General features: G+C 46.6%; 3 protein-coding genes and 1 pseudogene across 3 annotated transcripts; 3 read left to right on the top strand and 1 right to left on the bottom strand.

Moving 5' to 3' along the window:
* The first annotated feature begins 5,915 nt into the window (after positions 1 to 5,915).
* Positions 5,916 to 81,965, top strand: LOC115310918. The gene is made up of 9 exons (XM_040214941.1): positions 5,916 to 5,961; positions 20,409 to 20,477; positions 23,622 to 23,734; positions 31,483 to 31,557; positions 31,614 to 31,759; positions 41,228 to 41,265; positions 43,232 to 43,343; positions 77,284 to 77,451; positions 81,890 to 81,965. Exons 1-9 carry the CDS (start codon positions 5,916 to 5,918, stop codon positions 81,954 to 81,956), a joined length of 834 nt encoding a protein of 277 aa, XP_040070875.1. The 3' UTR covers positions 81,957 to 81,965.
* A 6,773-nt stretch (positions 81,966 to 88,738) lies between these two features.
* LOC115310915 lies at positions 88,739 to 91,175 on the top strand (annotated as a pseudogene).
* Positions 91,176 to 125,678: 34,503 nt separating this feature from the next.
* On the top strand, positions 125,679 to 129,212 carry LOC115315208. Its single transcript, XM_040214940.1, has one exon. It carries the CDS (start codon positions 125,679 to 125,681, stop codon positions 129,210 to 129,212), a length of 3,534 nt encoding a protein of 1,177 aa, XP_040070874.1.
* A 1,075-nt stretch (positions 129,213 to 130,287) lies between these two features.
* Positions 130,288 to 133,796, bottom strand: LOC121837789 (uncharacterized protein K02A2.6-like). The gene is made up of 2 exons (XM_042293601.1): positions 132,384 to 133,796; positions 130,288 to 130,389 (listed from the first exon to the last, which is right to left on the bottom strand). The coding sequence occupies exons 1-2, from the start codon at positions 133,794 to 133,796 to the stop codon at positions 130,288 to 130,290; spliced, it is 1,515 nt and encodes a 504-aa protein (XP_042149535.1).
* Positions 133,797 to 144,179: the final 10,383 nt, after the last annotated feature.

A 144,179-nucleotide genomic window follows, 5' to 3' on the forward strand; every position in this document is an offset into this window, starting at 1 on the left:
TTTCTAGTGCATGAAAAAGTGTTGCATTGTGGAAAGAAAATTCAGCTAGGGGTAATAAGCATATCTCTTTGAATATGGTTGTTGATTGCTTGCAAGCTTGCGCAGTTTGGAGCATCTCCGGTCATCTCAGAGGATCGGCAGTGCGTTGCTGGCCACATGGATGCAATGAAGAGAGATGAAGAAAACAGTTCCTGACAATGAAGTAGTGGAAGATGCCATAGCAAGGACCATCCAGGCAGAGAGGGAGCTTATGTGCTCGGCCCTCTCAATCATCGACACCTTAGAAGATTATCGGCCCCTTAAGCTCGCAGACAAGGCAATATCTTGCTTAGGGCCATCAAAAGTCTACAGTGAATGCAAGGCTTTTTTTACTTATTATCGCACGATGCATTTTAGGGCTGGCTTCTAGGTCTCGAGCATCACGAGAGGCTGTAACGGAAAACATGGCCAAGTTTCTTCGCAAAAATCAGTGTTTCCCTTGGCGGGAATTGAGCCAACAAACGTTCGTCCAGTAGTCTGATGCCCTACCCCTGCGCTGTCTGGGCGGCTAGGAAATGTGTTCTTTTAGCTATTAAACAGGCTCGTGTTCCTAAGACGGCCATTAATAATGAAAAAGAGGACACTGGAAATGGAGAACTGATTCTCTTGGGACAACTTTATTTTCTAGGCTGGACGTCATAAAGTTTAAAGTATTATTGAGCAAATCATTGACCTAAACTCCGCTAATCAACGTTTTAAATATTTTGCTTCACCTGGCACATACTGCCTCCGTGGCTCCGAGGCAAAGCGCCGGCCTGCGGATCTCCAAATGACAAATTTGAATTCCGGCTGAGGTGCCGGCAATCTGCTGGATGCCTCTTGTGGGGAAGGCACCGCCCGCATATGGACCATTTTTTGTGTTGTTTATGCTACTCCTTGGCCTACCAGTCAAACTGCGTGGTTAAGTTTGAGTAACCGATCATGATCAGCCCCTTGGAAGATATTCCAGCCGCTGCAATGCCCAACTTAGCTTCGATTTGTCAAAACCAATATTTGGGTAACTGGTTTAAGAGGTTACGTTTAGAGAGTACCAGCTGTCCCTGTTTCAGCTAGTCCATCGGTTACCTGCGTCTTCTGTACAGGGTAGTCCTCTTTTTTTGTTAGAAAGACTTCGACTTTATGATTTTTTGTAATTTTCAACATTTCTTTCAAACGTGCCCAGCAGTTCTCTCGTCGCAGAGTGTCCCAGGATATCAAGTGAGCGCTGCAGTGTGCTCTTCAAGAATCAAGCCTATGAGGCAGAAGGCCCTCTAGTATTTGTGGCACTTTGTTTCTGCCTGGCATGGGTTTTCGACCCTTAGTACTTTGTTATTTATCGTTGCACATTTGTTTCGAGAGACTTGTAGGTGTCAAGCACACACAGCTGGGCTGTATGGGTACAGGGCTTCTAACCAACCTGAATTTGAAGGCGACCAAAAAGTACTAGATCTTTTTGTTTTTCAAATGCTGCTAAAATATGTCTCTAATGTGCCTGTTTAATTAATGCTTTTAAGGAATACATTGGCATTTCATAGAGCATTATTTTAATTTGAGCATTCTCTGAAGGTAGAAAACCCATGCCAGGGTTCCTTTTTTATTTTATAAATATACGGGCCATTTTACTGCCACATATTTTATGAATGGAAGCTTTTTCACTAAGGTGTCATTTTTATTACACAAGGAAAAAAAGAACATCGAAAAGAACTGTCTCTTTGTATGTTTGTCTCAGTTTTCTTATTCTTAAATTAATACAATTTAAAAATAATGCCTACAATAAATTTAAGTGCTCTCAAACGTGCTAGACAAATCTGGCTCTGCAAGTAAAAAGCTCAACTTTCCACCGAATGCGAATTTTTCTTGGAGTAATTTCAAGGCGTAGCTCCCTTCACATAAACAATCGGACCAACACAGTGGCCAGTGCCAATTGCAGTCATGTTTGAGATCGACAGTTAGCGATGGTTACAACCCACAATAGGCACAACGAGCAGATGAAAAAGCGCCTTCTGCTATCTGTGCTTCGATGAAATAACGTCACAGTTTACAACCATTGCCGACTCTGTCGTCTACAAAAATGTCAACCTTTGGCCCTGGCAAGTTGGTCTCACTTTTTACAGAGAGGAGGCGAACTCGTTACAAGTTAAATAAGTAACATGCGCACTCAGTGAAAGCTTTAGCTTTTAATGTGCAGGCGCCAATTTGTCGGGCTCGTTCCGCAGCACTAAGAACCATTGAACACACCTATATATGGAAGCCATGTTAAATTTTGGCAAGTACTTTAGTGCCAAGAGGGCAGTATTTTCTTTTGCACACTTTCTTGTTATGTGAAATTGTTTTTATTTCCTGTGTTATGTAGTTCCAGAATAAGTATATTTCCATAATGAAAGTGCTAATTTTTGTCTAAAGATTGCTGGTACAACTTTTTTAGTAAAACAGTGATGTTGGGTGTTAAAACCTGCCTCTAAATTCCACGAGTGTTGCCCGAATATTTTCAGTCTTCGCGGGCATCATTAACATTTAAATTGGGGTAGGACATGATGCTGCTTTTTTGAAAACAGAGGGTTGCTGCTTGCAAATAGAGGAGTGCGACTTTTCAGATGTACTGCAATATTTTTACTTTTTAGCTATGAACGGGAGTGAAAGGTCTGCGGTTTCTAATACCTTCCCGTTCTGAAAAGACGGTTCGCGCAACTTTTCAGAAGAGATAGCTCTTCAGAGAACTTGCACAATCTGCCTTTTCAGAACAGGAAGCCATTCAATGCCGCAAACCTTTCACTCATATTCACAGCTTAAGGGTCTCACCACAAGAAAATTCGTCTCTAAATGTGGCAATATTTGTCCACAAATGGATGAAAGTTACTGTCTTAATACTGTAATATTCATCTCTAAAAGTGTCAAAATTGATCCTCAAAGGGACAATATTTGCTCCCTCAATACTGAAAATTCATCCACAAATGGACGAAAGTTGCTTCCTCGCTACCATAAAAATAGTCTCGAAAGGTGTCAAAATTGATCCTTAAAGGGACGAAGATTACTCCCCTAAATACTGTAACACTTATCCCTAAAAGTGTCAATAATTGGCCCTCAAAGGGACCAAAGTTACTTCCCCGTCACTATAAATATCATCCCTTCAAGTGGAAAAAATAATCCCCAATCATATTACTGTTGATCATTAAAGAGATCAAAGTTATTCCCCCGATTGTTGACACGACGGCGCTAGGGGAACCGTAATTAATCCCCTGAAGAGTCAAACTTAGTCCCTGATGCCCTGCTGTAGAGATCAAAAACACTCGTTTTAACGGTTCAAAACTTCGATCTAAAGGGATCAATGCAAAGGGTCCAAAAGAAATGGGAGGGACTAAACCGGGGTTTTGCCGTTTTAGGGGGATCAATCTCAGCGACATCAATTTAGTCCAACAAAAGGACGAAGTACTACTCCTTTTTTTTAAGAGTGTAGAAGTTCTTTTCGCTAAGCTGTAACGAGTTAAGCTGCAAGTTACTGAAAAAAGTAACTACTCACCGCAATATGATGAGCTGGCGGGCTATTGTATTGTATTGTATTTTATTGCACTTTATTTCACAGTGCCGCCAGGTGTGCAGGTATTCAGGGAAAGGCATGCGCCCATACACCTTTTGTGCCCCTGACACGGACCGGGCGGCTCAGCCGCCCGGTCGGTGTCAGGGGCACGAAACGTGTATGGGCGCAAAACAACAAGGAAGGAAGTACGAGGCAGCACCCTTCCTCTCTACCTCGTCCCTCGTTCCTTGTTGTTTTGCACTATTTTATTCATAACTAGTTACCGGTACTGCGTTTCTAGTAACTACTGCCCAAGAACGGCTAGCGCAACAGAGGTAGGTACCGCTTGGAACGCGTACTCGTTGCACGGAAACAAGGCATGGACGAGAACGGCCATCACGTCACGTCCGCCTAGCGGCTGATTTCCAGTGTTGACGTCTCCTCGAGTGGCTAGTTTCGGTTTTGTCGACCACGCCCTAAACAAAACTTTGAGGCGTCTAAATCTTTAAAGGCGCGTTCACACAGGCGATGCTATGTAGCCGCGCGATAACTTCCATCGCAAAAAAATACCATCGCGGGGAAAAAGCGACGTGATTCGAGCAGCCGCTAGTTGACCCGACTTTTTGCGATGCGACCTAGTCTAGGAGCGTCTGAGCCAAACCTAAGAGTTCGGAGCGAGAGTTTTCAAGAAGCAACGATGCGCAACTCGCTCATCGTGAGATCCTATGCGACCATCTCATTTTTTTGCGATGCGATTTAGTCGCATCGCGCGACTGCTCCATATCGCCGATGTGAACGTACCTTGAATCTACGCGCAATACCCAGAAAAAAAATTACACCTTGTAATTTATGGCCGCCGACTGCGCTAACAAGAGTCGTTATCTTAAAATCGAAACTATAAACCAGAAGTGTCCTTTAAAAGGTAATCGAGTTAAAATATACCACAAAACACACCCCCAAACTTGAAAAAAAAACGACAGCACGAAACGAAAGAAAAACTATACCGCATTCTGCGTGCAAGAGTTCTTTTCTCAGGTGGACACAATGGGCTGCACGGTTATTTGATACATATCATGCGGGGATGATATAATGCACAGAAATTTCAAATAAGCTTTCAACGAAAACGTTTCTCGGATTTAGGTACGATGGACACCCTCTTTCCCAATAAGTAATACATGACTTGCACTGAGCTCACACTATCGGCCATTGTCGTGGCGTTGTTTCTGATAGCGTTCTTCCTGGAGTATGCAATTTGCACCGTCAAAATTGTTTTATTGAAAAGAACAGGTGTAAATGATTCCAGCAGGCACGTAGCCAGGATTTTGTTTCGGGGGGGGGGGGGGGGGGGGGGGGGGGGCCATGATAAAATGCTGTATGGAGGGGAAGGGGGGAGAGGAGGCTCCAGCAAAATGGAAGGTTTAGGGGGGGGGGAAGGGCCGGGCCCCATGGCCACCCCCCCCCCCCCCCTGGCTACGTGCCTGGATGCCAGCATAGGTGCGATGGCGTGACGTCCAAGCCATGTAGTGCAAGCTTAGCTTGAAGCTTGATTCGTGTTTTGTGCATGTTTCAGCTCTTAAGGCGCATTTGCAAATAAGCAACCGAAAATGCGCAAAATCTCGAACATTAGAAATTTGTACCAGGCCATTTTTTTTCGAAAACAGAAGGAAAATATTCGACAAAACCATGAGGTGTTTTTTTTTTTTTATTTCAAATAGCGTTTGCGTGCTTTGCGGAATGAATGCCTCACGCTTGGTTTGTTTAGCGGCAGGGAACTATTTTATGTGATCCAAATGTTGCGCGATTTTCGGTTTGTTTCTACAACTTGCATTTCAATCTTTAGAGTTGACGTACCCTCGGGGCAGTGTTTTTTTTTTTTTTTTTGAAGACTGGACTATTGATTGCATTTATGTTATATATCTAAATGAAAAATAAACTACTGCACTTCGATAGTGACTTTCTGAAGTATAAAACAAGTCGAAAAAAAGTTTTCACACGTATAAGACACGGGGCGCTATACGGCTTTCACATGTCTTGCTTCTATATTTTCTAGATGAAAGGCCTGTCCATTCCATTTTTAACCTTTATCAATATTTTTCTGCCGGATTTCGAAGATCCGGCTGTTATTTGCAAACCAATCGTGTGATATTAGACTCTGATGAGAACCTGCAACCTTATCAGGGAAAGGGCATACCAAATGAAGTAAATAAGAAACCTACGCAATAGTCACCTTCAAGTGCGTGAGGCCTCGCCAATAATCAAAGGTTACGAGCCGGAAACATTTCTTTTCTTTTGATTTAGTCGAATGATGCCAAAATATATATAAGTATATATAGGGCCGAAAAACTGTCTTGGGTATAACGTTGAGGGAAAGAGAACAGTGATCATGGTTCTGCTGAAAGTATTCCTCGTGCTTTGCTTCGTGGCGTATGGTAAGTTTTTTGACCGAGCTATTATATTAACTTTTTTTTTTGTTCCATCTGTTTCTAACTCCGGTTTTTTAAGTAGAAAACTGAAACCTTTAGTGTCTCCCGATGCGTACGCCGGTTTCAACATTCGGTGTTTAGAACTTATTGTTTCTGAAGTACCATAACCCAGGGTGATTTCATCTCAATTCATGCACGGCTTTGATATCAAATTTCTATTTTCACCCAAAAATATATTTTGGGGAGCATTCTTGAAATGAAAGAGAGCGCGAACAGCAAGCTTGGCGGATTGCTTTGTTTTCGAGTTACTAACCATTGAAATGACCGCGGAGAAAACGGACGTTTCTCCGACCTGTCGGGGCTCGCATGTTTGACCGCTCGCTACTTTCTCACTTCTCAATATAATGCACTGGGACGCTTTTGTGACATTCCTGAAATAGATTTAATTATGCTTAAAAAATATTAGAAAAATAACTGTTTTATATGTTTCAATACCTTTTTTAATAACGTCGAACTGTGTTCCATTGACGAATTTTGGCAAATGAATATAAATGCATGTTTTATATTCAATATTGTATGTTAACATAACATGTTACATTTGAAGCAAAAAATTTATCGAAAATCTGGCAAATTCCGAATCGATTTTCTACAAAAATAAATTTGTTAGTTTTCTTCTTTTTATTATACTCCGTTTCATCTTACGTTGAAGCTCAGCGGATGTTACGAGCCATCGGAGCAAATCGGAGGCCATGTGAGTGTCACGTGACCTCAGAGAGGAGGGGGGGGGGGGGGGGGGAACAGCGACGCTCGGAAAGCGTATCACGGGCCACGTCCACAAAACGGGATTGGCTAAGACAGCTCGTAGCATCCGCTGGGTCCGGACGTAAGGTGAAACGGGGTATAACAGCAAGGCAGAATTGCGACTGATGAGAAAATATAAAAAAATGATGCATAGAATTATGTTTATATTTCCGCAATTCAAACTTGAGTCTTGTTGGATGTGCGTTGTTAAGAGACAAGCTTTATTGCCGTGTAAATACCTTTTAGTATGAATTCCAGACAACTTCACCTGCGTTTAATGTTGCGCGTTAATGAGAGTACTGTAAAACCCTTTATTTTCGCGGCCCCTATTTTTCGCGAATCGGTCACAGATGACATAATCGCGACAACTAAATTTCGCGAATTCCAGACGCCTGGATTGAAAATCTTAAGGACCAAAATTTTCGCGCGCCCTTAAATATCGCGAATTCGTCAATTCGCGAAATTCGCGAAAATTGAGGGCTCGCGAACATTAAGGGTTTTACAGTATTCATATTAGGTAATACGTATACCACGCCACAATGCTGGCAGATTAGCACCGATGCCAGAACGCTGTCACGACGATCAGATATTTTTCTTGATTCCAGCCACTACTTAACTATTTCAGGCCTCATTTTGGACAGGGCTTGAGGCGCTCTCTTTGCGCGCCATTTTTATATAAGGCTGAAACCCGAGATTTTCTCGATTAAATATTAGATCTTAGAATATTAGATTTGCGCAAATTTCTTCAATCGGTTTTGCATCTAATATTAATTGCCGTCAATGCTGAAATCAGAACATGACCCATATAACTAACAAATAAAGTTAACGAACCTATCTTAGTTCGTTATCCCACTTATCATGACGATTATTCCATCATCTAATCTCCGCCGAGCCTGATAACTACAAGGTGAAAACGACGCTCTTCTAACTCTCACCCATTTAAAAAGAAATCTGTTCGCATCAAAATCAGACACCCTGTATAGTTTATCGTAAAATAGAAACCAGACGTTAGCGAGTTTGTTCTCCCGCAAGCAACGCTACGTCGCAACCACTGCATTTTATGGCGTCCAGCGGGGTTATGCATGATCGCGGGACGAGGCGGGACGCCGTCCTGCATAGCCCTCTGGGGTACGGTCTAGTACCAGTATAGGTGACGGGCGACTGAGATTGCGTCATATTTATTTTCCCAAGCTAGAAAGCATTTTTGTGTTGTTGTTTTTTTTACTTCGTTAAAATTGAAATGTATGTACTTTTGGGGAGCAGAAGTTTGGATAACACCGGAGCGCCGACCGAACTGCACCACCGCCTGCTGCCGAAACCCGCGCAGTGCGCACGAGCGTTCCTTCTTATTTGCTTGCCTGCTCGTTTGCTTGCTTCAAAGCGACGAGCTCCGGTCTGAACCGACGATAGACGCCGCTCCAGCAGCCGTGATTCCACAATCTTCGTTCACCGCAGTAGACAGGTCGGCCGAGGGGCGGAGCTCGCGTCCTCTGCGGCACGGGCAGTTCACGCGACTCGTCGACGCGTTAAAAACAATCGTTTTATTTTTTGTGCTATTTTTGAAGGAGTAAGGAACCTAAATGACGTGACCGCCATAATTGTACCTCTCACTTCAAAATCAGCAAGCAAGAAGCGCAATGCGTATTGCGCTCTTGACGTCAAGGGTCTCTGCATGGCGAAGGACACTGTAGTTGCGAGCAGTACTCCTTGGCGGCGTCAGCGCGTCAATCTCGCTTAGTAGTAATATCTGAGGACCGTACTCCCCTATAGCTGGCTTGCCTGTAACATCATTCCCGGCCATGCTCGTACTGTATGTGCCTGGAGCGTTCAGTTCACTGCATTAGTTTTACACCGCAGAAGTAGAAGCTTGAGGGTGCCAATAAGTAGAAATAAGCATCAGTGCCCAGCAATGGTGACACATGCAAGTTATAGGCAGTATGCACAGGCGGCCAAAGCTGTGTGCGCAACTTCTGAGCGTGTGCTGATGGTGAGCTTCCACAGTTCTTTTGCAACGTGCATTCCGCACCATCAACATTGCCGGTCTTATTTATATGGGCTTGTTCTGAGCGTGCGCTCTAAATAGTGCCCTCAAATATGGCGTCCAGTGAATAACCCCTATGTATATTGTGACTGAAGTCATCTGGCTGAATCTAAAATGGGCCGTAAAAATCGGCGTCTGCAGGTAGCAATCTAAACTTTACGTGAAAGGTGTATGTCACAGGTCGGGTCTTAATGCGAAAGCATTAACTGTCCCATGGAGCGAACCGACGTCATGAGCTTTGAAGCCGGGCCAAAGGGCACCTAAGCTCCTCTGTCCCAATGGAGAAAAGTGAAGTCGCGATCTGATGGATAGGCTCCCATTGGCTGGCGCGCGTCATCAAGGAACGAGGCTCCGATTGGCTCTCGCCGTACGTAGTTCCAAAAAACGACCACCAGAGAAGCCATCTCCATGGCGGCGCAGAGCACGCAGAGGCCCGGCCGCCGCTAAAAGGCGTGGGCCTTGCCGCACAGCCCGCTCGGGCAAACTCCGGAAAGGCTGCACGGCCCAGCTCAGCGCGGCGCAGCCACTTCACGAGCGCGCGCGCTCGGGCATTGGCCGCTACCTTGGCAGTAGCAAAACGTGGCCGTCCACGCCAGTACGCCCCAGACGAACTAAGGGAGCGGAAAAAACGACATTCGTGCTTTCGTATTCACAACTCTTAAGAAGTGCTTAGTTGTCCTCGAACTGTTTTCTTGCAAAATTAGAACGCGTACCTCTCTTTCTGTGAAAAATAGGGCCAAGAAACTTGCCAGGGTCAACAGTGGGCGGCGACGCTGACGACGAAGTCGAGTTGCGAGGCGGATAAGGTATTCACTAGGTGCCATGTTTGAGTGCGTTATTCACAGCGTGTGCGGGGAAGGGGGAGGGGGGAGTAGTATGTTTGGCTTGGCAAAGGTCCCCGCATCCTCGGATCAAGCTCCTACATAACGTCTGAAAAGAACGGCGATCTTGATGGTGCGGGATGCACGTTACGGAAGCAGTGTGAAAGCTCTAACATTACAACGTAGTAAACTGGCCAGCGTTTTACGCCAAGTAACATTCAGGGCTAAGTAACTCCACGAGCGAACCATACCGCCGCGAAGAAGCACTGGTTCCTATAGACGATTGCAAGCTGGGCGACTGGCCGCCGCCATGTCTCTGCTCGAGCAGGCACGCCCGTGCGATTACGAGCTTGCCAAAGCTACGTTCACCCGCGCGTTGCACGCGCTTGCATGCATGGGGCACCACTTGTGGCGCCATGCTTGCAATTGTCTATACTTCGTCTCACCTTACCATGGACTATTGTTAGCAGCGCAGGCTAAAAGCGCGAGGTAGTTGCTTTGGACGAAGCCTCGGCGGCTGCACGAGCGCTCGTACAGCAAGTGCTCCAGTCAAGGCAGGCGAGACTGGCCTCTCGAGCCTGCACAGCCGTCGCAGTTAGTCCATGAAAGGTGAGACAAACTATTGGTGACGTCAGTGATCGAAAGCGTCGCTGTGATCGGCCCTCTACGATTGGCCGAATGCTGACTATGACCTCAGCAAAGGATTTCTCATCGACGGAAATAAGAGTGATGTAAGAACTTCAATTTTGACGGTCTTGGCAGTGTTGCTTTGAGAGCGCAATGATTTCAAGCTTCCACCATGCTCATTACAAACACCATCGAATTTGTGGTTCGCAAGGTAATGACGTCACGAGAGGTAACTATAGGAGGGCGCCACCAAAACATCTAGCCGCCAACAGAGGCCAATGACGGGGTGGCATTCCAACGGAGCTTCAAAAACTGCCAAAAGGCGCAATCTTGAAATCTATTCATTCGTTCCAAAAATAATCTTCTTGGCTTTTCTGTCGGCAGCCCAGAAAAACTAGACTAGGCTAGTGTTTCTGTGTGGCCCGCACAACATAAACCACATGTAAAAAAAAATAAGTGCGAACATTTTGCTTTTGCACCCAGGCTCTAACGCATCCAACCCGCAATAGACCGACCTCACCAGCCAGTTTTGTCACCCCGCCGCAGCCCGCATGCGTCGTGGGAGCTGTAAGATTTTGGCACGCGCGGCAACCATGCTGCGAATCTGCGCGAGCAGAGCACGAGACCGGTGTCCCACGGGCAAATTAGACAAGTGCCACGATCCACAAAGGGTGCGGTGGCAAAACTATATATTTCGTCTGACCTTAGCGTAGACTGTCGTTCGCAACGCATGCTACACGCCCAATCTATTGGTTTTGGATGAAGCCTCGACGGCTGTACGAGGGCTCGTGCAGCGAGTGTTCCAGTCAACGTTACTAGAAAAACTCAGTTGGGAAGCTGCCATAGAGCTTGCTTTGAAAAAGTGGCACCGATCCGTATTCGAGAACCGAGCAAATGGCGATCGCAACACCGCCGTTTTTGCTGCAGCGGCCACTCGGGGAAATGAACGGCTGATTGCATTGACTCGGGAGTCTCGCGTTAAATAGCGTCGGCTGTGATTCTTTCATTTTGGGTATAATTGGCCATTTTGGCGCCGAAACATATACGGTGGAAGCGGTTTAGGGATGCCAACCCCCGTCTCCCAAGCGGACACGCCGCGAATTACTAGCGAAGTTAGAACGCGCCCAGGTCGGAACGCGCTACCTGAAATCAGCGGAGAGGCATTGTTGTAAAAAAAAATCAATATTAATTGTGGGGTGAGACCATGTGAACTAGACATATTAGAAAACATCGCACGCCTGTTATTTTGTACTAATCAGTAATAAAAGTTCATACAAAAAGAGTATTTTCGTTTGTGTTTACGCAAAAAGCATGCTTTCTAAAAGCTCATGGTAACCACAGTAAAAAAAAAAAAAAGATTGAACCGCCATTTTGGCACCTTAAGCCTGGGAGTTTCGGTACTCTGGGAACATTCAGTGACTATGGCAGTAGCCCTATAAGGCAAGTTTTATGTTTCAACTCGTCGCTAGAGGGTGGTGTTGTTATCGTATTAAGTAAAGTATTAAGCTCGGCCTCGGTGAACGTCAGCGGTCTAAATTTCAACGGGGAGTTTCCCAACTGAGTGTGTTAGTAACGTTGGTTCCAGTCAAGGCAGCCAAGGGTAGCCGGTGTGACGTCATAACAAAGATCACAAGCTGCGACCAACTTGTATTATGGGCTCCAAAAGGCACGGCGCAGCATTGTGGTAATTGGGTTTTAAAATCAACACCGTCAAAATTGACAGTCCGATATTGTTCTTATTTCTGCTGATAAAGGAGAAGCAAAATACTACAAGAACGTCTATATGGTTGGTTTTCCAAGATTAGTCAAGCTGGGATTACTTCTGCTTTGATCAACAGAAACAAGACCAATGGTTCACACAGAAAGAATAAAACACTGAAATGGGCGGACAATCACTCACATTTTTTTACGGCTCTTTGTAGTTTGTTTAAGGGTTGTGTGTTTTGTTTCTTCTCCATTTCAGCGGTTTATTGTTTTAGTGTGGACTCCATCTAACGAGCTCTGCTACGTGCAAATAAGAGAAATGCCAGGTTGTCAATATCGACGGGGATGTTTTAAAAACACGATGACTCCGAGGTTTTATAGTAAACAATCAAACCTGTCACCGTCAATTCGAACACGCACCATCGAATTTGTGGTTCACAGCTGATAATCTTGAGCCTGACGTCAAGGGTGGGAAGTGTAAAAGGATGTCAGTGCACGCGCCTGCACACTACGAGTCCTGGCACGAGGTTCTCACATTGGCCTGGCGTGGCCGCTCGTGAGTGCATGGAACGCGAACCGTATTAATTCCAGAACCTCTAAAACCATTATTTCGAAAATTTCGGGCTACTCTGTTCCTAGTGATGGCAAATTCCACGGGGCGTTTTAGAGCGCGCCGGGATCAGTTGACCAGATCCGGACTGGAGCACACGATCCGAACGGGGTCGCGCCGCCTACGGATCCCTAGTGGAACATGGCCACTGATCCGGGATCGGCGGATGCCTTCCCGTCATTCAACTGCCCGGGAATCCTCTTTCAGCGGCCGCCGCGGTCGTTTCGAAGGCGTTTTCGCAATCGCGGCGCTAACACGTGTTCGACGCACGAGCGGCAGGAATGGCTCAGGTGCTAGTAGCAAAGATTGCCGGAATGCCCGTAGCGCGGCAAATACCTTCTCTTCTCTTTCCTGGAAAACGAATCGGCTGTCGAGCCAAGGGGTAAGCAAGCGGCCATTACGAATTCTTCTGATGTCGAGACAATCTAGGAGCCCAGCCCGTGACGTGTGTTATTCTTCTGAGGCGAGATGGGCGAGATCAGGCGAAATGCCACACGTGAAAGGAAGTCACGTGTGTGCGCCGAGGGCTGGCCCGGCTGGCTTCCGGTTGAATCCGCCGAAATCGTGGGAGCGACTTTCTCGGATCCATATCGAGATCTGGAGCGGGAGCTAATCCAAAACGACCAGTGAAACACGTCGGTCTCCATCCCGATCGCCCTAGTGAAATAGGCTCGCTCCAAAAAAGCCGACCCCGGAGCGCTCCGAAACGACCGAGGAATTCGCCATCAGTTGGAACAGCTCCAAGCAGGTCCGTCGAAACGAAGGGGCGGGGACCGGGCAATTTACCTCCCCCCCCCCCCCCCCCCCCTCCCAGTTCCGTGAAAAGGGGAGGTAAGGGGCATAAGAGATAAGGGGAGGGGGGGGGGGGGTGAGGCGATCGCCTCAGCAGACATTTCAAAAAGGTACAGAAAAATATTTAGAGGAAGGGATGTTCCCCTTTAAAGGGCAACTCCGCTTCATTTTTGATATTTAGAAAACTATGTAGCCCTCTTCAGTATCATATAGGAAGACCCCACGTCAAATATTACGATCTAATTCCGTTTATTTATTTAATAAACTGGCCGGCAAACCTTCAAGCGAGCCAAGTCGCCGAAATCTGCCAACTCTAGCGTGCGGCGCGAGGCGCAATCATCAGCGCAGTCAATGCCACGGAGTTGGAGCGGCCAACGTTGAGCCACTACGTCAGAGGCATGTACGTCATTCTCACGTTTTGCTTGTTTTTATTTCTCAGAGCGAAATGCAACGATGACGTCATGAGTTTCTCCTCCCGGTGTTGGCTGACCGGGCGTTCACGTGATCACCGTAACACGGATGCGCTACTTTGCGCTGCCCTGCGCGCTTATCGGTCTGTTTCTCCGCTCCACTTCTCTTTCGTCTTTTCCCTTCCCCCTCTCACCCAGGCCATCACCGTCCACGCCACGCGAAGCGACCTTCCCGCGTCCAATAAAAAAAAAAAAAAAAAAAAAAAAAAACCTGCCCGCGTCGCGTGTCCTGTTTCTCGCTCCCTCCCGAACGTCGCAAGACCACGTGGTTCGACGTGACGCGCATGCCTTTGACGACCCGAGACCGATGTTGCCTGACGCAACCGAAGTTTCGGTTTCGGTATCTGCTGACGTTTAAATTAGGATTACACAAATAATATTCCACATTTCGCGAATCCGAAGACGTAGAGTTGTTTAGTAGTGCTTTGTGAATGTGAATCACATGGAAGCCTAAATTTTTCGGAATTGAGCGGAGTTGCCCTTTAAGAGAAGCCCCCACCCCTCCCCCCCCCCCCTCTCTCTCTCTCTCTGGAACCTTTTCTACGGCACGTCCATACCCCGAATTTTGTGTTGATCGAGTGTATTGGTCGTACCCCTTTTTATTTTCCATTTTTTCTCCCAGTTCTTTCCTCGGCAACCCCCACCGCCCCTTCATCTCTCATACACTACCGACGTCGCTACCCACACTGCCTCTCGGTGGCCCCGGTAACGTGGTTGACAGTGGCGTGAGATGAGCTCTAAAACCGCGTACACTGCGCGCGGCTCCACAATATCACAAAGTTCAATCTTCGCCTTGATTCCGAAGCGAAGATTTTGGCCTCAAATTTACACGAACGGCGATATTGCGACGACAAATGTTAGAATATTCACAGTCCGTCGAGGGACAATCTAGACAGTACTGACTCAAACGCGGCGTAGGGATGTAGGGACACGCGGGCGCAATGTCATCAGTGCAGCCATTCAATCGGCTGGCCCTACAGTGTTGCTCGCGCGCGCTCTGATGTAGCTCGCTGTGACATTGTATTTCTCAATCTCGCTTGTATTTGAGCACCGAGACTGTTTGGGTGATTGACATCTCGTCCCGCGTGACGCCATCGTCGCGAGAGTCCAATTAGCACGCTCCGCGAACTTAGGCCCCAACTTTGTGTTTGACGAGTTTAGCGACCCTGGGCTCAAAACTCGTCAAACACAATGCTGGAGCCAGAGTTCGCGCAGCGCACCAATTGGACTATCACGACGATGACATCACGCTTTTGTCTCCGGGGTCCAATCAGCGCGCTCCTCGAACTTTGGGCTCCAACTTGTGGTCGGGTTGCCTTGCTGCGTGCCCATCCGGGAGGAACAACACGAAGCCAGGGTTTCCATAACAAGAAACTACCTTTATTAGAGTAACAAGAATGGGTTGTTAGTGTTGAAGTATAGCATGGCCGTAGCGTTTGATTTGAACTACACGGCTCCGTGACCTCGGACCGTCTCCCCTCGCTCTGTGGGCGTGTCCTGCTATTGGATTTTTCTTCATGCGCTGTTGTGCGTTTCGGACTGTGTGCCCTTTGGGCGGTCGGTAGCGGCCCCTGGCCGGGGTGGCAGACCTTCGCTCCCACAAACTTTGTGTTTTACGAGTTTAGAGCCCCACAGCGATGAGTGAAGATTGTGGAATCACGGCTGCCGGAGCGCCATCTATCGCCGGTTCGATCAGACCGGAGCGCGTCGCGTTGAAGCGAGCAAACGAGAAGAAAGGACGCGCGGGTCTGGGAAGCAGGCGGCGCGCCGTCAGAGAGCGGGGTTATGCCTTTCGGTTTAAAGCGCTGGATGGATTTTCTAAACAAGTAACACCAAGGTGGTGCATGCTGTAATGCTTTTGAGCCAGAAATGGCGGAGCGTCACCACCAATCTAGTTCGTCGCTGTGGCGCGGCGCCGACACCTAAAGTACACCAATAGGAGCGTGCTTGCAAACGGTGGCGCGTCACCGGCAGATACAACAGACTAATAGGAGCGTGCGCGTCTGGACGTGGGACCCGCATGAGTCAAAAATGGCCACGCGTCTCTGGCATTTAATAAGAGCGCCCGCGGCACGATCAAACGATGGTGGTACTTGGATAAGTCAGGATATCCAGCGTTTTATTTCGTTCGGCGCTCCGGTGTTATCCAAACTTCTGCTCCCAACAGTACTTCGTGGAGTACAGCAGAATTGAGTGAAGCTGACGTAGATACATCTTTTTAGAGTGAATATTTACAGGTATTTTATTTTAATTAATCTATTAGATTTCTTCTACACCTTATATTTCTCGGCATTATCAAGAATATAGCGTATGAGCGCGATAGCGTGAAGGAGCTCATGTGGCAGAAAATCCAGCGTTGATGGCGTGACGAGAAAAGCCGGTTTCGGTGGCGTGCCACGAAAATCCCGATTGGTCAATAGGGTCATGACGTCACAGCCACATCACCTCGCGCGGGAAGTTCAAACAACCCACAAAGTTTCCGTGAAACGTGACGTTACGCGGGGAATGAAAGTGATTAAAAAAGATGACATGTAATGCAAATGAACGTCGCCGCATGCTTCAAGTAATTTCTGTAAATAAAGTGATTAATTTGCCTTAAAGAAAATTTTGAGGAATAGTAGGCGGAATTCGAACCCACGACCCTTCGGCTGCGGGCCAGACACGCCACAGACTTGGCCAGGCAAGACACGCTTGCATGACTTCTTAACGAGCGGGAATCTACTTGTTTATATGTTCCGCTAGCGCGGTCCACTTTTAAAGACAAAACTGAAACGTCCTCCAAACTTTTTCTTTTTTTTAGCTGGAACCGTTGTTAGTACTTTTTCGCAACAATCCTGTCTGATAGCATATTCAAATATGCAGTTACTTACCTATACACCTTTCCAAAATACGCTCCTAGGCCGCCGCCATGTTGCTGATGCTGATGCGGTGTTGCGACTCTCGCTCCCTTTGTCAGCTAGAAATATTCTGCCACTCTCTTGGACTTTGCAAACCCGCTCAGCGCGACTCTTTACCTATGTTTTGCGGTTTTGCATTTGCCGTTTTCTGGCCCCTCTTGAAAGTTTCCACTTAATTTTTTCTGATGCGTGATGCGTTCTGTCACTCTCTCGGACTTTGCAAACCCTTTCTGTGTAATCTTCCACATTGAGAAATAGGGCTGGTAAATGCCTGCCATTCAAGCTCTTCTGCTCGACATTCGCGGAAACCGAAGGAGGGAGGGGCGTCGAACGGCCCTCGGCGCTATAGAAACGACAATTGCCCCCCCCCCCCTTCCCCCCAAGAGATAATCCGCGTAGAATCATCAGTCATCTCCAAGAATAGATGCCCGGGTTGGTGTGGGAAACGGGTCAATCTAGGGTGCCTACATGTTTCCGCTGCATCCGCTGAGCGGCGGAAACATGTAGGCACCCTAGGTCAGTCGCGTTCGTTCCTTTGCCTTGGTGCTGTTCTGAAAAAAAGGAAGCTCTCCCCATAACGTGCCCCAAAACAAAGTCGTGTTGGATTCCGTCCGATCGTCAAAATGTGACTGCCGTGGATTGCGACTGTGTTATATAAGATCGCTCTCAAATAATTTTTTTTTCATATAACGCTGCATCGTGTGGTGCGTACAATATATTGTTCGAATGTTAGCACTCGCTAAATTGTAATAACCGTGTCCTGTTCATCAATAAACACGCTATTTGTGAGCCGTGAAAAATACTTGCCTTTCGGCTATCTTCTGTGGTATATCATTTTCGACAGCTAAGCGCTTTGTCGTTTGACACGTGGCTAATCGGGCAGCGCCTTCAAAACTAATCGTAAAAAAAATGATAACTAACATTGTAGTCAGATTCGTTCTGTCGCAGCCGTACCCAACAAAAATAGTTTACGGTTTTTTTTTGTTTTTTTTTTGATGGGCTAGAGTGATTTTGTAATGTCCTCGGAAACTTACGTGCACCATGAAACACAAAATACGGCGCGAAAAGACGAGAATTTAGACACCAGCAGTGTTGAACCTGCTCCTACGCAGACTCCGCTTATCGAAATCACAGTCCACTCGGTTAGGGTTAGCAGGGACGCCGGTGAGAGTCTAGCCTCAAACCCAGTGACTGGGCTCGAAAACGGTTTGCTGCCCCTGGGGTCGAGTTTTTCTTGGAAAGGTGTATAGTACAGATGTCTATTTGGATGTTGGTTGTTTTCTTGCCTTTGTGGTCATATTTGTATCCTATTTTTTTAAAACTGTACCCACTCTTGATTTTTAATGCCGTCGGCCCCAAGGATATTTAATAACTAAATTAATTAATGAATTAATTAACGGGTGCAACAGTAGTAAAAGAACTTGCGCAGAAGCAACTTTTTTAAAGCAAAGAATGAAACACACGCCCACACAAAATGAAGAGGACTGAACTTTGAAATCGCTCATAGAGGTTGACAATTACGCCAACCGCATTTCAGTTTTGCAAACGGCCCGGTGCCGTTGCCTTAGCAATAAGCAATCACGTGGCGCATTTAGCGCTGAAGGGTATGTAATTGGGCTAGTTGGTGATTCACTGCACACAATAGAAGCGCTAAAAATACAACGACAGACCGGTTAAAGGACGACGGACATCACGGAGCGTTGAAAGCGTTCTTTCCGCTACCTCGAGCACAGTGGCGTAGTCAAGTGCGAAGAGCACGACGATAAAAGCTGAGTAATGGCGTCACAGTAGCCGGACACTCACAACATTCCCAGACGTTACGAAAGGATGCCTAGAAAGAGTAATGTCTACAGGCAATTTATGTGATTTAGGACATAAAATTGAGGCATATTTTAGAAATAAATTTTGGTGTTCACCGAAACGTGTGCTTATTCACAAACAGAAGAAATATTGCTATCATTTGACCTCAGTAGCCGTTTTATCCCAAATAATTCACTCTGGTAGTTAAAATATATAGTTAAACTGGTTTAAACATGCATAAAATCTTGCAGATATTTACAGTTTTCAGTATGACCCTTTCAAAGCATTTGTGAACATGCTATGCCTTCTTAGGCACCCAAAACGAACGTCCCTAATAGGTGGTATTCACTGAGCCTGCAGGTTCGATTTTGCCAGGGAGCGCCACCGTCGATCCGCCATCTTCGAGGTCTCGGTTTGACTGGCTTGGGTACGCTACGCGGTCGTCCGCTGCTAGTGTGTGCTAATTTCATATCGTTGAAACTTCGTAGAACAGAAGAGAGAAGAAAAGTTGGTCTCGGGGGCGGGCCGTTTTCTTTGTTGCCGCCGAGTACCACGTGTAAAGGCTGAACCGCATGTAAGCAATTTGGCGAGCGACGGGACGAGACGAGCGACAGCGACGAGACAAGCGACGACGACCCGCTTCGCTGTCGCTCGGTCACTCGCGCGACGTGGCAAACCGCATGAAAGCGACGGGAGCAAGCGACCAAGGCGATATGCGACCCTTTCTAAAATCCAAAAACCGAGCGACGCGACGACCGACCGCGAGAAATCTCCGTCACTCGTCGCCGACTCCCGTCGCTGTCGCCATCGCTCGCTAAATCGCTTACATGCGGCTCACCCTTCTCTGTCACTCGTCGCGTAGCTCGGTTTTGGGATTTCTAGAAAACTTAGCGCTCATCGCCTTGGTCGTGTGCTCCCGTCGCTTTTATGCGGTTTGCCTCGTCGCGCGAGTGACCGAGCGGCAGCGAAGCGGGTCGCCGTCGCTTGTCTTCCCGCTCGCCAAATCGCTTACATGCGGTTTTTAAATCGCTTGGGCTAATAAAAAATGCGCCGCATTTTTTATAAGCTGCGCACTCTGTGAGCCGCACAGTATGTTTCTGCACAGGAACGAACACCGAAGGCACGACGTATGTACGACACAGCGGCGATGGAGCAATACGGTTACACGGCCGTAGTACAGAAAATCCGCTAGAGAAAAACAATAAACTAGTAAAACAAAACGAAGAGTAATCACACCGTGCTACAAAAGCACCAAAGTAGAAAAATTAGTTCTTGCAAGAGCTACCGCCGTCGGCACGGCGGGCGACACGGAGTGCTTCATGGAGCCGAGGGAGCAACGCGGCCGCGGTAAACGAGTCCGATAGCGACAAAAACGAACTAAAACACACAAAAAATACTCCCACGGCGCTTCAAAAGCACCAAAGTATAAGAATAACCCCTAGTTTCGATCAAAAAGACCCTTTAAAGTTGTAAAATACTGCTAAACCACGCTCAAAAGGTCCGGCCAGATGGCATTCGCGATAGCAAGAGACCTCGAAGATGGCGACCGTGGTGGGCGATGCCAGCGAACCTAGCGAGTGACGTCAAGTGAATGTCACCTATAGATTGTGTCAGACGATCTAGCGGGTGTTGTAAAATGTTTAAAAGAAAATTGTTTGTAGCGCTCATCACTTCGGTCATTGACCACATCCGCGCACATGGCTGATGTGACGCCAATGTTTGTGAATAAATTGCTGTAATCGCATTAATGTAACAACATTAAGCTTTCTTCAAATCACAATTTACTTCTGCGATGTTGAAAAATGTGTTGGCACTTTTTTTTAACGTGAATATTACGTCCAAACGAGAGATATGCTTCAATCGATGCACTTGCTTCTTCGTTTTTTTCAGGAACGTCACTCAATGCATATTCAGATGGGGACGCTGGGAGCAACAGCCATATAAAAATGATAGAACCCCGTAAGTATCTACTTTAAGTGTGAATTTGTTTACTAGGTGGCTGATATTTGTTTGGCTAGACTAGAAAAAAAAAAGAACCGTTCAGTTGAAGTTTTCTCGACTCGTGCTATAATAAAATGAAAACTAAATGTAACCCCGAAAAATAGGTGCTTATGTTTGAAGGAAGAAAACATTGAAGGTTTAATTACCAATAAAGAAAATATATAGCGGCATAAATGTTGATGTAATAGAAAGATGAAATCTATAAAGTGGAGACTATTGCGCAGTTTTCGTAGACCGCGTTTCCCCCTTCGCAAAGCCCTCCTCAACGAAGAAACCGCTACTTTGCTTTGACTGTGAAGTTCCGGGTATCGTAGCGGGTTGCGGAAATCGTTGCGGGACGGCGAAAAGGATTTAAGAAAACTCCCATTTGCTGAAGAAACTACGGATGTTTCAAAATATTCAGATTCCACCCGATGTCTCACATCTCTCTAATACCCTTGTAACACGGGCGCCCTTAACTGGAGTTACGGTAAGCCACAGGGACAGCATTTTGAGGCTATGCAGTCAAAGCCACGGGCTCACGTGCACTTGATCGAGCATCTTGAGCACCTATATCAAAGTAGTGTACGCGCACTCTCACTTCTTCTAAGATAGCTATCCGAGAGTATAGTGCGGTAACTGTGTTGACGCGTAGAAATAGTTAAAGCTCAGTTAACTGCGGTTGAGGGTGCATGTGTAACACCGGCATAAGTCGACTCTCAACACTATATAGTGTGGTGTTGTAGGGTGAAAGAATATTATCGAACATACTCAGTCGCTGAGGGGCTTCCCCAACAAGTTTATATGCCAATACCATGTCCCATCTATCTCGCCCGGCGCCTTGAAACATTGACCGGTTGCGCAGTTACCTTTTTTTTTCCGTTGAATGAAACCTTTTATTTTTTACGAGATATTCTGGACCCGTTTGGATACACTAAAAAAAGTCGGTGCGTCTACTTTCCCGCCAACACTCGGAGAGCCAATCACCGCAAATTACGGAGGCAGCTCAGCAAATGACGATGCCGAAACTTTTGTTTAGACCAAAAAACGCACCCTGATTTGTGACATTAAGCAATGCAAGCGTAACTTTTTGCATTGCTAAATGCCACAACTAAATCTGTTTTTTTTTTTTGTGTGTGTGTGTGTCTACACATATGTTTTGGCATCGCCATTCGCTCAGCCGCCTCGGGAAGTTGTAGTGATTGGCTCTCCAAGTGTCGGTTCGGGCAAAGGAAACGCGCGGGCTTTTTGTAGAGTGGTAAGAGCCATTGAGTCGATTAAGGCATACCGAGCCACTTTTCCTATATTCTAACAAATGCCTGCCCGTCAATTTGCCCGCAAAACACTCAAGGAGCCAATATCTGTGATCTACGAAATCAGCTCAGCGAATGATGAGGCCGAACATCCGTCCAGACCTAAAAATGAAGTCTGCGTTGTGGCATTGCGCAATGCAAAGCGCCATGCTTGTATTGCAATGTCACAGCGCAGACTTAATTTTGAGGTCTAAGCAGGTGTTCCGCCTCATCATTTGATGAGCTGATTTCGTAGACCACAGAAATTGGCTCTTCGAGTGTTTGGCGGGTAAGTAGACACGCAGTCAATTGCAAGAGCCGGGATCACCAAATTGTCCGTTATGTTTTTTTCGTTGAGTTGGAGGTCCAGTATTATTTATGATTGATACTTAATATTGGTTGAATACCGTGATATCGAAAATATTGGATGAATATTTAGTAAAACTATCGTCCATAAATAATGATACAACTATTTGTAACCGAGGGTGTAAGCTAGAAAAAATGAAATACAGACCTATGACAAGAAATCTTTCCGTGCCTTAATATTTACACAAACACAATCCACATATCTAAATATCATTAAAATAGTTTTAATCGCATGACCTCGAAATTGGGTTTCGTTCCGCGCAGTAGCGACCAATCAGGATTTAATCAATTGCCCTATTTTATTCGTTTATGTTGACGTCACAAAGTTCGTAATTTCGAGAACCTACTATTTCTAGTATATAGTCACAAATACAAATACCTGATAAAATACCAAGAAATTTTATAAACCCAAAAACTGCAGTGATTGCATTGATTAAAATACCAATCAAACGTATAAAGCCTCAAATTTAAAAAAAAAACAAAAAAACGTACAATTTTGAGGGTTTTAACATTCTGTTAATCTCTTGATTCGATTTTATTTTTTTTTTCTTGCTCCTACACTACACTGTTCTTTAGCGAGGCACTATACACTAGCGCTGTGCACATAAGAAAGAACAAGTTATTATTTCAAAACGCAGAAATAGTTAACTGTCATTTTCTAAACGGTAGTATTTAGTTATTATTTTTGAGCTTGAAATAAATTTTAAAAAGTTAGATCGAGAAAATGAAACTAGGGTTACGGGCTGGATAACACTAGCGGTGGTAATAAAAGCCCAAAACTTGAGCACTGGACGTTATCGGGATGAAAAGATAGCGACGAAAAACAAAACTTTTCTATGTGGCTGTGTTCGCTTAAGCCTAATATTCATCAAGTGAAATTTAAGATTGTAAGAAAATGTAGCAAATATGTCGGTGAAAAACACTTGTCAGCAAGAAGGAAAACAATGTTTCCTTTTTAACTGACAAGTTTTTTTCCACCGAAATAAATGCTACGGACGCCCACAATCTAAAATATTCGTGTGACGCAAATTACGCTTGGGTGGACGTCTGCTCATAAATTTTTTTTTTCTTTCTTTTGTACCTTTCGACCCCTCTAAGGTCGCGTGCTCAACATTTTACATTTTATTACCACCACTAGCGTCACTTTCTTGCAGAGTTTCAGCTCTCTGCAATACGTGGTTTATTTATGCGGTACGAAACACCGGGTTTTATTTTGTTGATTTCACCCTGAATTATACTTAAAACCAAAAGCTTTTAAGAAGTAAGATGCAAGCATAGAATAAAATGTAAAAAAACTGTCACAATGAGAGTCGAAGTTGTTTTTGCCTTCCAGATTTTGTTTTATTCCAAATATTGTGAATATAAGGCTATTTTTTATGTGTAAAGTCGTTTAAAACAGCAAAATGACTTCGATTCACAGTCACTTGGTTTTGTTTTTTCAACTACATCCCCTTCTGCTTTCCAGGTGGAATATCTGTTAAAGGTTGGGCTCATCTTGAACTTTACTTTCTCTTTGATAAAGCGCACAAGGAACGTGTACAACGGGAGAGTAAATATTTAAAAGGGTTTGTGGAAAATGTAAGTAGATCTGAATTATGTTGGACAAAGGAAAGCAAAAATATCCTTCTAATAATGCTGTGACTTGGTCACTGATGTGTTAGTTCACCGGCTTGACTGCGTTTTTTTTTCACTTTCTTCGTTAATATTTTGGTTTTTAAAATATCCCTATTTTCGTGAATAATGTCATGAAGAATTAAATATTAAAATATATAATTCTAAAATTTATTTGTCGAGCTATTTCCAGTAATAAAGATTTATTCCTGCAAATATTATAAAAAGAACCATTTATAAATCGCGCAGAATGAAATTGTGACTTTATAACTCTATCTGTTACACTGCTGTGAGTTTTCGCAAGTCTCAAAACCTAACTAGATAACCGAGGGTATCAACGTACAGGATTGAAATTTTAGGCAATTGACACAAGAATAATGACAAAACTGTGACCCAAGTATTCCCGCGAGCACGAGCAGTGAGCGAGATCCTTCTTCCTTATGGTCCAACGTTGAGGATAAATCGGATATTGTTCTTGGTCGCTCTTTTGGAAGCCACCGTTTTTACAGTGAGTCCTGCAGCATATTGAGACATTCACGAAACTACTGTGAGAGCGCATTTGAGAATAAAGTGTTTTCTAACTAGGGGGCCCCAATGGTAGCGGGTTTCTAAGTCATAGCGGCGAACCAGTGCTGCGATACTCGCGCTGGGTTTTCAATACGTCGCATGACAGGCTTGCATTTTTCGCTTGCAGCAGCAACACTTTGTGTTGCTTGTGTCACAAATATTGGACAAGGTGCGACTAAACGTATCCGTTTTTACAAATCGCGAAACGCCTGACTGTCTGAACTGAAGACCAAATCGATACGATTCATACACATATAAGCGCATCCCCGGCATTTGAGGTTTACGAAAATCGTTTTTACGTCTCCCTTGTAACTCGGTTCTTGTGCAACTTTTGCGTTATTTTGCTAAACTTTGCCTCAATAAACTGATTTCACAAAGCGTTTCACGCATGCGCGATGCAGCCATAACTATAGTTGAAGGAAGAGCCACTTACGCTTCAGAGTAATGAGATGTAAGGCATTTAGGTGGTTAAAATCATGATTGCCACTTATCTGAAGCTTTATCTGAAATCTCAGGAACGGTTTTTCCGTCCTCCAGATATGTTAGAACAGTTCGCGACAGAGCAAAACGGTATCGACTGAGCTTCCTACCGCCGTGTCGGAAGCTTAGAAAGTCACATTTTTGAATTGCGACCATCCAGAGTGCGCCTACTTTGCTCTAATCACCAAGATGGCGGCGCCCACTAGCAGATCGGGGAACGGAGTGTCAATATTCTAAGTGTAGCTCATTAAATCAATCTCACTAACCGCTCATTCACACTGGAAGCGGATCCGCGTTCGCAAAGCGGTTGCGAACGCGGTTGTGTAAAGATCCAGTATACAATTGCACGCGCACTCGATGCCATCGAGTGCGCGTGCAATTGCACTGGATCCTTATACAACCGCGTTCGCAATCGCTTTGCGAACGCGGATCGGCTTCCAGTGTGAATGAGCGGTAAGCGCTGGGCGCATGCGTGACACCGCCATAACTTTAGTTCACAGGAGGCATGACGGCCGTGCATGCCAGGGCTCGTGCCGTCTCGTGCTTTACACGCGCAGAGCTCAAGCGTGGTTGTTGCACGTGCAGAGAGACTACTTCCCTCGATGCTTTGCGGCAGTGGTGGCGTAGTTAAACTGTCTGGTGAGTTCGGTCTTTTTTGGCTCTAGTTCACAGGAGGCAAAAGTCAGTTCACCAGACAGCCCGCGCCGTCGCCTGCTCCGCTCGCCCAACCCCGCAGTGGGGTTCTCGCGCAAATTGTGATACAACGAAACTGGCTGATGAGAGTTGCGCAGGAGTTGCGATGACGTTATAATGACACTGAGCTCCGCATTGCTCTGTTTGAAAAATAGTGGGTAGACCTCAACGCTAGGCGCCTCGAGGTCTACCCACTATTCTCTTTCGAACAGCCAATACGAGCTCAGCGTTCTGACACTACCGCAACCCCTGTACAAGAAGCAGACGAACTTGCACTCCGCATAGGGCCCAAGTCGGGTCGCTCTCAGGAATAAGTAATTGTAAAGTAATTGCATTACTTTTGAAAAGTAATTCGCAATCGCAATTATTACTTTTAACGTAGTAGTTATTGTAACTGAAGTTAAACTACTTTTCAAGCAAGGTAATTTTAAATATAATTAAATTACATTTTGGAAGTAATTTACCAATACATGATTCTAGTACATGGTAGTAACATCGGTCTATTAAAGGGGTATAGAAACGAAATGTTCGCACTTATTTAATTGTGCAGATGTGGTCTATGTTCTGAAGTGAAGTGTAAACTGAAGTGCCTGGGGTGGTCTCTGAAGCTTCGTTGGAATGGCGCCACGTCGTGAGCTCCTAAAAACAGCGCCACTTTGCGGCGGTCCCCGAAAGTTGGTCCCCGAAAGTTGGTCCCCGAAAGTTCGCGGAGCTCGCCGATTGGACGTCGGCGACAAAAACACGAAGTCATCGTCGTGATTGTCTAATCGGTGCGTTCCGTCAACTTCGGCCCAACTTTGTGTTTGACGAGTTTAAGGCCCCTGGTGGAACCGAGCTGCTCAGTCGCTGCGGCTGGCCAGAGCGCCGCGACGGCAGAAATCACGCCACTCTAGGGCCAAAATCGCTCCATGTGAAACTCGCTTGACATGGAGAACTGGACGCTCGTCGCGCACAAAAATACCGGCATTGTCGCGAATGACATTAAGCCGGGGGTCACTCAGTTAAATAATTGGGGTTGCGGGGATATTTATACAGCGTATAGTTGTCAGCCATTTCAAACGAGTCACTTGCTGTAGATGAGCAATTTAGCCAGCGCAGTGCAAACTGCTAGCCTGGGGTCTTTAACGAGCACCACGCTGTAGTGGTACACGACCGCACGCCGGTACGATGCTCATCTAGATCGAAACGGGCACGGGTGGGGATTGAGCCCAGGATCTTTGGGTTCTGCAGCGTGAGCTTTCGCCCCACGTGCTCCGAGCTCATGTGCGCCCACTCGGCCACCGATCCCCCTGCCACGCAGTTCATACATCATGCAAAAGGCAGTCTGCAAACACGAGCTACCGCGATATCTGTGGTTCGAATGCCACGTGTCAAGTTTCCTCCTTGAACTCATTGTCACGCGGTCTTCGAAGCACGGATCTCGCGGTGACTCGCGTTTAGATCTTTTGGCAGACTGTCTTTTCTATGATGTGTAAGCAACGTGACTCCGGATGTTACGGGAAAGCTATTCATAGGCTAGAGCCCCTAACTAAGCTAGGCATCAGAGTAACTTCAGTCGTCCTAGGGCTGAAGTTATGTGAAGCTTTGTGTAAAAGCGCAGGAAACGCTTTTCCGCCCTCCAGAAACATTAAAACGATTCGCGATAGAGCGAAACAATATCAACTGAGCTTTCTAACACTGTATCTAAAGCTGAGAAAGTCATGTTTTTGTATTGTGACGACTGACATTTCTGTCTGATCTGCATTAGGTACCAAGATTGCGACGCACACTAGCAGATCGGAGAGCACTAAATAGGCCACGCTTCAAAGTAACGACACTGGCCCATCTTGTGAATTGAAACCATGGTTGCCAGTTATCTGAAGCTTTATCTGAAATCACGGGAAGCGCTTTTTCGTCCCCCGCAAGTGTTAAAGCAGTTCGCCTAAGCAATCTTACATGAGCTCCCTTACACCGAATTTAATGCTGAGGAAGTCGCCCTTTTGAATCACAATGATCGGCAGTTGCGTCGGTTTTGCACAAGAGCTAGGATGGCGGCGCCGACAACAATATCGTACAATAGAGTGCCGATGCCCTAAGCGTGGCTTAATTAGTGGCTCTATAGTAAACCACAGAGCGTAGAGTCCTCGTATATTACTATTACGCAAGATTCTCACTCGTTTACACCGCCAGGCGGCAACGCTCGCAACTACAGTACCCTTGGCCGTGCAGGAACTCTTGTGGCGCGTTCACACTGGAAGCGGATCCGCAAACGCGAAGCGGATCCGCGTGTTCTCAACCGCAAAGCGGCTAGGATTGAGAGGTTGGAGAGCGTTTTTGCCGACCGCTTCTGGACCGATTTCACCCAACCGCTTTCACAAACCGCAAAGCAGCAACCTATCACAATGCGACGCTGACGTGACGTCAATGACTTTCGAAACAAGTAGGCACCCTTCGCTGGTGTCCAAGGCGCTGTAGTCCTAGCACTACAGTCATAGCTTTCGACAAATAAACGGAGAAACATGGTGTCCACATCCGTCACTTGGATCCGCCGCGAAAAGAATTGAGTCGTAATTTTAACGCGCTTCGCACCAGTGATTTGGTTCGGGTAAGAGTTTGTTTATTATTCCGGGTGCCATAGCCCGATGCTCGCTGTCTTGTTAGTGTGTGCCCGTAGAACGTCGGAACTCGCCCCTGATCGACCGAACTGTCAGTTTTTCTACCCACTAAGATAGTCGCGTGAACAATTGAAAGCTTTTGACGCCGTGCGTGGCCACCACGAAGGCCGATAGAGACGCCGTGAGCTTGATTGCGTAGCCAACGATTTACCGCGGAGCGGGCAGGGTACCTGCGCTACCTCGACCTGTAACGTTTACTACTAACAAAATAAATAAAGGGAACTTAATCAAGGAATAAAGTGTACGTACCAGACGATGCAGAGGTAATACATACGGCGTTTATTTGAGCTCAATGTCAAACAAACAGTAGACTCGATCGACGTGCGAGTGACGAGAGGAGAGTCCGCCACCAACGAAGCCACGACCGGCTAGCACCAGCAGCAGGGTCCACCCCACCGCTCAGTCACAACTTCGAAAATGATAAGAGCGAACAACAAGGGGTAAAAACTGGCCCTCTGTCCGGAAAACAAGGTCAGCTATTCGGGCGGGAAGGGTCCACTTCGAAGAAAAGGTCGGGGGCATCCTGTTCTAAGTCAGCAAGGCGCGCCTAGCTGGGCTTTGCTTGTGGGCGAAGTTGAGGGCATCACAGGCGAGTTTGGCGGGTCCAGGCTTTTTTTATTCGCCGCCTGAACTCGTGATGCAAGCTAACATCACGGAAAAAATCTTCAGAGTGGCAAAACAGCAAAAGTTCGGCTTTGGATTGTGGATTAAAGCGGATTTTTGATTGTAAAACAAGATTGTCAAACGCAAGTCTCAAAAGATCACGGGTGATCGCCGAGAAACTGCCGACCACCTCTCGGTGTGTCTGAACTAGGTCGCTCGCGAAGCGCATCCGCAACCGCTTCGCGAACGCGGATCTGCTTCCAGTGAGAATGCACCCTTAACGTCACTAGCGCGATACGCACTGCCCCTCTCGCGGGCCGACTTTTAAGCGGAAGGTATATAGCTGGCGATGACGTCATTGTGTTTCCGTACCTAAAGCGTCTGCAAGATACAGAGCAATTATCCCCACTATCTTGTAAAGAGTGGAGAAACCAGTACTTCAAAACTGCTGCGCAAGTCACGGATGGTCGCGCGTGTTGTTTTTGCACGCGGCTAGAGTCAAGTTTTTGTTTGCTTTAGTGCTTCTGAGATAGCTGCGAGCATGATGCGAGAAATACAATTAGGTGACTCCTCTCGCCCCTCTCGCCGGGGAGGAGATACGGACAGAGTGTGTTAGGATCTGGCTTCGAGCAAGAGCTGGCTCGTTTCCCAACAACGTAGAGGGTACTCGGACCAAGAGGACTAATCAGAGTGAAATAGATTGAGAGGCAGAAGGGGCCCACATGCACGAAGGGCGAACGGCGGGCGGCGGGGTTTTAAAATGAAGATCAGAGCCGTTTGTTTATACTAAAAGAGTTTGACCAATGGGTGGAGCTTGTTGCCTGTAAGAAGTAGCGGATTTCGGGATGACACAAAAAGGGGCTACTTCTTTCTCTGCGTTATTCCTGAGAAATCACATTAAATGTATATGAGTCAGAGCCCCAAAATGGCGGACGGAAGTCCTCATCCCCCATTTGTCAGACTACGCTGCTGTGGTTGCAAGACAGTAAAAACCTGATTAAGAACACCAAACTCTTTGAGTATAAACAGCTCTGAGGAAAACAGACCTCTGAGGAAGAAACTCTTCATGCTGATATAACGAAGAAGAGGTGGATAGTCAGGCCCCCTAAATCCGTTTGGAATAGCCTTTACTTCAGCATCACTAATTCAGATTCACTTGAAAACTTCCTGCACCGGCTGGCCGCCTCATAGCAAGCGACTTGCTCATCATGTGAAATTGTATTCATTTATATACATTTTTGTAACCCTCTCCTACGATGCCACTATATTTGGGGTAGTAGCAGTGTAAAATAAATAAATAATAAATAGAACATGCCTTTTGTATTTCTTCCATTAGTATCACTTTAGAATTTGGTCGAATTTATACATCCAATTTTCATTATTTGAGAACTCGTTTTTATTTTTGAAAGCGAAGGTAAAAATATTAACGCAACTGTGCCTCCGCTCATTGTTTAATCATGACTATATTTGTGAGCATATAAAAGGTGTCACGCTGATAAATAAATATATAACTTGTGTATAAATTAAGGCCTCCAATGCTGATACAGTATTAGTTAAACTAGAAGTCATCGGTACAAGACTGTGCAGGACCGAACTTTCACCTCAATTGATAGTGTTTCAGCAATATTGCAGGTTTACCAATTCTTTTTTATTCACTTCTGAACTTGAAAATTTAAAAAAAAGTGAGTCTATGCGTGCAGGGCTATTACTTGTAGAATATAAATTATAATTTTTTAACCAGACACTTTTAATTAACCAAAGTAACCTATGAGGCAGATCGATGATATATCCCTATTGATAAGTCCGGCAAAAACTTCCAGTGACATTCGGTGGAAACGGGTTGCTTTTTACTCATTTTCACTAGAAACCAGCATGGCTTAGCAGTTTTTGGTGGAAATATTACCAGCCGCCACTTTCAGTTACCAGATTTCGGTGGACCTTTTACTGAAGCCACTTTCGGTTAAAATCCGGCAAAAGTTTCCAGTGACATTCGGTGGAAACGGGTTCCTTTCCATTCATTTTCACCAGAAACCAGCGTAAATTATTAGTCTTTCGTGCAAATATTACCGGCAGTCACTTTCGCTGGAAGTTCTACCAGAATCACTTTCGATTACCCGTCGCTGGAATCCTACCGGAAGCTACTCTCGTTTGCCGGACGCCGAACTTCACTGGAAGCCGACGCGAGGGGAACGGCTAAAGGCAAGGAAGCCAAGACGAGCAGGGGGACTGAGTTTGTAATGGTGGTCGCCAATGCAGCGGCATTCTCCTGAGTGTGTGTGTTAGTTCGAGACGACGTTGCAATCCTGCAACAAGTGCATGCAGTGAACTGTTTTGACGATCGAAAAAAGTGGACAGTGATCACCATTAGTTTATTTCATTTAATATATTATCCAGTACTATCTGGTTCATTCTAGAGTTCTTAGAAAATCAACTATAATATCATGCGGAGCCACATTTTTGGGTGCTTTTATGTGCAATAAAATGGCGAGATGCATTAACGCACTACAGCAACGGCGACCACCGCAGGACCGCAGATTTAATTACGGATTTGGGTCTTCAAGATGGCCGATAGATTAAAAGAAACAGTAAAAATTAAGCTTTTTTTATTTCGTGCAGGCTAGTTTGTCCTTTTTAAATAGTGTATTGCTTGTTTTGAAAACACATTAAAACTACAATACTCTACTGCGTCTCATCACCTCTCGTTAATTTTTCTTCCAGATGAATGAAATATTTGACACTCAGAGAAATATACTTCGTGTAACGTTCACTTTTCTAAAGGCCAGCGTGTGGAATGTAAGTGACCTCCGCGTGTGCAGATCTTCTTTGTTTATAGTATCTAATTTCTGCAGCCCGGCAAGCAAGCTCACACATCAGAAGGAAGTCTGAATGCTGAAGTGCTAAAAAGGCTACTGAAGAAACAGGCGACCATAGTAGAGAAGAAATGGAACAAAACGCACCCCTATCAACCCATTAGTGCCGTTATCTTTGTTACCACGTGAGTTTCTCGATTTCGTTTTAACTTTTCTTAAAAAGCAAGCTGATGAGCTGATACCATATATTGTCTCAACGAGAAGACCCTATCGAAAATACGTCTGTGATCCCACCAGGATTTCTGAAATGTTCTGACGTACCCATAAAAAATGTTTGCCGTGTTTGAGATGTCTGTCAAAGTTCTCTAAGGGGCCTGACGTACCCTTTAGGAATTCCTAAAATGTGTAAGAGACGCGCATAGCTTTTTGAGAGGCTTGTGGGGTCTGTCCCAATCCTCGCCGTCAAACCACACCAACCGTCGAAATCGTTTTAACTGGTCTGTAGTAGAGATCACGTGACCCTTCAGGATATATCTGTTGGGGAAGCTGCTTGGGCATTTTTTGAATCATGTGGCCTTTCGGGTTAGGAAATTGAGGGGATTACCCGTCTTTATCCTGTCGTGGCCTTCGCGGCTCCATTGGACTGTTTGTGTGTTCTATGTACGTTTTTCGCGGGCTCGACTAGGTACGGCCGAGGACGCCTCCCCGCGTACCCTTTTTTCTCGCCCACGAGGAAGAGAGGGTGCGTGGTAAAAACGGGAGGGGGGCTTTTTGCTGTTTCTTTGAAGAAAACCTAGTTCTAGTCTGTGCAAATACAGCCTTCGTGAGAAGACTGCACCCTGTTTTCTCTCCGTACGAGCGCAAACTAAATGCACAACAACCAACGGTCACTCAGTGTCGGCTTCCCGTCCCATGCGTGGGATCTGTCCTCTAGAGCAGCTGGGTGTGCAGATCAAGAAGGTATCTCAGTGCCCTGCTTCTTCCCCCTCTTTTTTGTCCGGCTGCCGAGGCATCTAGTGAGCGGAAAAGACGCTGGAGGCGACACCGTGACTATGCTCAGTATTTCTCGAAGGCGGTGGATGTTAGTTGCGCGTTCGTGGTTTTGCCTAAACGTGCTACTGACAGTGTGTATGTGTCAGTGTGGTATACCTGGTCGATTTTAGTAGTTGAAGTAATGTGCACCCCAAGAACTTACCCAGCGGCATTGTGAGAACCTTGAAAGATATTTTAGCCACAAAGAATCTGGTTGTCCCTATTTAGTATGATCGCTTTCGTTTACAGCTGTTTGTGCCCAGGTTTTAGCAAATGTTGGTTCTTATCGTATTTTTGAGGTACAAAATGCACTTAAAAATTAATGTCGGAAATAAATTTCCAATAACGTTTTTAACTGCATTTGTGTCTATGGTTCAAAGTCATTTAGATGCGTAAAGATCTGAAAGGGTTCAAAGGTACGACTGGCTGAAGATGTTTGTAAGACTGATGGGTTTGATGGGCTGAGGGTATTTGAAGCACTGAGAGGGTCTCATTACACATCAAGGCTGAGGTGTTATTTCCAAATGGGGAGGAAACTTAATTTTTCCCTCTTCACATTGCATAAAAACCACGAAGCAGTACACAAATCAAATCCTTGCTTTAACGCAAACGTAAGTGTGAATCCTAAGTTGATAACGTTTCAGCTTTCAAGAAAATCTAGAGCGTGTGCTCTAGTGCTTCGAAACGAATTTAGATATTCCGCAAAAAATCGGTGTCTCATCATACTGCACCATGAATTTTAGAGAGGTGCGTCTAAGTGGTGGAAGCTTGGAGTGAAAATATTGTTAGGATGGTATAGACTTCTTCAAACGTTACCCCCTCTTACAATCGATCTGAAAATACTGCAAAGTGACGTGTGCAAAAGACACCATCAAATGGCAAGTCTATCAATTGAAGGAGTCTCTTGGAAGTGTGTACTATATCAGTTATAGACTTGTCAGCTTGTTGATGTTTTTTGCGCAAGCCACTTTGCAGTATTTTTAGATTGATTTTAAAAGGGGGTAATTTTCGAAGGAGTTTCTAGCATTCAAAACAAATCCATGCTCCTTAGCGTTGCTACTTCATCCGTACAATATCGCCCCGGCGTTTTAAAAACACTATAAATATTCCATTCTTAAAAGGAAGGGTTTATATATATATATATATATATATATATATATATATATATATATATATATATATATATATATATATATATATATATATATATATATACCACTTCTAAAGGAACATGGGGAACGGTATTGTCCACTATGTTCCTTTAGAAACAGAGCAGCGTTCGTCCGCACAAATGGAGGAGCAAAGTTCCTCCCTCTTCTGAGCAGCATTATGGCGGCTTTGAATCAAGTGAATCGAGCTCAGTAAGGCTTAACCCGGATTCCAGAATGCTATGGAAATCATCGGTCTTTACGCCGAACGCTGCCGCGATTCAACCAATAAGAACTAATATAGTTTTCAGACAAACAAATACCTCGCACCACTGGCAGCCCTCCGGGACTGCTCAGCAGCTATCGCAAGAAAAGCAGTAAATCCCTTCGCACAAATCAAACAAGTCTCTGCTTTTGGAGGAAAGCTGTCACAAATGAAAACATAGCACGAGCTTCTCACGAACTGTATTTATTTTCGAAGCCTGCTCCTCGCATAGGCAAGTAAATCAACTTTTAACGCAGTCCCCCAGTCTTCTCGTTTTCAATGCTGCGATGTTTAACGTAGACAGCCGAAACCCGGCCTTCGCACGCTCGTCGCGTCTTAACTTCTGCGATTCCCTGCGACACATTTATTTTGTTAGCACCGCACGTCAGAGAGGGCTGGTAAACCATTCGCGAAACCAAAAGTCGTTCTCGAAAAAGCTGATTCAAGGCAGCCTACTTGGCTCATTGCACGTCCCTAAAGTGATCATGAAGCGTGAAAAAAGGTTTAATCTCTAGCCACCAGATGGGAGGCACAAGCAGAGTAATTCCAAATGTCTAGTCTATGTGGCGCTATGCTTAGTCGATTGCGACTTAACATCTTTATAAAGGCGAAAGCCTTATATGTCTCATAATTCAGTCAACCTTCAGAAAACACATCTGCGATACGAAAGGTACAAAAAAGAAAGGTGCCAATGAAACGGCGTCAAAAGTGCGTCGCCAGAGAGGGCGCTGTCTTCGAAGGTTCGCTATCACCGGGACCACAGCCGACCCTACGATCCAAGTGATCCAATGAAACGGCGCCAAAAGTGCGTTGTCAGAGAGCGCGCTGTCTTCGGAGGTTCGGTATCACGTTCACGTGACAACTTAGGCGAATTAGAGGCAATCAAATTAAGAAGAACGACAAAGCGAATTATAAAGAATCAATGTGAATTAAGTAAACCATGGGGGTGTCTGTCTTTAATGAACCGGCGCTTGGGTTTTCTCTTTCAAATCGTCTTAGGGTTAACATAAAAGACCCTGTGAATTTTTGTACTCAAACATACACTTCGCTTGCCATTACATACAATACAGTACAGTTCACATACAGCGAGAACATATATATACGCAACACATACAAATATGAACATGGACTCCCACTACCCCCCTCATTGACTCCGTACACTGCGCTTCCGCCTTTTATAATCGTCATTTTGAAGGTACGGTTTTCTCAATGATCATTTAAGCATTATAAATGTTGCCACCGTATAATTTTTTTTTTTAGCAATGTTATTTCACGGAAGGTGTTTAGGTGTTTTGAACGGCAAAAGGGTTCAATCTTATGGTAAAAATTAGTTCAAAACATGTGTCCTCTAGCAGCGACGTGCAGGATTGGGATCGGTTAAGCACGAAAATCAAAAAGAGAAGGCTCGAACGGTGGTACGCGAAAGAAACAGAGGCGGGGGGAAGGAACTTTTATCCCGTCTGCCTGAAGGTTGTAAAAAAATCTCGTTGCCCGCTTAGGCGCGCGTCAGTAGAACGGAGGCAGCTTTCGCTGCCTCCCTTCTACTGACTTGAAAAGCCGAAAACCCTCGTTAATTGTCCAACTTTATTGTCCGTGTAGCATTTATGCCTTCTAACTGACGAATCAAGCTAGACAGGCTTGGTTCGTCACCAGTTACAGGCAGCCTTTGTTGCCAGTGATGCTCAGTCAGCTCAATATTGTTTATATATATATATATATATATATATATATGTAAACTGTGCGACGTGTTCGAAAAAAGAAAGCGGAAGGTGATAAGGCGGGAGGGCGGAACTTTCAATTCGACTGCTTGGAGAAGAAAAAGAAAAATCATTTCTCTCTTCTCGTGTCCGCTTTAGGGGCGCTTCAGTAGAACACTCTAAGAAAAAAAGAAGGAAAAAGGTAGCAGTGGCGCGTCTTCCGCCCTTCTATTGACGCGCCCCAAGCAAAACACGAAAAGAAGGGAGGAACGAAACGTTTTTCTCCTTCTCCAGGCAGACGGGAGGAAGGTTCCGCCCTCCCTGTTCGTCCACTTTCGGTTTCGTTTTTCGAGCACGTCGCGCGCATTGTTTAATAAATGTTGTTCAGTTGATTGAGCTTCAGTGGCAGCGAAGGCCGCTTGTAATTCCGTATCCCAGTCCAAACGTGCAGAACATTTTGGTTGCATTAACATCTTTACCACTAATTTTGTCAAACGAACAAACGAAGCTGCTAGAAACAGCGAAGTTCCGGAGCAGTTCCAGCGGCGCTAAGTGCACTGTGCTTAGATGGCCGTTTTCGGATGGTGAAACCCACGCGGAACCACGCGGAATGATGTGTCGACGTTGACGACATTTCGGAAATCGCGGAAACTGCGTCCCAGACAGGCAGGTTTTGCTGCCGGGTGTCTGGGTGCCTCCTGTGCTGAGTTCAGTTTTGTTTTCCGATGGCGAGTGCTAACCGGCAATCAACATGGTTCTGTATTTCTCCGTGTCAGTAAAATAGCAGCAACACTCCGGTGGCAGTGTTGTGCGTTGTGAAGAAAAGACTGGAATTATCGCCAATGTGACTGTGTGTTCACGTATCAGTTGTGTAACAAAAATATAAGATGACGTAAACTGTCGGGCATCAATGCCGCCGGTCGGGCCGTGATCGGAGGGGACCTTGTGTAGCAGGTTGACATTCCTCTTTATACGTTAAAGAATTTAAGACCACTTGATGGGTCACGGTGCAATCGATTGACGTCCGCATAGTCATGATTGGATGCTGGTCTGAACCGTAGCTCCTATCGTACAGTGGCCAATGTGACTGTTGTCTGCGATGTCCTGTTGTCTCCACCCCGAGAGCGATTGCTCTCTGGGAAAAGGACTGAGCAGTATGGAAATATGACGGAAAATACCCATATTTACACTTTGTAATTTTAGCATTAAAAGAATGATATCTAAAATCTACCAAAAAATAAAAAGCTATCCTTTATTTTGCTGTTTAAATATACAACGGTTCCTGGAGCAGCTGCTCCAGGGGGCGCGGTGGGGTGAGCGTTAGGGCTGTTTCGCTTGCTGCGATTCTCGTCCGAAATCGGTGCGATTTCTAGTAAATGTGCCATTAGAATCGCAGTTGCACTGTCGCAGCCGCTCCGCGACTGGTTTCCACCAAGTTGGCATTTTGTCGCAGAGTCGGTGCGATCACTTCAGCGTCCACCATCAGTTCATTAGCCAGCTTCCATCCGCGATTGTTGCGTATTCGAACATAAATTTAGACCCTTTAAAACTTTTGAGTTAATGCTTAATTATTCAAACATTTCTAGTTACATATTCTATTCGTAAAACATCTGTGTTTATTTAGACGTTTTTGTTGTATTTTAGGCAAAGTCAAACGCGTCGCGTCCGTGAAACTTGAAAAGCCTATCTAGACAATAACCGCAAGAATATTTCGTCCAACTTGTATATATCCATTGCATAATTACTTTCATTATAAACGTGAAACCGTGGTGCGGCTCTCCTGAGTAAATTCATCACGGTCACTATCTCAGTAAAAGTGCAGTTGGGAGTGTGAAAGTATTAAGGGAATAAGGTGCCCCTGCATGCATTGAAAGAAAACTTCAACGTTCACGGTAGGGGTGGTCAGGCGCAAAGGGGACGTGTGTTTTACATTGTAGACTTCATTCATAGGGAAGTGCGGTACATGCCTGACCGTTGCGAATAACGAAATAAGGTGTATAGTAGCAATCAGGTAGGTTACTGTGTCAATTCGTCGTTTTGGGGATTCGGACCACGATGTGGGATATATAAACAAATATTTCACTCGAGTAATCAGCCGACCGTTGTCTGTGCTCGCAGAAGCGATTGATGCTGGTGGAGGGTTTCGGTTAACTCCTTTACTGAATTTTGTTACTATTATACGACAAAACCCATTTTTATAGTAGACAATAAATGTTACTGTAGTAATTTAGGTTTGATTTATTTACATATACAGCAAGAAGATATCACAAAAAGTGTATGTTGATGCCGAAAACATTTTACGACATGCAACAACAAAGTTTTATTGCTCAGCTTGCCTGACATGACAAGCTAGGCCTAAAACTTTCTGATCAGACCCCCCGCGGACCACGTTTTCAGAGCCACGGGCGAGAGCATGGGCCAAAGAAGCGCTTGAAGTTATTCTGTTATGAAAAACAGGCAAACAAACAAACAAACCCGATTCTCTTTAGGTACCACGTGCTTTCATTGGCTACATCGCAAGTGTGGATGTAGGGCTGTTGCCATGTAAACATTGAAGTGTTGCCATAGAAACATTCTAGAAACCAGAACACCTCCTTTAGTCGCTAAACAGCCACTATTCGGCTTTGGCCCCTGACAACAGAATAACGTATGACCTAGCCGAAACTCGATAATTTAGGGCGATGAATTACAACAACCTTATCCTCGGCGAGTTTTGAAACACGAACAAAAAAGATGACTGCGTTCTTGCTCTACTAGGCTACTAGGCTGTGTGACTTGAGTGACGTTAGCTGGACCCACGAGCACGACCACGGCTGGCACGATAACGTGTTTTTCGCTGTCGGACAGCTCCTTTCGGCGACGGCGACGACTGATCAAGTGCACAGCGAGGTGACGATAAAAATTAATTGTGTTATCCTTGGCAAGATAAGAAACTCGGCTCCTACTTTTAGCTGTGATGGAAGTGATGGTGGTTTTCGTCGCTGGTTGATTTGCAACAGCAAGAACGACGTTGACGACGTTAGTCACAGCCGGTCGTTGCGCAAGCCACAAAGGAGGTAGGATACATTCATGGGAGTATGTTGTGGAGGCTTTACCACGTCCTCATTGCAAGAGTGTAGTTGGCTTCGACGACCATCGTCAACGGCACGGTGCTGATCAACGAGTAGCTATGTTAGCGGGGACATAAAATTCGCGTTGTCTTCAAGTATACAACGGTTGTACAGCCTGCCGCGAACAAGAACAGGATCAAGACGGTGCTAAAGCAGCCAAGCGTTTTCGCATCGCCCGGACAACAGGACCACGCGTGACTTAAGTTCGCCACTGCCGTCACGGCTCTGCACTCCGTCGGTTGAACGATGGCCAGGCTTTTGTCAGTAGCTACGAGACCTTGGTAGCCACCCATGGCGAAGAACTTAAGCGCGATTAGAACTTGCTGCTCAACGGTCATCGTCATCTCCGTCTCACGTTGGCGCTGTATTCCCTCTTCATCGCGAAGATGATCACAGAGCCATGTGACTGTGCTCTTAGATAGCTGGTATTGACGCCGAAATGTCTCTTCCGGCATAGCGAAAATATTGGCGTGTTTTTTGAATATCCGTTGTTGTGCGCATTGATCCAGCCAACGGTGTACAGTGAGAAAAGCGAACCATCGTATTTGGTTTACCTATCAAATGTTAGCGCCGCAGATAATATAGTTCAATGTAGGTCATATGTCATTTTGGTGTCATTAGCCGAAGGCGAATCAGACTGCTTGCGACCGGCGGAGGTGTTCCAGTGTCTAGAATGTTTCCATGGAGAAAGCGTAAGTTCTCCACGCGCGCTGTGTCCAATAGGAGCGCGCAATTCGTTGGGGAGGGGGGGGGGGGGGGGAGTTTTCGAAAAACACGAACGTGACCGCTTGTGACCAGGTATCTGGAGCATTATCAGGAATCACGGGAAACAGGATTTTTCTCTCTGTAATTGTGCAAGTAGCCCCCGCCAAAGTCGAACGCCGTCGTCTGAGCTTCCCGACGCCGTATCTCCAGGTTAGAAAGTCTAATTTTCGAGTTGTAATAATCGACAGTTGAGACCGCTTCGCATTAAGCACCAAGGTGGCGGCGCCCGGGGGAAATCGGGGAATGAAGGGGCGATACCGTAAGTTTAGAATATTTAGTGGTTATAAAATACCCAAAACGCATACTTTTTTTTTAAGATAAGTTCATTTGTTGATACTTTTACTCCAAACTTTCATCACCTAGCCGCACGTCTGTAGAGTCTGTTTCACCTTATGTTGTACCGCAGGAAAGGCTACAAAGCGCGAGCTTCTTGCTCTAAGCACATCTCGGCGGCACAAGCTCGTGCACCAAGAGCAGCTGCCAACGCTATAAGTCGTGCTTCTAGCCTTCGTTGCGGTACAGCATAAAGTGAAACGAAGTATAGTAAATGGCAGCACGATGCGTCGTCGAGAAACGGATTTTTTGTGGCCCGTCCAATATTTGTTCGTTGCATTAGTGTACTCGTTGCATATAAAGCAATAAAGCAATTTCCGAAAATATTCAAATATAATTTTTAGTGAATGTGTGGGCTTCTCGGCGTACTATGCGTTTAATAAAGTAAATTACAAACTCCCACGCCAAAAAAGATGAAATTTTTTAAGAGTAACTTAAGCGTTACAGAAATAATTTATACTTATATCCCATTCTCCTCGTGAAGACTCAAGCTTTGGGACTTAGATGAAGAGACAGATTGATAAAATGTCTTTAGTAGCTGGTCATAGGAGAAAATGGAACAGCATCCATGTTTGATCTCGAACTAAGTATCAACCCTTTTGCTCTTTACGAATATCAACTGCCGCTTTTGTCCCAAGCGACTTCGGGTCGCTCCGTCTTCGCAAGACTGTGGAGCTTGCTTATGTCAACAGTGATAGAAAGCATGAATGCTACGCGGACAACGAAGTTGGAAATTTAACGAGGGCCTTCCACAGCAGCAGCGTTAGGGTGGGGTTTGTTTAGTATTTGTATGAACCGGAAGTTCTCTGCGACGTCAAAGACAAGCACCGACAGACCTTTCCAAAAATGGGCTCCTGGCCGGTTCCATTTTCGGTGTTCCTGCGTATGGCGAGTGATTGCGCATGTTGGGCTGAGGAGATCGCAGGCTGGGTTGAGGAATTGTAAACAATTGAATGGTGTACATATTTAGCACAAAGCAAAGTGTCTGAATAAAGCTTACTTGGCTGCGTTTGGGACATATCATTTGTACCTTTTTTGTCTTCCTTTTTGCATTCTATAATGTTTAAATACAACGAATAGCTAGAATACAAGCTACAAAACTCTTCATTGGTGTAAATATTTTCAACCCTCTTTATCGTCATTGGCCGTAAACGTTTCGTCGCAATGTTTATTTTGTGGGCATATATATATAAAAACAAATAATTAATTTTGCCTCCTTTTGCACGTGAAGACTCCAAAGTAACAGAAGCCAGATACGGAAAAAGTTCATATGAATTAAACTAATATTTTCATTTTGTCGCAGGAAGAAAATTATGAACAAAACAGCAAATCGTCCAACCGGTAAGCAGAAAAGTAGGAAACGGGTTTTGTTAGCGCTTGTGTTCAAAATGAATTTTATACATAAATCAAAGAAACCGACACACACACGGTTAGAGAAACTCACGTGCACTGCTAGGTGGTTAAAAAAAAGGGGGGGGGGTACGACAACTAAGTTAACTTTATTCTATTGTTTGTTCCTTAAAGTATAGCACCAAGCACATGGCATAGAACAATTCCCCTCTTGATTTTTAATGGCGAAATTCGCGTTCGTCAAATCGTTACCGGTTTAACCACATAAGGGCTTCGTTGCTTCACCCGCTGCTTCATCGGTTTGCAAACAACCTGTGAGTGTAATGATTTGAGAAAGGATATAGGGAGTAGACTAAACGTTGATCCGTATACGAAAATAAATAACTGTGTCATGAGCAAAGGGTTGATGGTTTACGGGCGGAGGTAATTGTCCGAGAGGTAATTGCTCGATCATTGGCGCTCATGGTTTAAGACATATTCGGGGCACAGTCATGGGCAATGTAAACTGAAATGATCGGGCAATATACAAAAGATAACGGTGGCACCGCTCCGACACGATAAGTCGAACTACCAACGATTTGATTTTGTTCAAAGTGCAAAATGATTTAGGGAATGGGACCACTTGGACTCCCGTGCCTCTCGGTAATCACCTATGTACTGTGAGCTGCTTACACACTGCTACTATTCAAACGTTTAATGAACACTAAGATCATTGAATTATTTTTATCTTCCCATGTAATACATCATTCAGATGTCCTTGAGAGGAATTAAACTTAAACTTGAACTTGAGATTTAGCATGTGAACGAGAGCGCAGGAGTATATTACTTGATTCAGCCTCATCGTGCATCAAAACTGTGCGTCACTGCTGCGCACGTGCTACTAGAGGGGTCGTTTTTAAAGCTGAGCAGCAAGAAAGTGTTAGGAACGCCGTCCGTTTACAGTCGGATGACTTACAATAAAAAATAGTTTGTTTTTTTTCTTAAGATAATCTGTAGTTGCCTGCCGTCAAACTTAAAAAAAGAAGAAAAAACCGCCGATGAGGGTTGAGTTTGTTTGAGGAATGCAACCGAATAGCAGACCATATAAGAATATGCAACAAAAAAGTGTGGTTATTATTGCAGGCATTAAAATATGGCTCGAACAGCCATCACTTTTACATATCTTGTAAACATAGTATAAATATCTTGGAAATATTATCGAATCGGTGTGCGCTGACGCGGCACACCGGAGCAAATAAAGATTATTATTATTATTGTTATTATTATTATTAACATTATTATTGTTATTATTATTCACAGAGTCCCTAGATGCTTCACACAAGTGCGCCTCTCATCAGATATGTTGAACGAAATGTATTTTTACTGTAATTTTACGTCGCATACCTCTGTGTCTACAAATATATAGACAAATATGTTACAAGGAACTAAACCGTTATAAAAATATTGATACTTAGGCTAGTAGAGTCTTCAAGAGTGAAAAAACGACATTTTCGACGACGCAGCTTTTGGAGGCTGTGCGGGACTCGCGTTAAAGGCCTCACGCCCTTTGCTTGGGTGAGAAAAAAAAATGATAATTTATTCAATCGTCAGTTAAAATAGAATGCCTCTGAAAAACGAGTGCTCCAACGGATAAGCTGCCTGGGCGACTTTATATTTCATTTTCTGGGAAACTGTATATTCGATGCTCGAAAGGTTCCTTATAGTCACCGATTTTCAGGTACTTACGTGTTTCACAACAGTGTCTTCGCACTTTAAATGTGTCACATCACCTATTATGTTTGGTGCACCACTTTCACACATTTTACTACTTCTGAGTTTACACAAATTAACAAATCATCTGACTGACCACCTTTTGTGGTTAATTTAATGTTAGTTTATGGCTCACTTTACATTTTGTATGCTTATTTCAACTGTCCCGGGCATATGCGTATCTGACTTGTAAACAAAATTGTTGCAGGCATCAATGGAGGAATCGGAAGAATTTGTCTGACTGGAGAGAATGTGGTTGCAGCGACAGATGACGGCGACTACAGCGGAGTCAGGGAAGTTGCTCGTCAGCTATCGAGTCTGTAAGTTCATATATTACGTACAGGAACTATAGCGTTAAAAACCTATATTGTATAACCTAATTGAACAAGTGCACACGTAGGCTTTGAAGTTAATATCATAACGCGAACGATTATAAAAAGAATTGTGTGCGTACTTGATCCTTTTTACTTAAAAAAATCAGAATTACTGAAATGTGTTTTCGATATCAGTAAAACGGCCGTTAAATCTTGCGTGAACGCTTCTCGCTGCATTCAGTGTGCGAATAACCTGGCTTTGTTACGTAGAAACACGTTTTACAATATATTCGGCGTAAAATATCTGGTTTGCCAGCTTTTTTTTAATTTATAAAAAATATCGTGAGTATAATCATCCGCTACCTTTTCATGCCTTTCTGTTGCCTTGAAACGGTGGACCAAAGAGGCATGCGTTCCTGATACCGATGGGGCCCAGATTGCCGGTGATGCTTTGATATAAACACAAATGAGCAAAATATAAGGCACAAAGCCGTAACTTAGCCGTTTTCATTTTTATTTTACAAGAAAACACCCACGTTGTGCGCTGCACCAAGAAAAACTAAAGCTGAAATACACTGGGAAACATCCACGTGCCGGGTTAAAATGAATACGCCTAACTTATTATATAGGTATTTTACGGCTATAGTCCGGATACCGTGCATGGTCCGCAAAAACAAATTTTGGGGTCAAAAATAAGACGTTTTTGCTGAGATAGTCCGCACCCGGCGCATGGTCAGCACACCGTGCATAGTCCGCCCTTCGAACCTAGTGCGAAAGTAAAGATGATAATACAAAGCACACGTTAATAAATGCCTTCTGTATTAGCTCACAAAGGAGCCTGTATTATACATAAATCCGCATTAATATACTCCGTATACTTAAAAGTCTTCACTTCCTGTCACAGTAAACGATTTAAAAAGAAAAAAGAAAAAAAGTCTTTGTATCGTCAGTACGTGCAGATAGTCTGCATCGGCTTTTAAAATCTATAGGCACCCTGCAGATCTAACTCAGTGCCGATACTCACGCCTCTCGCGGCGGCGGCACGCGTAATTATCGCGAAGTGGCTTCGGCAGTCGCAGAACGACTGCAGCGGTACACGGGCGGGTATTGCAAGTTGGTCCGAATTAAGTTACGGGCTAAGGAAGCTGCAGCCCAGGGGCCTCGGCACTCGGGGGGCCTCAAACACTAAGTCGTGCAAAAGGAATAAGAAACAGTTTGTCCAGAAAAACCTAAACATGACAAAATATTTTCTATTATACTCAAAGGACCCACCAAACGAATTTTTGTCTGCGATAAGGGAATTCAGATTGGCAATTTACTAATAGCATATCGTTTAGTGGGTCAAAAGGAAGAAAATAGAATGTCAAAAGCCTGATTTTCCGTACAAATATCTGAAAACACAGCGGACTATTTCGTGCCTCCTTCCCTTCGTCAGCTCTCTGGCTTTTCACTGTGATACATCCGCGGTACCCAAAGCGCGTCACCGGGCCCAAACGCGCGTCACACGACACCGGACCTCGCTTATTCCCTTTACCCATAAGCTGACCGTGCGGTGGAAGTTATGCGCTTGCCGGACCAATCATCCGCCTCTCTTTCATCCCCTGACCTCATTCTCTAACGCGTGGGTATGCGCGAAAGAGCGTGATCACGTGGCAAAAGTGTGGCTGTCCCAACGAGCAGGTAGCTTCCACACCAGTTAGGGGTGAGCGAAGTCGGAAAGTAATTTTTGTCCGAATTTTGAGCGACAGGCGAATCTTCTTGTTTGTTTGTTGTTTTTTTTTTTGTTTTTTTTTTTATACGGGGAGAATGGTTGTGCCCGGGTACACAAACAAGGGCCCGAGTAAGAGCGGACCCCCCCCCCCCCCCCCCTTTTTTTTGGTCACCTTGAACTGTTTGGTACAATTTGCGATTTGTGAGTTGAGGAAAAAAGCTAAACAGGAAAAAGTTGAAAAATTGTTTCGTGACCACTTCAAAGGGCCTCTGATACTCCAAAAAGAAATATATATATATATATTTTATGCTATGCGTTAAAACGGTGTTTCAGGACCAAAAAATTGTTTTACCTTGGAGTTGCGTAGTTGTTTTATATAAAAGAAGAAACGAAATACGAAGGCCAATTCAAAGTGCCCTCCAGGGCATGGCCTCCGAGATCCCGAAGTACGCGAACGCTTCTTTGGCCGTCCCATTCGTGCGGAGAGGGCGTATAAGCGCGAAACACGTGTACGACGAAACCGCCCGATCCGACGTCCGATCAGGCAATACGACGGTGGGAGGCGAGGGTTTTCAACGCTCTCCGTTGCTACGAAATCCCTCGCCCCCGAAGGTCATTGCGGCAGTCCGCACGTCGGATCGGACGGTTTCATCGTACATGTGTTTCGCGCTGTAATGAGAAAAAGAGAAGGAGGCGGCGTTTCTCCGCGGGGAGCCGCTCCCAACCCAGGAATCGTATTTGCCGTTTCAGTAGTTTCAACGAGGGAGAAGAGTTCAAGAAAAAGTATTGTTATGTAGAGGTACTGCAACTTCTACTCACAGATTTTTGTGTCTGGTGGTAGAACGGTGAACAGCAGCTCTGGGGATGTGGATAGGCAAGTTGTGATGCGTATTTAGTTTGAGATATGCATCTGGACATGTTGCGGCTAGCGCTGCAAGCGTCCCTTTTGATATGTTTGACTGCAACCGGTAGCACGTATCAAACTCCCAAAAACAATTAGCCCCGTAAATAAAAAATTCAAATTCCCCCCCCCCCCCCAAAAAAATAAATCTGCGATTTTTTTTTTTTTTTTTTTTTGCACGTTGTTTGGCGTAGTTTTTAATGCCTCAGCACGAGGTGTTGTCCATCTTTTAATATTTCAGATATTCATTACGCACCTTTTGCGGGTCATATTGCGGTGTTTGCTTCTGCTAGAAGTACCTTTAAGCCGGGGTCACACTGCCCATACATTATGAAAAAAGCAGTCTGCAGATATCAGTCACCACAATATCCGTGGTTCAAATGCCGTGTGCCAAGTGTTTCCTTCAACTCGTTTCGGTGCGGCATTCGAAGCTCAGATCTCGTGGTGACTCGCGTTTGAATCTGTTTGCAGATTGTATTTAGTATTGTGTATAAGCAGGGTGACCCCGGCTTAAACGTACTTCTAGCAGAAGCAAACACCGCAATACGACCCGGCGGACTGTTTCTCTTCTCCTGAGTAACATTACCCCCCTCCCCCTTTTTTTTTTTTTTTTTTTGCGGATTAAACTTTTTTTTTTTAGTAACGACGGTGGCGTTGTTTTATGCGGTAAGTCGGGGGGTATAAGGCTTCATGCGGGCGACGTGGACTACATCGGAGGTTTCTCGACGTCGGTCAGTAGTGCCTTGCTGTTTCTGCACGTGGTATGAAAGGTCAGACAGTTTGCGCACAACTACGTAAGGGACAATGTAGCGGTGGAGGAACTTGGCAGTCAAGCTCTGGTGTCGTTGAGGCGTCCAGAGTAAAACAAAAATGCCTATTTCATATGAAACGGGGCGGTGAGTCTTGTTATACCGTCGGCATTGGCGTTGCTATGATATGCGTGTGCGTAGCCGGGCAAGTTGGGGCGCTTCTTCAGCACTGCACACGACATGTGCTACAGTGTCGGGAGTTCGTCATTTTGACGGTAAGGTAAGAGCGTGTCCAAGAATGTGGTTGGAAGACAATTATGGAGAAGATAAAATGGAAAGTAACCGTGAGTGTCTTGAACGGCAGTGTTGTATGCGTAAGTAAGAGCGGAGGAACAGCATCCCATTTTCGTTGGTCAGATTCGACATACATGGAAATCATCTCGGCAATGGTGCGACTGAAACGTTCCACGAAGCTATGTGTTTGTGAATGATATGATGTTGTAGGTCTATGAATGGTTCCACAAAGATGTAATAGTTTCTGTATAAGGGAAAGAAATACTGTTGCTCGATCGCTGAGTACGTGACGAGGGGTCCGTGTCGCAAAATGATGTTGTTCGAGAGAAATTTGGCGACTTCCTCTGTATTTGCCGAATGTAAGGCAGCGCCCTCTGCATAACGTGACAAATGACCCATGGCAACAATGACCCAGCGGTTACCGTTGTGTGTAAGAGGAAGGGACCCCACGAGGTCGACACCGATGCGTTCAGATGGGCAGTGAGGTGGACCGAGAGGATTTAGAAGTCCAGCTGGTACGGTCGTTGTCCTTCTTCGTCTCTGACATTGGACGCATGATGCTACGTACTTGGAAATGTCGCGGTACGTGCATACCGTGCCAGTAGAAGGTATTGCGCACACGCATATAAGTTTTAATAAAACCCAGGTGTCCAGCTGTTGGGTCATCATGTAGAGCACCTAGGATATCAGGTCGAAGATGTCTTGGAACAACAAAGAGCAGAGCAGGATCATGTGGGTCATAGTTGCGACGGTACAGTACGTCATTTTACAATGTGTAGGGGCCAACAAGCCGTTGTTCGTGGCGGGTGAGTTCGGGTTTGTTGAGACGGTTCAAAATCTGTTGTAAAGGTGGGTCTCTCCTTTGTTCCTGAGCAAAATCCGAACTAAAGGTCAAAGTAATTGCGGCAACGGCAGAAGAGGGAGTTTCTGGGGAGGGTGAGATGGGACTCCGGAGATAAGCAGTCAGGCGCGCTGTGTTGTTTCACAGACTTATGGCATATGGAAACGTCGTATTCTTGGGGTTCTAGTGACCATCGTCCCAGACGTCCAGGAGGATCTTTCACGTTTGATAACCAGCTCAGAGCATGGTGGTCTATAACCACTTCAAACGGACGCCCAAATATATAATGTCTAAACTTGCTGGTTGCCCAAATTATAGCAAGCCATTATTTTTCAGTGATGGTGTAATTCCTCTCTGCGTTGGACAAAGTTCGGCTTGCATATGCGACAACATGTTCTCGAGCTTCTTGCTTTTCCATCCGTACAGCACCAAGTCCATCAACGCTAGCATCTGTGTGAATTTCGATATCAAGAGCAGGGTAAAAATGTGCCAAAACTGGCTTGGTGGTGAGTGCGGTCTTCAGGGTCGCGAATGAAGCCTCTTGATTGTGAGACCATACGAACGGTAGATCTTTCTTAAGAAGAGAGTTTAAAGGAGCAGCAATGGCAGCAAATCCGCGAATAAATCGTCGGAAATATGAACCGAGTCCATGGAATGAACGGAGTGCCTTAACTGTTCCAGGCCGTGCAAAGTAGGTAACAGCGCGGAGTTTCTCTGGGTCTGATGATATTCCGTGACGGCTGACGACATGTCCAAGAATTTTGATTTCTCGTGTACCAAAAAGACACTTTTTGCAGGTGAGTTGAAGCCCCTCGTTATGGAAGCATTCAAAAAGAGTTGTCAATCGAGATAGATGTTCGGGAAAAGTACACGAAAAGACGACAACGTCATCCAGGTAACACAGGTTGTCCAGCGCAACCTGCGGAGCAGCGAATCCAACATTCGTTCGAAAGTTGCAGGAGCATTGCATAAGCCAAAATTCATGACTCGAAACTGGTAAAGACCATCGGGTGTTACCAACGCTGTCTTTTCTGGATCTTTCTCGTCAACGTTAATTTGCCAGTAACCCGAGCGCATATCAATCGACGAAATATAGTTTGCGTCATGCAGCGCATCAAAGGCATCATCAATTCGGGGAAGGGGATAAACATCTTTTTTGGTAATTTTGTTGAGTCGTTTGTAGTCAACACAAAAACGCCATGTGCCATCTTCTTTTCTTTTTTTTTCTTCACAAGCGCTACGGGAGAATACCAGAGACTTGCGGATTCTTCAATTATATTTTGTTGCAACACGTCACTCGCGTGCATCTGGACGACTTCTCGTTCTGAACGTGAAACTCGACACGGATGGCTGCCTATAGGTTTTTCTGTTCTAGTATCGGTAGTGTGTTGAACAGAAGATGTTTGAACCAGGGGCCGAGAGCTAAAATCAAAAATGTCAATGAAGAAGCATAATAGCTTGTATAGGGTATCCTACTGCTCTGGTGGCAAATCAGTGCTGACATTTTTCCGAAGTAACTTGAAGGAGTTATGGTGATCACTCAGATGAGATGTCAGGGTTACAGTAGGATCATTGGCACTATTTACATACTTTATGTTGTTAATCGTTGTGAAAGCCACGCAGGTATGAGCCGACAATTCTTGTGCAATGTTAGTGGTATTTGCTATAAAAACGGTGGTTCTGGCCGCAGTACACGTGATAATTGTCATGGCTAGAGCAAGTCCCTTCTGAAATAACACTTCGCGATTTGGTTCCAGCAAGTAGGTGTCGTCCGTAACAGATCCTGCCAATTGTACAATAGCGCCAGTAAATTGTGCTATCCGTGCGTGATGCACTGGGCGGAAAGGTACACATTGTTGTCGGGATGTGGGAGCGTCATTCGCATCTTCGCCGAGGAAAAGTGTGCGTGTACCACAGTCAATAAGTGACCGTCGGTTGGCTAAGAAATTCCATCCTAAAATATTGTCGTGTATGCAAGTTTCGAAGAGAGCAAAGCAATGGCGATATGGTTCGTTATCGATAAAAATTTCAACGGAAACTAGTCAAACAGGATGTGTCAGGGGCGTGTTGGCTCCACGGAGACTGCCACCATCTCAGGGCGTTGTACCAGGCTTTAACATTATTTTTTTTTTCGAATGTTCTTGCTTATTATTGAAATCGATGCTACAGTATCACCAAGTGCTGCCAATTTTACCTTTTAGATGGTTATTTTAATTAAATTAGGTGAGGACACAGTCGGTGGGGCATGTGGAGGAAATCAAGAAATAGCCGTAACCCCTTTAGCTGCCTCATTTAATTTTTCCCCATCGAGGAAAGCTTTTGGAAAGGTAGACTGCCCGCGGGAAGGGGAGGGCTGCCGGTATCCGGGTGAGGGGCTGTGGTGTTTGCGGCCACGATTGGAAGGAGATGACGAGCGCCGTTGTTGACCGAAGCGGTGATCATCAACGTCGTTTTGTTGGTTGTAGAGCCGTTTGGATTCATATGGCGTAAAGTACCGAGAGCTGGATGCAGTTCTCGCAGTGTCCGACAGCCGATGCCGACAGAAGCGCAAAATATGACCTGGTATACCACAGCAGAAGCAAGCTGGTCGACGGTCCGTGAAGTAGTTCGGAGGAGGTACTGGAGGAGCCCAAGGTCGTTGTTTAGTGTAAGGACTGGAGAAAGATGTTCGAGGGTCGGGATGGTGAATCGTGATGGGCTGATAATACTGTGCCGGGGACGTGGCGCACACTGTGTCGGGTGGTCGGGGTGCCGCTGGTAGAGGTAAAGATGTGGTCTCGACGGGAGGAGGTGAAAATCGAGACAACTCAGTTCGAATGAGTGTTCGTAACTCGTCGGGGGTAAGATGTGCCTCTGTTGATAAGCTTCGTTGAGGCGAGGGAGACAAGGCGGCGACCTCTTCTTTGATTATTGTTTTGATGAGGGAAGCAATATGACCGGTTGATGAAAGTGGGGATGAAGCAACGCAATTCTGGAGGCGAGTGTTAGTTTCTGCTTCTGAAATGTGCCGATTCCGGAGTGCTGCCCATAGTTGATACTGTTTCTGAAGTTTGCCGACTGTGGTTGGAATATAAGAAATCAGCAATGCGTCTTCTGCTATCCCTTTCATCATATGGCTCATTTTTTCCGATTCAGGCACCAACGGGTTCGCGCGTTTACACAGAGCTAGTATCTCTTCAATGTAGGCCGTGGTTGTCTCAAACCCGGAGTGCGCGCGAGTCGCAAGCTTGTGGGTCCCGCCCTGTGTCCGGCTGGTAGGACATCCGAAGACATTTAATAGACGGTTCTTGAATGCGTCGCACGAGGCTATCTGATCTTCGTGGTTGTTAAACCATACCTTGGCGGTGTCACGCAGGTAGAAAACAACATTAATCAATTTTAGGGTGTTCACCCAGCGTTGTGAGTGCTGACGCGCTCAAAGTTCCGGAGTCAGCCATCCACGTCATCGCTTCCGAAGCCGCCGAAGGTGGGAAGGTCTCGCTGTCGGTAGGGAACGGAGTCAGCACGGAGATTTCGAGTGCCTGACACCTCACCTCGAGACATTGTTGGTGCAAGTTGCTTCAGACTTCGGAGAAGCGTTGTGGTTAGTGAGCGAAGAGGCGCAGAGGACGCATCTTCACCAAAATGTTACGTTGTTGTTGTTGAAGCACTAGTCCAGGGGTGCTGTGTCGCGCTTTTTGGACTCCCAGGAGACTAGGGAGAAGGAAGTGACGTCAACGACACAGCAAACGCAGATTGGATGTTGACAGAAGAAAACGAAATCAACACCCAATCTGCGTTTGCTGTGTCGTTGACGTCACTTCCCTCTCCCTAGTCTCCTGGGAGTCCAAAAAGCGCAACATAGCACCCCAGGGGTCAGTCTCTGGCGGTCGGTTTTTATTTCGAACTGCCGGGCTCAGCTCGAGCTGTCGCGTGACCTAGCCATTTTTCTGGCGCGCTCTTTCTCTTCTTCTAAGTAAGAAGATATATATATATATATATATATATATATATATATATATGTGTGTGTGTGTGTGTGTGTGTGTGTGTGCGATATATAAACAAGGCCAAGATTCCGAGACATTCGGGCTAGTTTCAAAACTTCCCACCACGCGGCGCTCAAAGACCAACCTGCAGAATATTTTTCAACCAGAAAAAAAGTTCCCCTCGCCACACTTCCCATTTCCTCCTCTCCCATAGTTAACTTGACGGCGGGGAGACTCCTTTTGTTGCTTCATCTCGGGGCCAGATAAGCCAAGCTAAGCGCATAATGGGCGATTTGCGACGGGAGGCACAGCGACCCCTTTCCTCCGGCGATACCAGAAAAGCGCCCGAAACCGAACTCTCCTTTCTGCAGCATTTCAGAGCCTAGCCTCTCGGGTTTGTCTCTGAATTTTTGTTTTGTTTTGCGATAACCATGCTTGGCTAGTCCGAGCATTTGACTGCTTCTGCCGTCCATGTAAAGTGACCCAAGGCCATGTGAGGATGGGCATAGGCCAAGAGCCATCGTCCAAAAACCCTAGAGTTCGAAGGAACTACCGCATTTTCCGGACTATAGCCCCCACCCGGTGTATAGTCCGCAGGGAAATATTTTGCGTCAAAAATAAAAGTGTTTTCTTAGATAGTCCGCACCCGGTACACAACCGGCACCCAGTGCAAAGCCCGCACTTAGCACCTAGTCCGAACGTAAAAAGTATCATACTCAGCAGATCTTGACAAACGCCTACTGTATTAGGTCACGATGAAGCTTTATCGTACGTAAATCAACATTAGTATAGTCCGTTACTCATAAAATCCTTCACGATTGTCATAGTGAAGGATCTAGAAAAATTAAATCATTGTATTGTCCGCACCTGTAGATATTCTGCATCGGGTGAATTTTCAACTTTTAAACTTGTATAGTCCGGAAAATACGGTACTACAGAGTGTATTGTGACCCTGGGTACTTGAAGAGGAAGCGGCGAGCCTTGCAAAAAGTGTTTACGGGACGGGAACTCATGCCAGCGTGCGTACTCTAACATGTCCGGTGCTTTTACCCCAACCCACCTGGTGTTGCCTAAATGGGACACACGTTGAAATAAACAGTGCTGGGGGCTGTCAAACCGTTGTTTTTTTCTGAAATTTGACCGAAACTCCAAATATTGAGATCTGCAAAAATTCATAATACGAAACAGCCTTTTTTTTTTTTTCCGGTTCCTTGCATTTTTATATTGCGTTTTGAGATCCTACTAGTGACCAGTGCCGCGTTTAGACGTCATATTGCACGTGGCCACACCGGTGACTAGAACTCACCCTTCCGTAAGCAAAAGTTTAAAGTACAAGTTCACCCGTCAAATTTTGGAACTGTAATTACAATATTTCGTTAATTTTTCTCAAATCAATATCTCTTCTCGAAATGGTTAATCACTTTAGTACAGTCGCCCCCTTGAGATTTCTAGGCGAGAGATGGCAAAAGCACTTTCCAAAACTAACTGTTTTACATTACCGATTCCTTTCTTAAAAATCACTAAAATTTAATTATATCACATTACAAATTACTGATTACTAAAACTCTGGGCATTCTCTTCGTATTACATTTAATTTTTGCAGGTAGAGTTTGCTTGTCGATAATGAAATATCAGTCTGCTGTTGCAAACAGTGCAATGTAGGCGCAATATAATATATTACTGTCATGCCGCGAGCTTGTTCAGGAAGCCGCCGATGACCAACGAGGTTTTACGATGCGCTAATAACTCCAAAGTATCTGAATCAGTGGTGTCGCCATGCTGTACTACAGCGCAACATATGAGATGAGACCATAACCGTGCTCTCGCAAGCTCGTTTTTAATAAAAAAGAAGATAATATTTTTTTTTCTTTAATTCTCTACTTGTGCTTGTAAGTTGCAACACAGCAAGAGCTACTCAAGTCTATTGGAATGTATCACTGATATCCGATAAGCTGAGGTGGCGTAACCTGTGCAGCATAAAATGCTTTGACGGAATCGTTTGTTCTTAGGATCACGCGTGAGGTGCGAGCTAACCTATATACTTACAGCCAAGAATAAAGGCTCCGAGCATTAATTTGAATGCGACGGAAGCACTTCGACTTTCCGGACTGCCGTGACTATATCTGGAATGACTTCTCTAATCAAGGTGAACACACGCACACATATACCGGAGGCACTGTTGAAGTTTCAGGGGCTCGGGTTTGCGTAGAGATTATCATTTGCGCCGATACCCGGTTTTCGCTTTGCTAAAATATTTCAACAACTGCCAGTCTTGAACGGGTCAACGAAAGAACTGATCGTTTTCACGTAGTTGGGTTAAAACTATGTGGTTAGGCTACTGTATGGGTGCACTACTAAAACCAATTATAATGACATCTAAAGCGACAATCACTCTCATGTGTACTTTATCTCGTAAATAACACTTTTGCGATTGACATGTACTTTTGCGCGCGTGCACCGTCGGCAAAAGTCGCACCATTAAATGATCTCCCTTCTTTTTCTTTTCTTTTTTTTTTGAGCGAGAAGAAAGGGGGAGGGGGAGAGAAGGTGGTTGAGGGTAAAAAATGTTGGAGATATGTGCTCTGATTGTCATGATTGTGCATTTTTGATCACCTAACCTTTACAGCTCCCACATGAACGCGACGGTTGTAGCACGATTCCCCCGGTGGCAGTTCCCCCGTCCCAAATGCCCCGTGCCATTTCCCCCGAGTGTCAAAATCCCCGTTGTCAAATTCCCCGTCTTGCCTCCCCCGAGCGCCAGCACCCCCGTATCCAATTCCCCCATGTTGCAACTTTTGTGTGCCTCTCTATCCAGTGGCAATCAGTCGATCGAACGACGTTTCATCGACACATCGTTTCATCAAAAGTTTGTTACACCAACTGCTCGGATTAGCTTCCTTTTGTAATAAGTCGCCTGTGTCTGTCGCCGCGAGGCGGTGTGGACGGGTGGTCCGCCTGGATTAACATGGGTCCCTGTGATGCACGTGCGACGAAGCTAGTTTTTTCACGAAACATGGTGCCGATGAAACGAGTATCGACGAAACGATACGGACGCCCGTTGATCACCTCCGATGTTCTTTGAAACCAACGCACACTGTTATTCTGTGATCCTGTGTCAGTTCAGTGATTGACAATATTGCAAATTATGGAAGATTTATTAACATGTTAATGTATACAGTTTTGTTGAAGCAATGTCCACTACTTAGATACCGCAATATCGCTGCACCAGCCTCAGGAACTCTTGAATGTTGAGCTCTCCACTGGACAGACGCTGCTCGAGCTTCCTGATGGCTTCGTCCTTCATCTCCCACTTCTTTTGTCGTTTCGGGCTTGGCCGCCGTTGGATACCTGGAGGAGGGTGACTCTGCTAGTGGCCTCGTCCTGCTTGATGTGCTCCACGAAAGTGTAGACATTGGGGTGCGCTTTCCCGATGGCGTTAATTTTTCTGTAAATAAAAAGCACAAGGATTACAACTCCTGGTAAATAAGCATTCAGATTTTTTTATAGCAAATGTATACCATACTGAAAAATGAACTGACCGGTGCCAGGCCTCCTTTAGGTTGTTTGTCCGGGCTCCGCTGTTTTGGTGGTGGTTCCACTGCTGGGTGTCGTAGTTTCCTAAGAGCCAAGTATCCTCGAAGTACAGGATAAATTGTGGGACTCCAAGGGCTGGTGGTGCAGTTGCCTTCAAACCCCGCCAAGCAATACGTACGAACGCTGGCGGGACAAAGGCCAAACTGATTGTCTGGCGTACAAACATCGTTACCGAAGAATCTTCCTGGTAAGCCTTGGCAAGTCCGAGTTCTTGAACCTTCCTCCAGATTGCTTGAGCGAAGTGAAAATGGCAACCCTGGTGCCGGATTCCAGGAAAAACGAAAAGAAAAGCCTGGATAAGGGCCAGTTCAAAGTCCGTACGGACAACGCTGAGTGACAGAGGTGCACGAAGAGCGTCCAACGCCGTCTTGAAGTTCGTGAAGGCCGACACATATACTTCTCGAGACTTCCCAGGTAGAAGAACGTAGGCGATATTGAAGCTCGAACCCTCTTTGACGGCGCTTATTGTGACCAGTTGATAAAACAATGACGGGCAGGAGAGAAACGTGCCATCGATGAACACTTCATACCACTTCCGAAAAATGAAAAAGCAGCTCCTGCGTGCAAAAGCAAAGAACACGGCCTGCACTTATGCTGACGTCGAACAGCAGGAAGTCTTGCTTGTCGAGTGTCTCCGTATGTAGTCTTCCAAGGTTAATCTCGGCCATGTCACTTGGTAGGCTCGGTTGCTGCTTTCTCTTCTCCCTGTACATGGTGCTCCTCACGCTCTCAAAAGTCGGCAGCTCAGCCATCACCGTGTCGTCAACCTAGAACAAAGTGGTCCCGTCACAAACAAGGTTCAATCGCGGACACCATGAACACGTATACGCGTGTAATAAAACATAGTATGTAAAGACGAGACAATGTTTTTGCTTACTTGACCCACACGGCTCAAGATCTCTCTGCTGTACACTTGCGGTGCTGGCAAATGCGGCTCCAACCTAATCCTTTGCTTCAGTGCATTCTTCAGTCGCGCTTCCCGAAGTTGGCTGCTATCAGGTGGATGGTTGTGCTCTGAAACACATAGACGTGATGATAATGAAACGCCGCAGCAGATTTTAGCCTCATTCATTCAGTGCCCTTCAAGCTGAACAGCAATACGAGAGTTTCAGAAAGTAAAAAAGGAAAGTCATTAGCTCACCTTGTGTTGTCTTGACGACTTTTCCGTGCTTCGTGAGAACTGCTGCTTTGCAGTTATTTGTCCAGTATTTAGCACATCTCCAGGCAGTTTTCTCATCATGGTTCTTCCGCTGAAAGCAATACTTAAATCCGACTAGTACTAAGGCCTCCTTCCCTTTTTCCGTTTTTAAAAATTCGACCTCCATCTCCTGCATCTCAACCTCGTCTGGGAAGCATCCAATGTTGAAAGTTCCTTAAATAGAACTCACCTGGTCACGTTCGAGGTTTCTTTGTTCTTGTTGACCCTCGGTTTGCACTTTTTCTTTCATCCCGTAACGAGAATCGGGGGCAGAGGACGGGGGGAACTGATAAGGGGATGGGGGCAAGGGGTTTTTGGAACCCGGGGGAAATGAGGTCGGGGGAGATAACGCGGGGAATTTGCAGCGGGGATATCGACACGGGGGAATCGGGATTGGGTTATTTCGTGCACCACCCAACGCGACGTCCTATGATGTCAACCGCAGAAACAGTTTGATCACTACTCGTACATCAGCCTCTGCGTTCGGTTTTCAGGTTATTGTGTACCTTCGTGCGTGTGTGCGTGCGTGTAACTTTGATATTTGTATCTGATGTTTGCGATTGCATATCTCGTAATATTTTCTAGATAAAGCGTTTAATTTTTTTTTGTATATTCTTTCCGGAACGGTAAATCATCTAAAAATATTTTTTTACTCGAGTTTATAACTGAAAATATTTACAACGCTTCAAACGTGCTTCAATGTGAAAAGTTCCCCAACTTCAGCGTGCAATTAAAAGAAAACTTCGTTTTTCTTTTTTTCTCGAGGAAAATATTTTACACTATATCGCGTGGTGTTCCATTAACATGTTGCATTATTTTGTCTCCTTGCAAAATGCAGCGCTTCGAAATACACGAACTAGGCCACTTTGAAATTTTTACCCAATATTTGTGAGTTGTTATCTGGCAATGTCTTCAAGATATAGCATTGAACTATTTCTAATATGCTCTTCCCAAGAGGGCCTATCACCTACATGAAAATCATTGCACTAACTAATAACTGGACAAATTTACAGTGCGGCAAACAGCTCCCAGGGCCGAAATCGGTCCCAAGCAATAACAAAAGTTGCAAGTACGAAAAGAAAAACGGTACTGACATTTTCAGTGGCTTTTATTTCTACGCCACATAGTTTTATTGTGTCCAGAGTTTGCGAGCTCAGGCTGAACTCCAGCAGGATTTACCAATGAACCACTCTAAGCGATCCATTATTCGCAAACACAAAGCAGCGTAGTCTGTTACAATCCGTTCTACCTTAAAATGGACCGCAGCGGACGCTACGAGTCATCGGAGCTAAATCAGTCCCGAGTGTGTGACACGTGACATGCGCTGAGTTTGGAAACACGCGGAGCACGAGACCAAATGAAGCGCTCGCAGCGCTGCATTGGCTGGAACGACTTGCAGCGTCCGGTGTGGTCCATCCCTGGGTATACAGAACATAATCTTGTACCAAAGCAGTATGTCTGACTTCCCGGATCACCCCGAAGACATCTCCAAGCAGCTCACAAAAGCGTCATTGTATATTGTGAGAATGTCGAACCGGACAAAACCATTATCACGGAGTACCTTCCGCACAGGACAAGGCGAGGCGTTAAGTGCTCGTTCAAGCGTTGTGAGAGCCAGTCCTTTGAAGACAGGATATAAAGCTACGACCCTCGTGAGCCAATCGGGGCATCGGAGCAAAGCACTTGACGATGTACCATTGAAACACGATCCTCCCACGGAGAGCTGTCTCGTGCGTCGCTCCTTTGCTCTGATTGGCTAACTGGGATCGTAGCTTTCGCCGTTTATCAAGTTATGGTGAAACGGAGGTACACTCAGTCCGTGTAGCTTTTCTATCTGATAGTTTTTTCTGTTCCACGTATTTTTAAAGTCCAATGTAACGGTTTGAGCGGAGAACGTAACGTGGCTTTTCGAAGCTACTGGAGAATCCAGTGCATGTCTGTTATCTGTTTCAGCGGTCGTTTACTTACAAAAGCAAGCCGGGTCTTCCTAACAGAATAAAGTGCTCCTCGCCGACATTTACGATTCTGCCCCATTCCATGATCAGTTTAAGAAATAATCCAAATCCGAAAGCCCCGTTTCCATACCCCTGCCGCAAACCCCCGCGTTCTGTCACACATCATCAAGATCCCCGGCTTTTAAAAACCAACGCCCGCTTAACAATTCTCCAAGCTTCTCCCCTTATATTGCTGTCAACGCGTTTCTTCCTACACATTGTATACATGATTAAGCAAGGGATAGAGTTGACAACGCTACCAGAATTACTACTTTTGTGTACTTGTTTATCGAATGCGCTCTCGTGGCCCGAAGTCGTTATAGAGCGGAAGGTAAATACACTGCCGAAATAGTCTGTACATCTGTAACAAATAATTATTAATAATAAACAGAAACAAAGAAGCAGGTCACGGGCCACCGCAAAAACGTCACTGATGGCATTTCTAATCAAGATAGGTCATGGATATTATCAACCAACCAGATGAGGTGGTTTTATCCGTGGACTGAGCAAGGTAAGAAAGATGAACTCGTATTTCAAATTAATGATGGTGATTGGGTCCGGACACTTCATCGAAGGCCGTCTCATCGAAGCCATTTCATCGAACGTTATTGAATCAAACGCCATTTCATCAAAGCCGTTTAATTGAATGCTTTAAAATAGTATTTGGAGATCGTTTCTCGTTTTCGGAAAAAGTTCCTTTTGCATCGAAGGATAACTATATCCTATTCCATATTTTCAATTAAATGTCAGGACCAAGAAAAGAACTGCTTTTCTCCGTCAATATAATGGTAGTCGCATGAGGACAAGCACGCGTACACTATGCAGTGCTGACTACCCCGCGACAACCAGAAAGTTTCTGGCTCAGTGACTTGGTGTGCGCCGCCTATTTGTGTCACACTTGTGCTACTAAGCTTGTCTAAAGTAGGGAACATCCAAGCTCACAATTGTTTTAAAGATGTCGTTTACGCACGAGAAAACCAGAAAGTTTTAGATGAGGCGATGAAAGGGATAAAAAAAGGGTACACATATTTTCGGACATTTCATTATGCACGTAGTTCGTAGCTCAGACTCAAATCAATCACGATTTCCACAAGAAGCTGTCTGGTTTTCGAAGCTTTCTCCCAAGCCTCCCCGTTATTCACAGACTTGGGCTTGAAACATTGAACCCAGACATGCTACGAGTTGACCTGCTACGAATTGTCTTTCGACGAACGGTCCTACAGCCTCGAGGCGGAGGGGGGAGGGGGGGGTGGGGGGAGAGGAGGCTCCACTACGTTCTTTCTTGTGTCTGGGTTCAATGTTTCAAGCCCAAGTCTGTGAATAACGGGGAGGCTTGGGAGAAAGCTTCGAAAACCAGACAGCTTCTTGTGGAAATCGTGATTGATTTGAGTCGGCTGTAGGACCGTTCGTCGAAAGACAATTCGTAGCAGGGCAACTCGTAGCAGGGCTATTCGTCGCATAGGGCAATTTGTCATAGGGCACTTCGTCATAGGGCAATTCGTCATGATGACAATTCGTCACCCTATTGAAAAAGCTTCTTATGTGTTTAATTTTCCCAGTTTATCAAGTATAGTGCTTCGAAATGAATATTCACGGACGGAGCTCCTCGCTTGTTTGGTACTTCCCTTTGAATGGGTTGCTCAGTCCTTCGGTTCGTAGTATATAAAAATCCTCCGCAAACCAGCATCTTTCCGCCCCTTGCAGTCCCGATGACTTCCATAGCGACTGCGAAGATACACGCTCAGACCAAATATTTTATAGCATTCGGCAGATGTACGAACATACCCTGGGACCTAAAAGGATGTGGCTAACAAAGAGGTCTTCAAAACTTTATTTTGTAAGCCTTGAAAAGTTACTTCCGATCTTTCCGAAAAAAAAAAAGATAAGCGAAATCGAAATAACAAAGGCACTTGAGTCAGCAGTGGGTCTAGGCAGTTGCATCATCACCAGAGCGAAACGCCAGCGAAAAGCGGTATAGGTGACAGGAACCGAACAGGAGGAAGAAAGGTGGTAAAGGTAATAGGCACCAAAGAAGTCTCCAAACTTCTGCTTGTAGGTCCTAGAAACCGGGCAAAGGGTTGTGAACTCTCCAAACAGGATACGACTAGAGAAGAAAAGCCTCCGACTTTTCTAAAACCCCAAAAGTACGTGGACAAGGTGGCGGTCGAACGTTTCTTGGAATGCTTCTGAACTTTACCATTTATCCCCAAACCCCCGGTAAGCGGTACGCCTTGAAAAGTGTGTTCTTCACTTAAGCGGTAAAGATGACACGGACCGAACGATAAGGAAGAAAGGTGGTAAAGAAAATAGGCATCAAAGAAGTCTCCATACGTCTGCTTGTGAGTCCTAGAAACCGGACAAGGGATCGTGAACCCTCTGAACAGAATACGACAAAGCACCCAGAGAAGCAAAGCAAGAAAAAAAAAAGTAAAAGAAACATCGAAGCCTTATCTTCTACACAAACTTCTTCTATGACTTGACCCCCCCCCCCCCTTTCCCACACACGCACACACACACACGCCGGTTTTCGACAAGTTGCCCTAGCGACGAATAGCCCTATGACGAACTGCCCTACGTGACGAATTGCCCTGCTACGAGTTGCCCTGTTACGAATTGCCTTTCGACGAACGGCCCGTAGCCCCCGCCTCGAGCGCCTCGATACCATGAGACATCGGAGGTGACTCAGTGCTGGGAGAAGTGACACGTGGCATTCGGATTTGGTGCAGCGGTGCGCGCCAAAAAGCGAGAAGTCATATGAAACTTAGGGAGCCTTCATGTGCGCTTTGCTAATGAAACCCTCACAGCAGTGCATCGGCTGGAACAGCTTGTAGCGTCCGGATGTCCTACTTCCATCAAGCCCCACCTCAGCGACCCGAAGGAATTCCCCAAGCAGGCTCTAAAGCGACCACCATTGTGCGTTTCGAAAACCTTGAACGGGGCAATAACGTTATCACAGAGTTCCTGGTATACTGAACAAAGAAGAATGATAAATGCACCCCCCCCCCCCCCCCCCGGTCCTCGCTTTCAGCATGAATCACACACACCCCGTTCCAGTATTGCGTCTTTTTTTTTTTTTTAATAAATATTTCCAAGCGCGGGAGGCATGGGGTAGTGCGAGAGCGCCCTGTTTCAACGACCGCTCTTGTGAAAGTTTGCATAAGTTTTGTTTTTATATATTATTATGAAGCCGCCAGTCGCTGCAGTTATGGCTTAAATCTCTGATGAACCCGGATACTTGGCGTTTTACAAATTTAGAAAAATACAAGGAGAGTCAAATGGCTCTGTTTTTATTCGCAAGGTTGTTGGATTCTTCAGACTGGGGATCCGAACAATTCAGTGTAGGACGTTTCGGTGTAGGTCGTTTCGGTGCCGACATTTCGGAGCACGGACTTTCCGGTGTAAGGACTTTTTGATGCATGAAGATTTTTGTGTAAATAGACGTTTGGAAGTTCAAATAGCTGAGCTTTCCAGCAGGCATTGCGGACATTTGAATGTTCAAATATTGTGGCGGCAGTGGCGCATAAAATATAATGGATGTAATTATCAGGATGTCTTATTTGACTATGTTTTCCCCCTAATGAAAATATACGATACGTGTAATTAAGCAATTATTTGCCTGTGTGATCCAATGAGGACATGTTCATAAAAGACGTAAGGTACACGGATATTTCGGTGTAAACGGCCCGTCATTTCTGGCAATAGCATGCTTTAATATTCTAAAGGTTAGAATATACGTCTAGGACATCTTTATTAAGATTTGTCATAAATATGTCTGGATGATAGGTATGTAACGTGCATAAGCATACGCATATGAAGTTATTCACAGGTGTGGCTTGATAATAATATATTCTAGAAAGAATGCCAGTTTCTGGTAACCGGACAAAAGCTCACCGGACAAAAGCTCACCGGACAAAAGCTCACCGGACAAAAGCTCACCGGACAGAAGCTCACCGGACAAAAGCTCACCGGACAAAAGCTCACCCATTCTTTCACAGACCCGGACAAAAGCTCACCCATATTTTCAGAGACCCGGACAAAAGCTCACCACGAGAAAACTTCATGTTGGTCACAAGACGAGTGCGGATCTCTTAGGTGCATGCGTGCGACACAAAAAGGCAACGATAAATTAAATCTGACAGGCGCATGGTTTGTTGATTTTAATAGAAACAAGTTTATTTATCGATTGGTTAGAAGCGAATGCAGTCCCCCACTAGCTCCAGCAGTCTTGGTAGATATCGATGTACATGCAAGCCCTCGCAAATATTTCTAAGACGATTCTGCAGGTGCAGAGTAATTTCTCGCACCCGCTTTACAGTGGGCTCACCTCTCCGGGCTTTTGTCAATGCCGTGGCAACGAGCGCCTGATTTTGCTGTAGGCATTCAATCAGCCTCCAGACGCTTGGATGGGCGTGGCCGACGAGCTTCTGGAACAGGGTACTCTATCTTTCGCAGGAGTTCATCCGGTCTTTATCTTGAAGAGCGGTGTCGTACATATTCCACCGTACCGGGGGAACTCCGGTCGCCGTCGGCGCTGAGTCAGGCGAAGGGAACAATTCGCTCTGGGTGCCGCCGCAGATGGAACAGAAGCATAACGGAAGCGGCCGTTGACGTACGTGCAATCAAAGTAGTCCAGCAGGCAGCCGATGGCACCGGTAGACTTTTCCCTGTGGAACAAGCTGTGGTGGAAGGAACCCGAGCCTATCTAAATTGGTCTAACAAGACAGATGACCAATTTTCTAAATTGGTCATCTGTCTTGTCCCAAATACTATAACGCCCACGTATCACAGGTGAGTCGTCGTATACGTAATAAAATAAGAGTCTGAGGCCAGCTGCCTTCAAAAGAAATATAATCATGCACAAAGGGTAATGTGGACCCCTTTTATTTACAAAACGCGTGTGCTCACTGCTCTGTGACCTAATCGGCGTTGCTAGCAACGCTTCTGAGGAATCGTCGAGCATCATTGCAGTCCCTGATCCCGGCTTCCCAAAAGACGCTACACGGGGGTGCAAGTTTATACATTGTGGTCGGAGCCGAGAAGACACATGCTCTAACGCCCGTGGGGCGGTGGTGTCTGCTAAAAACTCGAGCAGAAAGAGAAGATGACATTTTTTTATGAAGTTCGGGCAAACAATAATCGTAAAATAAGGACAAAAGCGACTCTTTGCGTCGCTTTGTGTTCCACGACCATGCAACAAAAACTCCGCACACCGAATATTTCGAGCACCGAAATATCCTAGACTCTTCAGACTGCTAGATGAAGCCTAAAACAAATCATTGTACTATACATGGGCTGCACCTACGCCACAAAAGGACGTCGCACGCCGGTGTCGACCATGCTGGTGGTTGAGACGACCGCGATTTGCAACAGAGCTATGGAAGACGGTGGTGCGTTGGGCTGCAGCAAGCGCTCGCGCAACAAAAAAGAAGCGGAAACTACACGGCCAGCTTCTACCGTACTCCGGCGATCGCAACGTGCACTGCGACGGAGATGCTGTCCAGAAAAAGAAGGCACGAATGGCATGCAGAGCCGGCTCAGGACAGACGTCGATGATGCGGCCGCTCATTAGAGAGTTTTAGTAGATCGTTCCCATGACTCCGATAACGATATCCCGATACTCCGCCCCCGCCTCCCTTGCGCATGCATAGTATCGTTATCGGGGCTATCGGAGGTATCGGAACGATCTACTAAAACTCTCTATTATTGAGTTTGCGGGGCGCATTTATTTGTTAGCGGTGTGTGACGCACTTTCATAACGTGTTTGTGAATGCTGTCAGGGCCAATGCGACACCGACGCGCTAAAGTTAGTGGCCCCAGTGATGACTTTCCACTACACCATAAGTTTGTGTGGTAGAGAAAAACAGTCTAGTGAGGTGCACCTTGTGTTGTTGAGCAGCGCTTCGCAAACTTGGAACTCAGAAAATGTAGTTATAGTTGAGTATGAAGTCACTTCCTAATGTACACAACTTCACCATTCGACATAACATTCAATCTCGGCTCCTGCACCCAGCCGATCGTCAAGTGGTTCTGTGTGCTTTAAAGTGTTTGCGTACAATAAAGCAATTCTTTTTCGGACAAGGTAATCAATCTCGTGACATGCGCTCTACTGGTCATGCGCTCTTGTGACGTGCACTCTAATGGCAAGCGCGCTCCTATCGCAGCGCTCTCGAGTCGCGCGTTCTAACGTCGGCGCTCTAGTTACTAGGGATGCCGCGAACTTTTTTCGAATCGAAGTTTCGATGATCGAATCAAGCGGTTCGAAAGGTTCGAAAGATTTAGATTTTTCGAATTGTTTACATCGTAAAATTCGACAGAAGTCGAATTTTCGAACTTGTTAAGCTAAGAAGTTCAACGTTTTTCGAACCGTCGAACTTATTACGCTAAAAAATTAGATTTTTTACGAACTCTCGAACTTATTGCGCCTCAAAGTTCGATGCTTGTCGAACTTCCGAACTTGACTGACCAAAAAATTCGATGAATTTCGAACTTTCGAACTTATTTATCAAGAGAATTCGAAAACCTTCGAACTTTCGAATCCTGAAAAGTCAGAAGTTCGACGAACTTCGAACTTTTAGGGTAAAAGTTCGACGTTCGTCGAACTTCGAATGACCGGCGGACGGCTTCATTTGAATTCAAGTAGTGAGGTACATTCGTAATATTTTTTTCTCTAGCTTTTACACGCGGTGCTGCGTTCCTTACGAAAGACAATGCCGTTTGTTTTAATGTTCTGGCATGCTTAGTTTTAAAGAAATAAATTCCCGAAGAAGCGAGGAAGGACGACGGGTTTTTGACGATTATCGTTTGTGCCAGATTTGAAGCGCGCTGTAGCCGAAGCTATTTATGGTAGAGATGTTATACTTTTTTAAGAATGATCTATGTTTAGCCTAGGTAAGTGACGTCTTAAGATGTGATTATATTTATTCAACGTGAGTTTCGAAGAAATGTCCAAACATGTATCTACATGCAATTATGCCCTAAACTTGATATCTATTTTTGTCTAAGTTGTTTGAGGTATCGCATTTAAGTTAACACCACATACAGTACATATCATTGCCATCTGCAGAATACAAAATAATGTATTTATTGTTTTTTCACGTTAAGGAATAGATTAACTTATTTGAGAAGATTTCTAATTGTGTTCAAGTTCAGCACGTCATTGTTCATGGGACGTGTTTCTTTTAGCCTGTACACATTTTGGTAAAAGAAACTTGTTTCGAAGTTCTGAACCTCTGAATATGCAAGAATACAACACTTCCGGCAAATTCTTGATAGTTTTTTTTTCCAGATTTTTATCCTTGCATTTATTTTTTTATTTTTTTTTTTACTATTGGCACAAGTATTTAGGTTGAAAAGACATAGCTTTGAACTTCCGAACCACTAAGCATGTGACGAGTAGTACCTTCTGACAACGAGTTTCTAACAATGACCATCTACGCAATCTTTTATGCAGTGAAGAGCGACAGTAGCGATATATTTGCATAAATACTTTCAGATTAAAATAAGCTCGACCTCGCCCTCTTTCCCGTATTGTTTCCTTTAACAATCCGAAATATTTGGAAGGGGGGGAAGGGAACTGAAGACCCCCCCCCCCTCGCTACCCTCTTTCCCCCCGTTTTTCCTCTTCCGACGCCACTTGTATGGTAGAACGCTCCTCAATCTCGAGTTGTGTCGGCTTTTGCGAGGCGATTCCTCCGTCCCAGAAAATAAACCCCCAGGACAATTACAAACTTAACTTACTATATGCCAGCGTCACTCGGGCGGCGTTCGATCGGATTATTAGCAGCGTGCAGTGGGTGGCGAGGTGGTTTGCCAGGTCGCTTCAAGGTTTTTCTGAGCCTCAACCTCCTGCTCGCCCCTGGCCGTTTCGAACTGGATGAGTCTCGTAAAACAGTGTGTTCGTGTGATCACTACTGCGTGATGCAAGTTAAAGACCCCCCCCCCCCCGGGCTGGCGGTCCCAATTACTGATCTATGGTCACACGTCACTCTGCACTGGCAAATATTCCAGCACATCCGGGACACTCGTCGCCTCATTTAATTGCCTGACCAACTTCGCAGAATCTAGATATCACACCCTCACTTTTCTAAACTTGATTTTGTGGAAACCAGTGAGTCGTGAAAACGTTATTTGAAACAAACTGTGGAGGAATTTGAAAACCGGACTTCGAACTTTGAAAACTTGGACTAGAAAGGAATGCAAAATCTTCGAAGTTTTTTGGGTTTTTTTTTCGAATTTAGCGTTAAAAGAAAATCGAAACCTTCGACCTTTATGCAGAAAGAAATTCGAAATCTTCGAATTATTCGAACTTCATGTCTATAAAAATTCGAAGCGTTCGAAGTTTTCGATTTTATTTCCAAAGAATTTCGAAATCTTCGAATTTATCGAACCTGAAGTAAAAAATATGCGAAATATTCGACCCCAAATTTTAGAAACCGTGAAAGTTTCGAACTTTTCGAATTCGAAACTTCACTGTGATCGAAAGTTGCGAATTTTTCGAATTCGAACCTCGGTCAATACAAAAATATCGAAATTTTTCGAAATCGAACTTCAGTTCGCTTCGCAAATATCGAAACCTTTCGAAATCGAACCTGGGGCGGTTCGCGGCATCCCTACTAGTTACACTGAACTAGAATATAGGGGCAGTGGAAAAAGTGTCGGCGGCGTCCCATCGGCCGTGTGAAGCCAGAAGTGCAGACTGCCGCGAGTGGCGCTGTTGTCGAAATCCGGAGGACATGGCTACTGTAACATGGGATATGGCGTCGCGTACGTTTGGAGAGCGATAACTAAATAAATTCTGGGCCGCTTCAAAAGCACTCGGGCATACGTGTCATAGACCTAGAGGAGATTCCTTATAATGAATTACAGACTGCTGAGTGTCGCCATTGATGGTACAATTGACGGCGCGTATGCCCGAATTTGTGGGAAACGCCCCCTTTTTGGCTGATTTTGGCGTCTGAGGCAACATTTGAAGAGCGATAACTAAATAAATTCTGGGCCGCTTCAAAAGCACTCGGGCATACGTGTCATAGACCTAGAGGAGATTCCTTATATTGAATTACAGAGTGCTGAGTGTCGCCATTGATGGTACAATTGACGGCGCGTATGCCCGAATTTGTGGGAAACGCCCCCTTTTTGGCTGATTTTGGCGTCTGAGGCAACCTTTGGAGAGCGATAACTAAATAAATTCTGGGCCGCTTCAAAAGCACTCGGGCATACGTGTCATAGACCTAGAGGAGATTCCTTATATTGAATTACAGAGTGCTGAGTGTCGCCATTGATGGTACAATTGACGGCGCGTATGCCCGAATTTGTGGGAAACGCCCCCTTTTTGGTTGATTTTGGCGTCTGAGGCAACCTTTGGAGAGCGATAACTAAATAAATTCTGGGCCGCTTCAAAAGCACTCGGGCATACGTGTCATAGACCTAGAGAAGATTCCTTATAATGAATTACAGACTGCAGAGTTTCGCCATTGATGGTACAATTGACGGCGCGTATGCCCGAATTTGTGGGAAACGCCCCCTTTTTGGTTGATTTTGGCGTCTGAGGCAACATTTGGAGAGCGATAACTAAATAAATTCTGGGCCGCTTCAAAAGCACTCGGGCATACGTGTCATAGACCTAGAGGAGATTCCTTATAATGAACTACAGACTGCTGAGTGTCGCCATTGATGGTACAATTGACGGCGCGTATGCCCGAATTTGTGGGAAACGCCCCCTTTTTGGCCGATTTTGGCGTCTGAGGCAACCTTTGGAGAGCGATAACTAAATAAATTCTGGGCCGCTTCAAAAGCACTCGGGCATACGTGTCATAGACCTAGAGGAGATTCCTTATAATGAATTACAGACTGCTGAGTGTCGCCATTGATGGTACAATTGACGGCGCGTATGCCCGAATTTGTGGGAAACGCCCCCTTTTTGGCTGATTTTGGCGTCTGAGGCAACATTTGAAGAGCGATAACTAAATAAATTCTGGGCCGCTTCAAAAGCACTCGGGCATACGTGTCATAGACCTAGAGGAGATTCCTTATATTGAAATACAGAGTGCTGAGTGTCGCCATTGATGGTACAATTGACGGCGCGTATGCCCGAATTTGTGGGAAACGCCCCCTTTTTGGCTGATTTTGGCGTCTGAGGCAACCTTTGGAGAGCGATAACTAAATAAATTCTGGGCCGCTTCAAAAGCACTCGGGCATACGTGTCATAGACCTAGAGGAGATTCCTTATATTGAATTACAGAGTGCTGAGTGTCGCCATTGATGGTACAATTGACGGCGCGTATGCCCGAATTTGTGGGAAACGCCCCCTTTTTGGCTGATTTTGGCGTCTGAGGCAACATTTGAAGAGCGATAACTAAATAAATTCTGGGCCGCTTCAAAAGCACTCGGGCATACGTGTCATAGACCTAGAGGAGATTCCTTAAAATGAATTACAGACTGCTGAGTGTCGCCATTGATGGTACAATTGACGGCGCGTATGCCCGAATTTGTGGGAAACGCCCCCTTTTTGGCTGATTTTGGCGTCTGAGGCAACCTTTGGAGAGCGATAACTAAATAAATTCTGGGCCGCTTCAAAAGCACTCGGGCATACGTGTCATAGACCTAGAGGAGATTCCTTATCATGAATTACAGACTGCTGAGTTTCGCCATTGATGGTACAATTGACGGCGCGTATGCCCGAATTTGTGGGAAACGCCCCCTTTTTGGCTGATTTTGGCGTCTGAGGCAACATTTGAAGAGCGATAACTAAATAAATTCTGGGCCGCTTCAAAAGCACTCGGGCATACGTGTCATAGACCTAGAGGAGATTCCTTAAAATGAATTACAGACTGCTGAGTGTCGCCATTGATGGTACAATTGACGGCGCGTATGCCCGAATTTGTGGGAAACGCCCCCTTTTTGGCTGATTTTGGCGTCTGAGGCAACCTTTGGAGAGCGATAACTAAATAAATTCTGGGCCGCTTCAAAAGCACTCGGGCATACGTGTCATAGACCTAGAGGAGATTCCTTATCATGAATTACAGACTGCTGAGTTTCGCCATTGATGGTACAATTGACGGCGCGTATGCCCGAATTTGTGGGAAACGCCCCCTTTTTGGCTGATTTTGGCGTCTGAGGCAACATTTGAAGAGCGATAACTAAATAAATTCTGGGCCGCTTCAAAAGCACTCGGGCATACGCGTCATAGACCTAGAGGAGATTCCTTATATTGAATTACAGAGTGCTGAGTGTCGCCATTGATGGTACAATTGACGCGCGAATGCCCGAATTTGTGGGAAACGCCCCCTTTTGACGGTTGAGGCAAGCTTTGGAGAGTGATAACTAAATAAATTCTGGGCCGCTTCAAAAGCACTCGGGCATATGCGTCGCAGAACTAGAGGAGATGCATTATTATGGCTTATAGAGTGCTGAGTGTCGCCATTGATGGTACAATTGGCGGCGCGTATGCCAAATTTCTGGGACACGCCCCTTTTTTGCCTGATTTTGACGTCTGAGGTTGTGATGACTTAAGAGATACTGGGCCGTTTCAAAAGCTCTTGGGCGCACGCGCAGCAAACCTACATAAGATTGATTAATTAGCAGTAACAGCGTGCTAAATGTCGCCATAAATGGTACTCTTCATGTCGCGTTGGCCAAAATGTCTGGACCACGCCCACTCATTTTGGCATTTTTATTTTTAATACCATTCTTGGGGGGGGGGGGGGGGGAGGAAGTGGAATAGCTGGTGAAATGAAATTTGGACACTTTGTGAAATATAGTTCGGATCAAAAAACGTTTCGACTCCTTAATTATTCAGCGCTTTAAGTATAATGTATTTGAGCTAATTACGCGATGAGAACAAAAAACAGAAAAAACCTGCATTCAGGTTCCGTGTTTATCAATTAAGAAAATATTCAGTGTAGTTGCCGTTTTGTTATACATTACATATGTTGCTAAAAAAATGTATTTAGGAACGCAACAATGTCACTGAATCCTCGAGTCTCCTCACCAACTGCGGATTCTTTTTGGTATTTAAAGTCCTGGGGAACCACTTTAAATTTAAGTAATTTGAAAATAAAAAATGTTTCCATGGAGCTAGAGTCATTGGCTATATATATAGCAAAATGCAACTAAATTGATGGTGTGGTTCTCTTAGGGTTTGCATTGAATGTTGAAAAGACGTATGATTTTTCTGCGGTTCGCCATAGGAACCAATGAGTAAAAGTTTGGTTGCATTTTGGCCAGACTTAATATAAACCCAGGACCACGAAATTTCTCGTGGAGGTTGAGGGCAGCGTATTAAAACGTGACAATAAAGTGCAAAGCGATTGAGTGATTAGTTTTCTTTGTATAAAAAAAGATCGCTTTGGTCCATTGAGTTACGGGCGCCGGCGCAACGGCGGCCGATAGATGGCGTAAGTAGTGGCGGCGCTCGCCTGTCCGAGAATCCTGGGGTTGGCTCGACAACGCGACTGACAATACCCACCCGCGATGCCTGCGACTAGAGGTCTGCGCGGGCCGATATTTGGAAGCCCGGCCCAGCCTAGCACGCTGTCTATTCGGCCTGGACTTTCCCGCGGCCCGCTATCCATTTCCAACAGCCAGCCTGGCCCGGCCCGAAGCTAATTTTCACGGGCCAGTTGCGCTTTATTTTAGCCCAGTATGAATAGCTCACAAATTGCGCGGCGTGGGAGCTCGCGTGCCACTGCTACACATAAGTTGATTACGATACCCAATAGTAAATACTGTAAGCATCTTTCTTTTTTTTTTTTTTTTGCTGCTATTATTATTTAGACCAACCTGCAGACCCTAGGCAGCTTGGTAAGAAAAACCACCTCAATCTTCCTTTCGGATGAGAAAATAAATATGACAAGCAGCAGTAACCAAAACCACGCGTCACAGAGAAAAGGAAAATGCACATCGCGACGGGTTCGGACAAACGATGGGGCCCCTCCCGCTGCGCACAACCGCTGAAAACACACACGCACACACATTAATGTCGCCGTTTTTCGCAGGGGTCTGCGGCAAATTGTTCAGGCAAATTACCCCTCAGGGGAACCTCTTCACCCATATAGGGGATGCAAGCACTCGTACGTAGAGGGTTTACGTCGGCGAGGGTGCGCATTGTGTAGGCGTGTCTTTGTGATGAGAAGCGATGGTATGATGGTGCCGCCGCCAGAAACGAAAAGGAACGCCTCTACGCTAGCCCTCCGGAAGAGCATTCGCTGCACACACCGGACCGTACGAAAACATACATGCAGGCACACATGCTTCAGCATCTGTTTATCCCCCACTGTGGTTCCTCTCCCAACCTCCGAATACGCTTCCGAAGAACATGCCACTAAAAAAAAGTAATGGGTGGCTCTGCCGTTTCGGTCCCCCTTGTAGATTTGAATGCAAGGCCCGTACCCGGCCCGGGCCAATCATGAAATTTGCCGTGAAGCCCGAGCCCGGCCCGCGGACCGGGCCAGCCCCTTGCCCGCGGTCTGGCCCGTACCCGTGCAGATCTCTACCTCCCACGCTGACGGCTCGCTCCTCTGTTATGACTCAGAGCCGTATATGGAGAGAGTTTGGTCAGTCTATGATCTCGCCGCCGTAACGCTCTCCTCCCGAGTGAGCCAATCAGCACGCGGCGCAGAGCGAGAGGCATGAGCGCATGCGCGTAAATTCCCGGCTGCGCCGGCTGCTCCCAGTTGAGTGGGGAGGGTCGCCGTTTTCGCTGATTCTCCCGGCGGAATGCAAGTGATAGGCATATAATAAATCTCGATTATTTCCTTTTATATCGCTGGCTCTGAAAAGAAAATTATATACTGCACCCCTCGGTGGGTTAAAAATCTAATAAATGAAGTTTTCTCGACGTATGGCCACAACCTTCTATTCAGGCGAAAAAGAAGTCGGCCCGTAGCAGACGACGCGTAGGTTCAGCAGTGCTCCTCTCCGACCAATCTCCGAAAAATGGCGGTCGTCTCCTCCCTGCTCCCTTCTTTCTCTCTTGCTCCATCGGCGCTCTCCTCCCTTTCATTTACTTTTCTCCTCTCGGGCGCCCTCGTCGCCACACCCACTGGCCAAACTCTCTCTCTGTTATGACTGGGCAGACATCGCCACCTCGCAGCGAGCGGCGGAGTTTGTGCGATTACACCCGTACTGCTGGGGAGCGACTCGAATAAAGCGGCCAGAGAAGCCTTCGCGCGCACACTTCGGGATCTCGGAGTTTATGGCCCTGTGCGGTAACAATGCCCCGCAAGATGTCGGGGCGGTCAGGAGGGAGGTAGGGTGCCTACATGCCTGTCTGTCTCAGGGTGAAGACATCCATTGTTGCCTTGAATGTGCCAGCGCGTGACGCTCTCGCGCACTCGGTGCGTGACTTGGGCGGTGAAATGGCGTCTATGCATTAGCCAAAGCTACGCGCTCGAGCGAGTGACACCGGATTGCGCGCACTTCAAAATGCATACAAAAAAACGATTGGGCGGAAAAATGGCTGAGATGTCACCACTCAAGCAAAAGCGCGCGTGTGTATGAAGGCACTCTAGAGGGAGGTAGGTTGACTACATGTCTGTCTGTTCGAGGGTGAAGACATCCATTGTTGCCCTGAATGTGCCAGCGCGTGCCGCTCTCGCGCACTCGGTGCCTGACTTGGGCGCTAAAATGGCGTCTATGCATTAGCCAAAGCTACGCGCTCGGGCTGAGTGACACCAGATTGCGCGCGCTTCAAAATGAATAAAAAAACGATTGGGCGGTAAAATGGCTAAGATGTCACCACTCAAGCAAAAGCGCGCGTGTGTATGACGGCACTCTAGAGGGAGGTAGTGCGACTAAATAAGCTACGCTTCAGAGTAACGACACTTCGCCATATTGTGGCTTAAAATCATTGTTGCCAGTTATCTGAAGCTTTATCTGAAATCACAATAAACACTTTTCCGCCCTCCAGAACTGTTTAGACAGTTCACGATGGAGCAAAGCAATATTACAATAGCTTCCGAACACCGAATCTAATTCTGAGGAAGTCGCACTTTTGAGTCATGACGATCGGCAGTTGCGTCTGCTCTGCATGCGAGCCAGAATGGCGGCGCCCACAACAATGTCGGGGAACAGAGTGCCGATACTCTAAGCGCAGCTTATTCAGTGGCTCTAGAGGGCGGCATCGCCGGAAGTCGCGTGATTTGTATCACTCCTCGTGCTTACCGCGACCGCGTGTAATATATTTCTGAGTATTTTTGTTATTCTCCACACCTACGCGAGCAATCCAAACAAACAATTTTTTCTTTTCGCTTTTCATTGTCTTGCGTTGCTGTAAAGGTAGGAGGAGAGGACCCAGTGAACCTAGTAAACAAGTTCTACTCATGTTCTAGACAAAACACGTACTTTTTGCTCGACGTTTACTTGTACTTGGTACACTCACCAGTTCGTCTTCTTTAGACGGCAGGAATCTTCAGCCTGGAGAGTATCCGATGATTCGACGACCTCGGTGTCTGAACGTTCAACACTGCGATCGGGCGTGCTATATGCTAGCAATCCTATCTGAAACCGTTCTTTTTTTTTTTCTTTTTTTTTTCAAAACACGATAGCTTTTTTTTTTTGTGTGTGTGTGCGCAGTATGGCTCTGTATCATTAGACTGAGGACATGCACTGGTACACTGGCTTGTACTCGCAACGCTTTCATCATTGAACTCCATCACGTCGATCCACTAAACTAAGCAACGGTGCAGCGATGAAAAACTAATGGAACTGAAACTTCGTTTTCTACGATCGCTCATGTAAAAGACCAGAATAACAAAATGAAAAAAAAAATTTAGGCACAGTCGCGTAGAGCATGAGGAGTGAAACTCAAGTGACTTCCGGCGAATCTACTTTTAGTGTAGTGACGTAGGTCGATGCCTCCCTTCGGACCGCCCCGGCACCTTGCGGTACAATGTTACGTCACAGGGTACTGGTGGGCACTTTGAATTGGGCTTCGTATTTCTATTTCTTATAAAAAAAAAAAATACTACGCAACTGTTAAGTGAAACTATTTTTTTTTTTTTTTGATGTCCTCAAATACAATTTTAACGCCTGACATGATTTTTTTGGCGTGTCAGAAGCTTTTGAACAGAATATTTTGGACGATATTTCCACGACCTTCAAAAAGGAGAGGCTTGAAAAAGATAATAGCACTGCAAACGAAACCAAACAGCGCTCTGCGCGGCGAGCTTCTGTGGTGGGTGTGTAGAAAGGGCCGATAAATCTGATGTGTCGGGCCCTTTACGCTACTTGCATTCTTTTCAAAATGGCTCTAAGCAAAAGAAGGCGCTGATTATTCTCCAGCCTTCTGGCATTTTTCATCCCTTTTTAGGCAAAAAACAAAAAAGAAACATCGTAAACGCCTTCATCCACTGTCCTACTCGAGCTCGTGCTTACTGTTATATTTCGTGCGAACGTACGTTTTTGAAGCGCGGCCTTCGATGCTCCCTGGCGAAGGGGACAGAGCTGTCATTTCCGCGGCAGCTTCAGTGAAGGTTTTCCTAATTGAAGACAAGAGGAAGACTTACACCATCTCTATTTCTATCTTTTTATGGAACTCTTTTTGTTATAATCATTTTAGGAACAACAATGGGCCATTAGTCAAGTCAGTGTTTACGCCGAAAGCTGCCCACATGGTTCTACTTCTTAATGTGTTCATTGCCTCCACAATGAACATTTTAGCAAAGCGAGGACCCTTGAGCAATGTGGAGAACGTTCCCTCTACAACAATAAGTTTAAAATATTCCTGCTTATTACAAGCCTTCCAGACTTCGGACTTCCAGAAAAAAAAACAGTTACAATAATAAAAATTAATTTAAAGTAAAAAAAGGGCAGGGGAGATTTTTTTACAAGCAGCAAATAAACGACATTCTTAGAACACTAGGTTGCAAAATATATATGATTGCGCTACATAGAAAAAGGTTCGGCACTTCTATCCCTGGGCGCTTACTGGAAAGCGAATCGTGCCATTCATTAGATTGGCGCGTTCTGTACGGCTATACATTGTAATTTACTTTGATTGAACACAATATCTTACCCACTTTTTCAGTGATAACATTACACAAGAAGGTACAAATGTATAACTTTAAAAATAACTTAGGCTTTCCAAAAGGTACTGTGTCAACCAGCAATATCATCATCATGACGAGAGCCCCCAAAGCCACCTTTAGCCCAGGGCCTGAAATCTTCTAATATGGCTAATATTGCAAGGTCGGCATGCCTGCATACGCTACGACATTGGCAGAAGCGCGGGAGCAGCGTCAGCGCGGAGGAGCTCCACCACACTCCCTACGCTGACTCAAAAGTGGCCGCGGGCGGCGCTGTTCGCTGAGGGATCGGTACCGGCTCCTAGCGGACGCAGGGTGCCCATAGTCCGGGGACTAATAGCCCGGAAAATACGGTGCTTTTGATTGTAGATTTAAAAGTGCGAGAAAAGTGAGGACAAAGAAGACACGGAAACTACACGACAGGCCCTAGCGCCAGTCCTGTTGTGTTCGTGTCTTTGTGCTCGCTTTTCGTAGTTTTAAACGTTTTTTAAATATTATAGACCAACTAGCCCAATCTCAATTTAGAAGGTTACTTTCTTTTTTCGGTCTTTGGTCGCCATCTCACTTTTTACCGAGGTATAAAATATCGCTGATATTAACGTTTAGCCAAACCCATACATTTGATGCTTAGTAAAAAGGCTGTCACTGTATTTTCTTCACAATGAAAATATTTTTGTTCATTCATTTTCTATGAGCCACCGATGCCAGCGCCAATCATTCGATTAGCCATGCTCTTTTTTCGTCATTACTGCCCATTCCCAATAAAACACTCAAACAGCAAATTAACATCATAGAATCTCTGGCTAGAAAATGTCACCATCCCGACTCCTCCATCTTTCCCCGTCCCCGGAAAATAAGTGCTGATTCAGAAACACAAACTGCTTTGGGAAACTGTACTCATTAAAAGCTGCTCTGCAGCACGGCACGAATCAACAACGCCGTGTCTTCTAGACCGTTCAATGAGCAACCTATACCTAAGTCTTAGAGAAGGGTTGCATGCTCTAAGATAACCTGTAGCGCTGATGCTTTTTTTTTAAGTAGGAATACCTTTGTTTAACCACTGCGCAGTGCGATCAAGAGGGAAATGTTTGGTCTGTTCTTAAAGACTGCAAACTCTTGAGGCGTCTTCATCATTAATTTCCTTCTTTTTATGGCTTTACCGTGTTTTGGTTAGGTACCCTGTTTCGTTAAAGAATATATGTTTACGTCAGTAAAAATACCGAAACCATCGACTTATAATTTTACAGTTGAAAGCGTAACAAGCGAACTTTTAAACATATTGCTAACGAGCGTGTTGGTAAAGTATACTAGGTAAGAAATAGTATCCTATCTGCACTCGTCTCTGTTTCGTCCTCTCTTAGTTATATACTTTCTGCTATCTAGAACATTTAACTATGTAATACCTATGCTTTCCGGACATTTTTAAGACCATCGAGTCAAAGACTTTCTTAGAATCGGCGATTCAGCTCGTGATACTATTCTGTGCGTCCAACATGACAGGCGCTAGTTCATCTATTTTACATAGGCCATCTGTTTGAATTACTTTGACCTGCCCATGAAGTAGAGATGGTTACGCAGCTCTTACTTTGGATGATTAAAACTGCGTCTTCAGATTTTTGTTTACTGCGGCACTTTAGGAGTTTTGCAGGAAACGCTTACACGTATGTCTCTTTTTAAGCATGGGTGCTGTGTATGACGGCGAGGGTCCTTCAGGAGTCGTGAGGGGAAGTGACGGTGCACCAGACTGTGACCCTAGCGATGGATTTCTCATGGGTCAATGGAAAGACGATGGGAACAGCTTTCGCTTATCTAGATGCAGTCCACACGATTTCGTGATGGGACTGAGGTAAGTTTGCTTTCGATTACGTTTATTCAGTGATATACAACATAATTTCTAGAACTACGTTTGGCTTGGTGTGAAACAATAATGCATACTTGCTGAACAGTTGTGAGACTGAGGTGCCCTCTTGTACTCGCCTGGACCAAATGAGCGAATCACGGACAATTAAGGATAGGCTGTGTACGCTTTACCTCTAAATGAGACTCCCATTCATGCAGACTTTGAAAAGAATTTGTTACGATCAATGCAGTAGTCACAATTTATTATTTTGTAATTCCGTAAGTGCCACGTTATTTTTTCGCAGCGGTCATATTTTGCTGTAATTTAACTACAAAGTTTGTGTAAAACTTGCCTTATGTTACCTCATAACTTTTATAAAAGAATATGAAAATAATACTGAACTAGATTCACTCAATTCAACAACACAAATAAGCTAAAAATTACAAAAATATATAAATATTATCATCAGTAAAAGTGGAATATTGTCAAGAATGAAGGAGATGAGAGGATGAACAGTGAACTGAAAATAAAGGCTTAATCGGCGAACTTGTGCCAAACAAAATAAAGAACGAGCGTCGAGACAGCAGAAAATTGGGCGGCGATTTTGCGGCGTAACAGCAAGCGAGAGCGAGACTGACTTGACAATGACGCGGGCCGCTCCTTATCTAGTGTGTGCGTCGTCAGGTAGAGAATTCGGCCTTGAAGGTTTGGGCATCGAGCGTTCGGTGTAAGAGTGATCAAGCACTTTTGAGAATAAGAAACTACGGCGAAATGATGAAAGTTACGCCCCGAGTAAAGGTTTTTTCACATGCTGCGATTCTCGTCACAAATCGGTGCGATTTCCAGTGAATGTGCGATTAAAAACGCAGTCGCACTGTCGCAGCGGCTCTGCGACTGGTTTAAACCAAGTTGGTATTTTGTCGCAGAGTCGGTGCGATCGCTTTCTCGTTCATTAGCCGTTCATTAGCCAGCTTTCATCCGCGATAGCTGCGTATTCGAAAATAAATTTAGACACCAAAGTGCTTTTGGTTTAATGCCTAATCATTAAAAAATTCTAGTTGCATACAGTATTCGTAAAACATTTCTGTTTATTAAGACGTTTTTGTTGTATTTTAGGCAGTCAAACGCGTTCCGTCCGTATCCGAAGAGCCGGCCGCGCCGACATAAATCGCGTGGTTGTTGAGCATCTGAAATCAAACATTGCGATCGCACTCGCTGCGTCGGCTGACGCACCGTTTTTTTTTTTTTTTTTTTTTGCAACAGTCGCTGCATGTGAAACAGGCTTAAGAATAAATGCGAACCTTCTAGAATACCATGACCGGGCGCTGCTTGCTCCTCGTCCATGCGCGTGGCAATGTGGCACTGAAAAGTTATTTCGATTTCAGCGATAAAGTCGTGCGCTTGTGGATGTTTGGGTGGGCAACTTTATTTTAGAGAAAGGAGACGAAATATGGCGAGAAGTCGAAGATTAGATCCTCATATTATTTAATTACTTGCGCCTGTGACATATTCTAACTGTAGTCGTTCGACTTTTATAAAGTTAAACAACTCATTACAATTGCGAGCATGGCGTCTGCAGTAGTGTCATGTGTGCAAGCACATGCAGTATGTGCGTGAGGGTAACTTTGACAGGCTTGCAGTTTGAAGTGCCTTTTTTACGCCAGCAGCGACCTGGTGCAAGCGAGACATCTTGTTTAGAATTATGTAGTCATGTGGGTTCACATATTGAATTATAAAGCTCAAAGGACAGACGGACATGAAGTAGACAGGACAACGCTTACCACGTTCTACTCAAAACTAGAGTTTTAATGGAAAATAAAGAAGGGAGAACAAAGAAGCGATAGAAATTATACGGAAGACAAAAATAACGAAAATGAACGAATAAATGAAAGAAGTGGGAGAATCACAAAAATTGTAGATATAAATTAATATAAAAAATAAATAAATAAATAAAAATTAACATATTTAACATTAAAGATATTAAAAATATTTTTTAACATTATTGCAACACAACTTTGAAGGATGAAGTTTGAGATGATCATCCCCCCAGCAAGAAACCTTCTGACACCTCATGCGGGGTGGTGAAAATATAGTAGTTCTTTGTATGATAAGGACACAGAAGGCTGACTGACACAGGCGCCACCACAAGCCTTGATTGTCTGCGCCTCGTAAAGTTCTCTTGATTTTTTGCCACGGTACGGTCCGAGGACTTCTGCCTTTTTGAAGGTCGATTTGGAGTGGCAGTCACGGACGTGTATTGCGAGATGTCCTGCCGGTGAGGAGTCGCGAGATGTTGCATGTTTTCGCAGTCTGGTATACCATTCACCTGCGGGAAAGTTAATGTGGAACAATCTGGCAAGTCTGTGAATACCGGACTGCGAGAACGTGCAACATCTCTCAACTCCCCACCGGCAGGACATCTCGCAATACACGTCCCTGACTGCCACTGCAAATCGACCTTCAAAAAGGCAGACTTCCTCGGACCGTACCGTGGCAAAAGATCAAGAGAACTTTACGAGCCGCAGACAATGGAGGCTTGTGGAGACGTCTGTGTCAGTCAGCCTTCTGTGTCCTTATCATACAAAGAACTACTCTACCTCCACCACCCCACATGAGCTGTCAGGAGGTTTCTAGCTGAGGGGATGATCATCTCAAATTTCATCCTTCAAAGTTGTGTTGTAATAATGTTAAAAATTATTTTTAATATCTTTAATGTTAAATATGTTAATTTTACTATTTATTTACTTTTTATATTAATTTATAACTACAATTGTTATGATTCTCGCACTTCTTTCATTTCTTCGTTTATTTTCGTCATTTTGTCTTCCGTATAATTTCTATCGCTTCTTTCTTCTCTTCTTTATTTTTCTATTAAAACCCCAGTTGTGAGTATAGCGGTCTCCTGTCTACTTCCTGTCCCTGAATTTCCTTTGCGCTTTTTAATTCAATATGTTAAACCAATTAGCTCACCTTAATATTTTACTACATACCGGGTGATTGGTTTATGACCCAACTGCTGCTTTGTTTTATAAGATGCCGCTTGCGATGTAAGTTCAAGAAATGTGCACAGCAAGCATTTCTATTGTGCATATTCATTGATACGCCGCCAGAAAGGGTGCGTGCGATTTGTAAAATGGCTTGTGTTCGAGCAATGTAAATACCAAACCTTTGACGCGCATAAGCGTCAGCTCAGCCAAAGCACACTTCGCTTTCGCGACCATGTTTTTTCTAATGCTACACGTATATATTAAGATCAAGAATAGTGCCTTTATTTTACCTTTACAGTGACCAAAATAAAGCAGCAATGAGAAAAATCGGAAGTCGCATAGAAACAAAATGAGTGTAAACGAAGACGTTTCATTTATGCACTACTTGAGAAGTACCGCGCAAAATAAAGTGACAGCAGCTTATGACGTAACGAGTAAAGTAATCGATTACTTTTATGAGAGTAATTAGTAAGGGTAATTTCTTGATTGCAATCGATTTAATTTTTAAGTAACGAGCACGTGTCTCCTCTAAAGTTAAAAAAATTGTCCCAGTTTACCTTTGTACTTACTAAAGGGTGCACACCCGGGTTCTTCAAATGAGACAGACAAATTTATTACCGAGTTCATTTCGGTCAAAATATTTGGGGCACCCGTTTACATCAAGTAGGATGCGCCTAGCTTGATTTTGCAGCAAGCTGGACGGAATCGTCATCATGTAGATTCCAGTTCTTCTCTAATTTTAAGGCGAATCTTGTTTGGGCTAAGCGTAAAAAATTATAACAAGGTCGATCAAATTTTAAAAACGTGGGGCCTCATCTCGGTCACTGGTAAATAGAGTGTGCTAATGTGTATCTTCTTATTTTCATCAAAACACATCTGAGTAAAGTATGTGAACATCGGCCTCAAGGCGCCCTTAATTAATCTGCTAGAGCTCAAACTAGATTAAACAAAAACAACCGTAAACCCCATACCCCACTTAAGTTAGACTCGTCAAAGCCGCAAAATCTGCTATAGATTTAAACCTTAGCTCTGCTTTACAATAACTACAATTAAAAGCAAGTATAAATGAACCACGCTGCATTTTGCAGGTGGTATGAACACATCAACACAGATAAAAACAAGCTTTTCCATAGCATTGGTCAACTACTTATTTGTTTTTTAAAATGTAACCCAAGAGCAACTGAAGCTTTCAGATAGATCATACAGGAAGGCAAACATACTTATCTGTGACCGCATCTAATTGAAACGCAAAAGTAGCAAGAAAGACTGGAACACTTTCCTTGTCTTTAAAATGACGAACAAAATGGCATATAAAAAGAAAATCAGTAGGAATTCAGTGTTTTAGTTTTAGTTTACAGAAAGAATACCTCAATTTAACGTTATTTCCAAATTGTTTCACATCAAATGATAGTAAAAACTTATGGACCTTTTATGCATTATAATGTTTACACTTTCAGACAACGTGGGCCGGGATGTTTCGGAACTCCAGAAGTAAAGAGAAAGCTCTTCAAATCTACGAAGTAATAGCACTTGCAAAGAAGCGAAGTGATGACGGTTTATCATGACAAAAATAAACGACTAAACATCCTGAGATTGGCGGACTCAAAACAGGCTTCAATTAGAAGTGTTTACCTACATTTGTAGTTGTTCGCAGAGGGTTTTTCGGGGGTCAGTATTATAAACTGAGAGAATAAATCAGTTCATCGTTTTGGCTAACTTTCCTGAAGCAATAAAAATTGTGCCCGATTTCATTCTGCCCATTTTTTTTATTATTTGAGCCTGCGGCTCGGTACCGCAGATCGGGCCAAAGGCAAAAGGCGTAGATTCCTAAACAGGCCATAGCCCCCTCTTCGTTTCAGACTGGCAACAAGCAGATGCGATTTGAAATAATAAAATAACATACCCATCATACACAAAGTGGCAAAGCATCAGAATTGTAAAGAAAGTACCGATGCATGAATTATACATAAACTAAATGTCAGAATATAGCTCAACAAAAAACATAATTATTACAGAAAGAATTGAACTATCATTTAATTAAAAAACGAAAGTATTATACCCAATTAAGTCTTAATATAGTGGCAACTTTAAGTAAAATAAAAAATGAAAACATCATTAGGAAACACAGTATGCATATAGCTCTTCTAAGCAACAGATTGTGTACGAATACAGTGAACAATGAAGAATATGTAGGACCAAATAATAAATTATGCTATTCGCATAGACATTGCAAAACTAATAAAACCTTGAATCTTCTTTAACAACTTTAAGGAGTTCCAACTATAAGATTATAATGATCACAGATATAATCTTCAATATCATGATAAGGCTCGCGGGCATATCAACACGACGTATAATGAGCTTGAGGAGTTTATTAAGCATGATAAATATTTTACGTGCTCCCGAGCTCTGCGGCTTTGTTTCTCGCAAAAGCGCGACTGGACTGAATTTTTCAGATTTCGAGATCAAGACTGTTAGTAGCAGAATCATCACCAATGAATTTCTTAATATAACATTTTGCAAATCATGTGCATAAATATTAGATATTTGATACGAAACGTTGGTTTGCGGGATTTACGGCGAAACCAAAAGTACGGTCTCGGAAGCGGCGTTATATCTTTCAAATCAGCTTTGGCGACAGCGATGACGTCACTATCGTTCCACAGTCACAAGAGTCAAGTTCGTTCAATTTCTGTAGGCATTGCATGTTAAAGACGCAACACCAATCGTTATCACAAATTGAAGAAGAGAGACTCCGCCCTATGATTATTCGCAACATTAACCAGTGTGACTTGAGCAGCAGCGGACCCTCAACAAACCATACACAATGTGTAATACCTGGGTCAGTAGGAAATATGGCGTGGTTGTTTAGGATTCTTATATACAGGTGTCCGGGGAGCAAGCGACGATATGGAGGTTAGACGGACCAGATTATGCCGATAGTGGTTTAAATCACGGGATATCGGCGAAACATAAAGCGTGTCGCGTAAACTTCTGCACATATACTGTACCCACAGTATTTTTATGGGTGTCTGTTGCTTGAGAGACTAAGACAACAAAACTAATATACTACAAAATTAATTAATTCCTGAACAATATTCTGTGGTCATTGCATGCGCTTGGTTATATTTCGCTCTGTATTACTTTTGAGCAGGATATTTAATTAATGATCATAAATAAATGATACTGGAATCGCTGCTGCAGCGACGCAAATTCTCGAAAAAATGTGCTGACATTTAGCGCAGGTGTTCCGACTCAATGGGCTTTTTCCGTGGTTTCCACGGCGCATGCGCGGGAGCAGCAGACAGGAGTCCGCCATTTTTGGTGGCGTAATACGTCCGGCTCGGGGCTGCAGGAGGCAGCGGTGGTCGCGCGTTTTGAAGCTCTCCGAGAGGCCCTAGTGCTGTTTCGTTGTTGGCTGCAGCAACGACGGCAAGCGTTGACGCGGTTTAAGCTTCTTTGGGTTTCTTTTTACTAGCCTGCGCTCGACGAAGAGGCAGCTCTGGATTCGGGCGATCCAGCGATACAATGCGGACGGCTCGTAAAGGCAGCCTTCAAAGCACTCCCGCGTTTGCAGTTGCCACTTCAAGGAAGGTTCATGTTTTCGTTCCTTCATTTTTTATTTGTGTGTGGATACAAACCAGCAGATTGGTTAGGTATGCTGTCGTGTCGCTTACGTGTCACGTAGAGCGAGCGCCTCGGAGTTGGCGTGTCTGGGGTAGTGCGTTTCACTGGCACACTTTTTTGTTTACCAATGTGACGGTCTTGCGTTGCTACGCAAACTGCATGTCTGCTTTTTGGTCGTTGTAAAGATTCAAATAACCCAGAGTTTTCAAATATTTATAAAGCATTGAGTATAGTGGCTATGCTGTACAGTTTGTTGCTACGTGCACACACAGAAAGTGAAATGGGAGCAGATTTATCGCGACCACGACCGCATCTGCTGGTCTTGTGGTTAAATAAGAAAGCGGAAACAATCGCCTTGATGTGTTGTCCTCGAATATGTATCGAGTAAACAAAAAAGAAGTTTGCAACATTGTCTACAGGCGCGGAACTAAAAATGAAGGAAGAAAAATGTGGCCGATTTTGTGTTTTTTCTTTAGAACCTACAGTCACACACAGGTGTGGCCTGAAGTGGTGTGATATCAATGACGAGGCTCGTTTAGAAATCGGTGGCTGCACGTATTAATCTTAGATATCTATTAAATATGTATTTTAGTGGTGAATTTCACCTTGTGAAATTTCAAAGTGGTGCTTTTTTCCAGTAAAAAACGAGACCAACAAACTCGCCAGGGTCAGCGGCGCTCGCAAACGACATTTAGTATAGTTGCTGAACAACTCCTCGGTTGTCCCGGCCAAGTTTGTTGGTCTCATTTTATAATGGAAATGAAGCCAACGTTGAAATTTCACAAGGTGAAATCCACTACTAAAATAAACCTTTGATTAAAATTACGTTGGTACGTTCAGGCGCCGGCGTTTTTCGGACGGTTTAGAGTAAGCTTTCACATTTATGAGAATACATCTTACCAATTAAAATGTTTGAACAAATTAAACAAATAGCTTGCAATTAAAAAAGGCTTTCCTTAACTGTAACTTGGTCTCGAATCCTTTCTGAATTTACTGCCGGTACTGCATATGACATGAATCCTAGTTTAATGTAATCGTTTGTACCTTCTGATAGGTCGAAGAGAGCTTCAACGGTGTCGTCAGTCACAACGGAAGCCATGGCAAACTAAGTTGTCCATTCTTTCGGGGGAAAAAATATTCAAACGGACGAAGTCGTCCGTAGTTAACGGATTAATTGAAAACAAATCTGCTCGTCGATTATATTGGATAGAGAAAAAAAAACGCTGAGCAGTGAGCGCATTTCCTGACCGCGTTCCGACAGCCAACATAGCTTGGAGAGGGCAGAACCGGACGCAAAGCAAGCCATCAAAAACGCCTTTCCTTCTTGCCGATAGATGGCGCCCAACATTTGCTGAAAAGGCCCATTGAGAGTGGGAATTTTAACCTCGCAACTTCGCATACTGCTGCGTTCGGAAAGTCAATCTGTTCTCTCGGCGTCGGCGGTTTTGAATGCAGCGAGCACAGCTTCACCTAAAAAAACCCGAAGAAAAATAAAAAAATAAAAAAAACACAAGGACGAGGAAGTGACAGACAAGAGCGCTAACGCAAAACACACAATGACATCCTCGTCCTTGTGTTTTTTGGGCGCTTTTTTAGGTGATCATGAATCAACTGGCTCAAATCGCTTCTTTCAAAGGGCCCTGCAACCATATTTAAGCGTCCATCTTTTTTGTGGTTTCCACATCTCTTGGGGTTCGGACAAGCCAGCGGGCCAAATTCAAAAGTCAAAGTCAAATTTGGGGGTTTTACGTGCCAAACCAACGACGGGCATCTGGAACGCCTCAGCTAAAGTGAACTAGAGGAGGGGTAGTGAGGTCAGGCGCCGAGGCGCGCCATGCATTGCTGTGAAACGGCGCGTGTGGAAAGGTCCCGGATGTACGCGGTGGCGCTGTGGACGTAGTGGCTGTAGGATCCGACGTCGGGGACGTGGGTGACGTGGATCCGACCGCTTCCGAGCGTTCCGAAGGCCCTGGGTGAGAAGAGTTGGCTTGAATTTTTGGCAGCTCAAAGTGGCCCCCATTCAGAACCGGGCTTTATCCCGCGTTACCCGTGTCTGCTGTCGTTTATGGTCATTTAAGTGCCATGCCGAATCGACGTCGACAACGCCACTGCTTCGCTCCGGGGTGCCAGAGGGGCTATCAGCTGGCGGAAAGGTGAGCAGCCGTAGCTGTTCTCAGTGCCTTAGGAGGAAGAGCAAGGAAAAGTTTGGGAACGTAACTTGCATCGCCAGGATAAGCTCCTGGACGAAACGTGTTCGGTGTGTGAGCTTCATTTCGACCGATCGTTTTTTACGCAAGACATCGTTTACGTTATAAACGATGAAGAGGTGCGCACTCCGCGTGGAAAGCCGCAGCTCTTGCCGGGCGTTGTACCGACAATGCTTCCAGATGCTCCGAGCTACCGATCAAAAAAAAACAAAAGGTCGCAGCGAAGGCCCACGAAAAAGCGAAAAAACGCCGATGCTTCCTCAGTTGACGGTAAAAAAAGGCCACACACTGCCTCTCCAACTGCCTGCAGCAGCACTGGCAGCACCACACCGGCTGCAGCCGATACCTGGGCATTTAATGAAGCCTGTATGCTCGAAGAATACTCCACGCTGCGTGCCCCCTCCGAGTACTGGAGCCGTCACCGAGTTCCGAGCCTCAGTGGTTTCGTGTACTGTAAACTTAAAATGTGTGACAATGAAATTTTATCCGAGAGAGTAGTGATTTTTTCACGAGACAGCATGCCTGGTGTTGTATACACTGTTCATCTTTGTGGCCGCATGGCTGAAGGAGGACGCGTCGTCAGCTGCGAGGAAGCGGAGGCTCGTCTCCGAGACGTTGACTCCTATCGTCTCTGTGGAGGTGCGGTGCCGACGAAAAATAGGTCCCGCGAACAATTCCGGTAAAATGTAAACACATTGGAACCTATAGTAAGAACCCACCGCGTCGCGAAAATTAGAACCCGCGAATTATTTTGAAACTTCAGCTTCGACCTAAATCGCGAAATATTGAGCCCGCGAAAAATACGTCGTTTATAGTATTGTGTTTTTGCTGAGTTTAACCAATAAAAAGTGTTTTCATGTATAAATAACAGGATTTGCTGTCACACGGGTTCCTTTTGTCCAGTAGTATTTAGCCACAGGTTTCTTTGAAATTGGCTTAACGAGACACATGATGGTGAATCAATAAAGGAGATTAAACCTTGTGGCTAGCTATACACGGTTTCAATACTAGGTATAAAAGGAATGCCCTGTTAACGATTGCATGCCATTTTTGAGGCTTGAGCCGTGATTGTTTAAATGTACATCAATATGATCCTGTCTCAATATTACAACTAGCCATTTATGCGCGCGAGTGAAGGACTTCTTGACCATTAAATAGCTGCACCCTGTTTCTAAGGAAAGACTCGTAAAAACCCACCCGCCATAAAAAAAAAAAAAAATTGCACGATCATTTAGGTTTTGAAACGCCGCCCGGGAAATTGAACTGGGGGTGTTCGCCTTCCACGTCGCGCATTTCTGCTTCGTACCCCCCGCATTAAAGCGAACACGGCCAAACGAATTGCGTCAATTTTGTGTCGCGTATTTCTTTTATGGGGTTCGGACCTAAAACGGAAAACACTTCGAGCCGAAACGCTCCAACAAAGAGTGTTTAGTCGCGCAGCAAATGCGATGCGAGCCGCCCTGGCCACCCGCTTCATCCAGCCCATGCATTCGCGACGCCCTCTCGTGCCGTCGACGCGAAGTGCGGCCGCCGTCAACGCGCTCTGACCTCACTACCCCTCCTGTAGTTCACTTTACCTCAGCGGAGGGCTGAGGATTAATTTGGACCACCTGGGGATCTTTTGACGTGTAACCGAAAGCTCGGTTAAGCGCGGTCCAAACCAACGCTTCTTTTTGCGCCTGTGTAGGTCGTGCGGCTGGGGATGTGACGCATTTCGTGGCGTTTTTTCTGTTTCCGGGCGCGCTCTCTGAGTCAGAACCGTGCGCTTTGGTTTGGACGGGCGAAACTTCGGGCGAGCGCGCAAGCGCGCACGCAGGCACGAGCGCACAAGCAAAGTGCAACTGCCACAGACTGGCCGGCCAGACGGCGAGAGAAAGAGAGAGAGAGAGAGAGATCGCGTTGTCATGTTGGAAGAGAATAAAAGGGGGGAAGGAGAGGGCAGCCAGACGGCGAGAAACGCGGAGCCGGAACTAGCTTGCCCTCCACCGATTGGCCGGGAGACAGGAGCGCCCTACTACGTCACCGCGCGTTTTTGTGCGCGTTGAGAAGTAAATCATCCAACTTTCTTGTGCGCGCCCGGAACGAGCGAAGAAGCGGCGCGACGTCACGAAAATACGTCACATCCGCAGCCGCACGACCGACAGGCGCAAAAAGAAGCGTTGGTTTGGATCGCGCTTTAAGCGCGGGACACATGTGCGGAAAATCCATCCGATCTGAATTGCGAAACGCCGGAACGACGTCCGAGGGCGAGAGTTTTCGTCGCACCGGAGCGTCGGACGGGGGCTCCGTCCGGCGCCGGCATGCGACCAACATGTCAGATATCGCCGCACGCACTGTCCGATTTTTGGAGGGCCGGAGCCAATGGCAGCACGGGTGGCGCGAACGTCATAGTGACGTCAGTGACGTCACCTGACTACCGGCCGACCTGTAGAGCGCATGCTACGCGCGAGAGCGTGGCGCACTGAGCGAGCGATGGATGCGAGCACGACGGAGCGCGTTGCTCAAATTGAGCTTTTGATTACGCTGGTTTATAGCAAGCGTGCTATATGGGATCAGGAGTCGGTGCTGTATAGAAACAGCTATTTGAAAGCAAATAGCTGGAAATTTGTCTCCACAGGGATGGGCCTCACGAAGAAAGATGGTAAGTATACGGAGCTTCAGCGATGGAAGTTCCTTTTTTCATGTATTTTTTTTATTGTTTGTTCATAGAAGAATGGCCTAATTATTAGCGTAAATGTATTTATGAAAGGTTTCAACTAGAGACAGCTAAGCGCCAAGAAACTGAGAAAGAAGTGGAGACGAGAGCGCGGTGACGCCAGAATGCCGAGCCGACTGTTAATAATTAGTGAGAACCTAAAGTTAGCTGCCCTTGTCACTACTCGCTCTTCGAATGCGAACGCTGGATGTCGGCATTTGCCAATTGAAAGAGTTTAAAGTTTAGGTTCAAAAATAGCTAGCTTTGCCTCTACCTATGATTCGTTCCGACCAGAGCTTGACGTTCTAGCGTCCCCGCGCGCTCCCGTCTGCGACTCCACCAGTTTCTCGTCGCTATTGTTCTTGTCGTTAGACTTTATTGAGAGAAGGATATTCAAATTTTATGTCAGCTAGCGTTCGGCTGAGGTAATTAATGGTGCCTGGTGAATGCACACGTGCGGCCGTTGGTTTTCTGAGAAACAATTGTGACCAATGTCGCGTTCGCGCGGACGTCGTGGACCTTGACCAGAAGTGTCTATGCGCACGACGCGGATCTCACGATGGTAGAACTTGTTACCCATCGTTCTGCGACGTTTCGTCGACGACGCATTTGATTCTTTAGAAAGATAATTTTAAAATAAGATAAGTTGTCGATATCGCCAAATTACTGACCAAAAAACGACAAAAGTGCACCGTCTGCTTTTCTCATTTGACCCTGGGTCCGCTGCGTGTGAATCAGCCGTTACCACAGAGCTACGCCACAACTTGTGCAGTCCCTTTTGACAACCCATTTCATATACGTGTTTTTTTTTTTTTTTTTGCCTAATTAAGTTTAGAAGCCGCTAACAGCTAGCGCGTGATTCACTGAGGCGTGTTTGCAAAAACCCCGTATAAACCAGACCAGCAAAACGTTTCGAATCATGCGACCCGAGCCCGAAGGAGCATGCCGCGAGTGTAATAAGTGCTGGCGTCTGTTGCAGCTGTTCCACAGCATAAACCTGAAATAAATTACTTTATACATGCTTTATGCACACCTGATATTGAGATACCTACACTCGAAGCATTCTTCATGCAATTTAGCTAATTTGGCAAAATATCTATTATGTTTCACTGCACATATTGCTCAATACCTGTATTCTTTGTGAAGTGGAGTAGCAGTGACTGCATGCACTTTTCTTGTTCTTGAAAGGTCTGCTGCAGCAGTTACTTGATGCATTAACGTGGAGTGAGTGCCCTTAGCAATAGCTGCATGAGCAGACAATTTGCACCCCTTCCCCCTCCTCCCCCGCTGACTACACTACACGCAATTCCACGAAGCATTTTTTCTCAGACATCGCAATATGGTTCTCAAAAATGCCTGAAATGTGTATCTTTCCTTAGAAGATATCAGGGCTGTCATGAAAATGTGTAGAAACCTTCTAGATACATTTGGAAAAAAGCTGAACGACATGAAGAAAAGGAGTGGTGCTGGTGCAGCCGAGCCCGCCTTGAAATGGGCATCCTTCAATCATATGCTCTTCCTTCGGGACATCATAGAGCCACGCGTGTATGTATACTAATTTTTGAAGTCTTTATAAAATAGAAAATTTGAATATGTGGATGATTTCAATGCACTCAACAGCCAATGAAAAAAATGTTTAATCTGTGTTTAGGACCACCCGCAACATCAAACTCGACGTGGAAAATGAAAATTTGGTGCAAGACGTCCTGCAAGGCTACGAGGAGGAGCTGGAGGACAGCGCATCGCAGGTACTTTCTGCCATCGTAGACGGGTGTAGCAGCGACAGCCCTGTGCACTCGGCCTCCTCTACTCCCACCCACTCCCCACATGCCCTTCCTACCTTGCCTTCCCAATCTGCCTCTCTTCACCCTCAAGCTTCCGCCTCCGTTCCATGCCGTTCCCTTCCGTCTCCTCAATCCGTCTCTGCTACTTTTGCAAACCCTGTCACTCCAAACACTCTTTCCCGCACATCACGACCACCCAGACGTAGGAGAACTACTAACGACACCGAGCTCATCTAAGACATTGACCGGCAGGTACAGAACAAAGAAACTCCGTCCCAACAGCTCCTCCTTTCCCTGTCTAGCCATCTGGACAATGTGCCAGAGCACCTCAACGGTTACTGCCAAATACATCTCCTGGATGTGGTGTTACAGTACCGAAGAGGTGTAATACCTACTACCCTAATGCAGGCCGCAAAATAATGTAGTGTAGTATACACATTCTTTCGAGTGAAGTTCCTTCACCTATCATCACATGCCCCTGTCGTATGTCTTTAGGAATGCTACTTCCCCGTCCTAGAGAGCAGATTGGGGAGCACTAAAAGCTTTTATCTCATCTGCTTTGGAAGACGGGCAAGTAGCATTCCTAAGGGCATTTGACATGCGCATGTGAGGATGGGGGGAAAGAAGATGTACAGATGTGTTTGTTTGCCCAATCCTTCAATTTATTCGTTATTCTTTGGTTTTACAAGATAATCGTAACAATCCCATAACACAACCTCTAAAGGACAGTTGTGCAGTACACCAAGACATAATGCCTAAGCTTCTTACTAACTTTCATCGATCTTACTAACGAATGAATCGACCTTGCAACGTGGAAAATAATAAAACAGCGCAATCTTAAAAAAAAAATTTTTGTCTTGAGTGCACCACTGGAACATAACTAAGATAAACATTGGACAAATCATCTAATTTGCGCCACTGGTACACAACTAAGTTAACACGTGGCCAGCTTTCTGGGATTGCCGGCCTAGTTTCTGACTTTCACGCCACGTGGCGTATCAACCTTGAACGGACTCTGAAACGCCGGTGCGTCGGTCCACCGCTATCTTAACCTCCTCTCTTATAGCTCGTTCCCCCTCACACCCTTTCATCTTTTTACCCAGCGACCGCATTTTGGAAGAAAACGCTTCATCACGCGTCACAGGCTAGAAGCCTATCGGTCGGAGAAAAGCGAGGTTTGGGGGGAAGTGTTACCTACTATTGTAGAGTCAGTGCTGTATTCACCTCAGCTGGTACTACAGGCGAACCCACACCAGATTATTCTAGCGAAAAAGTGTCGGACGCTCGACCACGTGACAACGCGCCCACCAATCGCGGCACGAGGGCGCGTCGTCTCATGGTACATTTATATTTTGCGTGCGTTCTTTTTAGGCCGGAAAAAAATAAGCAAGCAAAGCCTACCTAGGAACCCTAAGCCTACCATGCTTCAAACACCTCAGTCGTGTGTCTCAAGGCCGTCCACAAGTTGCAAATATATTTCGTATCGCCTTTCGCGAGCGAAGTCAAAGCTAGAAGTGCGAGCCCAGCGCTCTTAGTGTTCCTGTTTCGCACGTGTGCCTGCGGATTGCAAGCATTATTCAAGGCAGCCTGCTTGTACTTGTACTTTTGGCTTCGCTCGCAGATAACGTGAAACGATGTATAGATATTTTTCGAAATTATTCAAGCCCAAGGAGCATGCTACAGTGTAATTTGACGCGACGTGCACCAGTGCGGTCTGACGTGCCCACACTGATGGACGCGCGGGCAACGTGCCATTTGCTCAAAACTTTTGGTTTTAAAATTACCGCTTCACACGACAGCATGCAGAGCGCGTGTACCTACAAACAGAACATGCTTCTTGATGATTGGGTAATTTTTCGAAATGTCTGTTAACTCCTTGACCTTTCAATCAATATTAGAAAAATAGTGTAGCGTTGAGGCTACATAAATATGTAATATGTTATTTCAAAATACATTCAGTTCGAACCACTAGCCCCGACGAGATCGGTTTTTCCAATCTTGTGTCACGAGATCCGCTCTTCTTCTTCCTCCCCTTCGGTCTGGCCGTTCACAGCGAGGAAGCACAGCGACCAAGCGGTTGTCTTTTTTTTTTTAGAGGATTAAAGTGAAGTGGGCTTGTTAGTGGTTTCTGTAAAATTAGTCAGATGGCAGAGGTCGCACTGTTGGAGTCCAAGTGGGCGGGCTTGACCCGGTCGATGGACACGACTTGTTCTTTGTTTTTGATTAGCACCATGAATGTTTTGGTGTCACGACAAAGCACCGGAAAAGGGCCATCATAAAAAGGTTGGAGAGGCGCTTTGACACCGTTGTGCCGAATGAATGCATGTGTACACTTTGCCAGATTAGGGCTGACGAAGGTACTCCATGTAGAGGGAATTCTTGTAGCAACGGGGCGTAGGTCTTGCATTAGAAGCCGCAACCGCTGAGCGTAGCCCTCGGCGCTGTCAATTGGGGGATTTAAGGCTTGTTGGAAAAATTCTTGTGGTATTCGGAGAGACGCTCCATAGACCAGCTCGGCTGCACTGCAGTTCAAGTCAGTTTTAAACGCTGTGCGGATGCCGAGCATTATCAAAGGCAGGGTTTCCGTCCATGACGCAGTCTTGTCCTGTGTTTTGATGGCAGCTTTCAGTTGCCGATGAAAGCGTTCTACCATTCCATTAGACATTGGATGGTACGCAGTGGTGTGAATATGCTGTGCGCCCAGTAATTGAGAGAGGTTTTTAAACAATGAAGATTCAAATTGTTGTCCGCGGTCCGTGGTGATGGTTTGTGGCACCCCGAAACGACTCATCCACATGTCGACAAGGGTCCTAGCGACCGTCAGTGCCGTTGCATCTTTCATAGGGGCGACCTCCGGCCATCGCGTAAACCTGTCGACACATGTCAGGAGGTATCGGTAATCGCGTGATGGAGGAAGTGATCCCACAAGGTCGACATGAATGTGAGCAAAACGAGCGTCAGGAGGATTGAAGGCGGTCAAGGGGGCTACCGTGTGACGTTGAATCTTGCTGCGTTGGCAGTCAATGCATGTTCTTGCCCATTCGCACACGTCAGTGTTCATACGCGGTATGCCGAAACGAAAGAGGAACGAACGGGCGGGGTTGACCAGTTGACACGTCCCATACCACGGTGTCAGAAGAACCATGCCTGGGGACATCCTCAAAAACCAGTGTCTTAGATGATGTCCGTAAGCGTTGGAGTTCCGCATCGTCTTTTTGACACGCTATCAATTCGGTATAGTCCAACGAAGCACCTTCGGAGGCAGAGGTTGACGCCTATTCGAGAGAGAGCGTCAGTTGCAGCATTATTGGAGCCTTTAACAAAGCGAATGTCGGTGGTAAATTCGGATATGTAGAGCATTTGCCGGACCTCTCGTGGTGTGTGTGCCGCGCTGGACGACGACAAGGCGTACGTGAGCGGTTTGCGGCCTGTAAGTACAAAAAATTGACGGCCTTCGATGAAGTTCCGAAAGTGTCGTATGGCAAGGTAAATTGCAAGCAGCTCCCGACCAAAAGTGCTGTAGCGCGTTTCTGTAGTACTGAGGCCTTTAGAGAAGAATGCGATGGGATGCCATGTGTCCCCAACAAGCTGCTGCAGGACAGCTCCAACTGCCTTGTCCGACGCGTCGACGATGAGGGAGGTAGGAGCGTCACTTCTCGGATGCACGAGCATGGTAACGGTTGCAATGGCTTCCTTGACCTTAGTGAAGGCGCCGTCTGCTGCGTGCGTCCATCGTAGCGGTGTCATTTTTGGTTTCGGGTTCTGCAGCAGATCGTACAAAGGCTGGGAAATATGAGCGCAGTGGGGAATAAACCAACGGTAAAAGTTGACCAGTCCCAAAAACTCTCGTAGCTTTGTAGCCGTTGTAGGCCGTGGAAAATTGCAAATAACGGTCACTTTGTCAGGCAGCGGTTGGATTCCGCAAGCATCTACGTGATGGCCGAGAAAATCCAGTTTCTTGCCTCCGAATTCGCACTTCGCGGCATTTGCAACGAGGCCGTACGACGTCAGGCGCGTAAAAAGCTGTCGAAGCCAGATCAGAAGGTTGCGTGTTCATATCACGTCCGGGTCACCAATATGTAGCGTTGAGGCTTCATAAATATTTAATACGTTATTTCAAAATACATTCAGTTCGAACCAGTAGCCCCGACGAGATCGGTTCCTCCAATCTTGTGTCACGAGAGCCGCTCTTTTTCTTCCTCCCCTTCGGTCTGGCCGTTCACTACAATAGCTTACTTGAGTTCAGCATCACGGTTGATGTTATATTGCTGAACCCATTTGATATGTTCTCCCGCTGTGACGACGAACTTAAGAATAGAAGTCCGTCCTAGACGCATGACTGAAATCAGTGCTTCTGGCAAGATGCTCACAAAAAATATCCATCGTCAACTGCAAACTAAGAATTCACTTTAGTTCCCCTTTAATCTGTGTTGGCGCTGGCTGTAAGTAACACTATTCAAAATGGTTTTTAAGAAAATTCGCCAATTCTATTTGTTTTACTAGTGGAACTTCCACGCAGATGATATAAAGCACCATTTTGAATATATTGGGAAATTGGATGAAGAGGATTGTCAAGACGCACAGAACGTCATGAAATGGATGTCGAGAGTGTCAAACTGCCCTTTATATGATGTATAAGCATGTCGATGCACAGTGTAAAATTTGAATAGTTTAGCGGAAAAACTGAACGCCTGGTGGTCCGATTTGTAATGAGGGTCTATCATGCGAACAAGGCTACGAATCGTTATTCGCACCTCAGACCAGGTACAAGACTGACACGCCGCTCTAGAAAGCCCAGCACAGCGTAAGAAGACTAGTTCACAAACACACGCCCCGTTGGGGCCTGGGACCTTGCTAGTTTGCAGATAACTCATTCCACCAAAACACAAAACTAATCTTTATCTTTTTCTTTTTAAAGCATGTAGAATGTCGCGTTCTGCTTAAGGTTGCACGGCAATGACGCAAAAAAGAGAAACTTGGAGGACGCTTAAGCTTAAACGCGATTGCGTTATCGGGCCCCGTTCGCATCGCCTTCTCATTCGCTTCTCATGCTCTTGAGTCACACAACGACCTAGTTCTCATGACACAATACTCTTCGTTCCCAAGCCGTGCAAGCTGTCTTACGTAGCGTAGTGAGTAGCGTGCTGGCGCGCAACCGAAAGGACGTGGGTTTAAATTTTTCTTCGTAGAAAATGAATTACTTCATAAAGTGAAATCATTTGAGACATGCGGCGATCTTTAATTCGCATTACATGTAATCTTTTTATCACTTTCATTCCACGCGTGACGTCACTTTTCACGTGAGCGTTGTGGGTTGTTTGAAATTTCCGCGCGAGGTCATGTGGCTGTGACGTCATCACCCTGTCGACCAATCCCGGGCTTTCGCGTCACGCCACCAACGTCAGCTTTTCTGCGACACGAGCTCATTAACTCTGTCGCGTTAAAACACACTGAGGGCTGATTCTATTCATATGAAGACGCGCCGAAAGACGACAAGGCATTATTCCGCGGCAAGGAAGTGTTCTTTTAAGCCGTCGCAGCCATTTTGCAATAAAGCAAAACAAACTGAGTAAGGGCATACATTTATCATATCCCCGCACGGTGGTGCCGGGTATCAGTTTGTTCACTCCGCTGGTTGCGTGATTGGAAAACAACACCCCGTCGTCAGTTGATAGTGAGTGCGCATAAATGTCTATGACATTTTACCTACACTCGGGTTCACCCCTAAGCTGACAATGCGATGTAAACTACATGTTCATCGGACAAATCAATCGACTGCCTGTTATCGCTTCACCCAGAGTGTGATCACGTGTGGCAAGAACGACAGGTGACTGGTCCAGCAAGTACGTAGCTTCCACCACACTGTCAGCTTAGGAGTGTTGGCGAGGAAAAACCAATAAATGTGCCTTGAAACATCAGGGCCGGCTTGCTCGAACCAGCGTCTGAGATGAGACCGTTTGAAGGAAAGAAAGCCTGCCAAACATGGGGCGCGTGAGCATTTGAGACGCGACTTCACGCGCCACTCCGCTTATGCGCTAGCTGTGGCAGTGCTTTCTTTCAGACAGTCTCATCTCAGACAATGGTTCGAGCTAGGGTGCTGTTCGAGCAAGCCGGCCCTCTTTTAAGGAACCTTATTCTTTTGTGTTTACATGCCAAACCAACGCAGAGCATCTATACTTCGTTTCACCTTCAGTCCGAGCGCAGCGGACGCTACGAGCCATCCCAGCCAATCCAGCGCCGGGAGAGTATCACGTGACCTTGTGGTTGGGCGGAGCGACACGCGGAGTTCGAGAGCACGCGATACTCCCCGGGCGCTGGATTGGCTGGGACGGCGCGTAGCATCCACTGCGCTCGGACTGAAGGTGAAATTAAGTATAGCACACCTCAGCGAAGGATTGATGATTTATTCAGAAAACCTAGGTGTATTTTGACGTGCAACCGAATTGTCGCGGAGACAAGATCGAACAGCCACGCTGCTTTATGCGTGGGGGCAACAAACAAAAATTGCTTTGTTTATTATTGGTCCGAGAAGCCGAAGGCGATTATTCACGATGCGCGAAGCGTAGGAGATAAATTTGTGTCCAAGTTCTTGCGTGACCAAAATAGGGGTTGGAGCGACGAGCTCGAGCCCACACAGTGGAATGTGGTTTTAATTTCTTTGTTGTGTGTACCGCATCCATTGTTCTTATCCTGCGTAAAATTGAAAAGGACAATCGTGGTGACGCAACAGTCGCCATGGAAAACGAGGGACGTCTCTACAAGCAAGCCGATCTCCACGAACCAAGGCAAAGACCAGAGAAAGGAGCGCCAATACAGTAGCCAGTAGCAAGGATCATATAAAGAAGCTTCATCAAGTCAAAGATGACACTGACGTCCCTTAAACCGACGCGGACACAAACGAGCCTGAACGTGCATCCCTTGAGAGTCGGGACCATCCTACCCGGGGTCAAACCAGGAGAGGAGAAACACACAAGGCGAGTATCCCGAAGACGGCAAAGCGGCTGGCCATATTACAGGTGACCAGGGAAGCCACAAACAGTCACCAGCGACCCAAATCACTCATGTGCACCGATTCGCTAGAAGCCTTCAGAAAATGCACACTTTTCTATTGGCAGGGCGGCGTGACACTTCAAATTCGAAGCTTCGTGAAATAACCGAGTCGTCATAGACTGGATCTCGGGTGACGAAGGCAATCCGGGAAACAAAAGGTTGAACAACACCGCGATCGCGCAGCAGTACGGATGTACCCACTCACTCGCGTTTCCTCGAACCGCGAGAAGATAGGCCCGGCATAGCGCGGTCTCAGACGAGGCATAGAGAGATGATCTGTTAGCCTGCAAACTCAGGCTAATCTCCCTCCTCCCACCAGATTCTCACCCGATTTCGCCGGGCTAGAACCGGTGGGAACAGGTGATTCTCAGGCGGCATCAGACGAAGACGGCTATTACCCATAATCACTCCTTTCTGGCAGACAAGGTTTTGCAGACCTACGGACCCAGACGACCTATGAATCGCCCCCAACATTGAACACTGTAGGGCCCTGGCGATGTGTTCGCACTTCGTAAGGGACTGGGCCGGGGTCTCGGGATATCGCGAAGCGTGGCATAAGCTCTCCCGAAGAGGGAACGAGGCCGACATCATACGAAGGATGGGCCCTCCCGAATATGGGAAACTCTCTTAGAAAACACATAATGGAATCTATTAGAGTTTCACCGTCTATGAGGGCTGGCGAAGCATATGTGGCTACCTTTTTCCCTCCCCCTTCCTTCCCTTTCACCCCAGATGGCGTTAACCAAGAAAAGATGACATGAATCGTTTTCTGAGAAGCGATACATACATATTGTACTACTACTACTACAGGGAAACAGTAAATGCATTTTGTACTACGACTTATCTCAAAACAAACACAGATGGACAAAAAACTCGAGAAAGCGCCCCATCTAGGTCGTTCTCTTTTCCATTAGATCTTATGTATCCCATCCAGCGTACGATGTTACATGCACGACTGTATTCATTCTTGCTTAATCTGTGCCTGGATTACTGCCAGCATGAAAGTATATGTAAAAATTATATGTCTGTCTTCTTAGGTGTTGCTACTCCGCAAATTTTAATATTGTACCAGAAATACTGGAACCGCGGGCGACAACCCAACGTAAAAGAATATACATATTTATGTTAATACGTTGAGCAAACATATATAACCTCGAAAAACATATCTCGAAAAAAGGGCGCATGCCTAACCAATCTTCATTTGACATGTAACTACTGAAAGTAGCTATTTTTTTTTTGGAATAGAAGATCAATACAGAGTTGTAAATTAGGCTTTTATTCATTAAAATTCAAGATATTTCAATATCAAAGCAGTAGTAAAGTAACTACGCTGTAATCGCGAGCAATATAATGAAACTGAGCGAGTAACATTTTAGACAAAAACCCGATCCTGGGGAAAAAATGAGGGACGATACAAACACAGCAAGTACGTGGCTTTAAAGGCGCCTATCGTGTCTAAACAGAAAAAACTCACAGCCGCAATAAGATTATGTCTATGCGAACGGCATTCCAGCGGCTGATCTTTTTTTTTTTTTTTCAGCGAGCTCTCCACCCGGATTCTCTACTATGACTCAGTCAACGAAAATTTCGACGCTAATTGGGGAGGCATTAATCAAAATGCTAGTTAAATAGTTAAACCGATGGAGGTTGTCTCTATTGTGGAGTGTATTGACTGCGAATGCGCCAGCGTAATTTATGGATTAGGCATTTTCTCAAACATGACACAAAGAAAAAAAAACAAAAAAAAAACCGTCGGAATTGTCAATTTCTGTCAATGGGAATACAAACTGCTCGAACTCTTCGTTCTAAGGAAAGTAATATTTTTAGCATAGCTCATGGGCACAAATTGGTTATGCCATCATACCGCTTCATAAAAATTCACTCAAGTCCGGATCCTGTCCCGCCACCTTGTCTCCGAACGCACAAGCATTGAAGACCCGATTGTATTAGCCGCGATCGCTCCAGCCTTTTGTGCCGGAAAGCTGCCAGCGTAATCTAAACTCATCGTCGATAACAACGCCGACTCAGCAAAGATTGGTCAAGAGGGAAGCGACAAAAAATTAACGGCCATCAAAAATATCGCGCATGCGCTATCAGTTCCATAATTCAGCTGTTATATAACTGTACTCCGTCTCACTAAACCCGCGCAATACAGCCAAAGTTACAGCCGCCGTAAGCGAATCAGAAGATCGAACATCGTCTGCTTTTTGCTCATGTGAGCGGACACCGCCAACGCGGATTCATGTGCCGCAGAGTGATAGTGCAGAGTGCCGTTTGATTTTCTGGTTGGCATACGAGGCTGTAGCTTTGGCGTCACTGCACGGTTTTAGTGATACAGAGTATACACCTTTCCATCGCTTATCACCCGGGCGAAAAATGCCGAGTCACTGGGCTGTGGACTCAGGCGCAGCGTACGATATTTCGCAAAGGGAGCTATTGCGCGTGCTCCGAAGGCGTTCCACAGCCCAGCAAAGAAAAATGGCAGCTCGCAGACGGCGTTTATTGGAAAGGTCTATAGATAGCGCGTCGAGCAAACACCACCTAGGCTCTAATCAAAGCCTGTTAACTGTCCCCTCTTTGTTAATGGAAGTCACCACACTCCGACGTTATCAACTGAGCGACTGAGCCCGACCCTGACGTCCGCGCAGTGACTGAGCACGAGTCCCAAACTAGCCATGCACAATGCTGAGCACTCCTGTTCAATCTGTGCGTTAGCCCGGTTGTAGTATGATGGTGTCAAAATTCAAATGTGCAAGCCCTGGTGTTTCCATGCGCGTAGCATCCATTAAGGCTGCGGTCCCACCGCGGCCATCTTGAAAGGCAAGAGAACAGTTTTTAATTTATTAAAAGCAACGTATAAACAATGAATCAAAAGTTGCTACGCAAACATCTTTCCTCTGTTCTTGGGCATTTGAGGAAGCAATGTAATAGTCATTGCTAGATTATTTAATTCGATAATTAGCGACAAATTATTGCTACGGAGTTCAAAGTTTTCTCCTCTAATATTAACGTTAGGAGGGCGATAATTTTACATCGTGTAGACAACGCAACAGTGAAGAAACTACGCACCATGTTGGCCAGCTCCGCTAAAGATTAATGCAGCAACTTTGCTCTGTCTTATGGATTCTTGAGTTAAGGCTCCAGAGGACTGAACACCCCAAGATTCTGAAGTACAGTTATTTTTATGTACTGTTTACAGTTACGTAGACCGTGCGTCTCATATCTTGGCTATGTGTGTTTACCGCAGAACACGGCGTAAGTTACGTCAGCTTTGATCTTCGCATATGATGATTTACTGATATTTGATCCAACATTCGAAATTGTTCACGTGAGCAATTTAGTGCCATGCTACTATGCAGAGAGTAGTATGCACGCGGCATGAAAACCTCTTTTGTCAAGTTTGTAAATATGTGAATATATTAAACTTCAAGCTTTTAGTAAGTCTATCTTTGAAATTAATTCTTTGAACGCGTCGAAACTTTGAACTTACGTTTGTTTGTCAAAACCCTATTCCTTAATTTGTCAATTTGTATATTTGATGTACAGCTAGGTATTGTGGTAGGTAATTAATCAGTGTAATCACAAACTGCGGTACATCAACGGCCTCTAATAAAGATAAAATATTTTGAAATTTGTTTGTCTTGCATATATTTGATACGGGTGGTTGTTTGTGCCACTTATTATTCTTGCAACCAGGTCGCATGCGTGATTACATGAATCCTGAACTTTAAACACACTGAAGGTTTTTAACACCGAATGTGGTTTAGGGCTGGTCACATGAAAAATCTAACGCTAGAATGTAATGGAAAATTGTAACGCAGGGTTGTAACGTTTGACCGTTACACAGCTCAGAGTCAAATAAAAATACATGAATAATAATAAATTGAAGATAAATACTGGTTATTGGAGTCCCACCCCAACGGGATTCGAACCCAGGATCGAGATATCGCTAGCCAAGCACTTTGCTAACTGAGCTATTGGCACAGCCATCGGCGGTCACTGCGCCAGACGTTTCAATAGATGGACGATGTAGGACGTCATGTGTATAGGGTCTATTCACGTGCTGAGTCATCACCCAAAAACATGGCCACCAAACGATAGAGCTAGCAGTAAGCTTTGAGAAAAATAAAAACGGCAAAGCAAACCCGCCAATCGGGTAACCGCTTTTGCCTTCGGCGGCCATGCTTGTGTGTAGTGACTGGAGATTAAAAGACAGTCTGACGTCATATGAATACACTGTATACGTTAAAGCGTTGAATCAAGCCACATGTCGCCTGATATCACGTTATTACCATATTGTCGCGAAGGACAAACGATGAGGCGGCGAAGGTCACGTTTAAACTGAAAGTTTAATGGGGCGAACTTGTGCCAACCAAAACGAAAGAAACAACGGGCGTCGGAAAAGCAGTACGCGGTTACGTGGCGGCGAGTTGCGGCGTCAGAGCGAGCGAGAGCAAGACTGGCTCGACGAGGTCACGCGCGGCTCCTTATCAAGCGTGACAACGCCATCTCGAACATTCGGCACGGAAGCTTGGAGCGTCGGGCGTGCGGGGTGAGAATGAGTTGGAACTATCCAGAACCAGGAAAGGGATCGAAATGATAGACACTACGCCCGGAGAAACAGTCTATTCACATGACGTCAGACCGCCTTTTAATGTCAAGTCACTACACACAAGCATGGCCGCCGAAGGCCATAGCGGTTTGCCGATAGGCGAGTTTGCTTTGCCTTCTTTTATTTTTCACCAAGCTCACGAATAAAAGTTGCACTTTATCGCTCGGCGGCCATGTTTGTGGGTGATGACTCAGCAAGTGAATAGACCCTATAGACGCGAATCTTCTAGAACCGAGTAACCGAGCGCGCGGCAATATAAGGCAAAATCGACTGCAGTGCTCCGACCTTTCAGCCTATGTAAAGAGCAGCTGGAGTCCAATACGTTGCACTGCTGGGGCTCCTACGGGGCAGACGAATGCCGAATGTATGTGGAAGTAGAGCAGACGGAAGAAGCTTGAGAGGGAACAGCACGAAGGCGGGCCTCCGCCAGTTCCAGCACCTAAACCAACGCCGAACATGTACGAACATGCCGAGAGCGAAAGAAAAAAATTGCAGTCTTGGTCATGCTGACAGAGCTGAACGGCATAAAATGTGCGCGCGCAAAGATTGGCAAAGATTGACATTTTATTTGTCTATGCAGTTGCAGAGAAACATCGGACCTCCCACACTAGATAATAATACTACACTTTAAAAGCATAAAGTACCAAATAAAGCATAACACTCTACCACGCAATACTTAACGCCAACAACGCAAAGCATGACGTCCTACCACGCAAAGCTTACACAACAATGGACGCAAAAATATTGGTTGGAGAGTACATGGCTAGAAGGCGAGCGTCCCCTGGCCACAGGCATGTCCACCGCGTCTTTTAATGTCGAGTCACTACACACAAGCATGACCGCTGAAGGCAAAAGCGGTTATCCGATTGGCGAGTTTGCTTTGCCTTCTTCTATTTTTTACAGAGTTCTCGAATAAAAGCTTTGCTTTATCGTGTGGCGGCCATGTTTGTGGGCGCTGACTCAGCAAGTGAATAGACTATTGTGTCGAGGTGACCTAGATCAAGCTCCCTCTAAACCACTTTTGTTTATCTTTACGATTATCTTTCGCCCTGAGGTAAATACAAAAGAGCCTTCGTCCCTCTCCTCTCGGCCAGCACGAAGAGAGAAAGGGCGACAGATCCATTTACTCTCGAACCCGTATTTCTGCGTCCATTGACACATCATATGTCAATCTTCGCCAATCTTTGCGCACGAACATTCTGTGCCCTTCAGCTTTGTCACCATGACCAAGACTTTGCAATTTTTTCCACAGGTTCCCAGCTGAGCCGTACCGTGGCAAAACACTCAGCGGTTTGATCATTTCCATAAACGTAGGCAACTTCAGTGCCACGTACCTCAGCAACCAAGACGTATTTCGCAAAGTTCCCCGGGAATCATACTGAACAGTTACCAGGGTACATGTTTTAAGAATTTTCAGACGTCTGAGGCGTTCTCTGTAGGTTCCCAGCGGAGGCGCACTTCGCCAAAAATACGCGGTTCACTGCTTCGGGGAGAGATCTTGTCAAAGGAACCTACTTCAGCGCTACGTATCTCGGCAACCAAGACGTATCTCCCAAAGTTCCCGGGAATCATATTGAACAGTTACCAGAGTACATGTTTTAAGAATTTTCAGACGTCTGAGGCGTTCTCTGTAGGTTCCCAGCGGAGGCGCACTTCGCCAAAAACACGCGGTTCACTGCTTCGGGGAGAGATCTTGTCAAAGGAGCCTACTTCAGCGCTACGTATCTCGGCAACCAAGACGCATCTCCCAAAGTGCCCAGGGAATCATATTGAACAGTTACCAGGGTACATGTTTTAAGAATTTCCAGACGTCTGAGGCCTTCTCCGTAGGTTCCCAGCGGAGGCGCACTTCGCCAAAAACACGCGGTTCACTGCTTCGGGGAGAGATCTTGTCAAAAGAGCCTACTTCAGCGCTACGTATCTCGGCAACCAAGACGTATCTTCCAAAGTTCCTCGGGAATCATATTGAACAGTTACCAGGGTACATGTTTTAAGAATTTTCAGACGTCTGAGGCATTCTCTGTAGGTTCCCAGCGGAGGCGTACTTCGCCAAAAATACGCGGTTCACTGCTTCGGGGAGAGATCTTGTCAAAGGAGCCTACTTCAGCGCTACGTATCTCGGCAACCAAGACGTATCTCCCAAAGTTCCCAGGGAATTATATTGAACAGTTACCAGGGTACATGTTTTAAGAATTTTCAGACGTCTGAGGCGTTCTCTGTAGGTTCCCTGCGGAGGCGCACTTCGCCAAAAATACGCGGTTCACTGCTTCGGGGAGAAATTTTGTCAAAGGAGCCTACTTCAGCGCAGCGTATCTCGGCAACCAAGACGTATCTCGCAAAGTTCCCCGAGAATCATATTGAACAGTTACCAGGGTACATGTTTTAAGAACTTCCAAACGTCTGAGGTATTTTCTGTAGGTTCCCAGCAAAGGCGTACATCGCCAAAAAGTGCGCCTTTGCTGACGAGTGTAAAGTAGTTTTTCCCGTAGCACTCCTCTTCTTGTTGGAAAGATGCCTTTACGCGGCGGAAGCTACAGGTGTAATTAATTATCTCGCTGGGAACCTGGGATAATTAATATACATGAAAACTGCTTGAATGTTTCGATAGCATAAATCTTCTAGAATATATACCTGCGGGAACTTATTGAAATATTGAGGGGTTGCTTTATCAACTCACTGAACATGAAAAATAACGCGAGATTTCAATGGCAGTCTATGGGGGAAATCACTCTTATTTCCTGGGAACCTAGAGAAAGAGTGACGTAGTGGTGAAAATTTTCCTGAAGTTATCAATCACAATGATCTCAATAATTCCGGGGGAACTTTGCGTGATTTTATTCGGATCGCTAGATTCGACTGTTTTTCAGCGATATTGCACACCTACCAAGAGAGGGCGCAAGTGGATCGTGTCCCAGAATCTTGGGGTTGTTGCACAAATATTCTAATTTTACATTCCCCTAGACAGAGTTGAGGAGAAAAAAAATAATTCACAGCTTGGCAAGTTCCAGCCATGAAATGAAACTGCTCATGCAGCAATTTATTCATTTATTTTATTTTGAGTGACCCACCAACAGCCTAACACATCCTTTGTGGTGCACTTGTCAATGAGTCATTTAGTAGTAAAATTTTAAATGAGATAACAGCTAAATGTTAGGACAAAGCAATAGTCTCAACACTTTCTAGATTAAGGCTCTTCATCAAAAATATCAAGACTAACATTTCCACAAATCTGTTCTGAACGGTTATGCATCAGTTGTAGGCATGTCATTGGGGCAGCATGGTATAACTCGGTAGGGTAAAACAAAGTATAAAGTCTACAAGACCTACGAGGAACGTGCAAATAGATGTAACTGAGTAGCTCTGGTGAATCTATTGCACGATTTACAATCTTATACAAATGCGTCAGTCCACGAAATATTTTCCTGTTGTCCAAGGAGTAACGTCACGAGTTCACAAATCCTCTCATAACTATAGAAATAATTCGGTTGAAAATAACGATCAAACAAAACACGAATGAATCTAGGTTGAACCTTCTTAGTTACACCTGAATTTGTCACTCTAATACAGTCCCAGACAACTGAGGCATATTCAACACGACTACGCACCAGTGAAGAAAACAAACGTAGAATACAAAGTAGGTTAGAAAAATTGCGTGTCACTCGCGTAATGGCTAGCACCCTAAAGGAAGCATTCACAATTGTAGTCGCGTGATGATGGAAATTTATTCCAGGATCCATAAAAACGCCTAGATCACAGATGACCTCAATGCGAGTAATATCGGTGGAATCTAATACACAAGGAAAACTCAGAATTTCACACTTCCTAGAAAAGGACATAACTTTTATCTTTACCTCATTGAAAAGTAGGTCATTTGAACAACACTACGCCGAAATAAAATATATATAACACTGAAGACATTCACAATCGTCAACAGTTTAAACCGCCGAAAACATCTTAAGACCATCGGCAAATAAGAACCGCGTGTGGTGTGTTTGCTACAGGAAACTAGATCATTTCGAAAAATTAGAAACAGCAAAGGACCAAGGTTAATGCCTTGAGGAACCCCAGACGTAGATAAAAAAAGGAGCGAATAATCGGCCGGATGCTTGCACAAAGCTCAGCAGATGAAATGAACTATCGAGGAAACAACAGAACTGAAAACAATAGAACAGTACAGAACCAAATAAAACACAGTTTCCAAGCAAAGTTGCATGATGATTAGATCTATAGTTGTTGACAGGTTAAGAACACAGAAGATGCTACACCTCCAGCACACGCTTGTTGCCTTCTGCCGAACTTTAACAACTCATGCGCTGAAGCATCATCAACGTCCGAAGCAATGTACCCGAGACAGAGCGTCAAGTTCTTAACCTGTCATTGATGACAGAACATACCTACATTTCAATACTAGTATGGAACATAATGACAATCATTAATTGTTTCCAGGCTCTGGCCCACTGCGGAAAGCTTCTGTCAAAAACATGTTTCTTAGATATTCTGCGTGCACAAGCATGTGGTTTTCCAAAAATATATTTATGCGCAAGTATTCGCACAAACAAAAAATCTGCAGTACCTAGCTTGCACCGGAGCCTTTACCACAACTGAAAACGACTTGTGAAACTATACACCAACTCTTTTTTACAAACAAACTCGAGCACCCCTAGTGGACGCCACTGGCGCTGCGCATGCGCGATGGAGTGTGGGCAAGAAGCTCGCTGTCGCCCATTAACAAATCATTGAAATGCGACGCTATCAGCGTCGGTGTGAGTCCCTCTGACCTTTTTTAGCGTTTGAATTGTTGATTCTACGTCTTCCTGGCAATGCCTGACTACTTGAGCGGCCTCACAGAAACTAACGAGGCTCGTTACACCGCAAAACTTCACGTATATAATATGGCATGCAGCGATTCATTCCGTTTGGACGCTGCAGAAAGGACGCTAAAGCCTGATTCGCATGACAAGATTTCGCTCGCAATTTTCAGTTGCGACGTCGCTCGGGCTGCCAAAGCGTGAACAATAGCTGAGATGGTTGACGTCGATACTGAAAATCGCAAGCAGAATCGGACCAAGTGAATCGGGAATAACAAGTCGGTGATGGCAACTGGTAACAATGATCAATATCACTTGGTATCTACTGTTTACATAGAGCCTGCATACCAACCTTCAAACTTAAGTCTTTTGAGGCCTGCACTTACTTCATATCGTAAGCACCGGGCAAACATTTGGTCTACCGGCCAATGTCGTCTAAGAGAGCAGACAGTAAGCAGAAACGTTTGAAAGAGCAGACGACAGTTCGAACGATCAGGGGGCACTTTGAAGTTATAGACGCACTAAACGTAGTCCGCAGGTGGTCTGTACGACAGGACGGTTTTCCGGCGTTCATGTGGGAGCAAAACAAATAAATGTGATGAATACAAGTATCTCTGAATTGAACCCAAAGTGCTTCCAGCCCAAGCAATCGTGGTTCGACGGCGTCTGGTTTTCCCATTTTACGGCACATATCCACGTTCTCGGACGAACCAAGCACATAAAAACTGACCTTCAAACCTTTCTCGACTCTTTTAAAACAGTCCCAGTCGCGGCGTTTTGACGAGAAGGCAGGTTTTTGTCTGGTTCTTTTCAAAATAATGCAGGAATACACGTCTGACAAGAGGAGTTCTGCCCCCAGCCCGACCGGAAGTGCGCCTGACGCGCCACCACCGCGCCATGACGTAACATAGATGAGTCTGTGTATACACCACGTGCAGAATATCTCATTTTCACATGTATGTCATGGTTTGGAAAGTGCAGGATTCTGTACTGGAATGCTTAACCTGCAATAGACCATTTGCTATATTACCCAAGCATCAAGGAGAATGCAGGGATTGCTGTTCCACGCGCCACACGCGCACGCCTTCTCTGTATGAAAGATCCAAAGTAAATAACCAAAATAAAGCGTTGACGAGCGCACGTGCAAGATGTTATTTGTTTTAAGTATTTGCTTTAGAAAAGTCACTACTGCCGAGACCAGCATGTGCGGCGCGAGGAACACCAGTCTCTGCATTCTCCTTGATGCTTGGGTAATATAGCAATAGGTCTATTGACCCTTTTAGTTAACACTTCAGCACAGCATCTTGCCAAGACACTTTGCCTGCAGCAATGTTGAAGTACAACTTGTACAAATCCCGCACATACTGGGTCATGTCGGCAAAGTTCTGCGCCAGTGTTTGCGCCACCTGCATTGGTGGCTGAACAAGCAGTTTGCGCCACTCGCCGCCCTGCCTCTCACCAGTCGAATTTAGAGTCTGCGTATCCAGCTGCGCAGTATGCGTCGTCTCCTGCGTGCTGCTGCATCAGAAAATTGTGGAGAACGCAGAGTGTCTTCACCAGGTCTTCAGCGTTCTGTGGGCTCTCCCCCAGTCGTTTTTGCAGAATCCTCAAACGGGTGACCAGGATGCTAAAGGCATTTTCCGCAGATCTCCTTTAGGTGCGAGAAAAGAACAAATCAAGAGGTTATTTATTTAATTGCCACTTGAGACACATAAACATACCTGTCAACTCTCAAAATAGTATGTCAAGTTCAAGAATGTAGGCCTCATTCTCAAATTATTTTGTCCTATTTTACAATATATCTTTTTGCTGTGAAAAATCTTGAGAAGTGCAGAGAAAAAACCTTACGATCCACAATGTGCTGTAACTAAGTCCCACAGATAGTTGCTTACAGGAGCCAAAGCCCACTCTCCTCCTCGAAGTTTGTCAGCTGTAGACCGAGGAGACAACTTTTTTGCACAATGTGCCCGCCACGGTGCTTTCCCCAGAATCTGGCACGAGGCTACGCTTCGGCGGCCGCCATGATGAGCGTCTGCTACGGATTACCCTCACTGGAAATTGCGCTTGAGGCTTTGCGGTGCATATTGCCGAGCAGGTGTGCGAGGTTTTAGAAAGAACCGAGCTTCTTGCTCAGTCAACTTTCCATTACTTGTTACTTTTAAGATGCAATATCAGGACACAACGTCTGCAGCAGGTGATTGCTGTTGGAGGAAATTTAACTGGTCATTCGTCGTGACTTGTGTTTCATTTTTCACACTAACTTGCTTCATTATTTTTTTTATGATGAATAAATGCCTTGTACTTGCTTTTCTTCTCAGTCTTTTAATGCTGTGTACATCCCCTGCACCCACCTTCGCCGAACGGGGTATGGGCTTTTACCAACAGCCACCGTGAACAGATTGTTTGCTGGGTTAGGTATTGCATTTGCAGAGTTCACATCACCTTAGTTAACCGTGTGACTTGCATATAATAATAATAAAAAAATAACAGTAGAGTTGAAGCTCAGATTTGTTTCTAAAACCTGGTGCGCCCGCTCGGTGATATGTGCCACAAAGCCACAAGCGCCGTCTCTATTCGGAGTAATGCGTAGCAGACGCTTATCACGATGGCCGCCGAAGCGGGCCCTCGCGTTGGATTCTGGGGAAAGCACTGCACCGAAAAAGAGACTGAAGACACATGCATGAGAAGCACAAAAAGACGCATGTGAGCTATTATGTGGTCTCGAAACTAGGTGAGCCATTAGCGGATTTATGTACTTCGGTGAATGCTCGTGCGTCCAGGGGATGTTTTACTGCAATAGTACATCCTTCCGGTTTACATGCAGCGTTCACAACATTCTCATATTTTGTCAGATTTTATAACGCAGTAGCACAGAAAAAACGTCCACAGTGAGATTTGTGTGCTTCATACCACCGAAAAAAAGATGTGAAGTGACGTGTAGTTGTGACATGGGCATTTTAGATAATGGCTAAGGCCGACATCAAACTGCACATTTCTGCGTTCAGGCACAAAAGGCATCTGCGAGCCACAGGTATCCCGTGAGAGTTTTACTAATTTTCATGTCTGCAGGTATACTGTGAACTCTCTTATTGCATATTCTTTTTTTTTAATTCAAGTTTCGGAAATAATTGCCAGACATAATATTTTGCGATTTGGAGTGATATGGTATGTATTCATAACGTGGCGTAATATATTTGCCTAACTATTTGTATGCAACAGTTGTCAGGTTGCTGAATGAATGAAAATGACGTGATTTACAATACATTGAACATGCAGATCTTCAAGGGACTCTGCCCTTACAAGAGTCTAGACCTAGTTCATTTCACCTTGCTCGGCTGAGGCGGTAGTTAAAGATCCGCTTGTCGCCATCAAGGCCACGTCCGGGATAGGGCCTCAGGAAGTCTGGCCTCAGCTGGAACGCCTCATCTCCCACGAACACACATGGAGCAGGGATTCTTGTGCTGGGCAGTGGCAAGTCCTTCGGCAGCTCCAGACGGCATTGCTCAAGAAGCTGGCCGAAGGCAGACTGCTGGAGGACCCCTCCATCGCTCTGCTTCCCGTAGGCGCCAACATCCACAACAACAAACTTCTAGTCGCTGTCGACTACGGCAAGCAGTACAATAGAGTAGGTCCCCTGGAATGAACAACATTATTTTACTTAAGGGCAGTGTGCGTACAGTGGGCTCACAATAATTCAAACTCATACATTTTGTACTTCCGGTTAATTCAAAATATAAAATTTTGCCAGTCCCTCTTTGATTTCGACGCATTTATACGCTGCTTAATGCAAACATACTATTTGTTCATCGCAGTCCCATTGAGTTCGCTCCTCACCGACCACCTGTTGTACTGGGGGAAAGCTATACTCACAAAGCGCGCGGTCAATGCTTTTCTTCAGTACGCGAGTGCTCGGCGAGAAGTGCACGTTATGGTAATCACCCACCGTGATTATGCAAGCACAACTGTCCTGACAATTGCTTTTGTTATTTGTGCTTGATTTCGTTATTTTTCTGTGGAGGTTAAATTCGAGATTAAAGAAAGAATATTTGCATATAGCAAGCAGATATTGCCGCGCGCCAAGTAGGCAGCGCGGCCGTGGCCTAACAGTTATCGCGCTTGCCTCCCACGCGAAGGGCCAGGGTTCGATTCCTGGGAGCGGCGCATCTTTTTGTTTATTCCTGCAGACTAGTATTCTGGTAAATTCGAGAACCGTCTTGGCTGATTCGAGATTAGAATGTTCTACGCGCCGAACCTTCTACGCCGAATGCTCCAGAAGCCCACGCGTGTACAAAAGCGGCTCCGCGTGGCAAGCCGGAGTCACTTTCGCCCTAGTGTTCGACTCTGCTGTCACGCCGACTTCGACGCCCGCGACACTCTACTTTCTTCTGTTCCCTTTCTATTTTTGGGCACAAGTCCGCACCATTAAACGTTTAGTTTCTTCGTTTATTATCGCCTCATCACTTGTCATTCGTGACATTATTGGTGGAGCTGCGGGGTATTCCATTCTATGCCCGTCAATCGTGGGAACTTTCTCGAGACGTCGAGCAGTGCGGACGCGTCTCCCTTGCGCTCCTGGATTTTCGGCGTTTCGCCGCGGAACCTGGGCCCTTGGGGGTGAGTCTTAACTCTTTTCGATCAGCGGACGACATAGCGAAGCCACGGAATCGTCGTTTTACACGAAACTTCCGCAAGAAAGGCCTATTTTGGACGAAATTTCAAGTCGGGCGGCTAGGCCTAGCGCTAGGCCTAACGCTCCGTCCCTCACGAGGCGCCATGGCGGTCGCAACGAGGGAGCAGCGGAACTTAGCCACACTCATGAACTACATCAAGCGCGATGAAGAAAAGGAGAAGCAAGCCAGCTCACCGGAAACAGACGCGGCGAGAGAGAAGTCGCAATGGAGGACTGTGGGTGGAAAGAAGCTTCGAGTCAAATTGTCGAGGAAGTTCCGGACCACCATAAAGGACGAGGACAGAGCATACGGAATCATCATTCGTACGAAAGGACTGGACCTGAAGACTATCGTCATCGGTGAAATCACGGCCGCGATCGCCACCGCGACCGGAGTATCGCCTCGAGACATGATCGGTACGGACCTCGTGACGAAGAACACCATGAACAACACGATCACCATCAGAACAAACGACAAGCAAAGGGCGCAGAAGTACCTGGGTATCACCACACTCAAGTACCAGGGAGCAGAAGTAGAAACCCAAGCGTACACGGCCAACCGAAAGGAGTCTGTAAGAATAGTGGTCTCCAAATGCCTCCCAATTTCTATCCCGTTCACGGACCAGGAGATCTACGAGCAACTCAAACTGGAGAACCCCAAGATACCTATATCCGACGCGAAGAGGATGGGCCGGACCACCTCGATTCTCGTCACCCTCGACACCACGGAACTTCCTGGATTTATAGTATTCTACTGCTGTGCCAATAGGTACCACCTATACCAAGAGAAGAAGCAAGGGCAGTTTGATACTTTAGACGCATGTTCCGGATAAAAAAAACAGGACGCGGAATGGCCAAAAAAACATGCTTTTCGTGCAAGCCTCGTCAAATTATGAGGCGCTGGAGAAATGCAGCCTTCTGCGTTAAGTCCTTATTTCGAACTCTTTTTGTTCGTCTTCCGCCCATTGAAAAGCATGCGGAAAGGGCCTTAGAACGCACCTGGTATCGCTGCGCCGCAGCGTTCTTCCGCATCAAAAAGTTCGTCTGCTTTCCTCGCCGTCACCATGGCAACGAACACCGAATGAATAGAAGCACGCACGGTACCGCCGCGTGAAGCTAGCAACAGCTGACGCCATTTTACGAACGCCGTCTGCTAGCCAAAGCCGAACGCGGTGTGTCAGATCAACCGCCTCCGCCGGTGCGCCGCTAGCAAAGACGACGAAGCTGTCACACGCCGACGGCGATCGAGCAAGCAACAACACCGCGGGACGACTGCAACGGCGGCATTTATTCGGATCAAAGGCCGGCTTCGCCGGTGCGCCCCTAGCAAAGACGACGAAGCTGAGGCACGCCGACGGCGAATGGGCGAGCAACAGCACCGCGGGACGACTGCAACGGCGGGATTTATTTTGATCACAGGCGCGAAATAAGCAAGAACAATTTTTATTTGAATCATAACACCCGATATCCAAGTTTGGGACCACATACCTTTGCTGGGTCTTTCCTGTGAACTTTTTACAGAGACACGGGGTGCCGCATTAAAAACACAGCTCCGTTTGCAAAATATAAGGGCCGTGAAAAGGACCGTTTACACCGCTACCGGAACCTATAACTGACGTAACGAGCACTTGACGAGCGGTTGGCGCATAAGCCGTCTTTATGCATGCAGGCGGGTGACGGGCTCAGCGCAGCGGATCCCTCGAAGTCACCGGGGCCGTCAGAATCCTCGCCCTGTCTGCGTCGGGGCTCTAGATGTTGGCGGCCGCGGCGACAAACGACTGGAATCTATCAGTGTTTCCGCGCGCCTTGTTTCTCCTCCAAAACATGAACTTTGCAAGGTGACCAGTGAAATGGTGGCTCTCGCGCCGTCCAGATGGAAGAGAGTTTTTGACGTGGGCCCAGGTGCAATCCACCGTATTGGTGTGGGCACCAGTGTTCACGTCGACAAAGTTAAGCTTATGGTTGACGGTGAGGTGCGTGAAGCGAGCGTCAGCTGCAAGCTTGCGATAGCCAGCCCAACAATCAGTGATTATTCTTGTTTCAGGGCGGACCCACTCGGCTATTAGCCCTTGCAGGGATTTAGCGTCACGGGTCTCAATGGGAACAAGAAAGCAGCACCCGCTGCAACGCGCCACACCGCCGAAAACCTACTGGCCAGGCCTTAAATACCCGCGAAGGTACTTGTGCCGACCGAACATACTCTCGTCTGATTCTACAGTCACGCCGTCGCCACCGATCATGTCTGAATGCTTAAAAACGGCATTTACCACAACCTCCCGACAAAGGCTCGCCCAATCAGTTATTGTCTTACTTGCGATAGCAGCCTCCCGCTGAATGACGGCGCACGGTAGGTTCTGGCATCCGGAGGATGATTTTCATGAGTTGGAGAAGCGTCAGGTGCGTGCGATCCTTCGAAAAAGGAACCGCTCCGTACCGAGACTTCGCCCCGGCACTGAACTTTGACCGGCTTCCTCTTGGGCACCTCACGAGTCATCCACACACCACACCACCCCCCCCCCCCCCCCCCGCCCCCGTGTAGCCATCCGCAGATCTAGCGCGGACTTGCAGCTTGTCATCGCAGCTTCGCACTTTGGACACGCACGAAAACCCAGGAGCCAGGAGCAGGCCAACGCGCTGAAGCAAATTAATTGCTTCAAGAGGGTCTTTCATGGCGCCAAGAAGACGGCACAAGTTGAACGCCATGGCAATGCGATGCTCGCCTCTGGAAGAATAAAGCGCCGAAGGGGAACTGCGCGCTTCTTTGCATTTATTATATTTATTTCATCCGCCATTTTATACCTCGTGACACAATTCTAACAAACTCATTGGTTGATCTGTCGGACCACACCGACGCGTGACAAAAACAAAAACAAAAAAAAAACCGCCAAACCTATGTCCACGGACGGCATCGTCACAGAGAAGGCAGCAGTCGAACCCAACAACAAAATGCATGGCCAGCTTTCTGGGACATGCCGGCCTAGTTCCTGACTTTCACGCCACGTGGCGTATCAACCTTGAACGGACTCTGAAACGCCGGTGCGTCGGTCCACCGCTATCTTAACTTCCTTTCTTATAGCTCGTTCCCCCTCACACCCTTTCATCTTTTTACCCAGCGACCGCATTTTGGAAGAAAACGCTTCATCACGCGTCATAGGCGTAGAAGCCTATCGATCGGAGAAAAGCGAGGTTTGGGGGGAAGTGTTACCTACTATTGTAGAGTCAGTGCTGTATTCACCTCAGCTGGTACTATACGCGAACCCACACTAGATTATTCTAGTGAAGAAGTGTCGGACGCTCGACCACGTGACAACGCGCCCACCAATCGCGGCACGAGGGCGCGTTGTCTCGTGGTGCCTTTATATTTCGCGTGCGTTCTTTTTGGGCCGGAAAAAAATAAGCAAGCAAATCCTACCTAGGAACCCTAAGCCTACCATGCTTCAAACACCTCAGTCGTGTGTCTCAGGGCCGTCCACAAGTTGCAAATATGGTTCGCATCGCCTTATGCGCGAGCGAAGTCAAAGCTAGAAGTGCGAGCCCAGCGCTCTGAGTGTTCCTGTTTCGCACGTGTGCCTGTGGATTGCAAGCATTATTCAAGGCAGCCTGCTTGTACTTGTACCTTTGGCTTCGCTCGCAGATAACGTGAAACGAAGTATAGATGTTTTTCGAAATTATCCAAGCCCAAGGAGCATGCTACAGTGTAATTTGACGCGACGTGCAGCAGTGCGTTCTGACGTGCACACACTGATGGACGCGCGGGCAACGTGCCATTTGCTTAAAACTTTTGGTTTCAAATTACCGCTCCAGACGGCAGCATACAGAGCGCGTGTACCTACAAACACAACATGCTTCTTGATGATTGGGTAATTTTTCGAAATGTCTGTTAACTCCTTGACCTTTCAATCAATATTAGAAAAGTAGCTTACTTGTGTTCAGCATCACGGTTGATGTTATATTGCTGAACCCATTTGATATGTTCTCCCGCTGTGACGACGAACTTGAGAATAAAAGTCCGTCCTAGACGCATGATTGAAATCAGTTCTTCTGGCAAGATGCTCACAAAAAATATTCATCGTCAACTGCAAACTAAGAATTCACTTTAGTGCCGCTTTAATCTGTGTTGGCGCTGGCTGTAAGTAACACTATTCAAAATGTTTTTTAAGAAAATTCGCCAATTCTATTTGTTTTACTAGTGGAACTTCCACGCACATGATTTAAAACACCATTTTGAATATATTGGGAAATTGGACGAAGAGCGTTGTCAAGACGCACAGAACATCGTGGAATGGATGTCGAGAGTGTCAAACTGCCCTTTATATGATGTATAAGCATGTCGATGCACAGTGTAAAATTTGAATAGTTCAGTGGAGAAACTGAACGCCTGGCGGTCCGATTTGTAATGAGGGTCTATCATGCGAACAAGGCTACGAATCGTTATTCGCACGTCAGACCAGGTACAAGACTGACACGCCGCTCTTGAAAGCCCAGCACAGCGCAAGAAGACTAGTTCACAAACACACGCCCCGTTGGAGCCTGGGACCTTGCTAGTTTGCAGATAACTCATTCCACCAAAACACAAAACTAATCTTTATCTCTTTCTTTTTAAAGCATGTAGAATGTCGCGTTCTGCTTAAGGTTGCACGGCCATGACGCAAAAAAAAAAAGAAACTTGAGGGACACTTAAGCTTCGCCTTTAAGAGTGGAACGCGATTGCGTTAGTTATCGGGGCCCGTTCGCATCGCCTTCTCATTCGCTTCTCATGCTCTTGAGTCACACAACGACCTAGTTCTCATGACACAACACTCTTTGTTCCCAAGCCGTGCAAGCTGCCTTACGTGGCTAAATGAGTAGCGTGCTGGCGCGCAACCGACAGGACGTGGGTTCAAATCTCGCCTAAAATCCTTCAAATTTTTCTTCGTAGAAAATGAATTATTTCATAAAGTGAAATCATTTGAGACATGCGGCGATCCTTAATTCGCATTACATGTGCATGTAGTCTTTTTATCACTTTCATTCCACGCGTGACGTCACTTTTCACGTGAGCGTTGTGGGTTGTTTGAAATTTCCGCGCGGGGTCATGGGGCTGTGACGTCATCACCCTGTCGACCAATCCCGGGCTTTCGCGTCACGCCACCGACGTCAGCTTTACTGCAACACGAGCTCATTAACGCTATGGCGTTAAAACACACTGGGAGGTGATTCTATTCACATGAAGACGCGCCGAAAGACGACAAGGCATTATTCCGCGGCAAGGAAGTGTTCTTTTAAACCGTCGCCGCCATTTTGCAAAAAAGCCAAACAAACTGAGTAAGGGCGTACATTTGTCATATCCCCGTACGGTGGTGCCGGGTACCAGTTTGTTCACTCCGCTGGTTGCGTGATAGGAAAACAACACCCAGTCGTCAGTTGATTGTGAGCGCGCATAAATGTCTATGACATTTTACCTATACTCGGGTTCACCCCTAAGCTGACAATGCGATGTAAACTACATGTTCATCGGACGAATCAATCGACTGCCTGTTATCGCTTCACCCAGAGTGTGATCACGTGTGGCAAGAACGACAGGTGACTGGTCCAGCAAGTACGTAGCTTCCACCACACTGTCAGCTTAGGAGTGTTGGCGAGGAAAAACCAATAAATGTGCCTTGAAACATCAGGGCCGGCTTGCTCGAACCAGCGTCTGAGATGAGACCATTTGAAGGAAAGAAAGCCTGCCAAACACGGGGCGCGTGAGCATTTGAGACGCGACTTCACGCGCCACTCCGCTCATGCGCTAGCTTTGGCAGTGCTTTCTTTCAGACAGTCCCATCTCAGACAATGGTTCGAGCTAGGGTGCCTTAGTTCGAGCAAACCGGCCCTGTTTTAAGGAACCTTATTCTTTTGTGTTTACATGCCAAATCAACGCAGAGCATCTATAGACCTTTTTCGCAAGGGCGCCGCCATCTTGAATTGTCGTCACTTCCAGTATGGGCGAAAACATTGTTTTGCCGTCGCCACGCCAATAGAAGGCATTTAGGACAAAAACGTAACCGGCACACATTCTCGTATTGCCTCCCCTCTATTTTTTTACTATTTGCAGGTTGAAACGTTCTAATATTTTTTCGTCGCCCATACCGGATATGCCTACTTGGCGGTCGAGGGCGAGAGTAAGCGGAGAAGGTCGATAGACCTTTTCTGTGTACTCTCGTCCTCAGCCACCTAATAGGCATATCCGGTATGGGCGACGAAAAAATAATCCGACGTTTCAACCTGCAAATAGTAAAAAACTAAAGGGAAGGCAAAACCAGAAAGTGTGACAGTTACGCTTATATCCTTAATGCCTTCCATTGGCGTGGCAAAGACAAAACAATGTTTTCGCCCATATTGGAAGTGACGTCAATTTAAGATGGCGGCGCACTTGCAGAAAAGGTCTATAACTTCGTTTCACCTTCAGTCCGAGCGCAGCGGACGCTACGAGCCATCCCAGCCAATCCAGCGCCGGGAGAGTATCACGTGACCTTGTGGTTGGGCGGAGCGACACGCGGAGCTCGAGATCACGCGATACTGCCCCGGCGCTGGATTGGCTGGGACGGCGCGTAGCATCCACTGCGCTCGGACTGAAGGTGAAACTAAGTATAGCACAACCCAGCGAAGGATTGATGATTTATTCAGAAAACCTAGGGGTATTTTGACGTGTAACCAAAATATCGTGGAGACAAGATCGAACAGCCACGCTGCTTCATGCGTGGGGGCAACAAACAAAAATTGCTTGTTTATTATTCGTCCGAGAAGCCGAAGGCGATTATTCACGATGCGCGAAGCGTAGGAAATAAATTTGTGTCCAAGTTCTTGCGTGACCAAAATAGGGGTTGGAGCGACGAGCTCGAGCCCACACAGTGGAATGTGGTTTTAATTTTTTTTGTTGTGTGTACCGCAACCATTGTTCTTGTCCTGCGTAAAATTGAAAAGGACAATCGTGGTGACGCAACAGTCGCCATGGAAAACGAGGGACGTCTCTACAAGCAAGCCGATCTCCACGAACCAAGGCAAAGACCAGAGAAAGGAGCGCCATTACAGTAGCGAGGATCACATAAAGAAGCTTCATCAAGTCAAAGATGACGCTGACGTCCCTTAAACCGACGCGGACACAAACGAGCCTGAACGTGCATCCCTTGAGAGTCGGGACCATCCTACCCGCGGTCAAACGAGGAGAGAAGAAACACACAAGGCGAGCATCCAGAAGACGGCAAAGTGGCTGGCCATATTACAGGTGGCCAGGGAAGCCACAAACAGTCACCAGCGGCCCAAATCACTCATGTGCACCGATTCGCCAGAAGCCTTCAGAAAATGCACACTTTTCTATTGGCAGGGCGGCGTCACACTTCAAATTCGAAGCTTCGTGAAATAACCGAGTCGTCATAGACTGGATCTCGGGTGACGAAGGCAATCCGGGAAACAAAAGGTTGAACAACACCGCGATTGCGCAGCAGTACGGATGTACCCACTCACTCGCGGTTCCTCGAACCGCGAGAAGATAGGCCCGGCATAGCGCGGTCTCAGACGAGGCATAGAGAGATGATCTGTTAGCCTGCAAACTCAGGCTAATCTCCCTCCTCCCACCAGATTCTCACCCAATTTCACCGGGCTAGAGCCCGTGGGAACAGGTGATTCTCAGGCGGCATCAGACCTATCACCTATAATCACTCTTTTCTGGCAGACAAGGTTTTGCAGACCTACGGACCCAGACGACCTATGAATCGCCCCCAACATTGAACACTGTAGGGCCCTGGCGATATGTTCGCACTTCGTAAGGGACTGGGCCGGGGTCTCGCGATATCGCGAAGCGTGGCATAAGCTCTCCCGAAGAGGAAACGAGGCCCACATCATACGAAGGATGGGCCCTCCGAATATGGGAAACTCTCTTAGAAAACAGATAGTGGAATCTATTAGAGTTTCACCGTCTATGAGGGCAGGCGAAGCATATGTGGCTACCTTTTTCCCTCCCCCATTCCTTCCCTTTCACCCCAGATGGCGTTAACCAAGAAACGATGACATGAATCGTTTTCTGAGAAGCGATACATACATATTGTACTACTACTACTCCAGGGAAACAGTAAATGCATTTTGTACTACTTCTTATCTCAAAACAAACACAGATGGACAACAAACTCGAGAAAGCGCCCCATCTAGATCGTTCTCCTTTCCATTAGATCTTATGTATCCCATCCAGCGTACTATGTTACATGCACGACTGTATTCATTCTTGCTTAATCTGTGCCTGGATTACTGCCAGCATGAGTGTATATGTAAAAATTCTATGTCTGTCTTTTTAGGTGTTGCTACTCCGCAAATTTTAATATTGTACCACAAATACTGGAACCGCGTGCGACAACACAACGTAAAAGAATATACATATTTATGTTAATACGTTGAGCAAACATATATAACCTCGAAAAACATATCTCGAAAGAAGGGCGCATGCCTAACCAATCTTCATTTGACATGTAACTACTGCAAGTAGCTATTTTTTTTTTGAATAGAAGATCAATACAGAGTTGTAAATTAGGCATTTATCCATTAAAATTCAAGATATTTCACTATATAAATATCAGAGCAGTAGTAAAGTAACTACGCTGTAATCGCGAGCAATATAATGAAACTAAGCAAGTAACATTTTAGACAAAACTCCGAGACTGGGGAAAAAATTAGGGAGGATACAAACACAGCGAGTACGTGGGTTTAAAGGCGCCTATCGTGTCTAAACAGAAAAAAACTCACAGCCGCAATAAAATTATGTCAATGCGAACGGCATTCCAGCGGCTGATCTATTTTTTTCAGCCAGCTCTCCACCCGGATTCCCTGCAATGACTCAGTCAACGAAAATTTCGACGCTAATTAGGGAGGCATTAATCAAAATGCTAGTTAAATAGTTAAACCGATGGAGGTTGTCTCTATTGTGGAGTGTATTGACTGCGAATGCGCCAGCGTAATTTATGGATTAGGCATTTTCTCAAACATGACACAAAGAAAAAAAAAACAAAAAAAAGCGTCGGAATTTTCAATTTCTGTCAATGGGAATACAAACTGCTCGAACTCTTCGTTCTAACGAAAGTAATATTTTTAGCATAGCTCATGGGCACAAACTAGTTATGCCTTCATACCGCTTCATAAATATTCACTGAAGTCCGGATCCTGTCCCGCGACCTTGTCTCCGAACGCACAAGCATTGAAGACCCGATTGCATTAGCCGTGATCGCTCCAGCCTTTTGTGCCGGAAAGCTGCCAGCGTAATCCAAACTCATCGTCGATAACAACGCCGACTCAGCAAAGATTGGTCAAGAGGGAAGCGACAAGAAATTAACGGCCATCAAAAATATCGTGCATGCGCTATCAGTTCCATAATTCAGCTGTTATATAACTGTACTCCGCCTCACTAAACCCGCGCAATACAGCCAAAGTTATAGCTGTCGTGAGTGAATCGGAAGATCGAACATCGTCTGCTTTTTGCTCATGTGAGCGGACACCGCCAACGCGGACTCATGCGCCGCAGAGTGATAGCGCAGAGTGCCGTTTGATTTTCTGGTTGGCATACGAGGCTGTAGCTTTGGCGTCACTGCACGGCTTTAGTGATACAGAGTATACACCTTTCCATCGCTTATCACCCGGGCGAAAAATGCCGAGTCACTGGGCTGTGGACGCAGGCGCAGCGTACGATATTTCGCAAAGGGAGCTAATGCGCGTGCTCAGAGGGCGTTCCACAGCCCAGCAAAGAAAAATGGCAGCTCGCAGACGGCGTTTATTGGAAAGGTCTATAGATAGCGCGTCGAGCAAACACCACCTATGCTCTAATGAAAGCCTGTTAACTGTCCCCTCTTTATTAATGGAAGTCACCACACTCCGACGTTACCAACTTAGCAACTGAGCCTGACCCTGACGTCCGCGCAGTGACTGAGCACGAGTCCCAACCTAGCCATGCACAACGCTGAGCACTCCTGTTCAATCTGTGCGTTAGCCCGGTTGTAGTATGATGGCGTCAAAATTCAAATGTGCAAGCCCTGGTGTTTCCATGCACGTAGCAACCATTAAGGCTGCGGTCGCACCGCGGCCATCTTGAAAGGCAAGAGAACAGTTTTTAATTTATTAAAAGCAACGTATAAAAATGAATCAAAAGTTGCTACGCAAACAGCTTTCCACTGTTCTTGCGCGGTTCACTGCTTCGGGGAGAGATCTTGTCAAAGGAGCCTACTTCAGCGCTACGTATCTCGGCAACCAAGACATATCTCGCAAAGTTCCCCGGGAATCATATTGAACAGTTACCAGGGTACATGTTTTAAGGATTTTCAGACGTCTGAGGCGTTCTCTGTAGGTTCCCAGCGGAGGCGCACTTCGCCAAAAAATACGCGGTTCACAGCTTCGGGGAGAGATCTTGTCAAAGGAGCCTACTTCAGCGCTGCGTCTCTCGGCAACCAAGACGTATCCCCCAAAGTTCCCAGGGAATCATATTGAACAGTTACCAGGGTACATGTTTTAAGAATTTTCAAACGTCCGAGGCGTTCTCTGTAGGTTCCCAGCGGAGGCGCACTTCGCCGAAAAATGCGCGGTTCACTGCTTCGGGGAGAGATCTTGTCAAAGGAGCCTACTTCAGCGCTACGTATCTGGGCAACCAAGACGTATCTCGCAAAGTTCCACGGGAATTATATTGAACAGTTACCAGGGTACATGTTTTAAGGATTTTCAGACGTCTGAGGCGTTCTCTGTAGGTTCCCAGCGGAGGCGCACTTCGCCAAAAAATGCGCGGTTCACTGCTTCGGGGAGAGATCTTGTCAAAGGAGCCTACTTCAGTGCCGCGTATCTCGGCAACCAAGACGTATCTCGCAAAGTTCCCCGGGAATCATATTGAACAGTTACCAGGGTACATGTTTTAAGAACGTTCAAACGTCTGAGGTGTTTTCTGTAGGTTCCCAGCAAAGGCGCACATCGCCAAAAAGTGCGCCTTTGCTGACGAGTGTAAAGTAGTCTTTCCCGTAGCACTCCTCTTCTTGTTGGAAAGATGCCTTTACGCGACGGAAGCTACAGGTGTAATTAATTATCTCGCTGGGAACCTGGGATAATTAATATACATGAAAACTGCTTGAATATTTCGATAGCATAAATCTTCTAGAATATATACCTGCGGGAACTTATTGAAATATTGAGGGTTGCTTTATTAACTCACTGAACGTGAAAAATAAAGCGAGATTTCAATGGCAGTCTATGGGGGAAATCACTCTTATTTCCTGGGAACCTAGAGAAAGAGTGACGAAGTGGTGAAAATTTTCCTGACGTTATCAATCACAATGATCTCAATAATTCCGGGGGAACTTTGCGTGATTTTATTCGGATCGCTAGATCCGACTGTTTTTCAGCGATATTGCACACCTACCAAGAGAGGGCGCAAGTAGATCGAGTCCCAAAATCTTGGGGTTGGAATAAAAAAAAAATAATAAGAAGGGAGCCGTTGGAGTTTTGGACGGCGTCTTCTTTGATGAGAGGAGCTGCTCTGGCCAGAGGGGCCAGAGCAGCCGTGCTGCTCTGGCTGCTCGGAATATTCCTTTTTTTATTCTTTTTCTTACTCTACTGGGTGCCACGACCCTTATTTGAAGCTGATTTGTTAAAATAATAACAAACAACGCGTTGGAACGGAGGAGGTAGAGAGTCTTGGCGTCAGAATTTGACGTGGTAGAAAAGAAAAGAAAATAACGAATGCACAATACATACCGTATGCCAAGACCGTTATACTCCGCACTTGGCGAGGCCTTATGACGCAGCCGACGACCGTTAGGCTATTTAATTTGTTTCTTTAGATTTTTGATCGTGACGACTACTCCACTGTGCCTCGGAGTCTCCAGCGGAGATCCGGCAGTTTTTAATTATTATTATTATTGTCGTTTGAAGGGTACTCTTTCTATGCTGCTTCGTTCCTGACGCCATAAAAATATGGGGATTACTTTGCACCACGTATAAAAAAAAAATGCATAAAGACGGCTCAAGCGCCAACCGCTCGTCAAGTGCTCGTTACGTCAGTTATAGGTTCCGGTAGCGGTGTAAACGGTCCTTTTCACGGCCCTTATATTTTGCAAACGGAGCTGTGTTTTTAATGCGGCACCCCGTGTCTCTGTAAAATGTTCACAGGAAAGACCCAGCAAAGGTATGTGGTCCCAAACTTGGATATCGGGTGTTATGATTCAAATAAAAATTGTTCTTGCTTATTTCGCGCCTGTGATCCAAATAAATGCCGCCGTTGCAGTCGTCCCGCGGTGCTGTTGCTCGCCCATTCGCCGTCGGCGTGCCTCAGCTTCGTCGTCTTTGCTAGGGGCGCACCGGCGGAGCCGGCCTTTGATCCGAATAAATGCCGCCGTTGCAGTCGTCCCGCGGTGTTGTTGCTTGCTCGATCGCCGTCGGCGTGTGACAGCTTCGTCGTCTTTGCTAGCGGCGCACCGGCGGAGGCGGTTGATCTGACACACCGCGTTCGGCTTTGGCTAGCAGACGGCGTTCGTAAAATGGCGTCAGCTGTTGCTAGCTTCACGCGGCGGTACCGTGCGTGCTTCTATTCATTCGGTGTTCGTTGCCATGGTGACGGCGAGGAAAGCAGACGAACTTTTTGATGCGGAAGAAGGCTGCGGCGCAGCGATACCAGGTGCGTTCTAAGGCCCTTTCCGCATGCTTTTCAATGGGCGGAAGGCGAACAAAAAGAGTTCGAAATAAGGACTTAACGCAGAAGGCTGCATTTCTCCAGCGCCTCATAATTTGACGAGCCTTGCACGAAAAGCATGTTTTTAGACCGGAGTTTGGAGATAGTTTTTTTTACAACAACATGGGTCTAAAGTATCAATGTGCCGAAGCAAGCGTGCACATCGTGCCGAGAGATGGGACACCGAGCAGACTCCTGCCCGTACGGACTCAGCCAAATTTGTCCCAACTGCGGCGAGGAGCACGACTTCCCCAGGAAAATTCCAGGCATGCGCACGGAGTATACGTGCAAACCCAGCTGCGTCATCTGCGGCGGCAGCCACTACACCGGAGGAAAGGAATGTAAGGACAGATACAAGCCTTTGCCCGAGCCGAGGTCTCCGAAAAAGAGCACTCCAGAACAAGATCGGGAGATGGTGAAAATAGACATGGGAAAGAAGAATTTTCCAGAACTGAGTAACGTCACTACAGCGGGAGAAGACTCGGAAGAGGAGCTGAGCTACGCTCAAACCCTCCGCAAGAAGAAAGGCGCAAGCAAGAAGAAGCAAGACTCCAATCCTGGAATTAAAGAGCTCGAAAAGAAGTACGAAGACCTCGTACGCAAGCACGAAGAGAGCCTGCGAAAACAGGAAGAGCTCAGAAGACTCAACCAGCAACTCCTACGGGAGCTACAGAAGGAGAGGCACGGCTCAAACCCACTGGTTACGGAACCGCCTAATGAACAGACGACAGTCCAAGAAGTGGAAATGGCACCGCCTCCGTCTCTGCCCAGTGTACGTCCGCGTAAGCGCACAGACTCAGAGAGCACCGTCCATTCTGTACAGACAAGTGACGAAACCAAGACCAGCAGGCCCGGGAAGGTTAGAAGAAAAGAAGAGCCCAACCAGAACGCCATCCTGGCGGGACTAGCTAGGCTTGAGGCTATGCTCAACGAAATGAAACAGAGAATGGACAACCACGACAAGGCATTCCAGAACGTATTCGAACGGCTCGAGCGGCTCGAACAGCGCGCCAATGGACAACAGTAATAACATCGTCGTGTGGCAGTGGAATAGCGGAGGACTTTGCGCCCGGATCAACTCGCTCAAGATGTTGATCATGGATACGGAAACTCCTCCGGACATTATAGCGGTACAAGAATCTGGAGACAAATGTAACCTGCCAGGGTACGCAAGATTCGATGCAGAAGTTCAGCCAACCGGAAAAACGATTCATACTTTCGTCAGACGACATCTCCCAGTCAAGCAACACGAAGTTGACCTGGATGAATCGGTGAAAGCAATAGTCACGGAAATTATACCGAAGAAAAAGAAGCACAAAAGCTTATTCATCTGTAACGTTTACTCGAACCCTAAAGACACCACGAGCGCGTGCGCCAAGGTCTTTGCGGAGACGAGCCGCGTAGCGGGTGAAAATCTGACACTGGTGCTGGGCGATTTCAATGCGCACAACACCATATGGGGCTACAGCAGAGACACACCCAAGGGGAGGGAAATCGCCAACCAAGCCGAGTTGCACGAAGCTTTTCTCCTCAACGAAGTTGCAGACTACACCAGGATCGGAAACAGTGCTCAGAAAGACACGAACCCGGACCTCACATTTGGTATCAACATTGATGACTACACGTGGCTGAACACGCGTGAAAATCTCGGCAGCGATCACTACGTCATCGAGACGAGGGTCCCCCTGCCCGGATACAAGAGCGCAAAATTCCCAACGCAGAAATGCACGGACTGGGACAAGTTCAGGCAGAAGCGGAAAGACAGGCCGTTGCACACGATCGAAGAATGGTGCGCACAGCTAGTCGAAGATCACGAGTCTGTTACGACCGAAGTAGAAAATCCTACCCAAGCCCGGACTATGGATAGTAAACTCCAGCATATGCTAGAAGCTTACCGCTCCATATACAGACGATGGAGGAACACCGGAAAGCGGTACCGTAAATTGAGGAAAAAAGCGGCCAAGCTCAGTAAGGATATTGAAGAACACGCTCAGAAATTAAATCAACAACAGTGGCAGCAAATATGTGACGAACTGCAGGGAAGGCTTCACACCAAGAGTCCATGGACCCTATTCAGGCGCATGTTGGCGCCGGAAGATACCAAACTCGAGAAGCGCAAGCTCCTAGCGAAACTCGTCAGAGACCTCAAGGATGACGAAATCTATAACAAACTCAGGACGCAATACTTAGAATCTCCGCCATCTACTACTGAGATTCCAACGGAATACGAAGGGGCCATGAACGACAAGCTGGACGCGCCCATCACCGAAAGCGAAGTCAGAAAGGCCATGGCTGGAGTCAAAACAACTTCCGCACCAGGCCAAGACAAGATTACGAACCGCATGCTACGAAACCTTGACGACAATTCCGTGGAGCGAATCACGGAATACTTTAACGAGCTATGGACTAGCGGAAACCTTCCAAGCAGTTTCCGACACGCCACGGTCTGCTTTATACCGAAACCGGGCAAGCCACTCATGTTGGAGAACTTGCGCCCGATTTCCCTCACATCTTGCGTGGGCAAGCTACTTGAACGCATTATTCAAGTACGTGTTCAAGAGTACATGGAGGAGAACAACCTGTTTACGCACCAGATGTACGGATTTCGAAGACACCTGTCGACGCAGGACGTGTTTATACAGCTCAGAGAGGAAGAAGACAATAAGAAATGGACCGCCCTAGCAGCACTCGATCTGAAGAAAGCCTTTGATCGCATATCACACGCGGCTATACTCAGGCAAATCTCGGAGCTAGGACTAGGGAAGCGAACGTACAACTATGTTCGCTCGTTCCTATCAGATAGGACGGCAAACATTCAGCTAGAAGGAGACACGTCCGAAACCTTCCCAGTAAATGTTGGCAGCGGAACTCCTCAAGGAGCAGTAATATCTCCGCTCCTCTTCAACATTGCCATGCTGCCAATGTCGCGGAAACTTGAGCAAGTCGCGGGGCTGCAGCACGCAATCTACGCTGACGACATCACGATTTGGACAGCGCACCATTCACCATACATGGGGAAAGTGATGAAAGCCGGCGTAGAAATTGTCAAAGAAGAAGCTGCAAAGATGGGTCTGGAGCTTGCAACTGAAAAATCGGCGCTCCTAGTCAGACCACCGTCGCAGAGAGCTCTAAGAGAAGAGATGGAATTCTACCTCAAGCTGCAAAAAATCGACGTACCGAGAGCCGAAAAAGTTCGAATTCTCGGCATGACGGTAACCATCAAGAGGGAGCAGAGCAGCTTCATCGCTGACATCAAGAGAAACGCCGACAACGTAGCGAGACTCGTGAGAAGAGTATCACGAAAGAGCTACGGATTGAAGGAGAATGGAACATGCCGACTAGTCCAAGCCTTCGTCCTCAGCAGGATAATGTACGCGGCGCCGTACATGGATCTGACCGAGGCTTCGATCAAGCAACTCAACTTAATTGTGAGGAAAGCTTTCAAGATAGCACTGAGCATACCAGTATCCACGTCTACAGAAGCGATGGAACAACTAGGAATATACAACAGCTTCGAGGAAATGAGATCTGCACAGAAGCAGTCGCAAGTACTACGGCTCTCTAGAACGGAAACGGGACGCAGGACTCTCCAGAGAATCAAGGAATGTGAACAACACGTCCTCACAAGCAGAAATGCAATATCCCACAAATGGAAAGATTCGGTACGAGTTCCGCCCCTACCGAGAAACATGGACTCCGAGAGAAATAAGGACAGGAGAGAAGCCAGAGCCAAAGCACTGGACAAGCTCCACGGCGACCGGGAACATGTTTACCACGCAGACGCAGGCCCGTGCCCAGGAACATGGCACAAGTACGTGATAGCAGTCTGCAGCACCAACGACAAGACTACGGCCTCTGTCTGTGCGGAGAATATCGACGAGGCAGAAGAAGTAGCCGTCGCCTTGGCCTTAACCATGGCGGCATCCAGAACCAAACAAGCCACAATCACCTCAGACTCGAGAACGGCCATCTCGAACTTTGGTGATGGAAAGGTTGGCAAGGCAGCCCGCATGATCCTTCAGAAGAAGATACCGCAGACAGGATCCAGATTCTCGTTAACCTGGGTGCCCGGACACTCTGGACACTCGGGAAACGAAGAGGCCCACGCGCTCGTAACCCGTGCACAACAAATCCGGGCGACGAGCTGCCGAGCCACAATGGACGGAGACCACTGCTACGGGGCCGCGCCATACGACAGAGGCCCTCGAGCGTACAACGATATTCTAAGAAGTATCCGAATGCCGCGCAAGTTCATGGGCACCCCTCATAAGCGACTCTCGCGAACCCAAGAATCGACGTGGAGAAGACTTCAGCTACATGACACCCTAACTCCCCGCATGCTGAGCAGAATCTGGCCGAATCTCTTCAGCGACAAGTGCGAGGAATGTGGTAGTGTTGACGGTGGCTGGGCGCACACGTATTGGATGTGCCCGAGCAACCCGATACCAGCCACGCTCCAAAGCAGACTGGACGATCAAGACGAAGATCTTCCCTGGTGTGTGCTCCTGGCCTCAGAGGACTACGAAACACAGTTGGCAGTAATTCTAAGGACACTAGAAATACAGCATCGGTTAAAGACCCGATTGTCGGAAAGAAGATCCCTCCCCTATTCCTCTCCCTAACGAACCCTCGTTTTGGGCATAAGCCCATTTAATAAGGTTCAATAAAGTTGCTGACTGACTGACTGACCCGTCAATCGTACCCCTCCAAAGACATCCCGGCCAAGCGACGTGCTCAGCCCCGGAAGGCTACCCTTCGCCGAAGACGCCGAAGCCCAAAGAAGCCGCCGTACCAGAGGTCAGTCCCCTGAATTTGGTCTGCTGCCGGACAAGCCCAGGCCAAAGAAGACGACGATGGCCAACCAGTCGCAGACCCCGGCAGCTCCTCCCTTCACCTACCTGCCCGTCGCACCCCGGACCCCGACGCCTTTCCACGGGGACGCCCACGAAGACGTCGAGGACTGGCTACAACAATACGAGCGAGTGGCCTGTTAAATCGCGAACGAGAGAGCCGAGACCAGGTCGTTCCAGATGAAAGGCTCCATTTTTTAATAATCAGTCCGAGCCGATCGCGAGCACTGCGCGAGCTCTGGCAGCGTGGTACGCGCCGAGCTCGCGCCATCGCTGCCTACTGGCATACCGTCTTTGCCAGTATACAACATTCTTCCCCCCTCAGGAGAAGTTGTCCGAAGTAAACCGGGCAGGGGGCCTCCGGACTCGAGAACCTCGTCGCAGCGGAATTTCTGGGTTCCCTTGAAGTGGCGATGCTTCCGATGACGAAGCTGAGGGTGTTGAAGCAGGGTCGACTTTGAACTTTGACTTTGAAGCCGGGGTATCGACCATTGAACTAGCCTGGCTTGTCGTGGGATTGTCAGGCATTTCTTGAGATGCCGTTCCTTCTTGAGATGCCGGCGAATCGCCGAATGGACAGTCTCTTTGTGCTTCGCACGGCGAGGTGCTGGGTGGCTCCCGAGGTGTCTGCCGACGTCTCATGTGGTCTGCATGCACGAAGCGTACCTTTCCTTGCACCTGTACAAGAGAGGTCACAGGGCTGACGACCTTCACCACCACCCCTTCCTCCCAGGAACACTGGCCTTGTACCGTCTTGACAAACACGTTGTCGCCCTGTGTAAATGATCGCATTGGAGCACGATCCAAGTCGATTGTTTGTTTTTGTTGCGACTGTTTGTCGCGCATGTCACCAGTAAAGTTGGGCCTCAACAACGAGAGTTGAATTCGTGGTTGCCTCTTCAGAAAGAGTTCTGATGGAGATAGTTTTGTCACCGTTGATGGCGTGTTTCTGTAAGCCATAAGGAAGTTGGAGAGCTTATCTTGTAAGCTTCGCATGGACTTGGTGAACTGATCATGAAGAACTTGCTTCAGCAACGCTTTTTTAGTGGTTTGGACTACCCTTTCGGCTGCTCCATTTGAAGCGGGATGGTAAGGAGGCGTTTTTATGTGTTTAATTAGATTTCGTTTCATGAATTCCGCAAATTCGTGAGATGAAAATTGTGGCCCGTTGTCACTTACAATTTCCTCCGGCAGTCCGAAGTTTGCAAAGACAATGTGAAGTTTTTCCAGTGTCTTGGCGGTGGTCGTGGAACGCATAGGAAAGACTTCCAGCCACTTAGAATAAGCATCCACGATAATCAAGAAGTTGACGTCATTCTTGGTTGCGAAGTCAATGTGGATGCGTTGCCAGATTTGTTGTGGATACGTCCATGGATGTAGAGGTACGACCGGAGCGGCTGACTGAACAACTTGGCAAACCTTGCAGCCTCGAACACACTCTTCGATGTCTTTGTCGAGATTCGGCCACCAGACGAATCCTCGTGCTAGCATCTTCATGCGGCACATGCCGGGGTGTTCTTCGTGTAGCAAGGAGAGGACTGTACTTTGAAGTTTTGTCAGTATTATGACACGCAGCCCCCATGTCAGGCAACCTTCCTCTACTGAGAGTTCACTTCTACGAATATAAAATGGCTGCAGCTCTGTCGCGTGTTCAGACGTTGGCCACCCTCGCAGCGTGAAGTGCAGAACTCGGCTAAGCAAGTTATCCACCGAGGTTGCTTTGCTTACTTCCATGGCAGTTATGGGTGTGGCATCGAAGAGCGCCAAACACTCCTTCTCTGCGTCTTCCGACAACCTAGGCAAAGGAAGACGTGAGAGCGCGTCTGCTGCTTCGTTGACCTTGCCACGTCGATAACAGAGTCGGTAGTTGTAGCCTGACAGAAGCAACGCCCATCGTTGCATTCGAGCAGCGGCCAAGGTTGGAGCGGCCTTGTCGTGAGACAGAATTCCCAAGAGAGGATGGTGGTCTGTGTATATTGTAAAGAATCTTCCATAGAGATAACGGTGAAATCGTTTCAGGCAAAATATGATAGCCAGGGCCTCTCTTTCTCCTTGAGCGTAGTTTCTCTCCGCGGATGTTAATGTTCTCGACGCAAAGGCAATAGGCACTTCCGCACCTTCTGACGTCTTGTGGAACAGAACAGCTCCAAGGCCGTAGGCTGATGCATCGCAAACCACCCCGATCGGTTTGTCTACGTCATAATATGCCAAAGCTGAGCTGTTGACTAGCAGATTTTTTGTTGCTTGGAAGGCTTTCTTGCAGCTGCTGTCCCATTTCCAGTGATGTCCTTTCTTCAGGAGCTCGTACAATGGCGACGCCGTGTCAGCTAGATTGCGCAGAAACTTTCCGTAGAAGGTCAGCATTCCGAGATAAGCCTTCAGTTCCGTCACGTTGGTAGGTTCTGGCGCTTCTGTGATTGCCTTGACCTTGCTTTGTGTGGGCTGGATGCCTTTTGCGGAAATTTGGTGTCCCAAATACACAACTGAGTCCGCAAAAAACTTGCACTTCTCCTTTCTGAGGGTCAAGCTAGACTCGGACAATCTTTGTAGAACAGAGTCCAGAATTTTGCTGCACTCTGCCATATCTCTGCCAGCGATGATGATGTCATCGATGTAACAACACGTCTGTGCAATTCCTTGCAGGACACGGTCCATCAACGATTGAAAAATGGCAGGTGCGCTTGCTACTCCAAAAGGAAGTCGCTGGTACTCAAACAGTCCCAGGTGTGTATTGATGGTCAGCAGGTGTTTCGACGTGTCGCTGAGCTTGATTTGCTGGTACGCTGACGACAGGTCGAGAACGCAGAACACTCTCCCCCCGACCAACGTGCTGAAGATGTCCTCTGGATGTGGCAACGGGTAGTGATCCATCTTGAGAACCGGGTTGATGGTCACCTTATAGTCACCGCACAACCGAAGGCTTTCTCCTCCGTTTTTCGGTACCACAACTAAAGGAGTGGCCCAGTCGCTTTGAGAAACGTGACGCAATATGCCATCTTTTTCAAGCTTTCGCAGTTGTGCTGTCACCGCTTCCTTGAGGGGCAGAGGAACAGGACGTGCCTTGCAAAAGACTGGAGTGCTGTTTTCTTTGATGACAACCTGTGCCTGATAATCGCGTACCATGACAGGGGAACTGTCGAAGACGTTCGGATACTTCTTTCGAAGCTGTTCCACTTGGTCTTGAACAGTGATGCTGCAGATAGCCGTCCAGTCCAGCTTCAGCTTCCGGAGCCAGTCGCGACCTAGGAGCACTGGTGGACTTCGACCTTCGCTAGCTACTACAAACAAGTCGAGTGTTTCCTCTTGCCCGTTATATTGGACTTTTACTGAGATCTTCCCTTTTACCGACAGCCGCTCACCGGAGTAAGTGCGAAGAGCTACTTTGGTTTCCAGGAGCTCTTTCTGGGGAAAGTGTTTAATAAAAACTTCTTCTGGTATGATAGAGACCGCCGCTCCCGTGTCGATCAACATGAGTAGAGGAACTCTGTCCACCTCTACGAAAACTTGAAATCTCGGTGAAGATTTCATACACGTGTACACGGTCAGTAGGTCTTCATCCTCATCATCAGACTCCTCAAGGATTTGAACGTTGCGCTCTGGAGTCTTTCCAGGCGTGTTGCGACACATCTTCCGGAGATGTCCAGTCTTGTAGCAGATCTTGCAGCGATACGTTTTAAAACGACAATCGCGGGGTTCATGCTCATTTCCGCAACGATAGCAACTTGTTAGCGAAGTACTGGACCCATGATCATGAGACGTGCTTCTCCCATGACCTCTGTTCTCAGGAGGTGACACCTTTTTATGAATAGCGTTCACTGCTTTGGATTCTTTGTGCATGTCCGCCGTTTGTTTTGCTGCTGCTTCTTTTTCCCGCGCTATCTTGCAAGCGACTGCGAAAGTTAGCTTTTCTTCAGCAAACGCAAACAGTTCCTTCTGAGTTTTTTCGTCCCTCAGGCCAGCTACCAGCTTGTCCCTGAGAGCACTTTGCAAAAATGTTCCAAAATTGCAAAATCGAGACAAACTCTTCAGGGCCAAAATGAAATCCTCCACGGATTCATGTTCTAGCCGACTCCGTCGGTTGAACCTACAGCGTTCGGCTATTACGGACCGTTGCGGGCCGTAGTGCTCCTCTAATAGAGTCTTTATCTCGCTGTACGTCTTAGAGCCTGGCAAGTCTGGGGCTGCTAGGTTTATGAGGACTTCGTATGTTCGATCGCCGATGACTGTTAGGAATGTTACTGCCTTTTTCTCTTCTTTGATGCTGTTCGCAGCGACAAAAAGCTCGAAACGCTCAACGTAGGTCTCGAAACTCTGAGAGGCCTCGTCGAATTCTAGCACCTTCCCGAGGTGTGGCATTTTCGTACACTGCGACGTTCACTACGTTGAGAAGTAGAGAGAACTGCTGCACATACTATTTCCTTGAAGTCCTTTCAGCAGTGGCTCTTCCCGCTGCTCGCTGCGGGTTCTTGGCTTAGCACCGTGGTAGCCGTGATCCAGGTCCCCGTTCCTTCGTGAGATGCCGATGACCTCCGACGACAGGTAACCAGTATCCTCGTCGCCAATGTTAAATCGCGAACGAGAGAGCCGAGACCAGGGGGGCTATGTTGCGCTTTTTGCACTCCCAGGAGACTAGGGAGAGGGAAGTGACGTCAACGACACAGCAAACGCAGAGTGGGTGTTGATTTCGTTTTCTTCTGTCAACATCCAATCTGCGTTTGCTGTGTCGTTGACGTCACTTCCCTCTTCCAAGTCTCCTGGGAGTGCAAAAAGCGCAACATAGCCCCCCAGGTCGTTCCAGATGAAAGGCTCCATTTTTTAATAATCAGTCCGAGCCGATCGCGAGCACTGCGCGAGCTCTGGCAGCGTGGTACGCGCCGAGCTCGCGCCATCGCTGCCTACTGGCATACCGTCTTTGCCAGTATACAACATGGCCCAGCACAACCAATGGACGGACGAACAGCGCCTGCAGAATCTTTACTTCGCGCTGAACGGCCCGGCACTGGTTCGAAAAGCGCGAAACCTCCCTGACCTCGTAGACCGCCTGCAAGGATGCGCTGAGACGGACATTCACCAACCAATATCGACTGGAGAGGGCCGAGGACCTTCTTCGAATGAGGACCCAGGGCGCAAACGAGACGATCACCAGTTTTGTTGAGGATGTTCTGCGCCTGGTCGCCCGCGCCGACCCTCGAGCCACCGACGAAAAGAAGCTGCGGATCCTGATGCGAGACGTAAAGGATGACATTTTCGGTGGTCTTGTCCGCAACCCTCCAGCCACCGTCGAAGATTTCTTCAAGGAAGCTACAAGCATGGAACGTGCCCTCCTCGCAAGAGCCAGCCATTACCATCGGCACTCGAGCGTCGCTGCTTCTTCTGCATTGGGCCACGACATCAGCCCTAGCCTCCCCGGCATACGCGACATCATCCGTGAAGTCGCCCGGGAAGAGGTCCGCGAGATGCTCCTCGCTGCAGATAGCCCGTCCTCTCTAAGACTCGCCGAGGTTGTCCAAGAGGAGCTTCACCGAGCCGTCCAGCCTGAAATTTCCACCAACACGACGACGCCAGAGGAACCAACGCTGAGCTACGCCGCCAAGGCCCGACGACCGCCGCAAGCTAACCGCCAGACAACGGCACCACCCCGACGAGACCCTCCGATGCCACAGTATCCTCGGCGTCAGGAAGGACAGGTCCAGCACATCCGTCCGGAGCAACCCCCGACGAGGAAGACCGACGTGTGGCAGACGGCAGACAGGCGACCGCTGTGCTACCACTGCGGTGAGGCTGACCACGTCTATCGAAGGTGCCCCTATCGTTAAATGGACCTACGAGGGTTTGCGCCAAGCGACCCTCGCCCAAGGTACGGCGAACGCCCTCGTGACATCGAAGAATACCTCCGACGACCCCTGTCCCCGGTGCCGACTCGACACCGAGGTTCCCGTTCGCCTTCGCCACTACGTGCACTCTCGCCCTACCGCCGCTCTCGTCGGGACAGCCTGTCCCCCCTATCTCGTCGGGAAAACTAAGTGCGGCAACGCCTGGAGGTGGCGTTGCCGAAGACGACCAAAGTAAACAGCCTCCAAAAACGCCCGAGCGGTCCCACTCCCCCGACGCCGCGCATCGCAACGAAGCCACTGCAACGGCGTCCAAAAACCTAAATGTTGTTATCGACGGCTACGACGCATCGGCACTCGTGGACACCGGAGCAGACCACTCAGTCCTGAGTGGGAAGCTCTCTCGCCGCCTGCGAAAAGTTACGACGGCCTGGGGAGGTCCACAAATTCGAACCGCCGGAGGACACCTTATCACGCCTGTCGGAAGTTGCACTGCTCGCGTCGAAATTCACGGCGAAACGTGCCCTGTGAAATTCGTGGTTCTACAAGACTGTGCCAGAGGTGTCATTCTCGGCATGGACTTTCTGTGCGAATACGGCGCCGTCATCGACATGGGTGAGAACAGATTGACGCTGCGGAAGCCTGTTCCGCCTTCAGAAAAAGCCCAAACAGCGTCACCCGCCGTTCGAGTCGCCGCCGACCACGTGAACCTGGCTCCGCGATCAAGTGTTGTCGTACCCGTCGTGGCCGATGCAGCTTCCTGCCGCGAAGTTCTTCTCGAGGGAAGCCTCTAATTGCTCCTGGGAAGGGGAATAGGCGTCGCAAGGGGAGTAGCTTAACTTCAGGATGGGCAGACTGTGGCCCTCGTGACGAACTTCCGAAACGAAACACAACACCTCACGAAAGGTGCAGCCGTGGGCCACGTCGAGGAACTCCGAAACCCCGCCGAAATCACCGAGATTACTGACGAATCCTCGCCGCCTCAGCCAGACAGTGCGTTGCCTGCGCAGCTCGACATTGACTCTAAGCTTCCGGGCCCGAAACGACGGCAGCTGCTTAACCTCGTCGCCGAATACCGCGACTGCTTTGCGACGTCGTCGAAGGTACGCCAAACCGCCGTTGCGAAGCACCGCATCGTTACCGAGGACGACTCACGCCCTGTGCATCGATCGCCGTACCGAGTTTCCGTTAAAGAAAGGGAGGCGATCCAGGAGCAAGTTCAAGAGATGCTGAGAGACGACATAATCCAACCTTCAAATAGTCCGTGGGCCTCGCCAGTCGTGCTGGTTAAGAAGAAGGACGGAACGGCTAAGGTTCTGCGTGGACTACCGGCAGCTGAACGCGGTGACGAAGAAAGACGTCCACCCACTCCCCCGCATCGACGACACTCTTGACCGGCTGCGCCACTCTCGATTTTCTGATCGATGGACCTGAAGAGTGGTTACTGGCAGATCGAAGTCGACGAACGGGACCGAGAAAAGACAGCCTTCGTCACGCCGGATGGACTGTACGAGTTCAAAGTGATGCCCTTCGCACTGTGCACGGCGCCAGCAACTTTCCAGTGTGTCATGGACACAGTGCTGGCAGGGCTGAAGTGGCAGAGCTGTCTCGTCTACCTCGGCGACGTCGTCGTGTTTTCCAGCGACTTCGACAAGCACTTGCGACGACTCCGAGCAGTTCTCCAAGCCTTACGGAGCGCCGGACTCACCCTGAAGCCGTCGAAGTGTCGGTTCGCCTATGACGAACTGAAGTTCCTAGGCCATGTGGTTACCCAGGCAGCACACAGTATTGGGCCAACATTGGATTTAATGTGGCAAAGAATGGCCCAACAATGGCCCAACTGAGCCCTATGTTTCCCAATATTGGAAACCCATTGGACAATAATGGACTATCAAAGCCAATGTTTTTCCAATATTGGTGATACGTTGGCATAGGCTGGTCAACATTGGACTGTCAAAGCCAATAGCTTTCCAATATTGGATAGATGCCGGCATAAGTAGTCCAATATTGGACTGTCGGAGCCACTAGCTTTCTGATATTGGCTATACGTCGGCATAAGCTGTCCAATATTCTACTGTCTAAGCTGAAAGCTTTCCTATATTGGATATACGCCGGCATAACCTGTACAATATTGGACTGTCAGAGCCAATGGTTTTCCGATATTGTATATACGCTGGCTTAAGCTGGTTAATATTAATATGTCAAAGCCAAGAGTTTTCCAATATTGGTGATGTCTTGGTCTAGGCTGGTCAATATTGTACCGCCATAGCCAATGGCTTATCGATATTTGTGTCGCCTAGGCTATAGACCCGCGATCCTCTTTTTTGCATTGCAGAGGTAGGAAATTGGAAAAGAGTCATTCATGAGCTCGCTTGGGCGAGAATTTTATTCAGCCAACTTCATGGGGCGTACGTCGCCTGCGCATTATAACCGCGATCACAAATACGTCCTTACCTGCCTATAGGACTATTGCAGTTTTTTGCCGGCTGCTCTCCCTTCGCAGTGCCTTACCTTTGCGTTGACAACTTAATTCCGTTTTTTAGATTTAACTATTTTTGTCTTTTCCAATGTATTTTGTATGTATACGTAGCGTTAACGTCTTCTCTTTATCCGTGCCCCTGCCATGTTTGTATTTCTTTCTGCGTGCTCTATTTTTTTATATTTAATGTTTCTGTGCATATGTACTCATTGTCGACGCAGGTGTCAACGAACATAAAGCCGCCGCTTACGCCGCAATCGAAGTGAATTCTACTTTTAGTTTTACGAGAGTCTATCGCGCTATAAATCATATATTAAACTCGAGTGAAGTCTCGAGAGGGTTGCTTCGACTGCCAGTGCACATGTCATCAGTGTAGGCAAAGCAACGACGTAGCACTCGCGACGCGAGAGCATACTGCGCCTCGATCTGGCCGGCCGCGCTCGCTCTGCGGAAATGTGAGCGTGGTACTTTCGAGCCCCGTTAGCTTACTAAAGCTGCAAGATGCTACTTTTTTATCGCGAATCATTTGCCCTTCGAACGGGCGCAAAGCCGTTGCGCTCGGAGTACCCTACCCAGCATCTTTCAGAAACCGTTCGCGCAGCATCGCAGCCTTCTGTCTGCGAGCGTCGGCGATTCATCGTGTGTTGAAAGTCGGACGATGTGCTGTTCGGGGTGTCTTTTATGTATAACTCTTTCGTAAAAAAAAAAAATTTAGTTTAAAAACGTGAACCTAACAGTGTACAAACAGTTTTAAATTTATTGATAAAAAATATATTTATATATTTATAGATATATTTGTGTGCATCGTGCGCAAAAAATAGTCGCGCTTAGTTTTTCATTCTAAATTATAATGGGGGTTATACGACGTAAAACATACTGTCTTCAAACTTGCCCCGTTTAGAACCACTTTTGGACTGAACAGCTTCTTTAGAAGTTCGAAAGCTGACCTTCAAAGAGCTGTCCTGTTAAATCGGTATTGACAGCAGGGTAGACGCTATGCGTGTTTTAGGCCAATCGTGTCTCCGGTTAGGGTCACGTGACTACCGTTTCGAAGCTGGTGATACGGCAGAGCACGGAACCTGCCTAAAGCCCAAGGTCACGCGTAACATCTACTGCACTATCAACCTTGGGTAGAAGTGACAAATTCTCTCGCTGCGTTCATAGTTGAGATGCCCCTGAAGATTAGCCTTTGTAAGCGCACCCCACCCCCGTTCTGGCCTGCTTGCTTTGTACTCCTTCTTTCTTTTTTCTCTCTCTCCCTAAGCTGAAGGCGCAGTAGACGGTGCGTACTCGCCGGACGAATCGCTCCTACACGTTTTATCACTTGAATCCGCTTTCTGTGCGCGGGTCACGGCAAAAGCGTGATCACGTGGTTTGGCGGATGACGCATTAGCCGTTGACAAACTCGGAACGCCTGCGTCTCAAAGACTGGACCTAGTTTCGCACGTGATGCGGCCTGCGGGGTGCAGGCCCGCTGTGGATTTCGCTTCTGTGGTAAATGGTATCTCGTTCGAAAAGTCCTACCCGTGTCGATTTCTTCAAAGAAGCCCAAGACATTCTTGCGAATCGTTTAGTGTTCGGCTCGGCAAATGGCAGCGTGTGCTACATCGTGTTGAATCTTCACGGATCACTTCCTTCTAGTTTTTGTGTTTGAGTGGTTGTTCTGCAGTGCCCGTGTCGTGACATATACTTCGGATTATATCTTTCAAGTCCAACAAATTCAACGTAAGTGTGCTGCAACCTACTTGGTGATCATTGTCCGTCCTTGTATGGGTAATCTTCCGGATAACCTCTAGAATTGGGCAGTGCCTATCTCGTGGCAGCCGGGAGAATAATTTTCCCGCAATCCCGCAAAGTCGCCTGCCATTATCTGTCCAAAATAATGTCACAACTGCAGGTAGAATACTGACTTTTTTTATCCTCCCTGCGTTTCGCAAAAAGACGTTTCGTGGCCACCCTTCTGGTCGACATTTACGTTTCATCGACATTCGTTGCGCGAATTGCGCGCTGTAGGTGCATTTCAACGCACGTGTATTCCTGAGGCGCGTGCTCACCGAACCAGCCCACCCTTTCACGCTGCTTCATGCTCAGTCTGAAGCGGTTCATTGCTACAAAGAAAAAAGAAGGAAAAAAAAACATATTTTGAGTTTTTTTTATAAAACATCGCGTGTTGATGAAACGATCTGTCTATGAAATGTAGTTCGATGAACTGATTGCACCGCCAATGAGGGGCGACTGTACTCTGTTTCACCTTATGTTGTACCGCAGGAAAGGCTGTAAGCACGAGCTCCTTGCTCTGGGGCACATCTCGGCGGCGCAAGCTCTCGTGGAGTAAGGGCAGCTGTCAAGGCTATGAGCTCGCGCTTCCAGCCTTCGCTGCGGTAGAACATAAGGTTAAACGGAGTATAGCGGTAGAATTTTGGGGAAAAAATTCTGCCAGCTGCCGGGAGACTGGACACTACTCAAGAATTACCCCGGTTGTTGTTTGCTTTGCAATCTTCGTAGTTGCATCACAGCTGAGTAGTACCTCTTCACATATTACAAATTGCTAAGATTGTGCTTGTCTACAGAATAATCTGTGTGTAATAAACTTTTATGAGATTTCAAAACAATCCCTTGTGTCTGTTTACCTTCCTTTTTGCAAACAACTTGGCGAGAGCACTTGCAAAGAGCTGGGCAAGTGCAACGATGGCCGAAAATCAGCATGACGGCCAACATTGGATCGGGTTGCGTTTCCAGTGTTGTCCAATATTAGGCCGGTCTTCGCCAATGTGGGAGCACCTTGGTTGGAAGCATGGTTTAGCAATGGCCCAACGTTGGCACCAATGATGGGGCCAACATTGGCTGGAACGATGGCTGAACAGTGCCCCAACATCGGCACCAACCACTAGGCCAACATTGGAAAGGGTAGCGCTTCCAATATTGTCCAATATTGAGGCCGGTCTTTGCCAATGTTAGGCCAATGTCGGACCGACATTGGTGTGCTGCCTGGGTAGTAACGAAGGCGTCCACCCAGACCCTGAGAGGACTCGCGCCGTCGCGTCATTTCCAGCGCCGACAGCCAAGAAGGCCGTACGAAAATTCCTTGGACTTTGTGCCTACTATCATCGCTTCGTTCGGGATTTCGCAAGGATTTCCGCACCGCTCAAAAACCTCACGAAGGACGCCGAGAAGTTCGAATGGGCCGAGGAGCAGCACGGTTGATCTGGTCCCAGCTTCAAGGCGGGTTATTGCCCCAGCATGCCCAGTTTGGCATGCTGGTCATGCTGGTTGATCTGGTCCCAGCTTCTAGGTGGGTTATTGCCCCAGCATGCCCAGTTTGGCATGCTGGTCATGCTGGTTGATCTGGTCCCAGCTTCAAGCTGGGTTATTGCCCCAGCATGCCCAGTTTGGCATGGTGGTCATGCTAGTTATACTGGTCATGCTGGTGGACTTCCCAACCAGTTTAACCTGTTTAAATTAATACAGAGGATAAACAAGCCAAGCTCTTCGGAAAAGCCAACTCGGCATCCAAATTATTACTTTCGTACTTGCGGCCACCTCACATGAACTCAGATGCTACATATCCTCGGCGCTGACACAGTACTAACCGGCGCACAGACAGTGGCTCTCGGTGCAAAGCCAACAGTGTTAATAAAACCATATTGTTTATCTTTCAACACGAAAAATACTAGACACACGCCAAAAACAGGCAATAGCTAAAGAAAAAAACTACTCGGATGAGAGAAGCGAACCTGGGTCCCGCCAGTGATTGGGGCGAAGCGGCAACTTGCGTGGTCGGCAGAGACGGGGAAATCCATGAGGCTTGGATGGCATTGGCGATACTCCTCGGCACCACCGTCATTCACGAGCACAAAGACGTTTGAAGACACGAAGTGACGCCTCAGTCGGGGCGTCCGACATCTTCCCGCACCGAACGGAGTGCCGCTCGCTGTCTCCTTAAAACCTGCTTCGCTTGCATCGCCGTTCAACTAGTCTCCAAACAACGCGCACACAGCCGTGCCTTCGAAAGTCTGCCTAAAATACCCAAACGCGTCCTAAAATTCTCCGTTCCTACCACTCTCTTTCTCTCTTTTCTCACACACAAAGGTAGCTTGCAGTGCGCCTGACGGGCCCTGTCGTCTACCAAAAACGAGAGGACAAAGAACAGGACGTGGCCTCGGTCCATCCTAAGCCGACCTTGGCGCGCGCGCTCCTAGCAATGCCAGTTCGGCTATCTCTAGCCGACCTTGGCGTCCGCGCTCCCAGCATGACCAGCTTGACCACCACGATTATTAGTTCGACCAGATTCACCAGCTTGTCTCCCAGCATGACCACCTTGTCTCCCAGCTTGACCACATTTGCTCCATGGAAAACCAGTTTAACCAGTTAGGACCAGACTGGCTCCCAGCTACACCAGATTGAATCTAAAACCATATTCTGTTAGACCATGCTGGTTTTTACTTAAACCAGACTGACCAGCTTAAATTCTACCTTGCCCAGCTTAAACCAGCTTGATTTCCAGTTAAACCAGTTTGATTACCACATTGACCAGATTGACCAGCTTAGTTACCAGCTTCGCCAGTTTGATTTTCATGCTGGTTTTTCCAATAGGGCAGGCTTTCGACGAGCTGAAGCGAAGACTCCAGACTCCTCCTGTCCTAGGACACTTTGATCAGGCTGCGGAAACCGAGATTCACACGGACGCTCGTAATGCAGGACTTGGAGCGGTGCTGGTTCAATTGCAAGAAGGCACCGAGCGAGTCATCGCCTACGCAAGTCGGACGCTGTCCAAATCGTAGAGAAATTACTTCACGACTGAAAAGCAGTGTCTTGCGGTCGTCTGGGCAATCACGAAGTTCCGCCCGTACTTGTACGAGAGCCCGTTCCGCATAGTCACAGACCACCACTCGCTCTGCTGGCTTGCGAACCTCAAGGACCCTTCAGGACGCCTCGCTCGATGTAGTCTCCGATTACAGGAGTTCAACATGAGTGTAGTCTACAAGTCAGGCCGCAAGCACAGCGACGCCGACTGCTTGTCCAGGGCCCCTATCGAAACACCTTTCGGCAGCAGCGACGACAATGACGACGAGTGCTTCCTAGGGGCAGTGACCAACGACAACCTGGCACGACGTCAACGAAACGATCCTGAGCTGCGCGCATTAATTCAGCACCTGGAAGGGCGCGGGAGTACCGTTCCCCGTGTTTTCTTATGAACCCTGCTGACCTTCGCCATTCGACGAGGTGTACTCTGCAAAGAAAACTTTGGGGACAGTAACTTGCCGTGGCTGCTGGTAATCCCGAGTGACCTTCGAGAGGAGATCTTCCAAGCCTGCCACGACGACCCGACGTCCGGACACCTTGGTTACAGCCGGACACTGTCCCGTATTCGTGAAAAGTATTACTGGCCCAAGCTCCATAAGACCGTCCACCTATACACACGATCCTGCCACGAGTGCCAGCGACGCAAGAAACCTCCGACGAGGCCGGCCGGGCTCCTGCAGCCCATTTCTCCTCCAACTGAACCCTTCCAGCAGATCGGAATGGATCTACTTGGTCCTTTTCCGCCTTCGACGTCGGGGAACCGCTGGATCACCGTCGCCACAGATTATCTCACGCGGTACGCCGAAACGAAAGCTCTTCCTTCGGGGACTGCTGTGGAAGTTCCTAAGTTTTTCATTGAGTTCGTCGTCCTCCGGCACGGCGCTCCAGAAGTTCTGATTACAGATCGCGGATCATCGTTCATGGCACAGCTGACCCAAGAAATCCTCCGACTCAATCACATTAGCCATCGTCGTACAACTGCGTACCACCCGCAGACCAACGGGCTGACGGAACGACTCAACAGGACAATCGCCGATATGATCTCTATGTACGTCGACGTAGAGCACAAGACGTGGGACGAGGTGCTGCCCTACGTCACGTTCGCCTACGATACGGCGATTCAAGAGACCACTGGATTCACACCCTTCCAGCTAGTACATGGTTGGAAAGTAACGACCGTGCTGAACGCGATGCTGCACCTTGAGCCGACTGAAAATGAGAGCGACGACGCCCAGGTGGTTGCTCAACGGGCCGAAGAAGTCCGCCAGCTCGCCCGACTCCTGATTCAAGACCAGCAGCGCGTCGACGCGGGCCGCTACAACCTTCGTCGCAGGGACGTCCACTTCCAGCCCGGAGACAGGGTGTGGGTGTCGACGCCCATCCGCCGCCGCGGCCTCAATGAGAAACTGCTGAAACGGTACTTTGGACCATAGAAGGTACTTTGTCGCCTCGGCGAGCTGAACTACGAGGTAATGCCCGACGGAACACGAACATCGCCATGCCGCCCACCACGACCTGAGGTCGTCCACGTCGAGAGCCTGAAGTCGTACTACGCTCGATAGGACTGTGGACCTTATGTTCTCCAAAGGACTCTTTAGTTTATCGTTCTTTTTTATTTTGTTTTGT

The sequence above is a fragment of the Ixodes scapularis genome, unplaced genomic scaffold (genome assembly GCF_016920785.2).
Source record: "Ixodes scapularis isolate PalLabHiFi unplaced genomic scaffold, ASM1692078v2 PGA_scaffold4__175_contigs__length_147842914, whole genome shotgun sequence".
In the NCBI taxonomy this organism is placed as follows: Eukaryota; Metazoa; Arthropoda; class Arachnida; order Ixodida; family Ixodidae; genus Ixodes; species Ixodes scapularis.

What these genes read in the sequence shown, in the direction of transcription:
- LOC115310918 (XM_040214941.1), top strand. Translation starts at nt 5,916, where the DNA reads ATGGTTCTGCTGAAAGTATTCCTCGTGCTTTGCTTCGTGGCGTATG. An exon ending in AACAGCAAATCGTCCAACCG is followed by an intron (nt 41,266 to 43,231) that starts GTAAGCAGAAAA and finishes AAATTGTTGCAG; the next exon opens with GCATCAATGGAGGAATCGGA. An exon ending in GCTCGTCAGCTATCGAGTCT is followed by an intron (nt 43,344 to 77,283) that starts GTAAGTTCATAT and finishes TCTCTTTTTAAG; the next exon opens with CATGGGTGCTGTGTATGACG.
- LOC115315208 (XM_040214940.1), top strand. Translation starts at nt 125,679, where the DNA reads ATGTTGATCATGGATACGGAAACTCCTCCGGACATTATAGCGGTACAA.
- LOC121837789 (XM_042293601.1), bottom strand. Translation starts at nt 133,796, where the DNA reads ATGCCACACCTCGGGAAGGTGCTAGAATTCGACGAGGCCTCTCAGAGT. An exon ending in GGGCCACTCCTTTAGTTGTG is followed by an intron (nt 130,390 to 132,383) that starts GTACCGAAAAAC and finishes TATGGCTTACAG; the next exon opens with AAACACGCCATCAACGGTGA.